The 144,179-nt window shown below is 36.1% G+C and overlaps 5 protein-coding genes across 20 annotated transcripts; 2 read left to right on the forward strand and 3 right to left on the reverse strand.

Annotated features, from left to right (window-relative positions):
• Positions 1-4,515: 4,515 nt before the first annotated feature.
• LOC128015114 (cysteine protease ATG4C-like) lies at positions 4,516-9,730 on the reverse strand. The gene is made up of 6 exons (XM_052598804.1): positions 9,688-9,730; positions 6,591-6,706; positions 6,405-6,483; positions 5,689-5,765; positions 5,030-5,149; positions 4,516-4,677 (listed from the first exon to the last, which is right to left on the reverse strand). The coding sequence occupies exons 1-6, from the start codon at positions 9,728-9,730 to the stop codon at positions 4,516-4,518; spliced, it is 597 nt and encodes a 198-aa protein (XP_052454764.1).
• Positions 9,731-9,773: 43 nt separating this feature from the next.
• Positions 9,774-53,567, forward strand: LOC128015631 (dedicator of cytokinesis protein 7). Of its 10 annotated transcripts, none has more exons than XM_052599649.1 (51): positions 9,774-9,959; positions 12,457-12,559; positions 12,729-12,904; positions 13,148-13,216; positions 14,226-14,355; positions 15,290-15,502; positions 15,605-15,690; positions 15,775-15,841; positions 17,657-17,806; positions 17,978-18,058; positions 18,158-18,320; positions 18,565-18,707; positions 18,878-18,971; positions 19,065-19,227; positions 26,929-27,046; positions 27,174-27,244; positions 27,476-27,614; positions 28,598-28,699; positions 28,948-29,034; positions 29,119-29,350; positions 29,826-29,990; positions 30,121-30,290; positions 31,065-31,157; positions 31,937-32,026; positions 32,458-32,553; positions 32,663-32,803; positions 33,247-33,360; positions 33,443-33,610; positions 33,728-33,879; positions 34,943-35,112; positions 35,214-35,368; positions 35,630-35,812; positions 36,070-36,205; positions 36,853-36,949; positions 37,235-37,252; positions 41,560-41,656; positions 41,749-41,883; positions 42,065-42,217; positions 42,966-43,124; positions 43,202-43,302; positions 43,738-43,930; positions 44,025-44,168; positions 44,992-45,123; positions 46,094-46,108; positions 49,712-49,837; positions 49,971-50,060; positions 50,166-50,402; positions 51,405-51,548; positions 51,894-52,000; positions 52,338-52,505; positions 53,114-53,567. In XM_052599649.1, the coding sequence occupies exons 1-51, from the start codon at positions 9,781-9,783 to the stop codon at positions 53,154-53,156; spliced, it is 6,558 nt and encodes a 2,185-aa protein (XP_052455609.1). In that variant the 5' UTR covers positions 9,774-9,780; the 3' UTR covers positions 53,157-53,567. The 10 variants fall into 10 exon arrangements, with proteins under 10 accessions (XP_052455609.1, XP_052455607.1, XP_052455608.1 ...); XM_052599647.1 differs by having other exon boundaries at positions 9,833-9,959; positions 36,049-36,205; XM_052599648.1 differs by lacking the exon at positions 37,235-37,252 and having other exon boundaries at positions 9,833-9,959; positions 36,049-36,205.
• On the reverse strand, positions 20,328-23,934 carry LOC128015634 (angiopoietin-related protein 3-like). Its single transcript, XM_052599659.1, has 7 exons — positions 23,301-23,934; positions 22,960-23,070; positions 22,462-22,579; positions 22,114-22,227; positions 21,828-21,923; positions 21,378-21,650; positions 20,328-21,293 (listed from the first exon to the last, which is right to left on the reverse strand). Exons 1-7 carry the CDS (start codon positions 23,811-23,813, stop codon positions 21,118-21,120), a joined length of 1,401 nt encoding a protein of 466 aa, XP_052455619.1. The 5' UTR covers positions 23,814-23,934; the 3' UTR covers positions 20,328-21,117.
• A 138-nt stretch (positions 53,568-53,705) lies between the features above and the next one.
• On the reverse strand, positions 53,706-59,595 carry LOC128015632 (ubiquitin carboxyl-terminal hydrolase 1). Of its 2 annotated transcripts, none has more exons than XM_052599657.1 (9): positions 59,428-59,595; positions 58,859-59,040; positions 58,635-58,761; positions 58,082-58,180; positions 57,629-57,795; positions 56,871-57,508; positions 55,952-56,116; positions 55,649-55,850; positions 53,706-55,236 (listed from the first exon to the last, which is right to left on the reverse strand). In XM_052599657.1, exons 2-9 carry the CDS (start codon positions 59,026-59,028, stop codon positions 54,483-54,485), a joined length of 2,322 nt encoding a protein of 773 aa, XP_052455617.1. In that variant the 5' UTR covers positions 59,029-59,040; positions 59,428-59,595; the 3' UTR covers positions 53,706-54,482. The 2 variants fall into 2 exon arrangements, with proteins under 2 accessions (XP_052455617.1, XP_052455618.1); XM_052599658.1 differs by lacking the exon at positions 59,428-59,595 and adding an exon at positions 59,123-59,252.
• A 2,546-nt stretch (positions 59,596-62,141) lies between these two features.
• LOC128015635 (KN motif and ankyrin repeat domain-containing protein 4-like) lies at positions 62,142-117,014 on the forward strand. 6 transcript variants are annotated; one of them, XM_052599660.1, is made up of 11 exons: positions 62,142-62,307; positions 87,823-87,901; positions 103,497-103,564; positions 103,821-106,229; positions 107,753-107,846; positions 109,550-109,783; positions 110,903-110,987; positions 111,163-111,382; positions 112,544-112,686; positions 113,119-113,319; positions 114,959-117,014. In XM_052599660.1, the coding sequence occupies exons 2-11, from the start codon at positions 87,855-87,857 to the stop codon at positions 115,070-115,072; spliced, it is 3,615 nt and encodes a 1,204-aa protein (XP_052455620.1). In that variant the 5' UTR covers positions 62,142-62,307; positions 87,823-87,854; the 3' UTR covers positions 115,073-117,014. The 6 variants fall into 6 exon arrangements, with proteins under 6 accessions (XP_052455620.1, XP_052455624.1, XP_052455625.1 ...); XM_052599661.1 differs by lacking the exon at positions 62,142-62,307 and adding an exon at positions 62,809-62,883; XM_052599664.1 differs by lacking the exon at positions 87,823-87,901.
• The last annotated feature ends 27,165 nt before the right edge of the window (positions 117,015-144,179 follow it).

The following is a 144,179-nucleotide window of genomic DNA, read 5'->3' on the forward strand; positions in this document are numbered from 1 at the left end:
AGATCATTATCTCTCTCCATTTTCCATTTATTGCAGAGGTTTCATTGTAACATCAAGTGGAAATTTTAGGGGAGATGCTGATTAAGTTTATTCACTGTTGCAATTACTGTCATATCCCTGTTAATTAATAGCAGAGTTTTACAGTGTCTTGCTTCCTTATGGAGCCTAAGGTAATGAGACAAGCAAAATGATTTTCATTGCTAACTTCAAATAAAATGTGCAAACTGTACACCTTGAATATGTTTTTATGACTGCAAAGGAACACTGGTTGACAAAAGTGTTTCTGTGAGATAGATGTTGTGCCTCTCTGTGGTGTGAAGTGTCTCCTCTCATTGGAATGAATGTCGGTGTCTGCATTAACAATTCTCCAACCCCCTCCAAAGCCTCCATCTCAACTGAGGAGCACACATAGCTGACTCGACAGGCCCAACAACAGGCAATATCCCCTGCTTTCAAGCCTCTGCTCCCGCCAGCTCTGGATGGATTTGGTTAGTAAATCGTGACAGGGGGTCGGCCATGCCTGAGAGGAGAGGGGAATGAGGAAACAAGTGTTTGCTCCATATAGCCCAAGAGATGCAAGAAACAGCCCACGTGATGTCCTGTCACCTGAAAGGCATATGAAAACAGACACACACATCTGTTATCCAAACCGGCGCCCCGTGTTTTCATGGCAGAGCGGGGATGGGGTTCTGGCTGGCCTAAGACCCTCCGCAGGGGAGGCTTGGGTGCTCAGTAGAGGGAAATGGTACAATAGTGGTGGGAATAAGCAAAACAAAAAAAACTGTATTTTAAAAGAATACTTCACTCTGAAATAAAAAGTGTCATTGCATGTTTTTTCTCCTCTGTCCTCTGAGGAATATAGAAGAAGATATTTAGAAAAAAATGTCTCAGTTGTTCATTAATGTGAGGAAAATAAAAGCTCTATGATTTAATATTTGAAAGTAAATAGAAATTAACATAATAATATAAATGTCAAATATTAGTGTTACTTCTGTTTCCTAAAATAAACAGGTTATTAAATATAATACAAAAAGTGTCATTGTATATATATATATATATATATATATATATATATATATATATATTATTTTTTTTTTTTTTTTTTTTTTACAGTACAATAATATTATTACTATAGTAATATATTTCTTTATTGATTTGGTAATTCTTTAAATTTAATAAACTCTGTTTTAAAATGTATCCATATATAAGGTCCAGGGAAGGTTTTTATCATAAATCCTCAATCCAAAGTTTAAAGCTGATAATTCATAAATATATACATACATACATAAAATCAGCTTTAAATTTGCATACTCCCAGAGCGTTTCACATCTTTTTCACTATTTTCATTCCTGATTAATGTCATTGACATTCACTGTCTGGTCAACCACACAGGAATATAATAGCATGTGTTCAGCAGAAGAAAATCATACAAGAGAAAAGTCATACAAATGGAACAACCTAAGGTTGAGCAAATGATGACAGCATTTTCATTTTCAGGTGAGCTATCCCTTAAAGAAATCAGCTTGGACCTGGAAAACTGTTCTGAAAGAACTGTGCACATATACTGTATAGCCAGATAGACACACACAGTAGTATTTACATTAACAAGCAGACATTTTAACCACACTGCTATAACATCAGGATGAAATTTCATGTACCTGTTTGAAAATTCCCAGCATTCCAGAGTTCTAAAAGGGGAATAAATCAAACAGCAGAGCACCTGGTGCAAGACGCCCAACCCTGCTGCCACCTGATCTCATGCCAAACACACTCCTCTACTTTAGACATACGTGCTTGGGTGTCAGTGTAAATTTACATGTATAATCCACCAACGGTCACATGGGAATACACTAAACACTTGTTGTGAGTTTTATCACACCAGTCAAGTTACAGTAAAATGGTAAAAAGCTAAGCTCTAGTGACCTACTGCAGGTGGCATATAAATCCCACAAATCTATTTATCTGTCTGTCCATCTATCTCTCGTTTTCAAACACTTTGAAACTAGGCTATGTCAAGTCGAAAAACTTTACTAGTTAAACCTTACAGATGAATTTCTTTGGATTTAAATGATTTAATTTTCTTACATTCACATTTTTTTTTTCCTTTTAGCAGACTTTCCTTGACTTGGTATAATCTGTGTAAATGCAGTTATTGTCTGTCCATTTCCATCTGAAGGAAATAATTAATTGCATGGCCTAATTTAGCTTGGGCTGGTGGTCTTAAAGACGGTCTTAGAAACGAAAAGAATGACATTAAGGAAAACAACAGAATAAACACTGAACTGATGTTGATAGTCCATTCAGCATTGATGACTGCACTCTCTCCATTACAGCCTGCATCAAAAACCTTATGTCATATCCCATCTTGTCAAAATGCATATCAAAAAGAGAGAGAAGAGAGAAAACTTTATTCAATCCAGACTGCCCACAGAACGAAGCCTCTCACAGAAATCTGCTTCTTTCATCTGTGGAATTTGCTCGCTGGTGCAGATTAGATTTGAAGGCATCTGCTGGAATCAATGGCACTATTGGCAGCTGTGCTATAACGGAGCGATGAGGTCTGGTATCGTGCTGTAGCTGCTGCTGGGATACAGCATTCCCCCCCTGGAGAGCATGACTGACTCATTAATCAAATATTCATACAGGCATCATCGTAAATATAGCTAGAACACAAAGTCTCCTCAAAGCCGCAATGCCTCCCAGCACAAGTGCCCTTTCATATAACACTGACGGAAAAGCCAGCATGTTTCCTCAGCCCTAATGTCCCAAACTTCCTTTTCTCCTCTCTGTTCTCCATGCCTTGTTTCCTAAATACAGCCCAGTATGAATTTACTGATCACAGACACCGGAAAACACTATGAGACGATGGGGTTATTGTGCTCCGCTGCTTCTGTCTTCACGACATGCAGTGGTGAGACAAGCAGTGACTTATTCTGTTTGGTCCCACAGAAGGGTAACTTGTTCCCCCAACCAGACCCTGTAATTGAAGGCCATGACCTTATTAATATAAGAATTTGGATTTAACATGAAAATAGCACAAGCATTGCTCAAATGGAACAGAAACAGAGGAATTAACCATGGCAACATTGAGTCCAACACAAGGATATTTTCTTTCCCCCGGAAAATGGCGTAATCACCAGATACAGATTTGTTCCATTTGGTTGAATGGGTTATGAAAGGGAGTTAGCAAGTGCGAGTCGTTTTCATTTGCAGTGTTTGTTGGGGAAGATGAGTTAAAAGATTGAAAATAGGTCAATAACTTAAGTTGTTACAGATAAATAAGTAGAATCACTTAAACAGATTTATTGTACATTCTGAAATCAGCAGTTTTAAAACTGAAATGTTCTTTGTGATTTTGCCAATTAAAGTATGATATAACAGTACACTGTGGTAAATTACAAAACCCTTCAAACTGACAACTAGGTCTGCATAAATAACAGAAAACACATTTACGCTGGTTAAATACTAGATGTGAATATCTGTGTTGCAGCAAGTGTTACAGTTCTGTTCAATGCATAGTGCTTTGGTTCAAAGGTGTTTGTAATAAAAATGAAAGTTAATCACAACAATTATATGTTAGTACAATTTAGTCATGCTGAAATTTTAGTTAAAATTATATATCACCATGAAAAAAAATACTGAAGTTATATAAATAAGGCATAATTGAATAATAAATTACTCCTTGATTCATGTTGGTTTATGGTTTTCCATTACACCTTTAAAAAAAAAGAAAACACTTATCTACCAAAGACTAATGATGATCCTTTCACATATTGCCATTATACCACTGTTTTGTTGTTAAAACTAAAATCTTATATTAGTCAGCACAGCTTCTGTGCATATCAGTGCACTATGGATTTAATATTGCTTTAAAACCTGGTGGCAGAGAGGGTTTTCAACATAGCTACCACTGCTAAATATAATTACAGACTTATTTAGGCTTTGAATTCAGTTATATGTGATACAGTGATTTCTACTTACTTGTGAAGGCACATTATCCTTCCGGTTAACATAACATAAAACATGTCAACAAACAAGTTAAATAACTACAGTATGTATACATTTCAAAAAGTAGACTAGATAGGTGATTTGAATCATTGTTTAAAAAAAAATAACTATATATACCCAGAGAAAAGAAACATGAATGAGAACTTTCTCTTGTAAAAAAAAAAGTTTTGAGTACACATACATTGCATTTATATGAACACACTTTAATGTTTGCATGTTTAGGTTGTAAATATAATTGTACTCAAATCGAATGTGGTCCATTGGCACTACAGACTTTGACTATCTCTTTATCAAACTTTGCTTTCATGGATGTGTTGATTTCAGTATGAGTTCAGTGAAATGGTCAACTCATACACTCCTTGCACTCTTTTTAAATAGGCTTTTTCTGAAATGACACAAGAACAGTGTAGAAAAGAATCCTATAGTTTAGACCCACAGTGTAAATACAGACTGATCCAGTCTTGATTTGTGGTGCATCACTTGGTTTTGGATTACTGGCCTGAAGTCTCAGAGCAGCACAAAGTCTCCTGATGTTGTCCCTGCTTTCCTTGTGTCCCTGATAAAAGGCCATTTTTGCTTTTCTACAGCAATTGAAAGTTCATAATCCTTCCCGTGTCCCACCATAAAAGTGAATGGAGGGTACTTCTCTTTCGATGAAGGCTGCAATATCTGTCACATTAACAAACACGGTTTATCAGCCTTTTCTTTTTAATTAAAAGGTAGATACAGCAGATTGTTACTTCTAATAAAGAAGGACAAACCTCTAACAGTAGTCTGTGCTGGAAGCATTTACATTAGTCTTACAGTTTGCAATTACGTAGTTAAATGCTGCCACCTGCTGATAGACATTTAAATAACAGCCTTTTTGCAGCTTAAAATGCCAATTTTCTTTTCTTTTTCTTTTTTCTTTTTTACGTTTGTCATTTTAAGCATACCAATGAGATAAAAAATAAATGTTAACGTGCCTTTTTTTTTGTACATCAAAACAATATAAAACAACATTTTTGAAAGATTTACCCACCATTGACAGCTCGGTACTGATTCTTTCATGGTGTTCAACATTTTTTGAGTAGATTCTAATTGCACAGCTTGGATCCATTTTACTGAAAGGCATTTTCTTTGGTGATGGGCAATGAAATGACTTTAAAAAAAGAAAAGAAAATTTAAATATCCTTTAAAATGTGTAAATAGAATATTTTTGTTTTTCTGTTCATGTAATCACAGTCATGCAAATGCACAGCTTAAGTATTGGACATTTTGGTGTGATAAACTGGTCAGCCAGCTCTGTTCCAAATAAGCAATGCATGTTCATGTGAAACAATCAGATCGCAGAAATAAACTATTTTACTTAGACACATTTTTTGACAAATGTTCAATTCTGCTTGAGATCTGAAAGGCTTAGACAGCTGAGATAAAAGTATGGACCAATATTTCTGTCTTTTGCCAGGCCACTTTCTACAGCATACAAAAAGCATAAAAATAAGTTATGAGGCTGAGATATAAAATGGTTGGAGCTAGATAAAATATGTTGCCGCTGATACAAAGTACAGAAGAATGTGTAAATCTCTTGTGTTCGGTAATTGAGCGTGGAGGTCTACTTTCAGATTCATACCCTTAAGTACAGAAACTATTAAATTCACATCACTGTGCGGTGGTCAGCTTTTTGTAATTCCACATTACCTGCAGAGGGAAATCGCTTGTGCTGACATCCACAAAAGACTGACAGTAATGAGGATCCATGTAAATCAAGCTGTCATCTGCAAGGACAAAACAAAAGACAAGTTATTCAAAAAACACAGTGATTATTAAAATGCATATCCTTGCCCAATTTCTATGCAGAGCAGCTCAAAGTCACCCACCTCCGCTGGGTTTCAAACAATCAAACACGAGAATTTTTTTCGGTCTTTCCTAAACTTGGATGGATTAAATGCTGCATAACCGAATCTGGTTGTACAAGCACATTCTTTATGCCGCAAAGGGGGCCGTCATTTAATTTGGGTGTAGAGAAATTACCTTTACAAACATGCAATTATATTAGATCATTTGCATATGATGAATGCAGACGGCAGGCTGAACCTGGCAGGGAGAATGTATTACTTGTCATTTAGACATCATCGCGGGGTGGATTTCAAATTGCTAAAATGTAAATGGGTAAATATTGACTACCTACATGTACAACTGAAGGTTTCCACTGGCTACTGAAAGTGATGGAGAGTTGGCTATGGCTATGCAAGCTGCTTATGTAAATGAAAAAATCCTGCTATTTCTGATACCCTTGCATGATGAATGGTGTAGCGTTTTTGATGGGTTCGGGGAAAAATAAAATAAGCTTCTCTGATGGCGATGACCTTCTCTTTGTGTGCATTCATTTATTTTGTCTCCTATAAAAGACTAACCTTGAAATCCAACAAAAAAGTAGGCCTGTTTAGGCTTTCCGCTAAAGATGCAGATACAGTACTCTATGCTTAATATGCTCTAGGGAAAAGAGAAAGAGAGTCAATAAGACCACAGTAGCTTCTTGTACAGTAGGTACAAGCCTCCTCAGCACCTCCTTGAGCAGCACAGATAGGCTGTTGGTTGACCTGCGCTAGGGGAAGAATGGAGGCCTCTAATGTGGCCACCAGTCTTCGTGCTGCGCTGCTGGTCCATGTCTCCGTATCCAGGGGCTCCAAGGTCAGTGCTTCTGACCAGGTCCAGTCTTGTGAAAGAGATTTAAAAAAAGGGTTTTTAAAGGATCATGTTAAAATGAAGACTGCAGAAATGGCTGCTGAAGATTCAGCTTTGCCATCATAGGAATAAATTACATATTATAAAGGAAAACAGAAAACTGTTAGAATTTTCAATTCTAATGTTTCATTTGATTGTTTTATTCTATTCTTCATCAAATAAATGCAGCCTTGGTGAGCATAAAAGATAACAATTTCTGACCAGCAGTGCAATTATAATCTTTATTTTGTTAATTACCTCATGAATTATATCCACTAAGAAACAATGGAGCAGAAGTCTTTCAGAAGTCCTAAAAGTCTGTCCTAGATTTCTCTGAGTGACAGAGATATTTAAAAATTTTAAATAGACAGCGGAGCTTAGCAGTGGTGCTTTAAGAACAAAAGTCCAATTATGATATTCAGCATAGTCAATATTTCACTTTTATCCTCACAAACAGAGGTGGCTGTCTGAAATAGAGTAAGTACAAGTGCTGAGGGGTCATAAAGGTGCTGGACCTGGCTATGGGGCCATTAGACAATGACCTTGCTACTTGTCAAGGCCTGTAATTGGCTAATAAGTATATTTTATTAGCCATTAGCCGCTTTATAGACAGATATTTCTATAATGACATATTTCATTACAGACGTGGGCTCTGGATGATGCTTCAATGTTGTTTTTGAATGAAGGTATTAAACTGCCAAATGTCGTGGCCTGTTCACCATATTACACAAAACTGCCCTCCGTCAATCATAAGAGAACTCATTCATTAGAGACTGACAACCTCTAACACTGAAATACCCAGCTTCTGAAGTGAAAAATTAATACAGAATTTCACTATGCAAATGAAGAGATAAAAACTTTGCCTACATACATTTAAGCAACAAACAAACACAGAACTGTTTTTTACAGCTCTTGCATGGACAGTTATCATATGAAAGCTATAATTTAATTTAAATAAATAAATTGTTCACCCAACAATAAAAATTTGAAAAATTAAGTAATCCAACCGACTCTAGTCCATCCAATCTAACATGAAAAGCTGCATGCTTGTAACAATAATAAATTAATCATTAAGGCATTTATAATTTCTGGACAAAATTGGAGTCCTCTATCCATAATATTGCTTTCTCCAGTGAAAAATTATCTTGTCTGAGTTAGGAGAGAAATATGCACAGATCAAGCATGGTCTACAAACTAACAGTTCTGAAAAAATATGTTGGTGGATTTTGTTGTGAGAGGACTATGGGAGATGGACTTTTTCACTGAAGGAAATGTTATTAACGATTTGTTTCTTACAAACACACAGCTTTTCACTTCACAAGATGTTAACTGTTGGACAGGAATCAGGCTCTTATCAGCTCTTTGGACTCTGTTCCAACGAAGAACAAACTCATCTAAGTTTTGGATTGCCTGTAGGTGAATAATGTTCCTTTTTGGATGAACAATACCTTTAAAAATAAGAATATATGATTTAAACTCTTATTGCCAGATATAATTTTATATATATACAGTACAGACCAAAAGTTTGGACACACCTTCTCATTCAAAGAGTTTTCTTTATTTTCATGACTATGAAAATTGTAGATTCACACTGAAGGCATCAAAACTATGAATTAACACATGTGGAATTATATATGGAATTATATACAAAACAAAAAAGTGTGAAACAACTGAAAATATGTCATATTCTAGGTTCTTCAAAGTGGCCACCTTTTGCTTTGATTACTGCTTTGCACACTCTTGGCGTTCTCTTGATGAGCTTCAAGAGGTAGTCACCTGAAATGGTCTTCCAACAGTCTTGAAGGAGTTCCCCGAGAGATGTTTAGCACTTGTTGGCCCTTTTGCCTTCTGTCTGCAGTCCAGCTGACCCCTAAACCATCTCGATTGGGTTCAGGTCGGGTGACTGTGGAGGCCAGGTCATCTGGAGCAGCGCCACATCACTCTCCTTCTTGGTCAAATATTCCTTGATGCCTTCAGTGTGACTCTACAATTTTCATAATCATGAAAATAAAGAAAACTCTTCGAATGAGAAGGTGTTGGTCTTTACTGTATATATATATATATGGAGCCTGGAAGGGCAGGGAACTCTTCCCGATAGGTCAGCCAAAGGAGTCCTTTCAAAATCCATCAACATTACCTGTAACAACACTGTCATCTACAGTAATTCTTCAGCAGTACAACTCTCAGTAGGGTTTTTCAAGTTTTCAATACGACCAATACAAGTTAACATACATCGTTTTTGGAAACATGTCATTGATTTTTCTTTCCCTAATGCTTAGATGACATTTCCACCACAACATTTACAACATACCTGCTCACATGTCTTGTTACACTTAAGAACTCCTATAGTATACTATAACCTATATATCAAGGTTTAACATTAAAGGATGGTTGTGATTTCTGTGGTTCCTTTTAAAACCGATTACATCTCAAGACTGGAAGGTTTTTGTTATGTTAAAATAAAATATTTATCAAGAGCAACTATGTGTATTGATAAAAACTGTCGTACATTCAAGTCTTAAGAAATAATATTTTTAGTGTGTTTCATTTGTAAGACGTTTGTTATTTGTCTTTTATGAGTTTGACAACGTTCAGGGATCTCGAAAGACTGATGCCTTTGAAATACGTACTAGACTTAGTAACAATCTAGTTTAATTATCAAATGAAATAAGTAGGTAAGGACATATGTTTGTCTATTATTTAAGCGTTTATGTAGCTACTTAAAGAGTTTAAATTAAACACGATCTACAGCAAACCACGATTTGTTAACAACAAATACAGCTGTGATTATCTAAAGATTACACGATTAGTGGAAGTGGTAACGGATGCATTTCACACTTTTCTCTAGACATATGGCTTCCTGTACAAGAGCCCTCTATTGTTCGCACAGGATATGAATCACCGGGAAGACTCAGACCCACGATCCCGAGAGACTGAAAGATGATGTGCGTTTATTTTACAGTTTTACGGTACTTTCTCCTCTCTCGTTCGTCTGGAGCGCGTTATTTTTTCCCATCCGTATTCCGACAAGTCCCGCCTCTGACCTGCTCTGGTTACTACGGCTTTATGAGTGACTTCTCAACTGTCCAATCACAGACTTATTTTAGGCGTCAGGAGGTGGGGCTTGTGGAAATACGGGTACGGGGGGGTGGAAGGAATATCGCGACTGGAGCGCTGGAGTTACTCGAGCACTCAGCGGCTACAGTAATGGCTGAGCGCCGCGCCTTTGCCCAGAAAATCAGCAGGTAAGGATATCTAACCCACCTCCAAGCTATTGAGTTTAAATATATTCTCCCAGCGCCCTGCGACCATTCTTTGTCCTCTGCCTCATGCAGTTGGCGAGCGTGCCAGTCTTTCCCAAATAAGGCCTAGGCGTTGAGTTAGCTTGAGCAGACGCTGAGTTTAGAGGCTGTGTCTCAAAACCTAGGGAGCTGCCTACCAAGACTGCTCGGTATGGTCTAATAGGCGCGACTGGAGTGCCGTCTAGTTAGGCAGCTTACTAGGTTTTGAGATGCATCCATAGAGATGCCCGAGCGACCCACCCTAAACAGCAAGACAGCAGTATAATGCCTTTGTGCTTCTGTGCATTAAAATCAGTCTTTATCCCTGGGTTTATAATACATAAATACGTCTTTTGTTAAATCCATCTAGAGATTTAACGATGCAGACTAGGCTGATTCAATGAAATGCAGTGTTTAGTGTTTGTGAGATGATGGCTTGACATACTGACACATCGGGATCTTGAGGTGTTATGCTGTCAGTATGCAGTCATATGGTACACTAGTATAATAGTCAATATGCAATCTTATAGTATATGCACAGTCCACCACAGCTTTTAAACTCTTAAGTAAATAACGAGAATTAAAAATAATGTAAGCAATGACTTTAAACCCGGAGATCATGAATAATAATTATGCATAATAATTTCTGGTGTATTACGGAGAACATCATCAGCTGACAAGTGCTCAGATGTCCTTGCATGATATTGATGGGTTGCATTGCTGTTGTAGTCATGCAGCTATTATAAAGCCTTTAAGACCATTTCAGACTGATATTCAGTATGCTCTGAAATATAATGCATAAGTAAATTTCAAGCATATTCTTTTTTCCTTGTAACGACACTATGTGATCGATGTTTAGCTAGTGGCCTATTTTGTGGAGCAGGGTCCCTGGGTTATCATAATAGACTACCAGTACAATTAAGTCTCATAATTGGTTAAAAACATCTCTTTTCAGTCTAGATTTCCTTTGTGGTGTTAAATCAGAGATTAGACCTCATATGGGTTTAAAAAAGGAAGTGACCTTTTAGGCTCCCTGGTGGTTTCCACAGTCTTGGCATTTCCCAGACGCTGAATGCTGTTGTCTTTTCAGTGACATGTAATAGGATGATTTGATTAGTTCAGAATAGACTTAGTGGCACCTGCACCCTTGATTCCAATCATTACTTATTATTAAACCAAATAGAAAAATGCCTTTTATTGATTTGATCAAGGAAATAGCTATGCATTTTTTTTTATTCATAAGATAATATTGGTTTTACCCATAATATAGAATACAAAAAGCCCCAAAAAAGTCAATGTCTTATCTAATTTTATTATACACAAAGCAAACCTGAAAGCACTAAAAAATCTTGAAGCTCACCCCTTTTTATTGAATGACTTGCTAATTAGATATTCAGATGAAATCTAATTATTATTATAATTTTTTTGTAAGTCACAGAAGCTGTTTCTCATGGCTCTGTTTACTTTAAGTGCAAGACGTTTTCAGAGATGTGTGAAATATTCCCTGAAAGTCATGGTGTTAGCCGGTGCCTTGGTAAACAACACATCCGCGTGGGCTAATCATCTGTTCCCTCTTCAGGAATGTCCAGCCTAAATAAAGGTCCCTCCAGAACCAATAAGGCCACTGGGGGCGGGGTTTTGTTTCAGTGTATTAGAAGAGGATTCTGATTAGAGATATTGACCTGGACTCTGATAATATTGTAAATTTAGTTCTTCTTACTGTAGACACATTGCTTTTATATAAACCTTGATGATAGTTTTTCTGCTTGTACTTTATAGGACAGTAACTCAGCCTGTGAAAAACTGAATAATAATATGTTGCAATCTTATGTCATTACTCTACAGTAACAAACCTTTTCAACCTAACCTACTGGAGGGGCTTAGGTGTATTGTAATGTGAACATGCAGAGACTTGTCTCTTCACAAGTTTTGCTAGTATGTTTTTTGTGTTGACTTTTTGTTTTAATGCTGTTTTGTTTTTGAATATTCCTGCAAAATTGCGATTTGTGCATGGTTAGTATAGATTTTGTATTCAATTAAATTTAAGGTAGATTAAAAGTCACAATATATTTTTCCTATACCATAAACTAAAACTGCTGAATGAATGAAAAATATGGAAAATAATAGCCACATTTTCAGTGCATTATTTTTGTGAGCCCAGTATGCTGCCAGTATTAGTTTGATGTATCATTGATTGTTGCTATTTACAAAAGCTTAGGCCATGAAAAAGATCATAAGACTCTGGCTATATTTGGAATAGCATAATACTTGTACCATTTTAGCAGTAATTGGTTTGTATACTCTACACATCATTGGAACACTTGGATGGAGTACTTCTGTACTGTACAGTTCTATCAAGCTATTCTCAGTGGGACAAACAATGTGGAAAAAATCTCAACTTTCAAGTTTTTTCTTGACTTTGTTGGCTTTTGTTGCTAAGTATTTGTGTCTTGTTCTCCAGGACTGTAGCGGCTGAGGTCAGGAAGCAGATTGCTGGTCAGTACGGAGGCTCACCTCAACTTCTCAAAAACCTCAGTGTGGGTGGGAATGCAACTAGTAATGCTGTGAGTACTACATTTTAAAGAGAATATACTTTTCGGTGTTAAATCTGAGAGATTGACGTTTCAAAGGGGTATTTACCACTATCCCCTTTAGTGTGACAGTCTTTCTTGGGAGATGGCGGCAACAGTTCTCACATTCTCTTTCTGTTCCTCTTTGGATTTGTCCCTATAGATTCCTCTGACAGAGGCTGTAGAGCCAGTGGAATTTGAAGAGTATTTGATCACACACCCTCCCCTCATAGAGTCGGGACCACTGAGAGATCTGATTGAGTTTCCTCCAGATGACATTGAAGTTCTTTACACGCCAAGAGAGTGCCGAACTCTTGGCCAGGCTGTGCCTGAGGAGGGGTGAGTGTGTTCAGGGTGGATTGTTTCGAAGAATTGAGGAATACATTTAGTATGTCTCTGCAAACCAGCATGTACACAGTGCGAGAGGCGTAATGGAACGAAATGAATCAGATTGTCACTGTGAACAGTTTTAAAATGTATTTCGTGATTATCTCAATAGTCATTTAAGCTTAACAGCTGTTCTTTTGTTACATACTGCTTTAAAATATTTGACTTGTTCTTCCTCTTAAATTCTTTTTCCAGTGAGAATGATCCACATGTCAGAGACTGCGTCCGGTCTTACACTGAGGACTGGGCCGTTGTTAACCGCAGGTATGATGCTTCACTTGATTTCCTTTTTTACATCTGTTCTTACTTTAGAATTAATAGAGCTTTTTTTTCTGATGCGTGGGATTCTGATCCATGATTTTAAATATGAAGCTGAAAGTGTTATGTTTTTGGTGCCTCTTTTTGACGACAGATGTTTCAATCCTGAGGAAGTACAGTATCTGTAACACTATCTGTAGATTTCTGCAGGCACAAATTTTGTGTGGGCTTGCTCATAAATGACAAAGAGGAATTCAAGTGTATATTGCCTAACAGTCTTTCTCCAACATGCTGCTTTTATGGTAGTTTTCACTAGGGCTTTTAACTCTTGAGGCAAACTCAAGCAGCTTCTGAGATATTTATAGGACCTTCATAAGTTACTGTGAATCAGTTACCTTGGTGATTCTTAATTGATAAGCCCAAACTCTTCATATAATGGTTCTCATTGTAACCATGTATAGTAGTCCAAACGTATCCTCATTATTATTACCCAGTCATTGTGAGAAAAGTAAATGGAAGTGATGACATTACTCCCATTAGGGTTGAAAGTTTACTTTAAGCCTACAAACTTTTATATAATTATGTAAACTGATTTTCTGTAATTTTATCCATCATTCACAAAGCACCACTGAACTGAATTTTAACATTAGTACTGTATGTAAAATACTCATTACATAAAATAGAGCTTAATGCTTTACTGATAAAAAGTGATACAAAATTGAGTAGTGATTAATTTTAAATAGCTATTAGTCGTTTAACACGTAATAATTTAAACTATGATTAAACAAGTCTCTTGCCCCCCCCCCACCCCACCCCCGCCGCATACACAAACACATACAAAAAAAAAAAATATATATATATAAAACAAAATAATTATTAGAAAATTAATTCAGGCACACATTTTTTTTTTTAATTCATAATTATCATATAAAGCTTTTCATGTCAATTTTTAGTTATTTATGTATGTATGTATTTACTTATTTTAAAAAGGCTTTGAAAATATTTGAATGCACAGGTACCACAAGTTGGGCACCGCATTCAATCCCAACACTTTGGATAAGCAGAAGGAGAGGCAGAGAGGTCTACCCAAGCAGGTTTTTGAGTCTGATGAGTTGCCAGATCACAGCAGCTATCAGGATGATCAGGTAAACCTGTCTTTGCTACTGTTGCGTGTGATGTGAAGACTTTGATGATTGCACAATATCCCTTTGAGCGTCTTTTTGAAATCACTGAATATAGACACTGTAGGGCTGTGCAAAAAATCGAATGCGATTTTCATGCACATCTCATCAGTAAAGACGCTCCTGTAATTAGAAGTATATCTCCCAGCACGTGCGTTCAGATCATGGTTGCCAGGTTTTCACAACAAATCCTGCTCAGTTGCTTCTCAAAACTAGTCCAAAACTAGCGTTTCGCATTTCCAGGAGGTTCCCCGATAAACAAAATTGCTTTCCGGAGTTAAAATGTAAGTTTTATGGCATGGTTGCCTTGGTAAAGTTCGCATTTTAGGGGCTAAATATCACGTTATTTCTATTGGGGTGGCTTCCACCCGCGGACATGAAAAACAACCACAGACTTGGCAACATTGGTTGGCATTTACTACACCGAGCCGTAATTCACTGACAATCTACACAAAATCGATTTTAAAATCGGTGGCGATTCTTTGTCCATTTTGAAAGCGATTTTGTGTTAGTTGTCGGTAGACTACGGCTCTGTGTAGTAACTGCGGTTGTTTTTCATGTCCGCGGTTTGAAGCAAACCCGATACCAATAATGTGATATTTAGCCCCTAAAATGCGAATTTTACCAAGACAACCATGCCAAAAAACAAAACGGATATTTTAACCCCGGGAAGCATTTTTTTTTTATCTGGGAACCTCCTGGAATCGCGATTAGTTTTGGACTAGTTTTGAGAAGCAACAGGGCAGGATTTGTTGTGAAAACCTGGCAACCCTGATCTGAACACACGTGCTGGAGATAATACTTCCAATTAAAGGAGCATTTTTACTGATGAGATGTGCATAAAAATCGCATTTGATTTTTTGCACAGCCCTAAAACACTGACTTTTGCATGTCACAGGATGATCTGAAGCGAAGGTCCATGTCAATTGATGACACTCCGCGTGGCAGCTGGGCTTGCAGTATATTTGACCTGAAGAACTCGCAGCCTGATGCTCTGCTGCCTCATCTTCTGGATCGAGTACCCAATGAAGAAATCGACCACCACAATGAGGACCAGCGCAAATCAAACCGTCATCGAGAGCTCTTCGCACTGCATCCTGCTTTGGATGAGGTAGAGTATGACGTTTTGTTTCAATATTTCCAATATTGTGTTTAAATATACGGATTACCAAAACACTTCTTGCATTAATCATTTTTTTTCTTTTTCTTGTAGGAAGAACCCATTGAGCGCCACTGTGTGCCTGATGTTCCAAAAGAACATTTTGGTCAAAGGCTTCTTGTCAAGTGCTTGTCCTTGAAGTAAGTGGGGAACAGCTTTTGTGGACTGAAATGTAACATCTGTGGCTAGAGTGTTGCTGATAAGCTTCTCTTCTCCCTTTTAAGGTTTGAGATTGAAATTGAGCCAATATTTGCAAGTTTGGCCTTATATGATGTCAAAGAAAAGAAAAAGGTGAGCTGTAATTTCCCGTGTAATGTACAGAGTTAAAAATTTTGGAAAAATGTGTGGTGTCATAAAAAATAGAAAGAATCGACTACATCACACTTGCAAGTAGGGCTTTCACTAACGATTATTTTGGTAATCGAGTAATGTAGTAATCCAAGGATTAATCGAGTAATCAGATATTTATAATTGTTTTTGTGGTAATAAAAATAGACCTAGGCCTTTAACAATAGCCTTTAAAATGAATTAAATACATGCATAATAGCAATGAGGCAATAATAATGAGTTCAAATAAAGCAAGGAATCAAAAGCAAGTAATCATATGGTTTTATTGAACAAAACTGGTAAAATACATTATGTATTATAAAAAATAGAGCTAATGTACATTACACATTATAACAAATGTCTGCAGAGGGCACCAACACCCTGCCGATTGTTTTTACACTTTACAGTGTTAATCTAATTCTTGCTTAATATTGACTAAACAACATTTAATTCAAATGTCCACTTTAATATTTCATATTTGGCCATTTCTTTACGACAGAATTGATACTAGGTATAGATGCATAAATGAGTACCCCCACCCCCCAAATAAATACAAAATATGTACTTTTCTATGTCCACTAATATACTTCATGGAGAGATGGCAAAATTGAAATGTAATAAACATATAATTAATAAAAACAGAGAAATATGTGTCATTAAATATCTGTATATCTGTCAAATAAATAAATTAGCCAATTTAGTTTAAATGAAGGACTGCTGAAACACCCTAGATTTAATTCAACAAATATAATTATGCCTGTATTAGTATGTCCTCCATTGTTTAAAGTCTACAGCTCTGAGCCTTCTTGACACTCAGTGTATAAGTTCATGACAAACTGTCCCATCTGGCCTGTTTAACTCCTGGAGGATGACCTCCTTAAAAGCAATGGGAGTGTTGCTCAACTCGACCTCCAAAGAATTCTCCACATTTGTGATTGGGTGAAAAACATGTCCACTAAAGTATTTTCACCTCGGCAGAATTAACATCATCATTGTCATGTTGAAAAAATGCCAAACAACACAAGGAATGAGGAGATTTTAACATCTTCTGTTTTAAGTTTGTGTATTACATCACACAGTTGTATGTGAATTCACGACCGCATTGATAAAGCACAACTCCTCTTGCATCCCTATATAAGAGCTTTACTGGGAACCAGGCACTTCTCACAGTACTCCTCCTCTAGAAACACCAAAACATTTTAGATGCTGTAAAATCCTAAAATCGACTTGGTCTCAATTTCTGTATTATTTTTTCTATATTTTCACACTTTTATTTATTTGGTAACAATTATTTGGTATCCACTGTGCTCTTTTGTGCTAATAAATAAAAATCCCCTGACAGTTCTCTCCCAAGTGGTTCCATTGTTGTCAGTATTAAGTCTAAGAATTATTCACTGGGCTTTATACCATTTTTAATTGTCATGAAATTAGTTCCATTTAAAAAGTTTTGAAACAACGTACTTACATTTCAATCAAAAATTGCTTTAAACTAACACCCTAACATGTCTTCTAAATAAAGAGTAATTACTGAATTTCAGTTTCAGAGGGGCTGTACTCATTTATGCTGTGCATTGTATTATGTTTATTTATTTGTAAAATTGTGTTTTAAAATTGGATTTATAAAACCAAATTTGATGGGAATATTTATTTATTTACCTTTTACCCCATTGATTTCTAATAGTTTTAAGACAAGTTCCATTTATGTGTACAGGTAGTAGTCACCTGTTCGAGGATTTTAGACACTGTCATATCCTAACGTTTTCCTGTGGTAATCCTCAGATATCCGAGAACTTTTACTTTGATTTGAACTCTGAGCAAACGAAGGCCATGCTGCGACCTCACATCCCATCTGCTGCTATCTCCACCCTGGCCCGCTCTGCTGTCTTTTCAATCACCTACCCTTCTCAAGACGTCTTCCTTGTTATCAAGGTTGGTTATATGTTTCAGCATACGTCTTAACACTCAGAGTCTTATTCATGAAACATGAGCAGAATATACATAATTGTACTTGAACTTTCTATTTATCAATGCATCCAGAAAAAAATGTTTTTATCATAATTTTCACAAAACATTGCTCATTTGCACTGTTTTTGGGTTCAGCTTGAGAAGGTGCTTCAGCAGGGAGACATTGGAGAATGTGCAGAGCCTTACATGGTCTTTAAAGAATCTGATGCTGCCAAAGTAAGCCCTTCTTAATAGTTTATACATTGTACACCAGCTCCTAGTGGAATTCTGTCCAGCATGGTGACTGTTTTTATTTTCTCTTCTCTGGTACCACAGAATAAGGAAAAGCTTGAGAAGTTGCGCAGTCAGTCTGAACAGTTCTGCCAGCGACTAGGGCGTTATCGGATGCCCTTTGCCTGGACAGCCATACACCTCATGAACATAGTGAACAGTGCCGGCAGCCTAGAGAGAGACACAGAGCTGGAGATGGGGCTGTCAGGTCAATCTTTAAAAGACACAGATGGTCGTGCATATTTATCTTGTACTTGTAGTTTGAAATGATTCTTCTGAACAACATTTGAATGGGTGATGAAGACGAGTCTAATCTCAATTTTGATTTATTTTTGCTCTTTATGCCATACCACAGCATTTATTTATTTATTAATTGCCGATTTTGTCTTGTTTTGTCCTATCTGATCTTGTAGTACTGAAGTTTAACTACTTGACTCTGCATCATTACACAGAACGGAAAGGCTCTTGGTCTGAACGGAGGAACTCTAGTATTGTGGGGCGTCGTTCGCTGGAGAGAACCACCAGCGGAGATGAATCATGTAGTCTGACTAGCTTTAGACCAGCCACCCTGACGGTCACCAACTTCTTCAAACAGGTCACGCTGTTATTCAAAAAAAAAAAACATCCCAGTATTGATCTCATTCATAGAAAGTTCACTGTCCTCCAGTTACCAGTAATTGCATAGTTTGGACCATTAAAGTTAATAAATACCCCTGCTGTTGACATTTAAAAATATTTTCATATTTTATTAATATATTATATTAGGAAGGAGATCGACTAAGTGATGAAGATCTCTACAAGTTCCTAGCCGACATGCGGCGGCCATCCTCTGTGCTACGTAGACTGAGGCCCATTACAGGTAGAGCTCTTTTGACATATTTGTGCAATGGATTTTTGGCCATATTTACATTTTTGTAATGAGTTATGTTACTCATTTATTAAATGCCCTCAGCCCAGCTGAAGATTGACATCTCACCAGCCCCCGAGAACCCTCACTACTGCCTGACGCCTGATCTGCTCCAAGTGAAGCCTTACCCAGACAGTCGAGTGCGGCCAACAAAAGAGATCCTGGAGTTCCCTGCCAGGGACGTTTATGTGCCCAACACCACTTACAGGTAGAAATGGCTAGATCAGTAATTCTCAACCTTTTTGACTCCAACACAATAATATTCAAAGGCACCCTATTCGCTTGCTAAGTTGTGACGTAACAAACACTGTGTCCGAGTACAAGCCTCTACTACATTTCAAGACTTGAAATTTAGGCTTTTTATGTGTAGTACTTTTTATATATAGAACACATTTAAGCTTAACTTTTAGGTGGCTTTCACACTGGGCTCGTTTGCTGTGGTTCAAACCTGAGTGTGATTATTCCCAACATCCCCCGCAGCGTTGGTCTGGTTTCACACTCTTTTGATTCTGTCAAACCCCAGTGCAATTGTGGTCATCACAAACGTGCACAGCATATGATAGAAAACAGAACATGAGTCAATATATTGTGTTTTTTAATGAATTTGGTGCTATTATGAGCAGCGGAATAAATAACATTCTTTTTCTTTTTCTTTTCTTTTAAGAAATGCCTTGTCGTCTACTTCTTGCTAAGTAATCAGAGCACTTCCTTTGTGAGTAGACAGCCTCGCTGTATGGTCTAACGCTGCTATTTAAGCTTACTTATTTAGTCAAGGTTGACCAGACAAAGATTTTTATCCTCTGCATATTGACATAACCTGTCATTCAGAGGGCATGTTTGTTCACCCACAGCCTGTGCCAACTTTGTTATCTTCCTCCGGACACGCCGCATAGTCAGCCTTGATTTAGGTGGTGCCGCCTGGGCAGATTGGGACATAATTTACTCCTGACAACATTCCCGTTCTGGATTTATCACGCTTGTCATGTCTGTAGAATATACAGGTTGTATAACATGTTAATTATGAAGGATTGATTTCCCACACAGGTTAATCTTGATCCTCTTGCTTGATTATTTATTTATTATCAGTTACTTTTTATTTCCCCTCCCCATGAACTAACAGTAGTGCCAGCCTGGAAACTGGCTTATTTCAGTCGAGAGCCCACAGTGCAGTTGTTCATATAATGTTTTCTTTGTTGAGAAGATAATGCTCAACTTTGTTTTATTTATGTAGTGAAATTTATATATATATAAAAAAGTTTGCCTTGTGAATCAAAGTATACAGTGCTTTGAAATAATTTACAGAAAGACTGGTTTTTATTTTTGCTTTATTGTCTAACTGTGTTGTTATAAATACGATGCATCTGACTACCATTGAGAAACACTGTGTAAACTAAATATATACAGTACAGCTGAGTATGTACAAAACATAACTAGGAGTCAATATGACTCAGTAACAGAAAGAGACAAGCAAAAGATCCAACTTCAACCATAACAGCACATTTCTTGGTTACACCTTGTAATAGTTTTATAATATCAAAATGACAAATATCTATTTATTGTATAATATAATATAATATAATATAATATGGATGTGTTCATAACCATTGTAGTCATGATTAATGAAAGTTATTACAAAGTGTTACCCATTGCTTTCTACTGTTGCAAATTTGTGTAAATTGCTTAAATTATTAAGTTAACATACAGTATGTGAAATGATGTTGAGAAGCTCTATAGTTGAGTGCAATGTAGTTCTATAATTCTATCCATATAAGTCTACAAACTAATTGATGATTCTTGTTGACTCTTGATAATGACATGCATCAGATCCTGTTCCAGAGGTGTGATCTGCCATGGGTCTTTGCCATTTGAACCTGTTCAGTATAAGTATAATATTTTACATTTTTTTGATCTATGAAGATTGCGAACTAGCACATGCATGTTGCAATAACCCTTTGACTTGGCTTTTACCCTCTACCAGAGTCAATGACCTGTTGCAGTTGCATCATTGAGTTTCTGCTGTCTGTGGAGAAAGGGAAAAGCTTTGTGTGACCCCTCGGATTGATTCTGAATTACACAATGGAGAATATAGGGTCAGGGATTATTGAAACTGGGTTGATGGTCTGATGGTGATCTTTGTGGATTTGAGGGTGTAGGAGCTTCCTCTGGCTGGTCTCCAGTAGATTCCTTTCCTGCGCTGGTGCCGAGCTCTCAACCTCATCCAGGTGTATCTCCCATTTAGGTTGGTGTCCCCACATGCATCAAACCACCAACCTCCTGAAACCAACAAACAGTTAATATACAAGGAATATGAAATTATATATTGAGGGATATTACATCTTAATTGTGACCATGTGATACCTGTGTAGTTCCGGGCGCAGTTTGACTCGTCGTGATTATCGTTGTCTCTGTCCTTGGTTGAGAACTTCATGCCAGTGTGGTTGCTCATGGCATCAGGCAGATCTCCAGAGAGGGGTGCCACGTGAAGAGCATAATCAGATGCTGGACCTTCCAGGGTGAATGTGTACTCTATGAATCTCTTTTCCTCCTTCCAGTCTTCCAGTTCGATGTGTAAAATGTATTGTCCTTGTTGAGCAATGGAATGAATCTTCGCCAAGCCAAGCCAGAACTCTTCTGTAACACAAGGACATTTCCACTTAGTTCCAACCAAAGATGTATGATAATACAAAAGCATAAGCTGTTTATGGATGATCAAAGTGGCTTATTTATTATTTTTATTTTTAATCTGTGTAAACTGAGAGAATTAGATCGAAAGCTGACATCTTGCACGACATATAAGGGCATACTTACTCTCCAGTTTGCCAAATCCATTTTCGTATTTTTCCCATGACTGTTCAAAGTCAACAGAACCATCCTCCCTCCTCTGAATGACTGTGGCTGCACCATCTTAAAACCGAGTAAAAGTAAAAAAGAGTATATTGTATTCAGCTGGATTAGAATAGTGGTAAAGGCACAGCTTTCTTAGTTAAGTAGCCACATGGCCTGAGTTTCTTGTGTCCTTTCTTTTTACTTGTCAGAATTTTTGTATCTGATACCAATAGGAAGTCTGATTAGATGAACATTATTGGTCTCTTACCAGCACTTATCTCACAATAAACATAGAAAGGCTCCGATTGATTGGGTTTGATTGGGTAAATTCCACTGGTCCTCTGGCCTCTTTTGAACACATCACTGCAGTCCTTTGGAAAGTCTGTGCAGCAAAACACACAGTTTAGTTTATTTTAAAGCACTTTTAAAACTGCCTCGAAATTGACCAAAGTGCTGTACATTAGCAGAGTAGCCAATACAGTATAAAAATTAATCAGAATAAACATACGCAAAGTACACAAATAGCAGATTTAAAGCAGAAGCAAAGATCACAGTTGATGATTTTAGATTTATTAAAGCAGCAATTAAAATGACTATGATTTTGTGCTGTTCTTACCATTTATTTCTGCAGTTCCATTGGTGGAGTTAATTTTTAAATATCGAAAAGGGTCAGGTGTTTCTGGGTTTAAATCCAAAGGTTTTTCAGCTGTTTCTTGAAAAGAATCATAGTTCAGCTGAAATAAATTAATATTTATTCTCAGTAAAATGGAAATAAATTAATTAATTATTTCAAATTGTAATCCCTTGATATTGACATTATTAAAATTCAATATAATTCATAAAAAATAGATATAGCAAAATATAATCAAATTAAATTCTTATGAAGTCAAATACATTTTATAATATACATAATTTTATAAATATTTTGTAAGCTAGAAATAGTTCTTAGTGCAATCTCTATAGGATGTGTACTGTAATTGTAAATTGATTTGTCAAAGATGTGAAAAATTCTAATTCTTTTCATTAGAATTGCTTTGAATGTTAAATTCAAAATGTATAATCTTAAATTTCTAGTGCAAATAACATGAGACATTATAGAAAAAGGGATGGATACCTTTTCCTCAAGACTCTTAATTTTGATCTTCTGGTAATTGAGCTGTTCGTGTTGCTCTTTAACAGATTTAAGCAGATCAGTAATGGTCCTTTCTTGTGTTTCAATCACATCCTGCAATAGACAAGTTGTCAATGCAGTAAATGCATAACTGGATTCAACTGTAAGAGATCCCAGTATATGATCAGTTTTATTGATATGCATTCATTTCGTTTTTGCTCTTGTCAACAAGATTTACATGCACCTTTAGACATGCAATTTAAAACTAGTTCTGAGAAGCCCTCTAGTTATAATGGGTTTGGACAATTTCAACAAAAGTTCTGAATTAACCTTCGTGCACTCACCTTTAACGCAGTAATCTCTTGAAGTTGCTCCAAAGGCATCATGCTCACAGACAAGCCCTTCAGCTTCTCCTCCAGCCCACCAACCTTGCTGTGCAACTGGCTTCGCTCTTGGAGAATGTTGTTAATTTTGGAGTTGATCTCCAGAGACAAGTTTCTGATCTCCTCATTATTGGCCTTCAAATAAATGGTCGTCTCCTTCAACTTCTCCTCCTCTTCTTTGATTTCACTGGTGACCACTGAGAGCTGGTAGAAGGAGCGATCAAAGATGTTGAGCTTCTGGAAGATGTCGTTGATCTGAGACTTGGTCTTGTGCACAAACTCTCTGAGGCTCTGGCCGAGCTGGAGCAGACCGTTAGCCAGGAGTCGTACGTCATCTAACATGGCAAAGTGCGATCTAGCCTCAGTTGGCGGCACGGTGACTAGAATAGGTGCCTCAGTGGGTGCTTTCCTTAGGTTAGGAGCTGCGCTTGTTGTTGACAAGCTCAGCCAAAAAAGCAGGAAAATCAGCATCATTTCAGATGGTTTGAAGGCAGAGTTGTTCACTGCGTCAGTGCGTTCCCAATGCCTGTCTGGATACTCGTCTCTTTTAGCCTGCCTTTCTCGCTACTCTTCTAATCTCCTACTCCGAGAACATTGCCAAAAACAGCAGAGATTCCTCAAGATATATACAGCTACACTGAGAGGGGGAGGGAGCATTTGGTAATTATTAAGCTGGCTGTGCTTGAGTGTCCTCCTCCCAATCTGGAAAGTTTACTCGGTGCAGAAAATTTACAGTATCTCTCTCTCTCTCACACACACACACATCCATAACCTGGCCCCTGGTTGCCTCTGATAAGCCAAGATGAACGATGCTGATGAATCATCCCTCCGATCGATCACATCATCACCACGGTCACTTGGTGCACTGTGCATGTACCGCTGGAAGGGAATTAATAATAAAAGTATGCGATTTATGGTTCTGGCTTTGATTTAACAGTCACCTGAATCAGCGAATCATCACTCTCAGGTGCCACTGAGAGGGTCTGCATGTACAAGCAGAATCGTCACTGAATCACAGGATGCTTCAGCTTAGGCAGTAATAAAAAATGAGTGATGACTGAAGTTGGGGGAGTTTGTGCCATTTGCACTGATATGCACAAGTTTTTATTTACTGCTTAATATTAATCTCCCATCAGCTTTCAGTGTGATATATATATATATATATATATATATATATATATATATATATATATATATATATATTAGGGGTGTAACGATACGCGTATTCGTATTGAACCGTTCGGTACGACGCTTTCGGTTCGGTACGCGGTACGCATTATGTATACCGAACGGTTCGTTGGAGTAATTAATTATATTTGAAAAAAAAAAAAAAAGAGAGAGAGAGAAATATAATGATATGCGTTCAACAAGGTAGCCCAATAACCCAAACAACGTAACAGGCAACGCCCCTGACACTCCCGAAGAAGAAAAAAACACCATCTTATATGTTTATGTTAGGCTACTCAGCAGGCGCTCGCTCACTCAGTACGCGCTGAAGGCTCGTTGCAAAATAGCCAATGCGTTTAACAGACTAGAAATGAGAAGATCCTCCAATAACCAACAGGTCTGGTGTTTGGGTGCACTTTGGATTCCCTTTAAGCTATAATGGTGATGGCAAGAGAGTGGTGGATAAAAAAACAACGGTATGTCGCATCTGCAACATGACAGGGTACACCAGCGGGAATAAAAAAAACAAAAAAAAAAACACCAGAGGGAATATCTGGGATATATGCGTCAGTACTATCTGGGAAAAGACGAAAAAAAGGAGAAACATGCACGCAGCAAACTATCCCTGCAGCATTTAGAAACTATAGCTTACAGGGAATCCAACCCAAACACCAGACCTGTTGGTTATTTTAGGATCTTATATTTCTGGTCTGTTAAAGGCATTCGACATTTTGCAACGAGCCTTCAGCGCGTGCTGAGTGAGCGAGCGCCTTAGGGGCCGTTCACATATCGTGCCTAAAAACGCATGGAAAACGCTAAGCGCGTCTTTCTCCTCCTTTCCAAAGCGCTTGGGCAGAAGCGCTCATGAGGCATCTGTCTTTGCTAAGCAACAATGACGTGCTCTCTCCATGAGACGCGGAAATTTCAGCGAAGGATAAATGGATTTGCAGCTCTAAAAATCGCTTGCAGTAGCGCTGCTACTAAATTTATTTCAAAATTGCAATCCATATACAACTATGATCAGCTGATCCTTCATCTTGGCTGAGCTCTCAACGTTGTTACGGGAAAGGATGAAGCTGATTGGTTAGTTCTTGTCACATGACCCGCGGTGCGCTTGCGGCATTCTGAAAAGTTGAGATGTTTTTACATTTTGCTGTATCTAAAACGTATCGAACCGAACCGAACCGTGACATCAGTGTATCGTATCGAACCGAACCGTGAATTTTGTGAACCGTTACACCCCTAATATATATATATATTGTGGACTATTCAACACTGTTGCATACAGATTTTTTTTGCATGTGAGATAAAAACGCATTTAACAATTTAAACATATTTTTATCTGATGATAGTACATTTTTGAATACAAAGTGTATTTTAAGGATTGACCATATTAACATACATACATACATAAAAGTTGAAACAAACTAGATTTCATTTTTATTTGCCTGCCAGCGAGCTAACTTGGTTTATGTCTGCTCCAGTGATGTATTCTCGATGCCCTGCTGCACGCTCAGACTGACTGGTCCTGTTCAGACAGGTGCGGACAGTTTGTTCTCAATCCATATTTGTGTACACGGCGAACATGACCGGACTCCCCTTGTGTACCCAGAGGCCATTCCGGGAGCTTGTGTGTCACTGGTATGGGTGGGAGGACTGCAATGTCCCCTCTTACACCCTGTGCCAAATAGAAAATGATTAACCCATTATTATTTAAAGGGGTTTTCCTGAACTGGAATTGCTCCACTTTTTTTAATTGCATTTCTTATTCTTGTTTGTGTGTGTGTGTATGTGAAAAGGCAACTAATATGGAAACATTTTAAATATTTTCATGGAATAATACACTGTTGATGCTTGAGTGTACAATGCAAAATCATTATTCACTTCTTACAAACTTTTTCCTTTTCAAGGAGAGATCACTGTATGAAATAAATGTAATATTTGCTCCACATTAGAGAGGAGATCATTTAGAGAGAGCTTGAGAGATCTGTGCTCCTTGGAAAGTCTGTGAACTTTGCGGTCTGTGCAGTCTCCCCGGAGAGTGCGATGCACGTCAATGCAGTATTTTTTTCCTGTTCTTGCAGCTCCTGTAACCGCAGAACGGAAACGACTGTGCAACAAAAATCTATCCAATGAAAAGATCAGTGGGGATTAATGTTAATGTTAAAGATGTTTTCACATGCTTTTTTGAAGTTCTGTTTTGTGCAACTAAATTGGGTGTAAATTCCAAATTCCAGTAGTTTTTTAAAATGCTATTTGAAAATTAATTAGTTGTTTCCTGTTCATTTTCACAAGGGACTGTTAAAATGTCAGTTAAGGAATCATTTCTAAACTTAATTTGCTTTTAAGATATATTTAACTTATTGGAACTTTTTAAATGTGTTTAAAAATATATATAATCTCTGTCTACCTGTGTGTGTAGGAACCTGCTGTATGTGAACCCACAGAGCCTGAACTTTGCTAACCGTCAAGGCTCAGCCCGCAACATTACAGTTAAAGTACAGTTCATGAATGGGGAAGATCCTAGCAATGCTATGCCTGTAAGTTTTGACAATGCAGAGATAAATTTTCAATCTTCAAATTACCATACATATCATGGAGAAGCACTCGCCTGTCTTGGTGAAATGGCATAACATACTTAGAGTTCTTCACTCGTTGGTCTCTTAGGTAATCTTCGGGAAATCCAGTTGTGCAGAGTATTCAAGGGAGGCATATACTGCTGTAGTCTATCATAATCGGTGAGTAAAAGACTACAACTTTTATTTAAAACTCATTTACATGACATCATGCAGAAGTCTTTAGCAGGGGATCAAACATCAGCTCACAGAGTGGCAGGGTCAGCTGTAGGTGAATTTAGAACAACAGATGATCAAGCATGTTTGCATTTGTATAAAAATGGATTAATGACACTGACATTTGAACATTTTGATTCAGATTTATTTTTCGTATATCAAATGTTGTTTCCTCAGATCACCGGATTTCCATGATGAAATTAAAATCAAGCTACCAGCCTCGCTGACCGACCATCATCACATCCTTTTTACTTTCTACCATGTTAGCTGTCAACAGAAACAGAACACTCCCCTGGAGACGCCTGTTGGATACACGGTACATAGTTTGACACACACACACACACACACTTGCATTTGTGGTTTACGGGGCTCTTCATCGGTGTAATTGTTTTTATACTTTACAGATACAGATACTTTACAGTTTTTTTATGTTTTTTTTTTAAAGCCTTTTGTTTTACAGAGACACAGGAAGTGTCATTATAAACCATGTTTACATTGTAGTACCCATGACATTATACACATTTGTGTCCTCATGAACCATATATACGAGTACACACACACACCAAATAATAAATTAACTTTTATTCAGCAAGGATACGTTAAATTACATTTCAAATAAATGCAGTTATATTTTCATAGTTTCTGTTCATTAAAGAAATCACAAAAATGTTAACCAGCACAACCACAAGTGTTTTTTTAACTGTAAATCAGCATATCAGATGATTTCAAAAGGATGATTCGACGCTAAAGATTGGAGTAAATTCATCATTGCCATCACAAGAAAAAAATTACATTTTGAAACATTAAAATAGAACTAGAAGGATTATCTTATAATATAACTTGTACAGTATTACTGTATTTTTTATCAAAAAAATTGCAGCCTTGGTGAGCATAACATTTTTTTATAAAATAAAAATTAAAATATATATATATATATATATTTTTTTTTTTTTGGCAGTCACACAGTGCTAATGGAGAATATTTACATGAATCTGTGTATAGATTTAGGCAACAAGCCTCCTTTATCCAATAACAAAGATGCGAATGAGGTGCATCAATATTTTTTTTGATACTGTGGCTGGTTGTGTAGACAGCTTATGTCACTTTTTTTTCTGCAAGAAAAAGTAGTCATACTTTTTTTAAATCAGTTAGAAAAAACATCGATTGGTCTAAATTGACAGCTTGTTAATAAAACTAGTTCTTCAGACACAGTGATAACATAGTGATGTTTATGCAGCAGATGTTTGTGCCTGAAGGTTCACATCTATAGTAAATGTTATGCCTCTTATTTTTCCTCAGTGGATTCCCATGCTGCAAAATGGACGCTTGAGAACAGGTCACTTCTGCCTCCCAGTATCTCTGGAGAAACCGCCTCAGTCTTACTCTGTTCTCTCTCCTGATGTAAGGCCATTTCTGGCACACAACACGCATAGTTATATATGAAAATGTATTTTAAATGTATTCTAAATATTGGTTTACTTTTTTTTTTTTATCAATATGATACCTGTATCATTAGCAATGATGTTATTTTTCATAAACACCACAGTGGGACTACACTACAGGAAGTGTGTTTGAGAGTATTTTAGGGTGGCAATGTGTAATAATACAAAGAAATTATGCTGCAAGTTCATTCATGCATTTGTGTGTAGGTTCCTCTTCCTGGAATGAAATGGGTGGATAACCACAGAGGGGTGTTTAATGTAGAGGTTGTGGCTGCATCCACCGTCCACACACAGGTCATTAGAAGTGAAATCAAAATACTGATTAATAGCCCACTTCAAACAAATGCATTCTCTGACGAGGTTCTTTCCTCTGCCCAGGACCAGTATTTAGATAAGTTCTTTGCACTGGTGCACGCGCTGGATGAGCATATGTTCCCTGTGAGGATTGGAGACATGCGCATTATGGAGAATAATCTGGAGGCAGAGTTGAAGACTAGTATAGCAGCTCTGAATTCCTCTCAGCTGGAGCCTGTTGTGCACTTCCTCCACCTACTGCTGGACAAACTGGTGTTGCTCATGGTGCGGCCACCTGTCATAGCCGGCCAGATAGGTACCATCTGTCCTCCAACCTACATAATGTCACAAAACTCACAGAACAGCTTTACTTTAAAGGGATAGTTCTACCAGAAATAAAAAAAAATGGGTCATAAATGTACTCGCCCTGATATTGTTCTTAAACCATATGACTGAATGATCTCTTCTGGCGAACATAAAAAAGATCTATGTATTTTTATTTTTAATGGGCTCCAAGGTTGTTTCATTTCCAACAACATTTAAAATTAGTTCTGAGATTCACAGAAGAAAGAAATGCATACAGTTTTGGAACAACATGATGACCGAATTTTCAGTGTTTCATGGACTCTCTTTAACTTATCTTTTCCATTTGAAAAAAAATCTCTCTCTCTCTCTCTATCTTTCTCTCTCTTTATTTAGCTTGATTGTGAGAAGTGCATAAAATAGTTGTTAGTTTCCTGACCTTGGCTGTTATCTTTAAGATTTTGTGTTTTATTTTCTTTCGGCTGTAGTGAATCTTGGTCAGGCTTCTTTTGAAGTGATGGCATCTATAGTGAACCGTCTACATAAGTACTTGGACACTAGTCAAGATATGCATGGGCGAAACAGCCTTCTCTCCTCATATATCCACTATGTCTTCCGCCTGCCCAACATGGACCCCAACTCCCCCTCTCCAGGTCAGGTTTCAGCTTGATCTTTTGATTTTATGTCTCTAAATCTGCAGCTTTTGGAGTGTTTAAGATAAGGTTAAATTAGTTGTTACTCCAGTGTGTTTTAAATGTTGATTTATTGCTTCTGGCGTAATAGGCCCGGGAGGATTGGGCGGTTCAGTGCATTATGCCACCATGGCCCGTTCTGTTGTTAGACCTGCAAGCCTCAACCTCAACCGCTCTCGTAGCCTTAGCAACAGCAACCCAGACATCTCTGGCACTCCTACTTCCCCAGATGATGAAGTACGCTCCATCATTGGCAGCAAGGTAGGTAGTCACATTTCAGCAGCTCTGCTGGTTATAATTTATTTCTAATAATATTACAGATGCATCGTCGTAGTTTATGCACACATCAAAATATATTTTATTAGTGCCATTAAGACATGATTGGATTGCTCCAGCTGGATGTAAATAACTGTATTTATTATTATGAATGCATTTGTCGGTCATTGACTTTCTGCACCAGCTGCACATTGCTGATTCTCTGATCATCAGCATTTCTCAATGTTACAGCTCACCAACAAAACAAACATTGTGGTTTCTGTGATACTTTTTTCATGATTTTTTTGATGTAGAGTTTTTGATGAAAAGGAGACTTTTATATCACTATATTATATTATATCTCTACGGAATAAAAATATAAATTTCAGAAAACTCATGTTGACCCCAAACTTGTGAAAGGTAGTGTAGATGATTTAGGAATTGTATAATGTACCAAATGCTACGAAGATGTTTAAAGATGCTTTATTTGAGGTACACTTAAGAATTGTTGATGCTAACCAGTGATCCTTTTCCCCTCTCAGCCTGATTTCACATCATGTGTTCTCTGTGCTAACTGTGCCAAACTAATCCTTTGATTTCGTTACCACTTAAAAGATGCTTGACAGTCTAACCTGTTGCTGTTCAAAGATGTGAAATTAATATAAACTAACTTGCACCTTCGCTGACTTGATCTCATTTACCTGTAACTTTGACCTTTCACTGTTCCCTGGCTTGCTTGCGTCTACCCGTGATCCTTTTGACGCCACCCTTGGCTTGCAGGGCTTAGATCGCTCCAACTCCTGGGTGGATACCATGGGGTGCAAAAGCGCCCCCTGGGGGACCAGCCCTGGCTCATCGTCCGATGCTAAGCAGGTCATTTTGACTATCCCGACCCCCAAATACAAAGCAGAATGCACCATTTCACACAGCTGTTCCCAGTAGCACTAACAGGAATATCTAAAAACTCCATGGCACAATCCTTCTCTTTTTTTTTTTTCTTTCTTTTTTTTGTTCTTTACTTCCTCAACCCCATACACTCTTCTTAAACCATCATTTCCGAAGCCACCTCATTTCTCTTAAACCATTTCACCATTTCACTCTAAAAAGCATCGCATGGGCATAACTAACCAATTTCCATTTTCTCTCTGCCTGGCATGTTATGATATGCTGCATGTACTTGTATGCGTGTGTGTGAATGTATTATATTTTTTTTTGTCTGTATGTTTGTATTTATTTTAATAACCAGCACCTGATTAAGGCTAATTTTTTTTTTCGTCATTACTCAGTGCCTGTAATAATCTGATTCATTAAAGCATACATGCATATCTATTTATTCACTTATATATTTATTCAGCAGCACACCAAAACGTTTTTTTCTCTTTAGTCTCCTTGTTGAGTAGGCTATGTCCGGCAAGATGGTTATTTGTTTGAAGGAAATCAATTGTTTAATTAAAAAGTAATTGCTTTTTTAAAAATTATTAATTATTTATCTCTTATGATATTACAGTTTGTGCAGTCTCGTTCTGTATTGTGTTTTTTGTGCGTGTGGGTTGAAGGTGTGTGTGTGTGTAGATACTGGTAGTGAATGGCACCACATACTCCTGTCCTCCACACTAATCTATTGTCACCCTTCCATTCATCCCCACCCATAGGCCATGGAGCGCAGTGGCAATCGCATGTCATCGCACACTGAGAGCGCCAGTTTCTTGCAAACATTAACAGGACGCTTGCCGACCAAAAAGGTAGAGACCCAATCCTCTGAAGGCAGGAGCTGACCCTCTCGTCGCCTCAATTGCAACTGTCTGTCATGTAATGACTGGATGTTGTTGTTGATATTGTTTTGTTGCTGTGGTTGTCATGTTTTTGTGGACTCTTGAGTTTCTGTTCTTCTCTTTACTATGAATGCACCTGAAGAGGGAATGATTTGTCACTTATGGTATAGAGCACCCTGTTGGTCTCTGCCCAGTAATGGGTACTGTGTTCAAATGAGATGTTTATCAATGTTTTCAATGTTGAATCCGTAGAATAATGAATCCTCCCCACTCTTGCAGCAACACAGTGGACCTTATGTCAAAGGACCGTATCATATCCCATAGTAGAACTAAGACATACTAAGCTAGATGCAGTGTATTTGATGGTGAATGGTTCTTTGATGGCTCTTTCCTGTTCTCAGCTCTTTCATGAGGAGCTTGCCCTGCAGTGGGTGGTCAGCAGTGGCAGCGTGAGGGAGGGAGCCCTGCAACAGGCCTGGTTCTTCTTTGAGCTTATGGTAAGAACTACCACAATCATAATTTCCCATGCTTTCTCATTTTTGACACAAAGTGTAGCATCTGTTTTTGAGGTTGTGAGAGAAAAAAATGTCATCTTTCTCTTTTCAGGTTAAGAGCGTCATTCATCATTTGTACTTTACTGACCGCCTGCAGTCTCCCCGGAAGAACCGCTTCCCTGAGCGCTTCATGGATGACATCACCGCTCTGGTCAGCACCATCGCAGGTGACATCGTCTCGCGTTTCCAGAAGGTGAGAAAACGGCAACTACATGAATGAATCGAACTGTTTGTTTGTTTATTTGTTCTTTTTTTGTCAACTTTTATTTAATTTTACATAATATCATTATCAGTGTTGGAAAAAGTTGTCCTGCTGAATATTTTTTGGAACCTGTTATACTTTTTTCAGTATTCTTCAATGAATAAAAAGTAAAAAAGAACAGCATTTATTCAAAGCAGAACAATTCTTTTTTGTAAGCTTTTTTTTCATAATATTATTTCGCAAGGATGTTAATAAAGTGATAAAAAATATATTTTTTATATTGTTAGAAAATATTTATTTTGCATAATTATTGTATGTATGTTAAAATCAGTAAAGTCTTGCAGATGAAAAGTCAAGAAAAACCATGTCCAGTATGTCTGTTTATTCTAAAGTGGTGAGGTTGCTGTTTCACATTTGTCTTTACTTGTCTTTAGGATCTTGAATTGGTGGAAAGGCTCAATACCAGCTTGGCCTTCTTCCTCAATGATCTCCTGTCAGTCATGGATAGAGGCTTTGTCTTCTCCCTCATCAAAACCTACTGGAAACAGGTTCATTACAATTCAGCTCCAAACATGTTATGCTTTTTACACATTGTCTTTTCTGAAGATCTTCTATTACTTCTATTAACAGGTGTCCACCAAGCTCTATGCACTACAGAACCCCACTCTAGAGTCTCTGAGACTAGACTTCCTGAGGATCATCTGTAGCCATGAACACTACGTCACACTAAACCTGCCCTTCAGTCTACTTACACCCCCAGCCTCCCCCTCTCCTTCAGTCTCCTCTGCCACGTCTCAGGTATGAACTCTAACTGAGAAAGGTTAACTGTAATAAACTCTAAATTACACCAAAATTGATATTTAGAAAAACCTTCGTCCTATATTTTTGTTTTTCTTTCTCATTGTCTCCCACAAGAGTTCTGGCTTCTCTACCCAAGTGCAGGACCAAAAGATCGCCAACATGTTTGAGCTGTCTGTGCCCTTCAGAGAGCAGCATTACCTCGCTGGTCTGGTTCTGACAGAGCTGGCTGTAATACTCGACCCTGAGGCTGATGGCTCAGTTCCTTGGTGTGTGCCATTTCAATTCTTAAAGGCCTTTGCACACTGAGTCCGAAATTCGCATGCAAAATTTTCGCTTGCCAAAAAATAAATTCGACCTCATGTTATGTCAATCACACTTGCTCACTGCCTCCGAAACTTTCGTCCATCAAAAAAAAAATTTGTAAACAGGTTAGATTTTCTGTGTTTTTCGCATCCGTCAAAACCATAGACTGCAATAAAAATGCATTTTGAGAGACGTTTTGACAACTCAGAGCCACCGTAAAACTGCTGGCAAGGGTGGTGATGAATCGCCAGTGCTCAGATACCTACAATTATATATAGAAATATTATTGTATCAAAAATACTACAAATATTATTATATCATGGCTATAATTATAGCACATCAAGTCCCTGTAAACCGTGTGTTTGTGCGCGCGGTACCTTAGACATACTTCCAGTCTCTTATCAGGATCAATTGATTCACGGACATTGGTGGTCTTTTTTTTAAATATGTGGCTCCAGTATCACTAGCAAAGCATCAAACTGAGCCATTGACATTCTAAAGTAAACTTTGAATTGTTCTGGATAATCCCGCTCTTCTTGATAAGGAGGTGGAACTCTCCTTCCACTCTATGCGATCGCGATATTTCCTTTCTTTTTCTCTTTTAAGAAGAGAGAGGACAAAAAAAATCATCCTCACTATTTGAAGACGTCATTCTTTATTGTTTTGCGGGGGTTTTTTTGTAACACATTTATTAATACGCATCGGACTCAGTGTGCAAGGTCTCTGTGCATGACGAATTTTTCGGATCACTAATACGAAAAAACGCATGCGAAAATTTCGGACTCCGTGTGCAATGACCTCAACTCTTCAAAACTACAATTTTATAACCATTTTAATATATATGTAATTTTTTTCTTTTTTCTTCTTCTAATAATTACAAACTATAAAAATAAACAATTATATAACTATAACAATTAATAACTATAATTAATTCATGTATTAAATTAAGTATTTTAATTATTTATAACAATTGTCAAATATATAATTTGACTCAACTCTTCAATATTTATTCTGCTCTTGCTGTAGGATGTTTGGTCTTCATAAGAAGGTCATCAGCGTGGTTCATAATCTGCTGTCCAGTCATGACTCAGACCCGCGTTATGCTGACTTTGAGGTCAAAGCTAGAGTTGCCCTGCTCTACCTTCCACTCATAGGCATTGTGATGGAAACCCTTCCCCAGCTCCACGATTTCACCGGTATGTTAATAGTTTTTTTTTTTTTTTTTCTGGCTCATGCTGTATTGTAAATGTCATGTAATAGCAACATTTTCTTAAGACTTTTTCTTTTGCCATCACAGAATCCCATAATCAGTGGGGGCGTCCTGGTGGTCCAGGTACCGAGGAGCAGGAAGCTGAGGGCAACAGTATGATCAGCCAGACTGTTGCCATGGCAATTGCAGGGACCTCTGTGCCACAGATGTCACGGCCTAGTAGTTTTCTGCTCAATCCACAGGTAATGTGACCTCACTATTTGGATAAGCTGACTCCTTTTTTTTGTTGTTGTTTTGGTTATTTTACTTGTTTATTTCAACTAATATAAAAAGTTTTTCCTTTTTAATTTTCGAAAACTTAAGCTGCCATAATAAAAGTAATTCTTCTGAATGAAACAAATTTGAATAAGCAAAGTTATACAACAAGAAAGACACATCGCGCGATGTCTGATGAAAAGTAGAATCCCAGTCCTTCACTAAAATCTCTCGACCTTGTTCTCCAGGCCACCCGTCAGCATGGCTCGTTCTCAGCCGAGTCCAGTCGTAGTCTGCTCATCTGTCTGCTGTGGGTGCTGAAGAATGCAGATGAGATGGTGCTCCAGAAATGGTTCACTGACCTGTCTGTCTCTCAGCTCAATCGTCTGCTGGATCTGCTTTACCTCTGTGTCTCCTGCTTCGAATACAAGGTTTGAATAAACGTCATAGTAGAGGGAGCTTATACCAGGTATTAATCTGAAGTGTCTTCACAGCACTTCTGGATCTCTTAGTAGCAATATATCTGTATCTGTTGTCTTTTTCACGTCTGTTTTAGTTTCCATTCATCTCTAAAGAAATGCACTCAGTCTGCTCAGCTATGTCCTTTCACAAACCAAGTGAAATTAATTAATGTTTGTGTTTCTATCCATCCATCTCATACAAAAAGGCCCATTTTTTGTTCATGCAGGGCAAAAAGGCATTTGAACGAATGAACAGTCTAACCTTTAAGAAATCCAAAGACATGAAGGCCAAGTTGGAAGAAGCCATCCTAGGCAGTATTGGAGCCAGACAGGAGATGGTGCGACGGAGCCGGGGGCAGCTCGGTTAGTTTTTTTTATTTTATATATAGTGTTCCTGTGGCTCAAGTGGTAGAGCATTGCATAGCAGCGCAAGGTTGTGGGTTCGAATGTCAACCAATATTTTTAAATAGTTGACATTGAGAATGAATGAGGGAAAGTCACGTGATATATTGAGTTTGTGTTTGTGCACATTCCGCTTCTGAATGAACAATTTCAAAAAGTAATTTCAAAAAAGTGAACAACTCGCACACTTAAGATATAACCACCTTTGTCGAAAAAAAAGGCTTAAAATGACAAGAAAATTTGCTTTGATATTTACAGAGCTTTGATGACTGATGATCCGGAAAAAAGAAATAGTTAACTATTAAAAAGGAATAACTGAACAGAATTTCACAAACAAAATATATTGTTTCAATTGTTGCTGCCTTGAGTTATTATTTTGGAATAAATGTAAAATGCCTAAAAACACTAACTTGATGAGATTCATACTTGGCTTTAATAAATAGAATATTGATTACATTGTTAATGTAAAAATAGAAAATCGAAAACTCTGAGAACTGTGCCTCATTAAGAACCACCACACAGCACTTATATAAACAATATTCTGTTGGACATGACTTGGTTGACATAACTTGTGTGTGTTGCCCTTTCTTGTCTTTTGTCCTCCACAGAGAGAAGTCCATCAGGCAGTGCTTTTGGCAGCCAGGAGAACCTGCGCTGGAGAAAAGACATGACTCACTGGCGTCAGACCAGCGAAAAGATGGACAAGTATGATTTTATTTCATATATTATTGTGTTTTTATTATTTTTATTTCTCTTTGTTTAGTGTGTTCTTGAGCTAAATTTAAAATAGGGTGAACTTTGACTTCCATTTCAGTTATGTAACTTCACTGATACAAGTACAAACTTTGTAATCTGGTCAGAAAAGTCCAGTAGTAAGAGTGTAAAAAAAAAATATATATAAAACCCATATTTATATAGAAACACCCATTAACTGTTTAACTTCCAATAACCCCTTTTTTGACCTTGTTCTTTCATGTATTGTGTATTTAGGGGCCAGAGATCAGTCAGGTATTGTACAGCTAAAGTGTGTTTTGCTTTCAGTGACTCTTGTTTTGCTTCAGACCTGAATTTTAAAGCCTTCTTCCTCTTGCATTGGTTCTGCTCTCCTTGACTGGTGCTTGGATTGGTCTGGATGCAGTTATTACTGACCACTGATTCTGAAACCAGAATCTGATTCAGACCAATAATTGTGTGTTTATTTGGGAAGATGGAGTTGGATGCAGCTTGGATGATGTGATTCTGTTATAACCAGTTTGTTTATAACAAGAGTGCAGCATGGCTCTTTAACCAGCCTCTCAGGTCCAAGATTTAGTCATAAAGGTACATACACATGTAGTATGTGATTTTCTACATTTAATGTGGTTAACTTAATATTCACTCTCAAGTTAATGAGCTATGAGAAGGATATTCTATAGTTGTCATATTGCTCTTTAACTTCTTTTCCAAGCACATTCTGTATATAATTGTGATTTCATTTGGAGATTCATCACATTTCATCATATTTATGTGAGACAGAGCTGCTTAAAACCTTGTAAAACTACACTTTTTTTGTGTGTGTGTGATAAGGAATATTTTTTAGTTTTTCATGTAAAAGTAATCCATTTTGAGGTTAAAAGGTACTATTACAAAATATAACTTCAATGAGATTTTGCCAGAGAACTTGACTTTGATATCGTACTATTTGACTTTGTTCTTATTTTTCTTTACTTGAAATATATTTTTAACATAGCTTGTATGAAACTTTTTTTTTTTTTTGTTAGAAGTGCTTAACACAACACAATGAATGAGAATGTTTAAGAGTGTTGTCTTGATGAGATGCAGGGTTTGCTGGTGTCTATTTAATATTTCTCTGCAAAGAATTGTCTAGGTTATGAACTATAGTAAAAGCTTTTGTTTGCTATTTTTGAGTTCTACTTGGCAAATGACAATTACGTTTCTACAATATTTAGTAGTAGCTTTTCTGTGTTGACTGTGAGTTTATGTGCATATGGCAGAAATTTTCGGAAAAATGTATACAAGACGTAATCAGACAGACGATAAACACTGTTAACAGCAATTATTATATGATGCAATCACACTTACAGCAATATTTGTAAGTTCTGTTGTTGATTCAGGGTTAGCATCATCTGAGGTCCTCTGAGGGGTCAGCATGGGGTCAGGTGTTCTGGATCCAGACTGGAGCTTGTGTAAATCCTAGTTACCATGGGATGTAAATCCTGTGGCAAAACAGAGAAACAAATAGAGACTTCATTAGCATAGCTGCTGTTCCAACAACGTAAAATCAATTTGTTTAACCAAAGATACAGAATAAGAATGCGCATTTGATCAGATGCAACTACAGTCACAAATTATGAGGTGCATTATTTGAATGCTTGGAAAAAGAGATGTGTCTTTAATCTAGATTTAAACAGAGAGAGTGTGTCTGAACCCCGAACATTATCAGGAAGGCTATTCCAGAGTTTGGGAGCCAAATATGAGAAAGCTCTACCTCCTTTAGTGGACTTTGCTATCCTAGGAACTACCAAAAGTCCAGCGTTTTGTGACCTTAGGGTGCGTGGTGGGTTGTAGCGTGGTAGAAGGCTAGTTAGGTACGCAGAAGCATTTAGGGCCTTATAGGTAAGTAATGATAATTTGTAATTTATAAAGAACTTAATAGGTAGCCAGTGCAGAGACTGTAAAATTGGGGTAATATGATCATATTTTCTTGACCTGGTAAGGAGTCTAGCTGCTGTATTTTGGACTACCTGTAGCTTGTTTATTGACGAAGCAGGACAACCACCTAGAAGTGCATTACAATAGTCCAGTCTAGAGGTCATGAATGCATGAACTAACTTTTCTGCATCAGAAACAGATAACATGTTTCGTAGCTTGGCAATGTTTCTAAGATGGAAGAATGCTGTTTTTGTAACATTGGAAATATGATTTTCATAAGACAAGTTGCTGTCTAATATAACACCCAGATTTTTGACTGTAGATGAAGTAACAGTACATCCATCTAGTTGCAAACTGTAATCTACTAGCTTCTGTATACTGTTTTTTTTGGTCCAATAAGTAAAGTCTTATCCGAATTTAATAGGAGAAATTATTGTTCATCCAATCTTTAACACTTTATTTTTAACACACTCTCAAGCTTAGATAATTTAGAAGTTTCATCTGGTCTTATTGAGATATAGCGTTGAGTATCAGCAGCATAACAGTGGAAACTAATCCCATATTTTCTAAAAATAAATGTTGTATTCATGAATATGAATACCTACAGGGAATTCATATTACTTTTAAAATGCTACTCTAGCTCCTGGTGCCACTGTGTGCAAACTGAGATTCAGTATTAAATTGCATTTAAAGTAAACCTTGGGGTCTAACTTACTATAATAAATGCTTAAGTTTAATTTAGCATTTAGCTTGTAAAAAATAAAGGATTTTGATGAGTAACGCCTTTTTCACATATACTCCATCTGCAGTGCGTCTGCAGTCCGTGTGCGTCATATATGTTGTGCTGAAGCAGCACGGACTCATTGTGCTTTCACACAGGACGCGTTTGCAGTCCTCTACTGATCCGCGTCGGTTTAAGCCACAAAAAACAACATTTGTCCATTATTTTAATATCAAAGCATGTAAAAATAAATAAATAAAACATATCAAAAAAGTTTTTCAGCATTGTGATACTCTTTCATCACAGTACAGTAACAATCTTTCATAGACATATAAACAACGTATTGCTCATGCATTTGACTGCTAGGTTTTTATAATAAGTTGCTGAAACAAGCTGCAACACATTTAAACACAACATTAGCCTACTTTTCTTGTTAGGATATCACAAAAATGTAAAATTAAAACTCACCGCTGACAGAAACAGTCGACTCTCGTGCCTTTTGCATTTAAATCTTTATTACACGCAATCCAACTTTGTTTTTCTGCCTCTATAAAAGTGCATATATAATGTATCCTTGTTTCTCTAAAGTTGCTCTTTTTCTTGTTTTAAATCAAGCCAAAACTCATGTGTTGCGTGTGAAACACAGTAGGCTTTTATTAGTATACATTTATTGTGAAATGACTGCATTTCCTTGTCAATCCATGTTCATTTTTACTGCGAACTACGCGCTGTCACTTTAATTCAACGCATGCAGCACAGCAAAAATAGAGTCTGTACGTAAATGATCGCTGTACTGCTGCAGACGCACTGCTCCTGGAAAGGACTGACTGACTGCAACCGTGTGCAGTGTGAACGCTCTGATCCGTTAACATGGGTGCGTAAAAAATTACGCAACGCATACGCACCACTGACGGAGTATGTGTGAAACGGGCGTAAAGCCTAATCACGGATTGCACAATATATGTACACCGTGAACCTCCAGGTGCAGAGTTGCAACAAAATAATACTTTTAACAACAGACCACCCTCTCTGCTTCTAACAGTAATCAACCAAGTCTGTTACACGGTGATGGCTCTCTCCTTCCCTATGAAGGGTTATGATACAGCTGTTTGTGTGTGGCCTCTTTTGAATGAATCATGTACCACACAGGCTTAAGGGAATCCCTCTGCACAATGGGAGAAGCCAGGAGCCCTTCTTAGTTAGGTTTGTAAGCTCCCTAGGATATGCTTACACACCTACAGATCACGTGAATGGTTAAACCTCTTTTAAATTATTAGGCCAAACTCAAACCTACAAAAATTAGGTTAAAGAACATTTTTTTTGTTTTTAATATTCTAGTAATTTTTCAGTGCATTAAACCATTTTTTAATTGTTGTTTTATTACATTTCATTTCTTTTAAGTTCAAGTATATATTTTACAGATAAAAAAAACTATTTATAGATTTTTGAATATGTGTTCTAGTAATATTTATATATTTGTATTTAAATATTTGGTTTTAATATTTACACATTTAGTGCATTTTTTATTTGTATTATTATTAAGATCATCATCAAATATCCATTTTAAGTCAATAGGTAAAAATTCTGGCCTGTACTGTACAGATTTAAACGTATTTATTTGTAAATATATTGTATTTTTTATTTTATTTATTATTACTATCATTATATTTTTTAAATCATAAATATTGATGTAAGTAATGTATATAAATCAAAGTTTAGGTTAACATTGAAAGGATTCTTACAAATAAGGCAAGGGCAAAATATTACTCCGTGTACAAATGGATCAAAATATATTTGGCCTGTATGAAGAGAACATCCTTCATCTGTATACACTCTTGTATACATGCTTGTGTGGAGATTGCTGTGGCATTCAAGGATCCGCTTGCTGTTGTACCTGTCATATTGCACCATTCTAAACATTCATTACCCCATTGTTTGTCAGGACCAGGGCTGAGCTGGAGCATGAAGCAATTATTGATGGCAACCTGGCAACTGAAGCTAATCTCATCATATTGGATACGCTAGAAATAATAGTTCAGGTAATGATCCCAACTGCTATCAGTAACTCACGATATTTTACCACAGAAGAGATTTATCATAACTACATTATGGTTCCTCTATGTCCATGCAGACGGTGTCAGTGACCGAGTCCAAAGAAAGCATTCTGGGAGGGGTTCTGAAGGTCCTGCTACACAGCATGGCATGTAATCAAAGTGCCCTATATTTGCAACACTGCTTCGCTACTCAGAGAGCTCTCGTGTCAAAGGTGAGTGAATGCTGATCAGGTCAAAGACCAGAATTTGGAATTGAGTTTGTATTGAACAATTTAGCTGCAGCTGATTTCCGCAATTATGCTTGTTGATTACTCTCTTTAAATAAAATAGAGTACCTTTTATTTCTGAAGTGTGATCTGTTGTGGCAGTGTATAAGTCTTAATGTGTGTTTAGTTTCCAGAGCTGCTGTTTGAGGAGGAGACCGAGCAGTGTGCTGACCTGTGTCTGCGGCTCCTGAGGAACTGTAGCAGTAGCATCAGCACCATCAGAGCCCACGCCAGCGCCTCCCTCTACCTCCTCATGAGACAGAACTTTGAGATTGGAAATGTGAGAAACACATACTTTGTCACAATCGCCATAAATATTTCATGTAGACAAATATGCCGTTGTTCATTTTTTGCATTATTATATTATTTAATACAATACTATTCAAAAGTTTACACTAAAGACATATACATTAATGTTGTGATATTAATATAATTAATATAATATTTAAAGAATTTTACTTATTTGTATTTGAAATATATTTTTTGAGTATAATTTATTCTTGTGATAGGAAAGTAGCCATTAGCCATTACTCCAGTCTTCAGTGTCACATGATCCTTCAGTGTGCTGCTTATGTTTTTTTTTTTTTTTTTTTTTTTTTAAACCATTTATTCAGGATTCTTTAGTAAATAGAAAGTTCAAAAGAGCAGCATTTACCTGAAATATAAATCTTTTGTAAATATAAATCTTTTTTTAAATATTTTTTTTTACTCTTACTTTTGATATATTTAATGCATCCCTGCTGAATAAAAAAAAATCTTAAAAATATAAATAAAATCTTCTAACTCACATTTTTTTAACAGTAGTGTATATTTCTAAAATATGAGAACATATTGTTTATAAATGTATAAATTGATTATATATAGATATGTATATTAAATTATAAAATAGATATGAATAAACTATGTATTGTGTGTGTATATATACTAAATATTATATTTCTGTGAATATTTATTACTTAAATTGTTTAAATAGTATTTAGTCTCTGTTTATATTGTGTGTGTGTGTGTGTTTGTTCTCTTTCCTGCAGAACTTTGCACGAGTGAAAATGCAGGTGACCATGTCTCTTTCGTCTCTGGTGGGTACGTCGCAGAACTTCAATGAGGATTTTCTGCGGCGTTCACTCAAGACCATCCTCACATATGCAGAAGAGGACCTAGAGCTCAGAGAAACCACCTTTCCTGACCAGGTGAGGCCCAGAGATCTGTTTCCACCATCTGTTTACTAATTCCTGACACAAAACACTGATTTTGTCTCTGGTTTCAGGTTCAAGATCTGGTGTTTAACCTGCACATGATTCTTTCGGACACGGTAAAAATGAAGGAACATCAAGAGGATCCAGAGATGCTAATTGATCTGATGTACAGGTATTGTTTCTTGCATTGCAGAATGGATTTAACATCACATTGTTTTATTAAGAGAATGTATTGGTATTGATGTATCTATTAAAGATAGTTAGAAAGTAACAGAAGATTTCGATTTCAAATAAATGGTTTTCTTCTGAACTTTATAATCTTTAAAGAAAATGAATTGTACTTTCCTCAAATATCTTAATTTCTTAAGCACAAAATCAGTAAATTAGTATGATTTCTGAATGATCATGTGACACTGAAGACCAGCGTAATTAAGAAAATTCAGTTTCTCAGGAACAAATTTGATTTTGTAAATATATCAAATTGAAAACTGTTACTATTTTTACTATTTAACTATACTATTTTCACTGTACGTTTGTCAAATGAATGCAGACTTGGTGTGCTTAAGTATTTATCAAGACAAAATATAAAATTATTTCTGTTATGTAGGATTGCTAAGGGCTACCAGACATCCCCAGATCTACGACTGACCTGGCTGCAAAATATGTCTGGGAAGCACTCCGAGAGGAATAATCATGCAGAGGCAGCCCAGTGCTTAGTACACAGCGCCGCCCTGGTGGCTGAGTACCTCAGCATGCTGGAGGACCGCAAGTACCTTCCTGTGGGCTGTGTCACCTTTCAGGTTCCTGCCGCACCCTGTGACACAGAGAATAAAGAGCTGTCGATTACTCTTTTAATTGTTATATGTGTTAGATGAGATGTTTGTCACACCACAGAACATTTCCTCTAATGTGCTGGAAGAATCTGCTGTGTCCGATGATGTGGTGTCCCCAGACGAGGAGGGCATCTGCTCTGGGAAGTACTTCACGGAGGCAGGATTAGTTGGGTTGCTGGAACAGGCGGCAGCCTCCTTTTCTATGGTGTGTTATTTACTTTGACTACATTCTGTCTGTAAAAAAGTTAAAGGAACTGTTCACGCCAAAATATATATTTTTTTTTTTGATAATTTACTCCCCTTCAGGCCATTCAAGATGTATTTGAAATTGGTTCTTCATCGTTACAGATTTGGAGAAATTTCGCTTCCCTTGCTCACCTCTGAATTGAATGGGTGCTGTCAGAATGAGAGTTTAGACAGCTGATAACAACATCACAATAATTCATGAATCCAGTCCATCAATTAATGTCTTGAGAAGTGAAAAGCTATGTGTTTTGTTATAAATAAATTTATTAAGATCTTTTTAACTTCAAATCGTTGCATTGAAAATAAAAGTCCTCTATCCATTATTTTTCTTTCTCCACTGAAAAAAGTTGTCAAAAGAGACATGTGCACAGACCACGCTACATTTACAAGTGAAAAGAGTCCAAAAACAGTTCTAAACAAACAAATATGTTGGTGGATTTGATGTCTTTTTGAATGGAGGAAGCATTGATTGATGGACTGGAGTTGTGACGATCAATTGTAGATTATTGCAATGTTTTTATCAGCTGTTTGGACTCTTTATTCTGATGGCACCCATTCACTGCAGATGATCCATTGGTGAGCAGGTGAAGCTAAATTTCTCCAAATCTGTTCCAAGGAAGAAACAAACTCGTCTACATGTTGGAAGGCCTAAGGGTGTATAAATTTTCAGCAATTTGTTGTATTTTTTTTTTTTTTGCGTGAACTATTACTATTAATTTAGTTGTTTGCTTTGTATAATGATATTTAGCTTGTTAAAGCAGTGTTTCATTATTTGTCTCCAGGCTGGTATGTATGAAGCAGTGAACGAAGTCTACAAAGTGCTCATTCCTATTCACGAGGCCAACAGGGATGCCAAGAAACTAGCCACTATTCATGGTAAACTTCAGGAAGCCTTTGGCAAAATTGTACACCAGGTAAATGCTTTTATTAAAAGGGTAGTTTTGAATGTTTTGGATCCTAAAATAAATGCTCCGTTCAGCCTCCTCATGCTGTAAAGCAGAACAGGACTTTGTATTATTGCCCCAGTAATAGAAAGCAACAACCTTTCAGATATCTAACTTGGCATCATTTTGGTTGTGTATACACATCAACGTGATTTACGTGTGACACGTGAAAGAGACTTTGCATTATCAAAACTGCATGACTGATGATCTCTTTTACATCAGAGTGACTGTGTGGTGCTGTGAATGTGGGCTTCGTTTAGTGAGATTTTTATAGTATAGAAATGTAAGTTATCATTTTGGTAACATTAATTACGTTATATTTTATAATTTTTATTTGTTATTTATTACATTTAGTAACATAGCAGACGCTCTTATCCAAAGCCATTACAAATTAGGAAAATAGAAACAATCAAACATACAAAAGAGCAATAATTTATATGTATATTAAAAAGTTATTAAACTGGTTATTAAAAAGTTAAGGTCCTTTGTGGAAATGGGCCTTATATATTTCTCATATATAGCACTGAACAACTAGTCTTGCTCCATTGAGGTTATTGATATGATTGATACTTGAAATTGTGACTAATTTAGGAGAAGTGTGTTATAACTTTTGAGAGCAGTCATGAGAGTGACTCCGAGACATAGGGGTGACCCTTTTGACCTGGGCTAACAAGCAGACACACAGGACACCTTAGCAGCTGTATACAAATGTCCTGGCAACAACCCAGAACAACCTAGCACCTTTCAACAAGCAAGCACGTTATTTCTTTTTCTTAAAAAAAGTTAAATATAGCTATTTTATATTATTGCATGCAGTATACAGGGATGAACAAAGTTAGACCAGTGTTTCCCGTGATGTGTTGCAGTGAGTCTGGGCTTCTGAAGGGGGTGATTGTGACCTGTGTATGTTGATTTGTGCTGTATTCTCTCTGTTATACAGAGCACAGGCTGGGAGGTAGGTGCTGAACTTCATGGTTAATGCTTGGCCCATACGTGCAAGCTGTGGGCTTTATCATGACTCTCTTTGCTGTGAATTTGACCCATTAACCTTTTTAATGGACGTTTTCATTTCTTCGTCCATCCCTCCTTTTCTGTTTCTGTGGCACTGCTGCCAGTGGTGTGTGGGCAGCAGCGTCCCTCTCCCTCTTCTCATCTTCTTCTCTTTCCCTTCTCTTTCTTGAGGAGAAACGATGTTAACATTGTCATTTTTGACAGGCCACGCATGGGAGCCACTGTTGCACTAATGACAGATTTATTCATGAATGCCTCATTTCACTCCCTCATCCGTCTCTCTCACTCTGTTTCGTCAGTACTGCCATCTATGTCTTCTTATCATGTCTCAAAAGCACAGGGTTCGATTTATGCGAGACATGTGGATAACCTTGGGGTACTGGTTTGTCAAAGAATTAAAGTCCGATCATATTTTACTCACCCTTGCGTTGTTCCAAATGTGTAGGACTTTCTTTGTTCTATGGAATCATATAATATATCATCTAATCAGAATCAGAATGGATCATATACGAAGATATTTTAAATATTAATGACTGGATCCTTGAGTCAGTTTAACTTGAAAAGTTAATGAGTCAGATTCATAAATTAGTCATGTATATCATGTGAACTGGATCAGCTAAGTCATTGCAAAGATCAGCCTCAAAATAACAGTTTGACACTTTTATCATTTTGCTGTCACTTTGTTTTCCCTTGTTTTGTTTTTTGACAGCTTGACACCAACAGTCCTCATTTATTTTCATTATAGAGTGTCAACAGCTTCTGGAAGTACAATCCCAATGATTTTCTCCATAGGAGAATCGAGTTTTAATGAGAACTTACTGCGAGCTCAGAGGTTGCTAATGGATGGCATATGCTTTTGTTAAAGTCTTTAGTCTTTCACATTTTCAAAAAAAAATGTAACAGCTGAATTTCTGGTAAAAAAAAAAAAAAAAAAAAAAAAAGCGAAGCAATGCGAATGATGCAATGAAGTAAGCCTCCCTATGCTCTCAAAATAATAAAATATTTATAATGTGTGTATATATATATATATATATATATATATATATATATATATATATATATATATATATGTGCATATTTTGCAACAAACTTTTGTTTCTTAAATTAACAACTTTAAATTAATAAATTTATATTTCACCATTTTCTTTTTATTTGGTTGATATTCACACACACACACACACAAAAAAAATAAAATAAATAGCAATGAGGATAGTCTTCAAAAATATATATTTTGTGTTCCTCGGAAGAAAGAACATACAGGTTTGGAATGGACATGAGTGTGAGTAAACAATGACATAATTATTAACTTTGTTAACTATTTAGAAAATCAGCTGACGACTGAAGAAGGGCCAGATGCTTATTTGTAAACTATGCTTGTTTTTCCTCTAAAGGGATGTCATGTTGATCATCAGTTCGAAACATTCACATTCAAAGTGACGTCCAAGTTCTCTCTATATGAGCTTTTATTTCATTGCCAACTAAATCGACCCCTGAGTTCTCATTTACACCAATTTGTCTACTAGTATTAATTTCACTTTATTAATTTATTGCATGGCAATGACTCAACAAAACCTTCGTATTTGACACGTATCGCAGCATCACAGCAGGAGTGCACTGTCTCTTAACTGTCCATTTAATAAAGATACTTAAGTGCACTTTTCTCTGCCTGCTTCTTCCTGATTGCATGTTTGTTGTTGAGTTATAGTCTTTTTGTGTTTGTTTGTTTGTTTTCTTTGTATAGTATTGATTTATACTAGTATTGCTGTTTGTTTTGTGTACAAGAGTTTCCTGGTTTCCTGATTAAAATGTTCTGTTCTCTCCTTTTTTATTTCCCTGGTTGCTGACCCCTCCTCTTCCCACTTTAATTATTGTTTCTTGTGGTAAGTTCATAGTTCGAGGGTTTATTTCTGCAGGTTTTATGACTGAAAAAAAAAAAAAAAAAACATCACAGTGAACCGGAGAAGGGCTGAACCATCTCAGACACCTGCTAACCAGGTCCTCGCGCAATCCGAACTCTGCAGATTTTCTTGAAATGTCCAGCATTCACACATTTTTACTCCTTACTGATTATTTTTTACATTTTTTACTAATTTGAATTTGCTTACTCTAGCTCGGTTTAACTAATTTTCCATTTAGGATTACTGATCATTTGTGTTTACACCCAGCTCTTTACAATCTGACCTACATTACATAGTCATGGTATTATTTTTAACGTGTTATTCTTTAAGCGGTTACAATACATGTGATATATGACACAAGTTAAAGAATTATCATGGACATTTTTCTATATCTTGTTACGACACTGACCAAAATCTATATTGAGGCTGTTTGTTTTATTGTTATATTAGCATTAAGGTTGGTCTGCTTTGGTTCAGCCTGTATCCGCACCTGATTAATACTTCACTTCCTGTGTGAAGAGCACACGTTGACATGTTCCCAGATCTGTACATATACCCACCACTCTGCTTTTTTTCTTACTATGCTACTATGGCCAAACCTGTGTCTCCAGCACATGCTAATTCTATCTGACATTCTATTTCTATTGGCATAATTGTTTCAGTTTGACGTTCTGTATAAGGCTACAGCAGCACGTTTGCTTTCTCACGAGGAGCTTGCTACTTGTGTTCCATTCTTTCTCTTCTTTGGAGGACAGTTGTTCACTTCCTCTTTAAGGACATCAGGTTGTCTCAGGTCGTCTTCCTTTTGTGTCATTCTTTGCTAATACAGTTTACAGAGAAAGTCCCCACTTTGTTCAGAACTGCTTCTTGCATCGCTGTCCTCACGCTTGGCTCAAACTCTTTGAATTCAGATTTTGTGTCTGATGTGGAGATGCTCACTTTCTTTGCTATTTCTTCTTATGACAGATAATAATAATAATAATAATATATACCATTGCAAAATAGTTGTTTTTGAAAGAAGTCTCTTATGCTCTGGAAGCCTGCATTTCTTTAATCAAATATAGTGTAAAAAAGTAACATTTTGAAATACTACAATTTAAAGTGATTATTTTCTATTTTAATATATCGGTCTTTTATAATATAACAATGGCTTTACTGTACCTTCTGTTTAATTTGATGCATAGATGAATAGTTTATTTATTTCAAAGAAAACCTTTGAACGGTTGTGCAACTATATAGAAGTTTGGAGTAATAATAAATAAAAAAGTTTTGCCTGAGGAAGATATCCTCAAATGGTAGGTGTTTTTACTATGATAATGCTACTGTATTAGTGTTTTCCTGTATTTCACTGTTATTTGATTGCATCACTGTTTAAATGCCAGTGTCTTGAATGCAGGTTATTTATGTAAACATGAACCAGACAATGTTTACATTGCTGCTGTCACTTGATAACTTACTGCCAAGAAAAAGAAATGCATTTGCCTCGTTGCACTTTACCTTTCTTTGAGCAAGTGTTTTAAAGTGTAAAGTGTGAGTACCAACAGGATGTATTTTCGCATGTTTATGTTTTTTTTTTTTTTTTTTTAATGGCAGCTTTACTGCAAAAGCACATTAGTAATTAACACATTTGTTTGTTTCAGGATGGAAAGCGGATGTTTGGCACCTATTTCAGAGTTGGATTTTACGGTTCTAAATTTGGTGACTTGGATGAGCAGGAGTTTGTCTACAAGGAGCCAGCTATCACCAAACTGGCAGAAATCTCACATCGGCTTGAGGTACAAGACCGTTTGCGTTTAAATTGTTTGCATGGGTGCATTTTTCTCTGATTTTATTCTCTGTTGAAAGCGCACATTTTTTGTAGCACACATACGTAACCTCTCAATGTCTTATTTCTTTTCTTAATTCCAGGGTTTCTATGGTGAAAGGTTTGGTGAGGACCAAGTGGAAGTCATTAAAGATTCCAATCCAGTCGACAAGTGTAAATTGGACCCAAACAAGGTGCATTGAAAATTTGCGCTCAGTTTTATGAACATTAAAAATTGTGGATATTAAATTGCAATGCTTTGCACAGAGAATAACAGATCATTTCCCCCCCAATAATAGGCCTTCATTCAGATCACATATGTTGAACCATATTTTGACACTTATGAAATGAAGGACCGCATCACGTACTTCGACAAGAATTACAACCTGCGCCGCTTCGTCTACTGCACGCCGTTCACACTCGATGGAAGAGCTCACGGTGACCTGCATGAACAGTTCAAACGAAAGACCATTCTCACTACCTCCCACGCTTTCCCCTACATCAAAACCCGCATCAACATCATCCACAAAGAGGAGGTAACTCAAACACACGCTTTGGGAAAGCTTCTATGGGTATTCATGCTAGATGGAAATTGCATGACAAGTATCAAGAGCCTTTAAAAAGTCAATGGAATATAAATATAGTACTTGTTCATTTAGTACCGTGGTATACCAAATGAATGCCCAGTGTTATTTCAGTATTAAAGGGTTAGTTCACCCAAAAAGGAAAATTATGTCATGACTCACCCTTATGTCGTTCCAAACCCGTGAGACCTCCGTTCATCTTCAGAACACAGTTTAAGATATTTTAGATTAGTCCGAGAGCCTTCTGTCCCTCCACTGAAACTGTGTGTACGGTATACTGTCCACGTCCAGAAAGGTAATAAAAACATCATCAAAGTAGTCCATGTGACATCAGAGGGTCAGTTAGAATATTTTGAAGCATCGAAAATACATTTTGGTCCAAAAATAGCAAAAACTATGACTTTATTCAGAATTGTTTTCTCTTCCGTGTCTGTTGTGAGAGAGTTCAAAACACAGCAGTTTGTGATGTCCGGTTCGAGAACTAATCACTCGATGTAACTGGATCTTTTTGAACCAGTTCACCAAATCGAACTGAATCGTTTTGAACGGTTCGCATCTCTAATACGCATTAATCCACAAATGACTTAAGCTGTTAACTTTTTTAATGTCGCTGACACTTCCTTTGAGTTCAAACAAACCAATATCCCGGAGTAATGCATGCACTCAAACAGTACACTGACTGAACTGCTGTGAAGAGAGAACTGAAGATGAACACCGAGCCAGATAACGAACGAAAGATTGACTCGTTCTCGAGTACATATTTCTATTTAGATTTATTTTTATTTCAATTTTAGTATTTCAGTTTGTAAAAAAGTATTAATTTCATTTATAAAAATCTATTATTTATAAATATTTCAGAAAATATTTATAATATAGTTTGACTTCAGCTTTATTTCAATTTTAATAAGACTGAATGCCGCAGTGTTTTTGTAAGTTTTTGTATTTGTTTTTCAGATCATCTCCACGCCAATTGAAGTAGCCATTGAGGATATGCAGAAGAAGACACAGGAGCTGGCTTTTGCAACTCATCAGGACCCATCTGATGCCAAAATGTTACAGATGGTTCTGCAGGGGTCTGTTGGCACCACTGTTAACCAGGTGACTAGTTGAGCCTGTTCACTTAATAATACATATGATGTATCACTGTTTTTACCCCCTGGATTAATTTGAACATTTGAATGACACAGTAATGGTACTTAACTTATTATCTGGAAATTCAACCCCCAGAATGTGCATTATATTTCATTGGCATGTAGTACTGCCCATTATTTGAATAATGTAGTTACTTAAATAATTAAAACACTCACACACATAATTTTTTAACCAGTTACTTGTCCATTTATATCAAATATCAGTGCAAAATGCGTGATGAAAGAGTCAGTGGTGAAATGACTAAATAATTTGAATGATTCTAACCAATGTATGTGTTATACTTCTCTACAGGGCCCTCTCGAGGTGGCCCAGGTGTTTCTGTCTGAGATCCCAAGCGATCCTAAACTCTACAGGCACCATAATAAACTACGACTGTGCTTCAAAGACTTCACAAAGAGGTTTGATTCCAGATGCTCTCACACTATATTACCATTGACTCCAGTAGTCCAACTACTAACCATCACATTAATCATAAAATATTACAGTATGTATACAGGTCAACTATTCTCCCAAAAAGAATTGCTTTATTGCAGTCCATGTGAATGTTGCTGCTTTTGCACGGTTCTATGACAAGTTATTTTAATTGTTAAGTGGTAATAATACAGTGGTCCATAATACAATCAGAACTTGGAATTGCCTACATGGAAAAATGCCACGTTACATTTCCAATAGGATGAACTGACTTCCCTTCAGGAGGCTTGAATTAAACCCTGTAACCTTCAATAACCCCCTTAGATGTGAAGATGCCCTTCGTAAAAATAAGAGTCTGATTGGTCCAGACCAGAAAGAGTATCAGAGGGAACTGGAGAGGAACTACCACCGATTGAAAGAAGCTCTGCAGCCTCTCATTAACAGGAAGATCCCACAACTCTACAAACCTGTGTTACAGGTCAACTCACATAGGTCAGACAATTAAAATGATGTCAAAAGCTGTTAAGAATGTCTTATTATACCGATAAATTATTTTTGAAGGAATAATGGTGGGAGCTGCCTCCTCAAATCTTAATATTCGAATCAATGGGCCATTAATATTTTAGTAATAAATCATCAAATGGTTCACTGTAAAGCACACATTTGTTAAGAGTTTCTTTAATATTAAAGCAACACTGTCATCTAAGTTGTAATGCAAATATTGCAGAATGAATAGAAATTCCATCATTAAATCAAATTGAATTGAGGCCTTGTGAATTAAAACTATAAGTCAGGAAATGGGCCTTCATAGCCTGGTCTATTTTGTGAAATACATCAACGACAATGTTGGTTGCTCATATTGGATGACACTTGGATATACTTCTTCGTATTACATAATTTTCCAAAAATGTGTTTTAAATTTACTTATTTTTTTTTTTCCATTTTAACAAGCAGCAAAAGGACAACTTGAGAAGGTAGTCAAGTTGTTGGCAGGCATATTAATAAAAAAATAAATAAATAAAAGTTGTTGACCATTTAAGTTTTGTTTCCTCAGGAATATATAATAATCCTTTTATAACTTTTTTTTCTTTTTATTTCAGAGACTCTTTTAGCAGAATGAGCCTTCGCAAGCTAGACATGTGAAGACTGAAGAAATAAAAAGAACAAATGCAATTATTTATTTGTATATATCAAACCTCCTCACAAAATCAGTGTTTCTGCCATAGAAAAAAAAAAGTTAAGTGTTAAGACGTTTGGTACATCATTCCAATTTTGTATTAGTTAACGAAAAAGGCCTGTTACATGATCCTAAGTACTGATGATGAATTTAGCATACAATGTGTCAAACCTGTATTCAATTACTGTGTGCACTTTTTTTTATTTAAATTTATTATTATTTTTTACTTCATCCCAGTGCATTTTCAATATTTACGGTACAACTTAAAGAGTTTATTTAATCCTTACAGAAAATGCAAAAAAGGTGAACTTTTTTTTCAGCATTATGTACCTTTTGTTTACTTTAAATATTTTACTAAATAAATACTCTTAACCATTCCACTGCGTTGTTAAAGAAACTGCACCAAAATACTTTTTTCTATGTTGATGTTTTAATGTGGTAAGAATCTACATTACCGTGTAATAGAAACATATTTACATTTCCCCTGTCCCAAATATACAACAGAACGTAAGAGATTATTTTGAATTTACTTATTTATTGCTCATAGAGTTCACAATGTAATGGCAGGGCCTTCTCACAAGATGGGAAAGAAAAGCTTCTTAGACTGGACCGAGGTATGGCTGATAAAACTTTAATCTAGAAAAATAGGTCACTTTATCCCTGTGGTCATTAATAGGCAATTAATACACTTGTGAGGCTGACCACCTTTCAAACTAAATTTGATTATCTGTGTGCAAATGGTCTGCAGTGGGGGAACAGACCACATTGCCTGTGCCTTCTAGTATAAAAAATAAAATAAAAATTAAGAGGTCACTGTGAAATCTCTGGGTTTGTAAGCAATTAATAATACCTTCCAAAACAGGGACCTCAAAAATGTGAATTTATACTTGAGACAAAACCCAAATGATTTTTAAAATATATAGAAAATTTCAGTGCACAAGAAATCATCTTAGAGTTTCTATGGAATGCTTGAAAGTATAGGAAAACTGTAATATGCACTACAATAAGTGCCAAGTTGCATTTGCATAAGGGTCACTGAAAAGCAGATGACATGAACTCACTGAACACGAAGAGAAAGTAAAGTAAAAAAACAGTAATAGATTAAAAAAACAAAAAAAACAAATGTCATAGCCTTGAAAGATTCACATCGGCTTTTCACTGACTGACATTTGTTACACAAACACATCTCGACTTGCTTTTCCAGTTACCTGCAAATGTACTTTCATAGTCCATGTCTCACCAGTGAAAATTAGTAATTGAGTGGAGTGTCCATATCCAATCAGCTGTTTTTACTAAGAGATTCTCTTGTAGAAGAGCAGGTAGGGTGTAGATGTGGAGCACGTCTCAGGGGAACAGGCTCTGAGGAAGTCCTCTTCTTCAAAGAGTCTCACTTCAGAGTCATCAAACAGCATCCACTTTCCCTCAAAGTCCAAAAGGTTTCGCAGAGCGAGGTCAAAATTCACCTGGGTCCCATCGCCCATAGCTCCAACTTCCTCTTCCTCTGTCTCTTTCTTCACTGCATTCTGAAGTAGAGAACCTGCCGCACGACTGGCTAAGCTGGAAGCTTTCTCAGGATTGGTTTGACTGCTGTTGCTGAGCTCATAACTGGTGACACTCCTCTGTCCTCCTAAAAGCCCAACACCCTCAGAGCATCTCTTGCTTCCTGATTTGCTGGACATGCTTGTTGCGCTGGCTCTAGCCACATTTCGCCCTCTGCCAGACAAGCTGAAAGACACCTCACCGTCATCGTACTCTGTTTGAGGTCCCTCTTCTTTCTTCGGTTTGATGTCTTCCTCTTGGTCTCGGTTTTGCTCTTCATCCTGAGACTGAAGCCTGAGAGTGGTACGATGGAGATCCATCATGCGGATGTAAGTGGTGTAGTGACCACTGCTGATGGTTACTCCGCTGTGCATGACCACGGCAAAGAGCTCGTAGTGATGACTCTGGTCTGGAGAATCAGGCTGAGTGCACCACTCGTGCAGGGAAAGTTTGAGTGGGGTCTGCAGAGGAGTATTCACCTTGGAAAGGCCAGCATAAGGGTCCATCCTAAACAGTGAAGATGATTTTACCAACTTCTTAATGCACATTGTTAACTTTAAAAAGACTGAAAAATAATATTGTCTCAAGTTGCTATTTCAGATTTGTTTCTGTTTTATATATATATATATATATATATATATATATATATATATATATATATAAAAAGGTAGGCTATTTGTCTTCTTTAAGAATTAGCATGTTTCTCCCAGACATGCTAATTCCTAAACATTTTCACTCTGATTCTAAATGATCAGAGTGTCTAATGAATCAACACTGAGTCTTAATGTTCTCTTCATTTATTTTTTCTGCTGTTATAAACAATGGAAAAAGACTCAGGGGGGGCAATTTACTGTGTCCTACAGGGCTTCCATAGTTCCAAGATCGGAAAGAAGCATTAAAATCAGAAGAAGATACATACTCGGAGCCATTGGCAGCAAAGCATTTCAGGTGGATTGTGATGACTTCTGGTGTTTTGTCAAACAGAAGACTTCTCTCAGCTTCTGTGTAGTGATGACAGGTCTCACAGAAATATTTATCTTGACCCACAATCCGTTCCACAGACGCAAATTGGGATATGGCCCACTTTAGAGTTTTCAGCTCAGGCTTGGGATCTGGAGAAACTAAAAAAGGAGAATACAGTTCTAAAAGTATCTAACCAGCATCCTAAAGTGTTGACTGATAGACAAACACGGATGGATTCAAACACTGTCAATGTACTCACTCTCAGAACTGGAGTCAGAGGAGCTGTTCTCGTCCTCTTGCACAGGTACACTGATGTCTTGAAAGTCCTCTCTCCGCTCTGTGAAACACTCACATTCCAGGCAGCGTGTCCGCAGCACCAGCTGACCCTGGAACATCCACTTCAGCACATCCAGGCCTGACTGCTCTAATTACACAACGTTGGCAAATTCTTTAGTTATGGAAGTTATTGATCACAAATTTAGAGCCCCACACATAACACATACATATTATAAATAAATTATATATATATATATATATATATATATATATATATATATATATATATATATATACACATACATACATACATACACACACACACACACACACACACACATATATATGTGGTCCCAAATTAAGAATTTGCTCCCTTGTTTTAGTAAATTGTGGCTACATTGTACTAATTTGTTCCATTGTTTTTAATTAAAACGAGAACAAATTAGTAGAGTGTGGCCGTGGGAACAAATTCTGTTTGTGGCCACGATTTAACTAAAACTAGGGGAGAAATCCTTCATTTGTAGCCACAAAAAATATATTTTTGTCCACATCATGTCTGGGGCTCCATTCAAATTACAAAAATAAATAACATTTTAAAAGCTAGATGTTTCATTGATGCTCATTGGTTCGTTGTAGTTAACTTTTGTAAAATCTCAGTTTACACCTTACCACCATATATTTACAATAATTTACAATCTCAGTTCCAAAATTATACATACGATCAATTTGTCCAGTTAATAGAAGACATTATATTGCAAAATAATTTGTCAAATAAATATTTAAATGTTTATTTATTTGCTATCGTTTAATTTTATAATATCTGCCAATACTTATTAAAAAAAAAAAAAAAAAAAAAAAGCAGCTAGGAATTGGTCCCAATTTTGATTGTGTAAGATATTTACCTTTATTCTTTTCCAGACTCTGTTTATCTTCTTGAGTTGTGCTCTCATTCTCAGAGGTATCCTTCTGCAGCTTCTCTTGGACACTACACTCCGATTTCTCCTTGGTCTCCCCTTTTCCTCCCACATGTGAAGTAATTCGTCCCATGCTGCGGAACTTCGAGAAGATGCTAGGCTGCTTCCCAGATGGCTTCAACCAGCCCAGCTTCCCTCTCCTTGTCCTCTTGCCCACCTCTTTTGGGGGACTGTCATTCTTCTCCTCCTCTGTGGTGCTCCCCCTGTCCTTCTCTTGCTCTTCTGTTCCATTCCTCTGGTCAGAACTCTCTGTGGTTATGTCACTGGAGGACTTTCGTTTTGAGCGGGTCATAGGCACGTTCTCTTCATTTTTCTTTGATTTGCTTTGAGATTTTGGCTTTTTCTTAGCATTGCCTGCTTCCGTGTCACTCTTTCTCTTTCCGCTCAACTGGCCATCAGAGCTCCCATCATCCTCATGGGTGGGATCCCCCATTCCATTGCTTATCGTGTTGTCTGTTTGCTCTTTTTTGATATTGTCACAGGCCTCCTGGATGTTAGCAAGGATGCACTGCAGCACCTCCTGTGCATCATGCTGCAAGTAACCCTCATACATTGGATTAAGCTGCCTGCAATGGAAAGATCATACAGATTTGTTTGGAAACTCACAAAACTCATCAAAAAAAATGCTTAAAAACTCCCTGAGAGGTTTAAATGTTCCTGAATGATGTTCTGGCCCACAGCATTACCTGAGTGTGTTAAGCAGCTTTCGAGGTGGTGTGGCAAGTTCTCCATCACTGTATTTTTCCGGGTTAAGCAGGAAGCTGGATTGCAACTGTTCCACAGAAGAGATGAGGCTGTGGAAACTACCCAGCAGCTCCATGGGAACAGGTAGGGTGTTCTCACCAGTGTCCCCCTGATAACATAAAAACATGTAATCAATTATAATAAAGGAAAAAATATCTCACATAAAAGAGGGGACTTATATTTCCTATCTTTCATTTAAGAATTTTACTGCCTGTTATTAAGATTTTAAACCCATATATATATATATATATATATATATATATATATATATATATATATATATATATACTAAATATTTTACCTGAAGACAAAAGCTCAAATTAGTACTAATATATTTATTTGCATGCATAAGCAATGTAAAGGAAAACACTTCTTAAAAGATTAAATTTACCAACCTCATTTTTGGCACCATCTTCTTGCTGTTTGTCTTTCAGCTTAGCCAACAGACACAAAGATTTGATGGCCTCTTTAAAACCAGGACAGTAATATAAAACCTGCAAATGTAAGAAGGGTAAAACATTTAAACCTATTAAAAATGTAATCGGATCCAAACTACTGTAATGTTTTTTTGTGTATGTACATACATACATACATATACATATATATTTATGTGTGTGTATGTGCCGTTTGATTTCTAGTATTTTTATGGATTATAAATTAAAAAAAAAAAAAGAAAATACCCTCTATAAAATTCTTTATTTAAACAAAATTAAACTGAACAATTTTAACAGATTTATGTTCTGGATATGAATGTAAATGAGGTCATATTAAATCAGATATTGGACAATTTACATATTTGTACATAACATTTCAGAAAACCTGTAATGCTACATGATTCATTCATTATTATTTTATATATTGGTTAAATTTTTGCTCTATTCACTTGCGGTGTCCTGCCTTAAGAACAGTGCCATAAACAATACATGAACAGTAAGTTGAACAGTATACCTGAAGGATGCTGTTCAGATAGCAGGTGTTCCCCAAATTGTTAAGCCCAACGAAGGGTACCAGGCTTTCACACTTCTCACAAGTAAGAGGAGATGATGGGCAAGGCACTGGCACAACCTGGTCATGACTTAACGGGGACAAGTGAGAACAATTAGGGAAAAAATAATAATATGGTGTTTTGAAATACAAGCTGTATTTGATAGCCCAACAACAACATTTCATACTTCGTAGTCTCTTCTGGTTCTGCGGTACTGGTGTCTTCTGCCGGGGCCTCTGAGAAGTCCAGGGCTCGTTTGGTGTCCTTCTTCTGGAAGAACCTCAGAGAGAGTTTGCTCTTCTTCACAGGACTGCCAACTGCAGCCACCACTCCACCTTCACTATGCAACACGGGCATTTTGACTATTCGCTATAGAAGATTAAAGAGAAACCAAAGCAAACGTCAGAAAACGAAACAAACTCAATCAAAACATTTACGATCAGCCACGTACCGCGTGAAAGCCTTGAGCTCAATTTGCCCTAGAAAGTAAAAGAAGCGTGTTCTGCTACGAATATGACTTTAACTACCAACCTTTTATGTATATGTATAATATCTTAGTGTTGAATACTCGCGTCATATGATCTCGAGACTCTTAGTTTATTTATTTTATTCATATGCATTAAGGCACATACATAGCAGCGTAGCTAATTGAGTAACGTTAGCCGCCCAGCCCACACAACACGCGCGTTTATTTCATCAAGAGTACTTTGGAGTCACGAAATAAATAAATAAAAAATCTACATTTAATGGTCTTACCTGACAAGTCTTATTATGCACGCGTTACATTTTCGAAAAATACAATCCCAAGTACGCAGTTTCGGTTTAAATACACACAAACTTGACAACCGCGCCTGCTGTAGAACTTGGCGCTTTTTCCCCGACTGAGATTCCTCCGCTACTGCCTGAACAAAAGGACGTGGTAGAATAAACTGTGTGAAATTAAAGAATGATCAGTGCCATGAACTGTTTGATTAAATACGTATTTTTTTAGTTTAATAAAATATTGTTTTTTCAAAACTATGAATAAAAATCAGTTTATTAATGTTGGCATAATTTTGGACAACTACGCCCTCTGATATACGTGCAAACTGCCATTTTAAAACGATCTGAGATCAGTAAAGTGTGGGCTTGTAAACTCCTTGCGGTTTGGGTTTGTGAATAGAACGCTGAATCTGGATCAGCGTAAAATAAGGAGCTTCACAGGAAACAGTCTTGTTTGGACAACGGATCTTGTGGAAGCGTAGATGGTCATTTTCTTATAAATAAATAGATTATTTTGTTAAAATATTTTAAAGTGCAAATATATATATATATATATATATATATATATATATATATATATATATATATTTAATTCATCCTAAGTACATGTCTTTAAAATTGTCTCAAAGTATTGATTAAATGACGCAGACCGAGACCGAGAACGAGAAATATGTTTATTTTATGTTGTTTAGGACCACTGATCTATAATAGAGAAATCATATAGGCTAGATATAAGGCTGCACTGTTATTTGTGATGACAAATGTAAAAACTTGCATGCCAGAAACTACAACATAATTCGTAGCTAAAACATAAAAAATAAACACAATAATAATAATAAACATTGAATTCCCGTTTTCTTTTTTCCCCTCTAAAATAATATCAAAATAAAAATATGAAAATAGTTTCATAGAGTTGTATTTATTTATAATTAAATGTGCAAGAAGTATTTCTCATAGTTCACCAGCAGATGGACATCATGAACAGTGTATGGGTGGTCCACATCTAGTCCTGCTCCTGGAGTGCCCCTGTCCTGCAGGGTTCAGTTCCAAAGACACTTAAACACACCTATACCAGCTAATCAAGGTCTAGGCATGCTAGAAACCTCCAGGCAGGTGTACTGAGGCAAGTTGGAGCTAAACTCTGCAGGACACTGGCCCTCCAGGACCAAGTTTGAACACCTCTGATCTATAAGTACTTTATTTATTTTAAAGTACAAATGAGTGCATATTTAATCAGATATTGGACAATTTACATATTTGTACATAACATTTCAGAAAATCTGTAATGCTAAATAACTTATTCATTCATTATGATTTTATATATTGGTTAAAATTTCGCCCTATTCACTTGCGGTGTCCTGCCTTAAGAACAGTGTCATAAACAATACATGAACAGTAAGTTGAACAGTATACCTGAAGGATGCTGTTCAGATAGCCCCTATCCTGAAGGGTTCTCATATTCTCATATTCGAAATAGGCCTTGTTCTATTTTTTCCCCACTCAATTTTCCCCCCAATATTGAGATTGTATTTTAAAATGTGTATGAATTACAATCGAAAGTGTAACAAATTAATAATTTAGGTTAATGTAAGAGGTCATTCTACTGTATGCATAACAATGATGAAAGAAAATCATGTGTATAGATCTCTATGGAGTGAAGCAGATTACACAACTGGACACAGCTGTCATTGCAGTGGAATCTCATTTGTCCTGCTCATGCACATATTGTACCGAGGCATCTAATCTACAGATGTGCTTGCAAGTCAGATCAAATCAGCATCTGCTGATCATTTGGATCTACTTACTTAGAACATTATTTCTTTGTGAGTGTGTGTTTGTGTCTGTGAATGCACCTTTATGTAGAAGAGACTCAGGGTAGTTGTCAAAAAGGTTATACATCAGTAACCACAGTAGAATGCATTCATTTTTTTACAATATTCGGGTGGCCAAAAACAATGGCTTGGCTTTTTTGTCTTATTTTTTTTTTCATTGTATTTGCATTTAAATTTACAGACAGAAACTACAAGAATATATATACATTAATTTCGTATGTATTATGCATTAATAAAATATAATAAATATTCACTGGATTGTGACAATCCTGGTCTCCCAGGATTATAAACCAACTATAAGCCAAACATAAACTATTGTATAACTGTGTACTTGTATCTGTGAATGTAGAGGAAATCCACCTCTTTTCACCCCCCTACAGTGTTAACCGTGAATCCGTGCAGTCTCTGTCGGAGGAAAATCAGCCATGGGAAGGATCTTTTAAATCTGGAAATGCTGAGAAATAGACCAGCGAGCTCAAAGAATGAGAGGCATGTCCTGCACTCTTTTCAGCTCCAACTGAGCTGAGCTGTGTTCTGTTTTTTAAATCACTTTACCACTCCAAGCCTGTGTCAGTGACACGCGATACACTCCAGGCTCACACACAGAGGATGTCAGCACTTGAGGCAGAGCTCAAGTAGAATACATATAGGCAAAGTGCTTAAACACCAGTTTAATCTTTTATCAGCCAGCTGTTCTACTTTAATCCTCAAGCATTTGAATGTGATGGAGAAGCTAGATGGGGGGTGTTGGCTGCTGCTGTGTGTTTTTGTGTCTGACCCTCTGACTGCCATTGGATGAGCTCTGCGGTAGGGGGTGTGTTCAGACTCACAGTATAGCGCTTGTTATGAGAGCCTTCTGCCGTCCCCTTCCACAAACCTCAGTAACAACCATATCCCAGCCTCCGAGGCTGAGTGTGTGTGTGTATGTGTGTGTTTTTAGGGGAGTGAGGAGTGCCTCCGTTGCAGCTGGTTGCGGCTTCCTCACTGTGCTGGATTTCCTTGAAGGTCTGCCTCACCTCTGCAGTGCCCCCCAGAGACTGAGGTAAGTGATGTGTTGTGAGGTGATACATTTCATGTCTGTCAGCTCCATTATTCAACTTTTCTCTTGTTTACCTTTGGAAAATGCAGCACACTTTTATATATCCCACCCAACATCCCTTAAAACCACCCTTTTCATTTCTTGTAGTGCATTTGAGGCAGTTCTATTATGTGCTGTTCTTCAAGTAATAATACAATATTATAAGATTGGACTACATCTTTGATTGCAGACCTTGGTTGTTTTTATAGTAATCTTGCCACCTTGACAGCATTTCTGGCCATCATAGACACCTAAATGCTGTCTAGGCGGGCAGCCCATGTCTCGTAGCACAAATCATCTCATCTCGCGCTTGGCTGTGCAGTTTCAGTTTACCTCCCTGCTGGGTTGTCGTAATGTCGAGCAGCGTGTCAATCTGGCAGAGAGCCTCGAGGAGGGAGCGATGCGTTTACCCGTGCCGTAGTGCAGCACTGCGCTCGTGACGCTGGGCTGCTAGAGCTTGCGCGTCCGCAGTGCTGCTCAGTGGCTCAGGCTCGGCTGTTTCGCGATGCTGTCTGGCTCATTTGCAGCGACCCAGAAACGGTGAGCTCAGCTGGTCGAGATCTCTGCGATATTCCAGCTGCCATGTAGAAAGGCTCCTCTTTACTTCGCATGCAGCACGCTTTCCTGCTTGTTTCAGGCGCAACAGAATCAGATGCTACGGTCACTGTGCATGTATTTATACTTAACGCATTTAGGTTGATTAATTAAGCAATGCATTTTCTAAACTGTAAATTGACTGTAACAACACGAATTTCTTACTGTCAATCAGTTTCTACAGAAATAAATTGGATATGCATTGGAGAGTCCAAATATTATTCACCTGTAAGTTAAACCTGACAAAGAAGAAGAAGAAGAAGACGGGCAGTTCCTTCAGTGTGCAGATTATTGAGCATATGTGGGGGAGGGGTGTCATATTCCATATTCCCCTAATTAAGGCATGTACCCCACAAAACAAATGGTTTTGGGATTTTAGTAAAACCTCTCTATCAAAACAAGCATAAATACGTTTTAACAGGGTTTTCAAACATTTACATAAAGGTAAATTATATACTTTACTTTTCATTCATCAAAGTATCCTAAAAAAAGTATCACATGTTCTGAAAAAAATATTAAGCAGCAGAACTGTTCCCAACTTTAATAATGAATCATCATATTAGAATGATTTCTAAAGGATCATGTGATAATGATCCAAAAAATTCAGCTTTGCATCACAGAAATACATTATAATTTAAAGTATAATACATTTAAAAAGAATTATTTTAAATTGTAATAATATATCACAATATTAAAACATTTTTCTGTATTTTTAATCAAATAAATGCAGGCTTTATGAGCAGAAGAAACTTCTTTCAAAAACATTAAAAATAGAAATGTTTCCAAATTTTGGTCTGTACTGTATATGTATATATATATATATTATTGTAAAGTTCATATTGATTTTTCACTGATAATTAGGGTTTGATGGAACGCACAGTTTTCAAGAGTGGGGGCCGACCTGTAAAGGAAATCACTCTCTCTTAAAGGGGTGCTATTATGTTTTTTTCTTTCTTTCTTTTTTTTTTTTTTTACTTTTTCCAACTTTAGTTAGTCTGTAATGTTGTTGGTTGAACATAAAAAAGATCTGCAAGTTACAAAGCTCAAAGTCCACTTCAAAAGGAGATATTTTATTTAACAGAAATCACTTTTTTAAGGGGGGCTACAATGGTGTTTCATGTATTCAGAGTTGTTCACAGTAAAGAGGTGGATTCTAATGCTCACTGAAAAATCAACATTGGATCGTGGATCTAATGACGTAGACGATGGTGGAACTCCTTGTATGAGCATTTCTCTTGGAAAAGCATGCCCGTGCAAATGTTTAGCATGAAAATCCATCTCTTTGACACTGTGAACAACTCTAAATACACAAAACACCATTGTAGACCCCCTTTAAAGCTGGTCTCCTTTACCATTACCACAATCAGTTGTTAGAGGCAACAAATTAAGTGTTAACATTATTGACAATGATTAACATTCACTTACTTGTTATTAAAAATAATAACAGCTCCAGAAAAGCAACTTATATTTTCGTAAACTGATGTTCCTTTAAAAAAAAAATTCTATAAAATTTCTAAAATGACCTAAATGTTTCCAAGGGGATTATTTGCCATTTTTTATTAAAAGCTTCAATCGGCTTAAACAAAATAATCAAAATCAATTATATAAAGAAATTCAAATCACAAAGAGTAGACAGACCCAGTTTTCCAAATCTTTGTGTTATTGACATTTTTATTCATAAGTTAGTGGCGTATACTTGCAATGCCTGGATGCTGTAATTGTGCCTCATCATTCTTAAAAGCAACAGATGTGATGCACTATTACTAATGTAGAGCATGTGCAAACCTGGAGAACATTACACTGTTAGAAAAAGAGGTACAATACAGGTCCATTTTTGTTCCCTAAGGTACAAACTTTGCATATGTACCCTTAAAAGTACAAAAATGTATCTTTAAGGTGCAGTTGTGCACCTTTAAGGTACAATTATGCACCTTCCATTGTACATTGTGAGCTTTTCAAGGTGTAAGGTACATATTTGTCCCTTACATATTTGTACCTTAATGTTTAAATATAAAATGGCAGGAATTAGTGGATGCTGAAAATGTCATCTCTCAATATACAAACACAAGTTAACCTATACTATCAAACTCAATAATTGTCATACTAAATTAACTGTAAAGTTTTGAGATATGGGCAAAATAAATCAGAATGTTTTTTTTTTTTTTGTGAAGTGTCCCTTTGAATCATTTTTAATCATGTTAATGAGGATTATGTAATCATTTATATTCACAAACAGTATTGAAGAATTTGATTTTCAAACCATTTACCCTATTTATATTAGAATAAAACAGACAAATAATTGTTAACGCTTTAAGTTGTGTTCTATTGAAAGGATCTAGCTACAGGCTAACCAGAGTTTGACTCGGCGGAAGCATAAATATTGCAGCGCGGAAGGATACATGTGTCAAATTCTTTTGACAAGTATTTGCCAGCACTATCACTAGCTGCTGTTTGCATAATCTGGTTAAGATCAGACCAAGAAAAAAATCAAAAATGGGTGTGAAAACTTTAAAAGTTATGATCCAAAATGCAAATTGCCTTATTATAGCACTACCTAGAGATGGACGGTGTGTCTGAGTAGCAGTTGATGACTGAGATCATCCTGCTAAGTTTGGGGTCCCAGTCTTTAGGTCCCAGTCATTCAGGTGAATCATTAAAAAAGCAAACATTTTCTTTATTAGTCATTGTTTATTAGTTTATTATAGATTTGCAGATCACAAGTATATCAAAAAATGTGTTGTAATCTGTGAATAATTTATTTAGCTAACTGCGCAGCCTAATGTGTGTTGTGCAATACTGGTGGTCTCCACCAATGGCATGCTGCCTTTACAAAATTGCCTTTACATTCTCATAGTTGACCTGACCTAAAAATTCCTCTAAAAATGGTGAAATTATCAACCTCCTTGCAAGTCTTTGTATAACTGGCCCACTGCCTTTTCACATGTAATGTCTCCCTGAGAGCCTACAGGCTGTTTGATATTCTCAGGAATGCAGAGGTACATTAAACATGTGACCTAAGGGCCACCCAGGAGTGTGCAAGTTTACCATCACTATGGGGTTTGCAGAAATATCAAGCCTTTCTATGTGATTTTGCTGGTCCTGTGTTGTTTCAGGTCAAATCCTTTAAAAAAAAAAATTGTTTTAGTTTTTTATCCATAACAGCTGGCCAGAAGCCATGACGTCATTTATTGTGATGAAGGCCAATGTATTTGTTGCTTTAAGTTATACATTTGTATATTATTTATATATTATATATGTTGATTAATGTGTTCATTTATTTATTTGATTATTCCCATCTGTGGACCTTTAAAGTAGCATCTAGTAAACCGAGGAGACATTTACTAGAGAGATAAATGGTCATGTTTTTGCTCTTGTGATCAGTAATGTGGGCTTTTTTGCACCATTGACTATAATTCCATGATCTGGTAGAGCTCTGAAACAGGCCCTTCGTGGAAACAGTCTCTAGAAAGACATATTGAGGTACTGTGGATCCACCAGATAGTCTCTTGACTATTGCTGTTACACTAAAATGGATGTATTGTATGTTTCTTAGTTTCTTGGATGTCTGAAGTGGTGGGCATGAGAGAGCTTGTTGTGGTGGTTATGGAATTTGGCATAGTGAGGTCTCTTGGGGGTTCACATTTGAGGTTCTGTGGGGGCGATTCCTTGTCCATTGTTTTCTGCTGAAGGACATTTCTCACAGAACGGAGATGGAAACAATGGCTGATAACATTTGCAGCCTGCTCCTGCCCTTTAGATGTATTCCTCAAATGTGGAAAAAAAGAACTGCTCAAAGGAAAGTCATCTGACAAGCAAATTGTAGCTGTATATTGGCTTTTCCATGGATCTCCTGTTTTCATAAATTGAAACTTAGATTTGTATCAGAATCACAAAAGTTGACCGGATTTTGAATGCTATTGTGTTTTCATGTGAGGAAATCCCTGAGGGTCCAATGGATGTGACCACGTAGATGTAGCAACAGTTTATCTTGGCCACAAGACTTTGTTTTTTCTCTGATATAAAATAACATTTTGGGTTCCTCAAAGAAATTTCCATGAATGTCATAGGTTCTTTATGGAACCAGAAGCCAATAAAGAACCATTATTTTTAAGAGTGTACAATGAAAGTGAACGATGACCATAACTGTCAAGCAAGATTTTCAGAGAATGATGATTTATTCACACTTCATATGACTTTTGAGGTCTTGAAATGTAATGCATGAGTTTTACGGACCATCAATTTCTGTTCCCTGTGTACATTCATTGCATGGAAAGAGAGCAAGAATGTTTATCAGTAAGTTTTTTATTTTATTTTATTATTATTATTATTATTATTAAAGAATTTAAAGAAATTAAAGAAATTCATATATTTATCCAGAAAGTATAAATGCATTCAATGATAAGAATTCTTAAACGTATTCTTCATATTATTATTAACTCATTGTTAATTAATGCATCAACTTAAATGTCTATTTTAAACTTTTCAAAAAAAAGTATCACATTTTCCACAAAAATATTAAGCAGCACAACAGCTTTCAACAGATATAACAGGAATGTTTCTGGAGCACCTAATCAGCATATTAGAATTATTTTCTGAGGGATCATGTGACACTGAAGACTGGAGTAATGGCTGCTGAAAATTCACCTTTGCCATCACAGCAATTACATTTTACAATATTACTGTTTTAACTGTATTTTTAATCAAATACATGCAGCCTTGCACTTCTTTCACAAACAAACAAGCACTTCTTTATGTGTGCTGGCTTGTTTATATGCATGCAAATGTAAGGACACTGCTGGGTTTTAAGTATGTTCTTGTGGTTGATCTTTCGAACAAATGTTCAGTTCAATTGATGAGATCCATCCAGGCATATAATGTCTTCACATTGTGTCCTGGACCAGTAAAAACCGCATGGGTATTCTGGTTTCATCCAAATTCCCATACCATCATTTTTTTTATATCACTTTTTCCAAATTTGAAGCTCTGCAGCTTTTATAGACTCATGGGATAGTAGATGGCCTGCTGGTTGCACACTGAATCAGAATCTCAGCAGATGCAGTGTGTCACCTGGGTATTGTTTGCCTTCTGTATAATAAATACTGATAATGAATACAGAACATTTACACATTCCTTTCCACCAAGCCTCCTTTCTTCAGTCGATAAAGAAGCTTGGAAAAGAGTTCTACACAGTTTTTTAATTGTCTGTCGTTTGTGAGAACAGACCTTAAGATTTTTTTTTTTTTTTAACTAATATTTATATTTTATTTTATTTCAGCTTTATTTCCTTAAGCTGCAGATTCCAGCTTTAGAATAGCTTAGAAAAGAGGTCTACACAAATGCTTAATGGAGGAGTTTAAACCCTTTGAACTATTCAGGCAATAATTTGTGTTTGCGTCTGCTTTTGCCCTTTTTTATATTTCTCTTTTTCTGAATTCTTTGCTTTTTTTAATGCGATAAATAGACACTTGCGCAACTTTCAAAACATAGTCTTTCTACATATTTCATTATCATTCCATGATAACAGTGACATTTATGAAGGGAAGTCAGAAAGATTTACCCTCCAGACTAGAAATACACAATTAGTGCTACATGAGTTTTACCAAATCATTCTTTCGTGTTCACCTCTGCACAGCTTGGGCTTGATATAGAGGACTTTATTGATATGATCTGTCACGTACTGTGGAATTTTCAGAGGACAGGGGTTTGTCTGTTGCCTTTCTTGCACTTTTAAATGCAGTGACATCAGCATGAGTCTCCATGAGAGATCTGATGCAGCAATCAGCAGAAGTGCAGAGAAAAGCATGAAGAATCTTGTTATAAATGCTGAGATTTTAGTATGCACATTCTGATGCTGTGTACTATTTCTCTGTGGACTCCAATAATGTATCCAGATTGTTGGTGGTGTAGTAGTGTCAGAGATGTAGGTCATATGTAAATATGTTTTTAAAGGATCCCTTTTAATTAATGCCCTGTCTGGCACCAAACTTCTCTGTATGTGTCCTTGTTATGAGAATATTGCATAACCTAGTAAAATGCTGGCATGCTGGCAACAAAACCAGAAATTGTTAGTGATGTTATGAGCTTTAGTTTGGTCAGATGTTTAAAGCTTCTTGTCAGACAATTTGCCACTTGCCAACATAGTAGATTTGTCAGTCATGAGGTGTTGAACATTAATATGAACTATGTGCATCTGTTGCTGTGTTGCTATGTTGTGTATTACAGCTGTTTCTCATTTAGTTTGTCTTTGATGTCTACACCTGCTGCTTGTATTTATGATGGGGGAATGGGTTATGGGCATGAAAAACTGATGTTGACAACACTTTGCACATTATATTTACTGCTCAGTATTCAAATGTTAAAGAACAACAACAACAACAACAACAACAAAAAGATATTGAAAGTTTTGTTTGAGCTGCAGTGTAGTTGACTTGTCAGCAGTTTTCCAGACTGTTCATGAAAACTGTCACACCAGTTTTAGTCTGGCTTTACGGTATAAGAAATGTTTATACTTTTTTGGAAGTAAAAAGCAGATAATTACTGTACAATTTACAATGAAAAACAGTAAAAGGTCATTCTCAGAAGTCTCTCTCAATATATACAGTTTTGTTTCTTTTTACTTTTGTTATCGGTAATGTACAATTTTTTTTTTTTTTTTGTACTACATTTTCTTTAATCTTGTTAAATTTATTTTGTTCACTGGCAGCTCTGATTCATCATGTGGCTTTCTATTGTGACACCTGTATTATATTGGTGATTATCAGTAAATTTAAAAGAAAAGAAAAGACTTGGTTCAAATAGCTAGCATTATACGTACATTCACCTAAAGGATTATTAGGAACACCATACTAATACTGTGTTTGACCCCCTTTCGCCTTCAGAACTGCCTTAATTCTACGTGGCATTGATTCAATAAGGTCCTGAAAGCATTCTTTTGAAATGTTGGCCCATATTGATAGGATAGCATCTTGCAGTTGATGGAGATTTGTGGGATGCACATCCAGGGCACGAAGCTCCCGTTCCACCACATCCCAAAGATGCTCTATTGGATTGAGATCTGGTGACTGTTGGGGCCATTTTAGTACAGTGAACTCATTCATGTTCATGAAACCAATTTGAAATGATTCGAGCTTTGTGACATGGTGCATTATCCTGCTGGAAGTAGCCATCAGAGGATGGGTACATGGTGGTCATAAAGGGATGGACATGGTCAGAAACAATGCTCAGGTATGCCGTGGCATTTAAACGATGACCAATTGTCACTAAGGGGCCTAAAATGTGCCAAGAAAACATCCCCCACACCATTACACCACCACCACCAGCCTGCACAGTGGTAACAAGGCATGATGGATCCATGTTCTCATTCTGTTTACGCAAAATTCTGACTCTTACTCTGACGCTCATCTGAATGTCTCAACAGAAATCAAGAATCGAAACTCAGAAATCGAGACATTTTCCAGTCTTCAACTGTCTAATTTTGGAGGGCTCGTGCAAATTGTAGCCTCTTTTTCCTATTTGTAGTGGAGATGAGTGGTACCCGGTGGGGTCTTTTGCTGTTGTAGCCCATCCGCCTAAAGGTTGTGTGTGTTGTGGCTTTGCTGCAGATGTTTTTCCCTTTTCACACCATTCTTTGTAAACCCCAGAAATGCTTGTGTGTGAAAATCCCAGTAACTGAGCAGATTGTGAAAAACTCAGACCGGCCCGTCTGGAACCAACAACTATGCCACGTTCAAAATTGCTTAAATCACCTTTCTTTCCCATTCTGACATTCAGTTTGGAGTTCAGGAGATTGTCTTGACCAGGACCACACCCCTAAATGCATTGAAGCAACTGCCATGTGATTGGTTGATTAGATAATTGCATTAATGAGAAATTGAACAGGTGCTCCTAATAATCCTTTAGGTGAGTGTATATCACATATATGTTTGCATCTTAAATATTGTCACTGTATTTTTTGTGGTGATTTCTGGTGATTTCTTTTTTATTTTATTTATTTTTCTTTTTTTTTTTTTTTACAGGTATTTAATTGTGCTATGATTGAGTATAGGCCTTAAAAATGTAAATATCTATACAAATTCAATAATTTGGATGATTTACTATTTGGTGTAATTAGAGTTTGCTCCTGGCTGCACTGCAAAGTAATCTGAGGCTTAGTAACCGTAAAATCAATTGATCTGCTTTTAACATGCATTATATAATCCAAGGTATAAACTAAGAGCTTGTTTGATGATGTGTGATTCATACCTTTGGGCTATTGACAAAATTTTAAGATTGTTGAGAGAAATTGCCATGTTGATCTTTGAACTAGTCAAAATATCTTAAAGGTTACACTTCATATCCTGTTGTTGTTACGAATGCACACAGGAAACGGGAGATCCAATAGCAGTGTTTAATGGGAAAACCAAAATCAAAATCCAACCTCCAAAATCCAGCAGCCTTTTATACCACTTTTTTTTTAAACACTGTATCATTGGCCTTTCTGTATGTCCGATGACATTATATACCTCATATCTTTATAGTTGTTTAATGAGTGGCACTGAACAGTACTTGAAAAACCTCAGTGTTTCTGCGGCTTGAAATGTATCATTGATAGTGCTGTGATGAAGAGACGTAAATTGCTCTGCAAAGCAGAAAGCTTGACTGAATCATCCTAGATTAATGCAGAGGAAAGCTGCAATGAAACTGATTGGATACTAATCCTAAGGGACGGTCATACACATTAACAGCTGCGCAGATGGAACCAACACTTCCACCGCTGATCATGTTACTGTCCTCACATCTATTAATCATTATCTTCTAGTGCATTTTTTTTTTTCATTTCGAGACTGATATTGTTTTCTAAAACAACATGACTATGAAAATCAGTTATTCCTTTATGCTTATTTAACTTAGAACACTGCTTCTGTGTTGTATATTTGAACGGGAACATTCCAAGATATTATTGGAACATTTCACTCTTTCTCTTATCCTGTTTGTCCATGTTCACAGCATTCTAGACGGAATGTCAGTTATTGTAGTATTATTTATACACTATTTTAGTATTTATTAATATTTTGAATATTGCTTTTGTCATTATTATTTCTTTTATCATTATGTATTTTTAATCATATATATATATATATATATATATATATATATATATATATATATATATATATATAAGAATCTTCCATCTTCAAGAATCGGCTATAAACACATCTATTCCATCTTTATTTGACCCTCTAACTTTAGCACTCACTATTCTAATTCTGTTCTTATATATCTCTAACTAGCTTTCTAATCTTTTTGTATTCTTTCTGTTTTCTTTTCATGTATTATACTATTAACAAAAGCAAAAAATAAAATAAAAAGACCTCTAACACTAGCTTGCTCTGTTCTTTTTCTATTCTATGTTTTCTTTTTATTTTTTATATTATTTAAAAGCCCTTGCTATGTGTAATGCTCTTAGTCTTTTGTTGATTTTGATTGCTTCCATTGTCCTCCTTTGTAAGTTACTTTGCATAAAAGCGTCTGCTAAATGACTTAATGTAAATCTGTGTGTGTGTGTGTGTGTGTGTGTGTGTGTGTGTGTGTATATATATATATAATGTATTTCTGACCAGAACTCTAAGAGACAAAGTAGGGAAGTCTACACTGCAAAATGTTTTTGTTTAATATGTGCCCTTTCCCACGAACTAACAGAAAAACCTTGTAGAAAAGGAATTCAAGCTGTAATTTAGGTCAACAAATCTGTTTTCCATTCAGAGTTACGGTCACCACCGCAGAGAAAGTATGTGGCCACCTGCTTTTGACCGCTCTTGCTGTTCCAACCATCCATCTGCCTTTAGATAACAAATCTTTCCTCTCTGAAATAAAACCTTGATCTAACCTGTACTATCTAGAACAGCAGTTTGAGACGGTTCGAGATGGATTTGACACAGAGGGAAAGAACAGTAAGAAAACAGATAGCAACATGAGTGGGAAACTGAAATTGCTTCAGAAAGCAGCTCTGATAAGAATAAGATGGCATCACTGGATTTGAGAGCAAGAGAAAGACAGAGTGATGAAGAAAAGATATAGACGCAGCGTGCTGCACTGCCTCTAGCTCTGCTTTGGCCTTTTAAAAATGCATCAGACTTTTCAGTATGGAAGATCCTCAGGGTGCCAGATGCTTCCTGTTGCAGATGACCACTAACTAAACCCCAGACCACAAATAGTAAATGTGTTTATGCCTGTGTGTGAGAACAAATTGACCGAATACACTCCCAACCACTTTTGTGTTCTAGGCTAATTAATGAATTCATTTGTTGATAGTTATGTTTATATAAGAGATAATTAGAGTAAGAAATGAATGGGAGAAATTGTAAAATAGCAGCTATTAATTGAAAAAAGAGCCATCTCCTCTTTTTTGTGCATTAGCTGGACCAGTGTACTAAAAGAGGACAAATGTATCAATTATTATTAAATGTATTGCTGATTCAATAAGTCATCTTGACAACTTAGTAATGTTTATGTATTCCATGTTTTAAAATATCTTATCCTGAATAATCAGATCACTTATTGTGCACAAGCTATAAGGTCAAATCAGTACTATAAAGTATATATACTTCAGACCTCTGACCTCCTAATGACTCTTGAATTTCCCTTTAAGTTCAGGAAAAGGACAGTGTTACGCCTACAGTTTAGGAACTTGATGATAGCTTCTATTTTAAGCACTGTGTAATTATGAAATTAGAAACAAGCAGCTTCCCGTGGCTTGAACCTGCTGGTTAAAACAGTGTCAAGAAACCTGCTGACAATGCCAGTACATGAAGAATTGATCTAGTCTTTCCTCTGTGGCTAGGAAAGAATAGCAAGTCTTCATTTGAACAAAACGATCCCTTAAAGATTTTATTACTATCAATTATCAGAACCACAGTCATATTTCTGCTATTGGAAGACCTTAGATCTCAGTCATTGTTTTTGTTTTTCTGTGATTTAAAATATATATTCGGGGACATTTAGCAATTATTTAAACATTTTATATTCCTTTTTGATTTCTCAGAGTACTGCATATGCATTTGTACATATCTGCTGTGCAGCTGCTTTGTTATAGTCCTCTAAAACATAGTTTAGTGTTGGCTTAGATGGGATTGTCTTCAGTGGTTCTTATTTTGTCAATCGGAGACGTAATGATCAGACGTATCACCATCAGCAGAAATGGAACAGAAGCCTTGCCCACAGTTCCTTAGAGACGGGCCGGACTACACGAATGTGAATTTTGGGAACTCTGTACTGTGTTATTTCCTCTTATAAGCTAGAGAAGTTTTGCATTTCAAATGGCCTTTTCTTTTTGTTTTCCCCTTCTTCCACCTACTTTCTTTTATATCTATCACCAGGAATTATGAGAGGATGGAGGGTGTGTTCCTTTAAATGCTAATATAAAACGCTGTAGTTATTGCTTTGAAAATGGCTTCTTTAGATACCATAATATCTGGCATATGTTACTCTATTCAGACAGCTAGCCGACTGATCCATAAGCAGAATCAGTAGCACTGTCTGATTTATTAAAGCAAGAGATTCAATGGTCCTTCCATGTCAACTGTTAAGATGTCAAATATTTTCCTCAGACGTGTCCAAAGCAGGAATCATCCAGACCCTTTTCCAGAAAGTATGTTATCACATTTCCAGATATACCGCAAATGCCATTTTCAGATAACAGAGAGCACTTTAAGTTCAGGTTGTTAGTGGAATGGTGCCAGGTGTGAGAGAAGATTCCTTTAAAAACTGTGTCTGGATCTAACTTCTTAAACATTCTCATGCCTCCGATCTGAATAATTCACTTCTGGAATCTTCCAGCCTTTGGAACAATAAGGATAGCCAAGATGGAGAAAAAAAAGAGAAAGATGAAGTAGGCAGATCAAAGAACAACACAATGCTGCTTGTCTGATGGAGGAGAAGGAAGCCAAAGCCTGTGAGCTGTGGGTCAAAGAGGGAAAGTTATGGTTGCAACTTTGTAGAAATTTGTAGAAATTCCAAGCTTCATTTTTCAAGAAGTAACGTTGAAATATTTCTAAAGCATATTAATATATTCATATTCATTTGTACTTTCCCAATAACTTGTGAGCAGTTTGTTTCTGAAACGCATTGGAGGTGCTTTAGGTATTGGAGATGGTTTAATTAACCTGAAAACCAATCTCTGCAGACAAGAAAAACTTCTCCGGTTTATTAGAAAATTCTCTTTGCAAAAGAAGAGAACATCAGGCAGGAGCTCTTGCATCACAACATTTTAGTTCCCTCCGAGCGGTCTTGTGTACTGCCCATTGAAATGTAGCCAGGTTCTTATTTCCCACAATGCTAGAAGGTAAAAAGCTGTGACCACCCCCACCACCGTATCTAATCTGAGCAACAAGACCTTCCATTTTGAGAATTAAAACATTCACGTCTAATGCATGTTTCGTTAGGAATTTAATTGTTTGTGTTGTACTGTAGTTTAAGTAGCTCTGGTAGCAGTTAAAATTGAGAACTCGTATGCAAGCTTTTTTCAGGCAGTTCGATCCTGTACATTCTGCGCCACTAGCTGTGCAAATGTCCTCTGACAGCCAAGAGGTACCAAAACCAGATAAATGACTCCCACTCGCTAAGAGGGGAAAATCAATTTACTTTCTCTTTCACTCTTTCTCTCTCGTAATTGCGAGAAGCACACAAAAGAGCATGCAGCGTTTCGAGATTGATTCTGTTGACAGCAAATTTGCAAGTCTGAAAAGTAGCAAGTAGTTAGTCGCATAAAAAGTTCTCAGAGCATATAGGGGCTTTTAACCGAATCATTGTTTTGCCTCCCGTAGGCATATTTTTGTCTGTCGTATTTTTCAAAACTGCCATCAAAGTGCTGAAGCATTTCAAAAACACATTATCGCACTTCTGTCATAAATATTTATTTTTGATTTGTTTATGCAGCCCTATCTTTCAGTATTTTTTGCTAACGTCAGTCTGTTTGTATATTTGTATTGTGGCCTTTTTCTTAGTGGCCAGAGCTTAGAGATATGTTGATACAGCTCATGTGAACTACCTGGACTTTGCTTGTCTGTCATCGCATTTTTATATGAGCATTCATGCTTGTTTGCAGCTGCTTGTTTGTGTGTGTGTGTGTTTCTTTTGGTGAAAGGTAGGATGATGCAATGACAGCAGTTCAAGGGCTATTCTCTACTCTCACACTTCTTTCACCAAATCAAATGAGCTGCAATCTATCTTAAGCTATCAGCGTTTTTTAAAGAATATGCATGTGTTTAACCAGTGATTTATACTGTATTTGTATGCATTAAAGAAATTAGTGTTTGTAAGATATTTAAAATTCCTGTTCACCAAGGCTGCATTATCTTATAAAAAATAGAGTAAAAACAGTAATAGTGGGAAATACTATTACAATGTAAAATAACTGCTTTCGATTTTAATATTATGTTTATTATTACTTTCATAACAAACAAAATTTCCAGCAGCCATTAGTGTCAATAGTGTCACATGATCATTTCTGAAATCACTTTTATATGCTGATTTGGTCTCCAAGAAACATTTCTTATTATTATGCTAGAAACCAAGATACCTCTCTTCAGGATTGTTTGATGAATAGAAAGTTCAAAAGAACAGCATTTATTTGAAAGTAACTTTGGATTTCATAAATAAATTAGCATTGTTTATGGTGCATTATGGTGCTTTTTTTTCAGCAAATTTACTTTCATTATATTTGAAAAAGTGGCTATTATTAAAGGGACTGTTCACCCAAAAATAAAAATTCTTGTAAGGAATGTTAGGAACCAAACTAAAAAAAAAAAAAAAAAAAAAAAAAAAAAAAAAGGAATTACTGAGACTATCCCTTTAATTACATGGATGAGAGTAAAAGATGGCAGCAGAATTTAAATTCTTGAGTGAACTGTCCCTTTAACTATTTAATTTCATTTAGTATTCCCATTGTGAATGTTAGTAATGGACAGGCTGTGAGGGTTTGAGAGGAGCAGACAGAGCACGGGGATACACATCTTGAGAACGAGGGAAAGAATGACAGTAAGTTATCATGGAATGGCCTGGAAAACAGCAGTATAATGTAAAGAAGTAAATCTAGCGGGAGGGATGGAAAAATGGCCCAAGCAACATATGAGTTTGCCTTCACACACATACACCTCTCTTTATCTGTTGACATCAGGTCGCATTTCCTGAGAGCATCTTTATCTTAACAGAGTGACAGCCCCATTTCTCACACACATTTATTATCCCACCTTCGCCCATGTGCAGCCCAAAGCATCTCTCCATGGTGACTCGCAGGCCATATTTTGGTATGAAGGATGATGCTGTATACAGGCTGACAGTCAATATCGCATTATAATGTTTACTTTAGAATAATGACCACTGACTTGTCATTATCCAGCTTATCCCATGTTTACATTGATGAATGCATGAACATGAAGTATTATTTAAAGTTATTTTATTTTAATTTATTAGCTTACAGATTTGATTAATGCTTCTACTAAGATTTTTACTTCTACAAAAAAAGAATGACAAAATCAAATTATATATTTTTTGATCTGTACTGAAAGTACAGATCTCAAGTTACTGTTTCTATGGACAACTTGCCTAGCATATATACGTAGCTACATGTGTTCAACTTATTAAAGGATAGTTCATAAAAAAGAGCAATTCTTTTATATCTCATAATTCTATATCTTTTGCAATTATGAAAAAAAGACAGAATTGTGAGATATAAATTCAAAATTGCAAGGAAAAAAAAAGAGTCAGAATTGGGAGATAAAAAGTCACAAACAAGCTTCCATACTTTAAGTTGTCCATGTTCACATCTAGATAACACGAATGAAAATCAATGGGGCACAGACATGGCATGCACATAGAGTAAGTTCTGTATAGACTGCTGCTGCCCATTTATGTTTATAAATTTGTTTTTGAATACATTTTGAGGCTTGCTCATGACCTTTCATCATTCTGTCTATTTGCTTGTCTGTCTGTCTGTCTTTCTAAGACATGATTAGATGACTGGATGATCTCTATTCATGCTGAGCTATCTGCAACCCATTAACCTGTGTGTATGTATATATATTTAAATATATTTATTTATTTATTTATAATATTTTTTTCTCTCTGTATGAATAAATAAATACAATAAAGCACATTTATTTACATTTTTTTTATAATATTTATATATAATATTTTTTTCTCTCTGTATGAATAAATAAACAAAAAAAAAACTTTTATTTACAATTTTTTTGTTTACTCATGTGGGATCCATTAAATAGCTATGATCTAAATAAAATTTTTGTTTACTTTTCTAGATTAATTCTTTCTTTTTCAATGAAAAAACAGCATAAACAAAAGGATTTCCCAAAGGATGGATAAGTGCATATCTGTTTGGCTGTTTCGTTTTACTACACTCTTTAACACATAATTTTTATTTTATTTAAAATCGTATTCTAATTAAAATAATGATTTGATAGATATTGATTTAAAATAGTAACTGAAATGATTGTACACTGGATATCTTTTATTTACATTATGTAAATCTCATTCACACTAAAATAAGTGGAACCTATTCGTGCTCAGCCTGACAGCCTCTATTAACCAAAACGGTGTGCATTTACTCCTTTATCACAAATAAAAACAATGCCAAGAATAACTGTAAAGCTGTTATTTTATTTATAAATAAAAACAATGCCAAGAATAACTGTAAAGCTGTTATTTAAATACTGCAATATGCTTTTTGCCTGGAACATTTGAATTGGAATTTGATATTTCTATTATACATATTATACAGGAAAATGTACAGTATAAAAATCTTCACCAAAAGAAAAATAATAAGTACATGTAGAGAATTGAAGAATAAGAAATTCATTGAGAAAACAAAAGAAGGGAGTCAAAATAGGGTTAATCCACTGAACATATGCTGAGGCTAAGAGCCCCACACACATGCCTGGCTGGGAAACTCATGATTATTGATAGTGGGAGCAATTTGGCAACATTCTCAGCAGCAGAGCATAAACAGCCCCCAGCAGCAGTTCTGTAGAGTTCCAGAATGTGCTTTGCACACACAAAACAGAGCCTGTCCATTTAGGAGATGACGAAAAGAGTCTGTTTTCTTTCTGTCTTCTCTCTTCTTCAGTCAAACACACAGTGGTGTATTTAATGCACAATTGCACAACATTTGTGCAGAAATCTGCGTCTTAAAAACTTGAACTTGAAGTGATGTTAAGGTGCCACGGATGGCCTCTGCCATTGACACTTCACAAAGACCTGCTCCCCTTAGATAATGCTTCTATGTCCGAAAAGCCATGGCACTGTCACACCACACGTTTTCACACAGTGAAAAATACATCGCAGAGCAAAGAGGAGGCTGAAAATGTGCCAACAGACAAGACAGAGCAGGTCACTTTTGGTATAAACAAAGTCTCATCATTTCTTAGAAATGTAAACAATAGATTCCATTTTGTGGCTCTTTAATGTGTCTTGACGGATCACTGCAGTGCCTTAGTTCAAAATGCAAGTGAACCAACAATCTCTTCCTCTCTACTAGCAGTAGAACAAAATAAACATGAATGAATCATCAGAATGTATCTTGTTTCAACCACGGAAAGACATCAATACACACTGTTTTTCAAGTTAATAGTGTTAGCATGAAGCACAGATCACACAAAAGTCACTTTCAAACTTAGCAACTTTATGTTGGTCAACATCTTGAACACAAGAAAAATCTGTGCGAGGAACTTTTTTGCCCTCTGATTCTGCAGATTCCTAGATTTTGTCCATGATATTTTGCAGACCAGCAGTGAATGCAAATTTATGAACCCCTTTTATTTATATGTTGGTGTGCTATGTATATTTTAAAATAATTTTCTATAAGATTGTAGTAAACTTGTACAGTACTCAGATCAAGACTGCAGTTTGTAGAATTGTGCTGTTCAAATTATACAGTGCATTTTTTTGGCAGTGATTTTGCTGTTACTTAATTTGCTTAATTGCTTTAGTGAATTAGGTGCGAAAGCAAGCCAGACAGTGCATGGAAATAAACACTGCTGTCAGTGGACACAGTTTATTTTGAGTCATTCACCCCTCAGTGTATTCTTGCTGTATTCTCACTGTTGTCTCATCGGCTTATGGACTTACAGTATGGTGAAATATGTAATATATGTAATATGCCATAGAATGGCTTCACCTCTATTAAAGGGGTGGAAAGGGGGATGTTGGAGATGCTTTGCTCTCTCACTTTTTGGGAGAAAATCAATACCCCTACCTTAATGTGCCTCCTATGCCCATGGTGGCCCAGATTGGATTCTAATCCTAGCCCTTTTGTCTTCCCTGTCTTGACTCTTAAATGTTTTGGCAAATGTGTTTGTATAATTCATTGTATTTGCATTGTATAGCACAATGCATTTAGCATTTTATAGCACATTCTTTTGTATCATGCAGAGCAGTGGAATATTTTTTATTTTTCCCATAAATCATAAACAACCCACATTTCTGTGTAACTGCTTTCCTGCCTGCCTCTTTTCCATGCCAATTACTTATGACTAAATCTATGCGAGATACTCCTAACAGGGCCACACAGTTTTATTGCTGTGGTCTCTCTTTCTCTTTCTCAGATGTTTCCATTAATCTGTATTCTGGTCTGGTCCAGACATAGCAGTTTGAACACAAACAGCCTGAGGTTCTTATCAGTCTTCCTCACACTGCTCTCTTCCCCAGAAAACCCGTTCAAACCTCTCTTTATCACACGCTCAGCTCTCCACTCCTCCCTCAGCTCCAGCCATTCCCACAAGCACACTTTTTCCCTTCTTGCTTGCTCCCCTCCCCTTTATTTGAGATGTTTCCTAAAAATTAAACACATTTTAGCTGACTTTCTCTATCTATCTAAATCCATTTCACCAGAAGTAATGTCTCTCTCCTCTCTCAGTAGCTCTTTTAGTCTCGGAGTTGTTCATGGTTATCGCAGTTTTATATTTTTCTGCCTGTTTGTGTGTGTTTGTGTGTGTGTGTGTGTGTGTGTGTGTGTGTGTGTGTGTGTTTGTTATTCTGTGTTAGTTATGTGAGTTCCTTTCTTTTCTCCTTCTCCTTGAGGGTCTTCAGATTATCGCTCTCCTTTAATGGGACATCCCATCTAACAAAAATATGTTCTAAGAATGTTTTGCTTCAAGTTATGAAAATGTTATAATGTGAATATTAAAGTTTATAATTGTATCATTTTGCAAACATTATGGGAACATCACTTTTGAATATTCTCTGATCTATCTGAAACAAGTACTAACATTAAGAAACCATTAGACTAACGTCTAACTAAATTGTTTCAAAAATGATGTAGCTAAATAAAATTTTTGTGCTAAAAGTCATACGTTTATTGATAACTCTTTCACTGCGATTAATGGAATTTTTCATCATTTATGAGACAACGCTTCCCCTTCATTGATGGCATTTTCTTGATTCCCATGTTTTCACGGTTATGTGGAATGAAGCCATTACACATCTTCTGAAAGAGTACTTAGTCTCTGGATCAAAACACAGTGAAGAAGCATGAAACAACTGATCGCGTATGTAAGCAGATGCATATGTAAAATAATGCAATCATAATACATTAAACGGCATATAAATCACAAGTACCTAACGTTACCAAGTGAAATGTAGAGTGCTGAAGGACTGCGCAAGCTTCGGGTTTGTTGAGGGAAGTGATCTACTTCTTCTATGTTTTGATCATCTTTTTGAATCTGATCTAGACATTTTTTTTTTTTTTTTATGAAACTTGTTCAAATTTGTTGATAAAGAATGTATGATGCTAGGATTCTTGTTTTTTTTTTAAAGCATATGTTCGTTTTTTTAAGCATAGGTCTGTTTTTTTTTGTTTTGTTTTCATGCAATAAAATATTCTCAGGGGCATGACATTTTTGTAAAAATGTTGGCGGTGGCTGGCAGCTTTAAAAAAAATAACTCTGAACACACGTTCTATTAATATTACTGTAAGACATTAATGTTTGTTTATAAATTTGCGTGAACGTTCCTTGTTAGCTAAGATTCCACCTTTTCTGCAATCTTATGGCTTCACCCTTGTGTCACCTAGAATTTGCAAGCAGTGTGTCTCCTTTATATTACACATTTTTTGTATGAAATATTTTAAAACATTGAAACTTTATGCTATAAAACTAATATGATTTTTTTTTTTTTTTTTTTAGATAAAAGATAATTTTATTTCCTTCCAATCCTACTATAGTAGTTCCAGTCTCAGTAAATAGAAACACATTTGATGGCATTTTTGACGTGGAAACATATGATCTGTTTCATTCATTCACAGTTTGATCACCCTTACTCCACCCAGGGGTTTGAGGTTTAGAGCAGATGATGATGATGCCATATAATTTGCAATATAATCTACAATGATGCTCACATACCTTACTTCACTTCAACATCAGTTCCTCTTTGAGAGAGCCACATGGAACAGATGCCAGTGTGCAGTGAAGCCTTAAGGAGGGAGCAGAATTTGATACAGGATTGTGGTTAAAGCCAGCGGAGGGCTTTCACTGCCCAGTGTGTTGTCACTGTAGTTTATACATTTTTCATTCATTGTCATTTAATCATTTTGGTTACTTGATTTATCTAAATAATTTTAAGTATGTATTGATTATACCACTATCCACTATATTGTGGTAGATTACAATTTGGGTAAGAAATCAAATATACTTCTGACCAGTAACCAATAATTAGAATTCTATAGTATTTTTCTTTATATATAATATATATATATATATATATATATATATATATATATATATATATATATATATATATATATATATATATATATATATATATACATGTTATTAAGAGTCCCCCAAGTATACGTATTGAAAAGCTTCTTCGCTGTTGCAATTGTTAGAGCAGTTTACATAGTGTTTACTGAAATTTTATTTTTACCGGGGAACATGTACAGTCTACTTCAATTTTCTTTGCAAGAGGCTGCTCTTTCTGTAAGAGAAAAATGTTTGTCTTGGCTTAGATCACTATCCGTTGTTGCTTACTGTTGCATTTTATTAATATTATTTATTAATATTATTATTTGCACCAGTGTTGATTTTGCCTTCATTTTACAGTATGTCTCTGATTTCACTGGTTTACACTGGATATTGTTAAATTATTATTTTTTTATTTTCATAATTTTTTTTGCAGAACTAAATACATTGATATAGCAGCTATTATGCAGTGTTAATGGGATAGTTCACCCAAAAAGGACAGTTCTGACTTTTTTTTTTTTTTTTTTTTTCTTTCATAACAGATAATACTAAAATAGCAAACCGTCATGAAGAAAAACAAAAATTAAACACTGAAAAAGCCTGCAGAGAATGTGATCATAAATTCTGCCTGACTAAAAATAGTAAGTCTAGAGTATTTTGCAGACATAACTCAGTGAATGAAGAGCCTCTGGGCGGTCCTTGGGCATGCCGTCTGGCTAAAACTGTTAACACTATACATGGAAAAATATGCTGTAAAAAGTGCAAATATGTGGCTCTGACATATGTTAGGGCCAATGCGATATCCTGCACCTTGAAATAATAGATAGAGCCATAAGTTTCTCAAGTGTGTGTACACAGCCCTGCGCTGTGTAAAGTTGTCGGCTTTTATGGCTGATAAAGATGGCTGTGTTTTGCCGTGGTGTATTTATGTGACCCATTTTATGAAAATTATTGATACAGATTGCTTATATGCTCACTCTCACTCTCCTTTAGACCCACAGCTGTGTGTGTTAACACACGTTTCCCTCTAATTCAGCCAAGAGACAGTCAAATGAACAGCAGGAGTAAAGATTCAGACTTTCAAACTGCTTAAAAGATCAGCCCAAACTCACAATACCAAATAAATGCCAAAGATGCACACCACCAAATGGCCTCAGTAGATCTAAAATCTTTTTTTTTTCAGCATGCATATAGTAGCATCAATATGAGTTCGTCTGTCTGTATTTGTATCAGAGAGAGTGAAAATACATGGGTGAGTGTTTTGTATGCATGTTTGAATGCTCGCATTTATTGTGTCTACAAGACTACTGTGGACTGAAGTAGGTAGAGCACTTTATGGCTACAGGATGCATTTCACTGGCAGTGTACACTAGATATGCTGAGCATTCAACACCTCCACCTCTCTTCAAGTCTGCTTTTAATCTAGGCTCTGATACTGGCCGATGACTTTTTCTTGACCCAGGTGAAATATGGTCATGGCAGGGCCATCTCAATTCCCTGATTAGAAAGACCTCTCAAGCACATTGCAGTGTTGAATAGCTTCCTCCTTAAGGGGCCACTTGAATTTGTTTGGCTTCAAATGAAAAAAGCCAAAAGGAATACTCCATAGCAAGATCTGTGACGAGAATACAAGCCAGATTATTTGTAGGAACATCTCAAGCACGTATACAAAGAAATACCATGGTTTTTTAGACATCTTCAATGGTAACATCACTGCATTTGGACACGTGCTATTGACTTGATTGTGCAATGTAAAACATAAAAGTGGAAATGGACATATTATTAATTTTTTATGTCCTTTTAGTGTAATAATGTCTTTTCTGTTTTTTTGTTTTCTGTTTTTATTTTTCACATACACATACTAAACTCAAGGCTAACAGAAATACCATCATCATGGGGCAGCGAAACAATAGTCCTTTTTTTCCATAAAAAAAATAAAATAAAATAAAAAATGCATGTTAAAATGTGTAGATATCAAAAAGTATAATTCAGTAATAATAGCTATAACAATATTTTGACAGCATTAGATGTTTCTTTCTGGTGCTTACAGGAATAGTTCAATGAGCAAGAAAAGTAAAAATGAAAAAAGGAAAGTGGTTCATATGAGTTTTTTATTTTATTTATTTTTTATAGGTCATATTCATGATATTGTGTGACAGGCCAAAATTAAACTTAAAGGGTTATTCACCCAAAAATGATTAGGTAGAAAGGGGTTTAAAAAGGTGTGAAGGTGAGTAATTGATGGTAATCTTTTTATTTTTGGGTGAACTATTCCTTTAACTGTTGAAATTCTTTACATCTTGTGAACTTCATTGTTGCAACTGGATCATTGGGTTGCACTTTATTTTAAGTTGTCCCTGTTACAGTGTAATTATATTAATTAACTACATGTACTATATGGTTGGTGTTAAGATTAGGGTTTGGCGAAGGGTTACTTGCATGAAGGGTTACTTGCAATTATGCATAATTAATTCTTATTATAATAGTAAGTACAGTACATGTAACGTGTAACACCTTAAGGACACCTTAAAATTAAGTGTTACCAATCATTGTTTCTGCAAGTTGAAGCCAAGAACCAAATCCGTCGTATAATGATTCAATCAACGTTTTTGAGACCCAAAACATCTGACTCAAATAAATGTTTCATTCAAGTACTGGACTTTGCTATTTGTCTCTTGAACTCTCGTGAACATGCCAAAGAGAACTAGGTCAGATGTCATAATTTTGCAGTCAATAACAGCTTAAATTTCAGTCTGCTTTCACACAAAATCACATGGCTTCAAAAGAACTGGAAGATAACACATAATTCATAGAAACTACTCTTATGTATTTTTTCTGTAAATGTTTGTCATAGTGGAGCCCCAGGCTTCAATAAATTTAGTTACACTGAAAATAGCGGCTAGCGTATTTTTGTTAAGCCTTGAATGTTAATATAGCACGCACGACGCACCTCACAATCGAGCAGCTGCACTGGCTGAGGCGCAGGTGTTGTGAGAAGATAAGTTGTGCTGAAGTTCATTAGCTGCGTTTACATGGACCCTTCTAATCTGATCGTAATAGGACTAAAAGCACAATCAGAATAAAAATGTCACATGTAAACACGTCAATCGGATTGAATCGGCTCGATCCGACTAAAATTTAGATCGGATTGTAAGGGTGGGTTTATCCCTTTTGTAATCCGAGCGAGAGAACATGTAAACACTTAATCGGATTGAAAACCAAAACGGGAAAGTACTGTGCATGTGCAGTCACATAGAAATAGCATAATGACGCATGCCGCACAGAACGAGGTGTCCTTCCTGGTGAATAAAGTGTCATAAACAAGTGTCCTGTCATTATAAATCTCCCCTTTCACTCATTGATGTCAAGTTGAACACGATCACGTCCCACCAGTCCTCGTTTAAGACTTTCATCAACAGACGACTAATTTTGAGTGCGGGAAGGGGCACTTTTACTACTTTTTTTTTTTTTGCTAAAGTAAAGTTAAGCAGCTCAACAGTTCATGTGCTGGTCGTTGCCTAATTAGGACCCGAAGTAGATAAATATAATGTGTGCTTTTTAAAACAGCAGTGGGAAACTCTGTATATTCATGCAGTGTGCACATGTCAAAAGAGTAAATCCAATCAGAAGCTTGTGACATGTAAACGCACGCATAAACCCGATCACTTTATTTACTGTTCATGTAAACACTACGTTCGGATTCGCCAATCAGAATGAATTCATTCCGATGGAAGCAAAAAGTGTCCATGTAAACGCACCTACTTGGCTAACCTCCACCCAGTACTAATGATTACACTGCTCCCCCATCAAATCTGACATGAAAAACAGTGTTATTACAAAGTTATTGAGGGAGAAAAAGTTATTGAAGAGGAGAGAGTGTAGGGAAAAAATTACACAAGAGGAAAAGGCTGAGAAAGTATGAGACCTCCCCTGCATGGGTCATTTCATCTGAGGAACTGGACGTCTTCAGTTCAATTCTCAGATGGTCTGTGTCAAAAGGAGGGCATGGAGAATTACTGCAGCAGTGGACTGAACATTCAAAAGAGTATGAGGACTGTTTTCTCACTTTCTGACTCCTCTTTGCTGCTTTTTCTTATGCATTATTCTTTTCCTCCAGGACCAATATCTCACTGTAGCCAAATAAATTGTCCAGCATCTATGCGTTGTAAAACTCATTTCCTTAATCAGTATTATATTAATAGAAATATAATTCACTTTTATTTTCTTTGTCTTGTTTTCCAGTAAAATATCTGAACATCTCTAACAAGATTACTATTAATTTCTTATTTTATTTTGCAGAGAATAGGTTTTGAATTTTGATTATTTTTTATATCCTGTTGGCAAATTAAAAACTTTACATACATTAAGTGAGTCTTGTGCTTGAAAAAATGCTTTCAGTAGAACACATTGATACTGCACTTAATTCAATAAATTCTTTGAAAATTATTATTACCTTTCTTATTTCTGATTAATCAAATTATTCTTGTTTAAAGGGGGGGTGAAATGCTCGTTTTCACTCAATATCCTGTTAATCTTGAGTACCTATAGAGTAGTACTGCATCCTTCATAACTCCAAAAAGTATTTAGTTTTATTATATTCATAAGAGAAAGATAGTCTGTACCGATTTTTCCCCGGAAAAACACGAGCGCCTGGAGGCGTGACGTGTGGGCGGAGCTAAAGAATCACGAGCGCCAGTTGCGTTGAGAGCGTTTGGAAGCTGTGACAGCTGTGAAGGCTGAAACTGTACGAGAGCAGCAGCAGCAACGACTCGCTCCGAGCGGGGCTCGAAATAGCATTTCACCCCCCCTTTAAAGAACGTTTAGATATTTTACTAGAAGACAAACCTTTTTTATTTTTAAATGAAAATAAAGTTAAACATTTAACAGATTACAGGAGTAATTACATTTTAAAACATATTAGAATAGAAAATAGTAATTTCAAATGTTACAAATATTTCACAATATTTTTTATATTTTATTTTTTTTATCAAATAAATGCAGTCTTGGTGAACAAAATACTTTGAAAATATAAAAAAAATATAAAAAAAAACCCAACTTTGGAATGGTATTTTTTTTCAGTGTATTTTTGTCATTTCTCTCTCTCTCTCTTTACCGTAGCATTCAAATCCATCCCCCCCCTTTTCCCCTCTTGCGTTATCAGGTTGAAGTTCAAAGAAAGGAAGGGAGGGTTGCATGTTTTTGGTAGACTGGAGGGGAGCAGCATTCACAGCACATGAGAGGTAAGCGGAATTCCTTTCCTCCCCCTTCTCTCTCTATCACTCTGGGGCTGTCTGTGTTTCTCCCTTTCCCTATCTGTCTTCCTCTCCTTCCCTTTTTCTGTCCCTCTATCGTTTTCCATCTATCGCGATGATGCACACACTCTCATACGCCTGGGAGCCATGTAGCACGTTAGTTCAGGTGAGAATCTCAGCTTGTCATCGCCCTCTATGTCTTTTTTTCTGTATGTATATGCATCCGTGCCATACATGTCTGCTTGTACTGTGTCCCTGGGTTTTTATATGGCTCTGTTGCTGCTTTTACTGCAGTGCAGGAATAACTGTTGGGCTCCTTTTTCCTCTTAGGCACATAGCCAACTCATCTCCTCTCCATTATTTGTTTGTGTATGAATGTGTGCATTAGACCTTGCTTAATGTAATTCTTTGAGAACATAGTGATGAGAGCTTTCTGACGCATTGAAGTAGGGCTGTTTTTTTCTTTTCTTTTCTGGAGCCTCCTGGAAGACGAAGAAAAAACAGCATCTAATGTTATGATATGTTTGTGTCTGCATATGTGTGTTTTGAGAGTGATTGCAAAAACAGGAGAGCCACTAGGTGTTTAATATTTGTATAAAATGTATGTAGATTAGCTTGGCTCCCACCATGTGTTTGACTCTCACAGCTGAGAACTTGTTTGGCATTTGTAAATGATTATCAATATGGGGCATCGGTTTGATCTCTGTTGGAATCCGGCCGTCTGTATGTGTCTGCTGTCGTGGATCCCGTGGGATGTGAATGATCCATAAAGACAGAGCTAGCACCTGGCTGTCACTTGCTGGAGCTCGATACCCCCCTCCTCTCTGTCACCACCAGCCACTCTCTGTCATCTCCCTGTATCCATCCATCCCTTCCCCCTTCACTTCAGTGTTCTCTGTGTGCACCTCTGTGAAAACCCCTCCGAAATACATTGGGTTTCTGAATGGTTAGACATTTTCTGTCTCTGTTTCTTCCTCTCAGCTTGCTTGCTTTTGATGTACAAATGAGAATCTCGGACTGGTCTGATTGTAGCATTACAAACAGGGTATGACTGAATAATTTATAGACATTTGCCTCACGTCCTTAATGAAAGCTCTCTTTCTCTCGCACATTCTTTTCCTGTTATTTGCTTTCACTCATTCACCTAACCAAACGCTGTTAAAGTTGAGGGATAAATTAAGGCCATTTTTTTCTGTCCTTTGAAACTGAAAGTAAATCATTTAAATGTGTGCATCTTCATCAATATACTTTTTTTTTTTAAAAATAGTGAGGTTAACAAGATAATTACTACAAATAATAATATATTATAAAATAATATATACTATCAAAAATAAAATGATAACATGATATCTTATTTTTATAACCCCCCCAAAAGATAGTACATATACAGTATTGTTCAAAATAATAGCAGTACAATGTGACTAACCAGAATAATCAAGGTTTTTAGTATATTTTTTATTGCTACGTGGCAAACAAGTTACCAGTAGGTTCAGTAGATTGTCAGAAAACAAACAAGACCCAGCATTCATGATATGCACGCTCTTAAGGCTGTGCAATTGGGCAATTAGTTGAAAGGGGTGTGTTCAAAAAAATAGCAGTGTCTACCTTTGACTGTACAAACTCAAAACTATTTTGTACAAACATTTTTTTTCTGGGATTTAGCAATCCTGTGAATCACTAAACTAATATTTAGTTGTATGACCACAGTTTTTTAAAACTGCTTGACATCTGTGTGGCATGGAGTCAACAAACTTGTGGCACCTCTCAGCTGTTATTCCACTCCATGATTCTTTAACAACATTCCACAATTCATTCACATTTCTTGGTTTTGCTTCAGAAACAGCATTTTTGATATCACCCCACAAGTTCTCAATTGGATTAAGGTCTGGAGATTGGGCTGGCCACTCCATAACATTAATTTTGTTGGTTTGGAACCAAGACTTTGCCCGTTTACTAGTGTGTTTTGGGTCATTGTCTTGTTGAAACAACCATTTCAAGGGCATGTCCTCTTCAGCATAGGGCAACATGACCTCTTCAAGTATTTTAACATATGCAAACTGATCCATGATCCCTGGTATGCGATAAATAGGCCCAACACCATAGTAGGAGAAACATGCCCATATCATGATGCTTGCACCTCCATGCTTCACTGTCTTCACTGTGTACTGTGGCTTGAATTCAGAGTTTGGGGGTCGTCTCACAAACTGCCTGTGGCCCTTGGACCCAAAAAGAACAATTTTACTCTCATCAGTCCACAAAATGTTCCTCCATTTCTCTTTAGGCCAGTTGATGTGTTCTTTGGCAAATTGTAACCTCTTCTGCACCTGCCTTTTTTTTAACAGAGGGACTTTGCGGGGGATTCTTGAAAATAGATTAGCTTCACACAGACGTCTTCTAACTGTCACAGTACTTACAGGTAACTCCAGACTGTCTTTGATCATCCTGGAGGTGATCATTGGCTGAGCCTTTGCCATTCTGGTTATTCTTCTATCCATTTTGATGGTTGTCTTCCGTTTTCTTCCACGTCTCTCTGGTTTTGCTCTCCATTTTAAGGCATTGGAGATCATTTTAGCTGAACAGCCTATCATTTTTTGCACCTCTTTATAGGTTTTCCCCTCTCTAATCAACTTTTTAATCAAAGTACGCTGTTCTTCTGAACAATGTCTTGAACGACCCATTTTCCTCAGCTTTCAAATGCATGTTCAACAAGTGTTGGCTTCATCCTTAAATAGGGGCCACCTGATTCACACCTGTTTCTTCACAAAATTGATGACCTCAGTGATTGAATGCCACACTGCTATTTTTTTGAACACATCCCTTTCAAATAATTCAACTAATTGCCCAATTGCACAGCCTTAAGAGCGTGCATATCATGAATGCTGGGTCTCATTTGTTTTCTTAGAATCTACTGAACCTACTGGTAACTTGTTTGCCACGTAGCAATAAAAAAATATGCGAAAAACCTTGATTATTCTGGTTAGTCACATTGTACTGCTATTATTTTGAACAATACTGTAAATATAAGTAAAATAATTTATAATATAATATCAAATAAAATAATATAAATGATTTTGAATGATATAAATGAAATTCTTACATTGTCTTATTTTTGTAATAATAAAAAAAATATATTATTATATATTATTATTATATAAATTATATTATATTATATTATATTATATTATATTATATTATATTATATTATATTATATTATATTATATTATACATAGTTAGTAAGGTAGTTGTTAAGTTAAAGTATGGTATGGTATATTAAGGGATCTAAAATATGGTCATGCAGAATAAGGTATTAATATGTGTTTTAAGTACTAATAAACAGCCAATATTGTAATAGTGTGCATGCTAATAAGCAACTGGTTCTTAGGGAGAATTGTTCCCTAAACTAAAGCGTTAATAATACAATACTATACAATATAATATGCCAAATTTGCTTTGGATAAATGTGTCTGCCTAATGCGTAAATGTAAAATAATATAAAAATTTAACTTTATATTAATGATTGAAAAACAACAAATTCAAAATTAAAACATTTGATCATACCACCTGACTTGAACATATATTATGGATATTTTCCTAGGTTTTCCAGCAGTTGAGATAAATTAGAAAACAATAATTAGCATATCAGGAAATTCATTGTTAATTGATTGACTTCCATAATTAAAATATGAACATCTGTTTCCATATGTATGAGAGTGTCTATGCCGCTAATTATTGGTAAGTTTATATTGAATAGGACAGTAATACAGACACTTTTCCTCACTGGTGGTCTAACCTTCCTTCCAGTGCTGTTCTCTCCAGGCTTCCTCTTATCTCAGCAGGACAGATGTTGTGTGTTCTCAGCCTCCTCCAGATGTATAGAGCTTTGCATAGCACTTTGTGTAGATCTAGAACCTTCAATCATGAGGGGAAGTGCAGCAAGCTTTTGCTTCCTGTCAGACAGCCCACTCGCTATCTGTTTATTGTCATTAGATGGGAGCAGTAAAGCTTGGAACAGAGACGAGCTGCTAAGAAAGAGAAGTGTGGGAGATGATCGTGACTATTAGAGAGGAAATCAGAGCACATTTTTGGCATAATCATAAATGATTGCTAGTGTAATATTGATTTTATACAACAGTTCAGTAAAAAAGAAGTTAATATCGAGTGACTTACAATTTAGTATTTCTAGTTGCTGCTCGAAAATAGTTCCAAATTGGGTCAAAGTAGAATCATCTGCAGTGCATCTCAGAATAAACACTCCCCAGTGGTGTTTATTTGCTGAATGAATCAACATTCTGAACAAATCATTGATTTGTTGATTCACTGACTTTCAATGACAGTACCTGGATACCAAATTGCTACATGTGGTTCGAAACATACATTGCAACCATTAAAAAAAGTATGTTATATATAGGATGAATATGGGTAATGAAATTCAGACATACTACATTTGCTATGTCATGTGACCTACCAGTGTCAGTTGTGTTGCTTCACTGGTATTCACAATTCCTCTCCAGTGGCTTCATGGGATTGTAAAGTGTCGATTTAATGCGAACTGACGAATCTCTGCGGAAGTACTATAGCAACTTTTCTCATACTTTCATCTTCTGATTACTATGATTTCAGACTTACTACTCTTTTGGCGTACTGTTTTTCACTTTCTGTTAAGTATGAAAATAGACATTCGAATGCAGTAAGTTACTTGTCGCCACCTACTGGAGTATCCTGTAGCTTGACCGTCTGTGGTGAATGCACAAACAAAACCAGCAAAAAGTCTAAGTGTTGTTAGCATCATTCAACCAAAAAGTTAATCAAAGTCAATCAAATTAAAATACTAATTGTAGAAAACAACTTCATTTATATAGCACTTTATACAATACAGATTTTGTCAAAGCAGCTTTACAGTGCTAAACAGGATAAGTTTGTCAATAATGCAAGAGGACAATATACACATTGATTCAGTGATGTCAATGACAATTATATTAAAGTAAAAGATATGTCTTAACTTAGACTTAACCTGCATGCACATGACAAGTAGAAAGAAATATCGTGGACACAAATTAAGTATTAGTTCCCATGACTTGTTAATTCATAACCACATTTTAAAAAAAATACATTCTCATATTTATATTGGCTAATTTGTAATAAATTGTTCACTCATTTTAATTTAGTTTAACAAGGAAATGTAATAGTAAATGGTAGTGATTTAACTGAAATGAAGGAAAAAATTAATAATTTGTAGGAATACATTTTCAATTGGTGACCACTATATCTTTTTCCTCCAGCATGTCATGTGGGGCTCTGCTATCCGCTTTCAGATGCTCATGTGTATATTTGCCCACATGCTTTGTGAAGATAGCTAGTGTCTCGCATGCAGCTGTGCCTAAAATGATCAAAGGAACATCTTGGTTAAAATACCTGTCCTGGCAAGGAATAAACGTAAAAGCAGTTGGTTAGCTCTTAAATTCCTTAAGTTTTCTTATGTTTTTGTGATAATATATTGAATCTGTGAATTGGGTGAGTGTGTGTGCATTCTCAGACCTGAAATCTCAGGGTTATGGCGAGGATCACAAATAACAGGCATGTGGAATATTGACAGTCTTTCCCTGCTTGTCCAGCTGGCATGCCTTGAGAATGCCCACAGATGTTGTTTTGTTGGATGTTCAGGTGGTTTGCGCTGCCTTTGGCTCTGTTTGGTTCGATTTCTTTTCAAGGCTTCAGCACTCCTAATCAGCATTCGATGCTGAGATTTTAGAGTTGCAGGTGGATTATTTGTGTGTGTGTGTATGTGTGTGTGTGTACTTGTTTGTGTGCATTTTGCCCCTACACGGTTACAAAGACAGCAAATGAGATTGATTTCCTTCCCTCACTTCCACTCCTTCACTTCAATTTGATTAGTTATATTGAATTAAATCTGCTGTGAATAGCTAAATGAACAGTGACTTTCCATTAAAGCTCACCAGTACATGGTTCGTTGTGGTATCCGTGAGCTAGAGCAGGATAAAAAGGTCAACCAATTTAATGTATATAATGCATGGGGTATTGCAATCAAATGTAATATTTTTTTTAGGATGCAATGCAAACAGCTGGTTCTAAACATTTGGTCCACAACACACTATCTTTCAAAAGAAAGGTGATCTCGAAACAAACTAGAAACATGAAGTCTTGAAATGTACTCACTCAAATGGCCTAATTTCACCACTAATAAATTAAAACAGATTCTTGTAAATGAGGCCAACAGAGGATTGCATGAAAGTCTTCTTATTAAAATAATTTATCTCCAGTGGCCATAATTTGCAATCACTCTCTCTCTTTCTCTCTCTCTCTCTCTCTCTCTCTCTCTCTCTCTCTCTCTCTCTCTCTCTCTCTCTCTCCCTCTCTCTCTTTCAGCATCTAATTAAATAGGCAGTGTTGTGTTCTTCGGTTCCATGTGGATAAATGACTCCGCAATTACAAGCTGTATTCCAGCTCTGGCTAATTAAGACTCAACGACAGACAGTGTATTTTGAATCACATTAAACATTTCTTAGGTTGGAGACGTCGCTTATCCCCTGCCGTCCCTGCCTTGTCCCTTCTTCTCCAGGAGGACTTAAGAAGCTGTACATTTTCCATGCTTGCTGCAGTGTGTCGGATTCTGGGGATTCAGCTGTCAGTCAAGCTCAAACTCACACTATCATGGGGTTTTGCCTTGAATCCTGGGGATAGGCTGTTTGTTCACTTAGGAGTCTAATTATGATGCTCAATATTTCCTTAATTACCACTGTAACAACGACACTTTAACACTTTAGCATTATGACATCTGGTTTTTCTTAATAGCGGTCAAGTCAAACTCAAGTATGTCAGTTTCAGTTTCTAAATCTGTCAGACTAGGCAGATGCCAGTGCAATCTACTTTAACTTAGTTTCAGTTACAACATTTCTAATTTTCTTAAGTTTTGAGGTTTTCATATATTTGTATTTTATTTCTGCTTCCACCAAAAATATAATTGTAATTAATTTTAATAGTTATCAAATAACAGTATTGGATTTGTGTTAAGTAGTTTGTGTTCCTGTAGCTCAACTGGTAGAGCGTTGCGTTAGCAAGCAAGCTAGGGCAAGGTTGGGGGTTCGATTCCCCGGGAACACATGATAGGTAAAAATTGATAGCCTGAATGCACTGTAAGTCGCTTTGGATAAAATCGTCTGCTAAATGCATACATTTAATTTAAGTAGTTCCTTACAATGTTGTGTTTTCTTGTGATGTCCAGTAGAAATCCTTTGTCCTAATGTGAAACCAGTTGAGAACCACTGATTTAGATGACAGTGACACTCTTTCCCAAACAGACTTTACAGTACACTTACTAAAAGATCAGTCACCCTGGATCAACGGGGGGTTAAATGCCTTGGTCAAGGCCACAACAGTGATTGCTCATGGTTTGGTCTTTGAGGTGACCAAACCAGCAAACTTCTGATAACATCCCTAGAGCTTTTCACCTATGCCACACCACTCTATTTCTTTTTTGACAGTAGCATCGATTTTAAAACTGTATATTCTAAAGTAAATGTGTTGTGAACAGAAATCATGGGAGCTAGCTGATTGATGGTCTGATCACCAAATGCTGTATTGGCACTTTGTTATACCACTGTGCTTCAGAATGCTTAACATTTGACTTCTCAACCAAACCGTGGCTCAGAGCCCAGTTCTAAAAGGCTACCGAGGCATATTTCTATCCTTGCTTGTGAAATGCATATCTCCAACAGGTAGAAACAACTTAATCTGTTCCAGAGGTGTCAAGTAACGAAGTACAAATACTTCGTTACTGTACTTAAGTAGAAATTTGGGGTATCTATACTTTACTTGAGTAATTATTTTTCAGCCGACTTTTTACTTCTACTCCTTACATTTTCACGCAAGTATCTGTACTTTCTACTCCTTACATTTTAAAAATAGCTTCGTTACTGGTATTTCATTTCGACTTGTTTTCATTCCGGCTTGTCATCACTCAAAAAAAAAAAAAAAAAAAAACCTATCCAGATAAATCGCGCCATCAGGATGGAGTGAATTTGATTGTGGTTGGATGAGAAGTATAAACAGATACCATCCCGACACCCTATTGGTTTGTATGCGATCCATCGCACCTGCACATGACACAAATTACATCACACTCCAGCAAGGGCATAGACAGTTTTTGGTTCGTTTATCATAAAATGTATTTCTTAAAAGTAGGGTTGGGTATGGAACCGGTATCCGATCGCCTCAGAGTCAGTCCGCTTAAATTCCAAATGAAACCGGCGTCAGACCGGTCTCCTCCCCGTCTTTCAGCGCGCTCTTCAATCCACAGACTGCGGCGGAGCAGCACGAGCTCAAACAGAGACAGAGGACACAAGGTGTGTGTTTATCAATAGATTGTTAGAATCTGTATCAGTGAACCCAGCAAGCAATTTTGCGTCTAATAGACGTCTAATAGCCGTCTAAACACAGCCGAGACGTCTAGGCTAAATCGAGGCTAATTTTGGGCTGTCAGTGAAAATCTAATAGACGTCTAAACATACCCCAAGAATAGACAGCTATTAAATGACTACATATATACGTCTAATAGATGTCTAACCATAGCCCAAGAATAGACAATCAGACAGCTATTGAACGACTATATTTATACGTCCAATAGACGTCTAAACATAGCCCAAGAATAGACTAGTCATCAATTAGACCGCTAAACAACTACATACGTCTAATAGACAGGCAATATGGGTCTAGGCTAAAACAAGGCTGATTTTGGGCTGTCAGTGAAAATCTAATAGACGTCTAACCATAGCCCAAGAATAGACTAGTCATCCATTACACTACATATACATGTAATAGACAACAAAATGAGGCATAAGGATTCTTTTCACTCAAATATAACAGGTTCTCATAAATTAAAATCCATCCAAACTAATTGAATATAAAGGGATTTATTTTGAACAATTATATAGACAACAACAACTTGGACAACATTCAAACATAAAAATGAACAAATAAAACATTGGAAAAATATGTAAAACAATTAATTTTTAAGAATTAACTGTTTACTTTAGATCCATAACCCCCACCCCCTGCCCTCCCTGGTGCTTGTTTGAAATGATTAGAAATAGCATTTTTTATTTCACATTCCATAGCTGATGGAAAGCTGGTCATCACTGCATCTGCCAAATGAGAAAAAGGAAAGAATTATTGCTCAAAAAAAACATAGTTGACAATCCTTTTTAACTAATTAGTCAATCAATTTTGCTAGGATGATTTAATAGATAGAGTTAACAGAATATAGATTGAGACTATATAATTTATATCAATATAGACAATAATTTATATCAATATTATAATTAATATCAATAATTGAACATTTTTGCTCGCTTAGTGGTGATGCAATACGGCGTGTAACGATACGCGTATTGAACAATTCTGTACAAGGCATATATATATATATATATATATATATATATATATATATATATATATATATATATATATATATATATATACACACACACATATATAGGCTATATAGACACACACATATACATATATATCTGACATTTTCTTCTCAAATGTTCATTTTTATCAAGCTCATATATGCAAGTTCTGTAATTTCACTTAAATGGCAATGAAAATGACCTATTAATTTTCAGCGAGAGCATTAACTCGATCTCTCAAGCGACGCCATTCTCTTAGATATTTGGGATCCATAACTTCTGAATATGGAAATAAAATTAACATTATAATTGATTATGTAACACTGTTATCCCAAGACATGTCTGACTACTACCATAATGTGTTTTGAAACTGAAATACAGTATTTTTTTAATTATCATTCTAATGAAGGTGAAAACAGATTTTATTTTCATTTCTACTTTAGTTCTTCCCTCAAGTTTAAAGGGATAGTTCACTTCGAAATTAAATTTTGGTATGTTTTAGCTTACCTTAAGAATGTCCAAGATGTAGGTGTCTTTGTTTCCGCAGTAGTTTCAATTTTTTAGGTCAAACTATTCTTGTCTGTCAGTCATATAATGCAGGTCTATGGTCACCACCTAAAAAGGCCAAGCACAGAGAAGTCCAAATTAAACAATTCCCCATCGTAAGTACACATTGATGGACTAAGACACGAAACGAGCAGTCTGTGTGAGAAAATGAACAGTATTTATATCGTTTTTACCTCTTGTACACAGCCACGTCCAAGTGATATGAGGGCACGCGTGCTTCCAGGTGTGTGATGCGTCCGCGTTCTGGCTTAATTTGCGCAAGCGCCGCACTTAGACTAAGCCAGCCCAGAATGCGCACACACCGAAGCACGCGCGCCCTCAGATCACTTCGACGTCGCTGTGTTATAAGAGGTAAAACGATATAAATACTGTTCGTTTTCTGACACAAACCGCTCGTTTCGTGTCTTAGGCTATCAGTGTGTATGGTGGGGAATTGTTTAATTTGGACTTCTCTGTGCATGCTCTTTCAGGTGGTGACCATATAGACCTGCATTATATGACTGACAGACAAGAACAGTTTGACCTAAAAATATAAAAATTGAAACTACTGCGGAAACAAAGACACCTACATCTTGGATGCCCATAAGGTAAGCTTAAACATATCAAAATTAAATTTCAAAGTGAACTATCATTATAAATCATTCTTTATCACTTACTCATATAACTCTAATAAACATAAAAAATACTTATAGGCGTAGTTCACTTAAAAAAAAATACAAATAAAAATAAAAAACAACAACATGTAATCATTTACTCACTTTCACTTGGTTCCAAACCTGTATGGCTTTCTTCTGTTGAACACACACAAAAATATATATTTTGATGAATGTTGGTAACAAGACATTTAATGGTAGTCACTGACAAGAGTTCTGTATATTCAATTGCTGTACTTTGTTGACTGATTGCAGGATAATTTCCAATAAACAGTGTCTTTAAATCAAATAAAGTGGATTACATCACTCCAGTTCTGAGGTTTTTACACTGGCTATCTGTCTGTCAAAAAATTAATATCCAAAAACTACAGTTGGTTATTAAATTAACATTTTAAGGCCAAAGTAAATTTCTAATCTTCTGATGCACTATGAACCATCCAGAGCAGACCTCTCATGACATCTGGGACAGTAGCCAGCTACTTTTATATCTCCAAAGTCAAAACAAAACATGGAGAAGCAGCATTCAAATTTATATCTGAAACAAATTCACTGAAAACTGAATGTATGCTGCATATTTTAATTATTTACAAACAAGTTTAAAGACTTTATGTTTGCCACTACCTTTTATTAAATGGAGAGGATTTTTTTTTTTAATTTCTTTTCATGTTGCACTATGCTGCTGTTAAATTTTATGTAAAGTACTTACAGAATTTGCTTTAAATCAACTCTAATTTAAATACAAATAAATACTGGTATCTTTATAATAATAAAAAAATAGTAATGATAAGTTTCATAGTTTCATGCTTACCACATTCATTGAATTTAGATACATTTGCAATAACACGTGCAAGGTAACGTTAACTTTTTGGAGAAAAGTACTCTGCAATGTTAATGTTAAAATGTCACGGTTTCTACACATTATAACAGCTAACTAATTTAAACAATAAACATATCAAAAATGACACGCATACTTACAAGATCGAAGTAGAAATGTGAAGGTTTTCACTCAGACTGTTGCTCACCCGTTGCTCTCCGACAGCTGCCTCGTGTAAAATAAAATGGCGGAAATGTTTATCGCGAGATTTGGCTTAAGTGATCTAGTCACGCAATGGCATTAGTTCCAGTAGACATGTCTCAGTAGTGTTTCAATTGTGCCATCTAGCGGTTGGGAAATGCAATTGCATTTGATTAGATATTTTTATCGTAGATTGTGTATGAATGTTTGACAGAAAATATATATTAAGCTGTGTAAGCGAAAACATTTCAAAGACTAATATTCTAGGTCGCTGGTCTATATCTGAGCCCAGATTGCAATAATTTCGCCAGGTGGGCTAAAGCAGACCGCATATAGCCCGTCCAATTCGGAGCTAAATCGTGATCTACCATGCCGTGAAATGACGTATTGAACCTTGATATCATACCAATGCGAACATGATTGAATATTAACCATTTCATGCACTGCCTGGCAAAAAAATACAATTAATCAGTTTTGACAAAAAGTGGGCTACAATAGCCGGGTCTGAATACGAGCTAAATCGTGGCTACGCACAGCCTACACATATAACATGTAAAATAAAGTAAACCAAACAACTTGTAATCACGTTAGACTCTGCGTACATGATGGAATATCATACATCTCACAAGTTATTTTGCAAAAAAAATACATTTATCCAGATTAAATGTTATTTGGGCTAAAAGTGGGTTACACATAGCCGGACTATATCTGGTCTATATTTAACCCAGACGTTGAAATGACGGCTATTGCTTGCTGGGAAGTTATTTGTCATAAATACAGTTTACAAAAGGTCACGAAGAAGCTGTCGCTTTCTCATCTACTGTAAAGTTTTCGCTTGTCACAGCCGTTTCCTCCAGTGAAAATCTAGCCCTTAACACATATGACCGAACAAATACTTTAATTACACTTATTTAAATATACTTATACTAAATATTAATTTAATCATACGTACTTTATACATACACTAACTACTGTACAAAAGTCTTAGGCACGTTAGTATTTTCACTTAAAAGAATGGTGTTCGGACAGTTATTTATATATTTTGCTGTAGTGTGTCGGTAGAAAATATCAGTTTACATTTCCAAACATTCATTTTGCCGTTGTCAAACTGCTTGTGCATTCAAAATCGCACTAGATTATTATTAAAATTAATGGCAAACTGATATTTACTATGGACACACTAAAGCAAAAGATTTAATTTACTGGCTTAAAACCCTTTTTTGGGGTGAAAATACTAATGTGCCTAAGACTTTTGCACATTACTGTACTTTACAAACGACATTGTTGCTACTTTATAAAGAATGAGCATACAGTCATTCACAGAACTGATTTAAGACAGTGACAGACAGCACTCATCTTAACTAAATATCAGAGTGAGTGACAGATATACAGTAGAATTATGTGTGGTTTTATATTAAATAATGACCCAGATTGTGAAATACATTTATTAGCCTTAGATTAAGGGAAGCACAACTTGGGAAGTGAGAGCATCCAAGGTGAAAGCTATGGATTTATTTAAAATATTTGGAATGTTCTTTTAAGTTATCCATAGTTTTTTTTTTTTTTTAGGTTCTTTTTTTTAAGTATAGGTTCAGGCACCATTTAGGCGCCTGTACTGTTTTAAAAGTATCGAAAAGGCACTGGACCCTATTTAAAAGTTATTATTTCTCACTGGCTCATTTACCAAATGGGTGCTTTATCTTCGTTCTCCACAAATAAAGCTACTGTTGGTAGTTCGGTAGTGAGACGTTTTAATAAATTATCGTTTGCGATTGACAATGTTGTGATATCTAGGCTATACCAACTTTGTAACTTAACATAGCATACGTATGTACCGAATACAGGAAGCTGTCAATCAAGAAGGTATCGGGATTATGAGTTAATTTTCCTTTTTAGTTATTGATTAATCACTTGGATTAATCATTAATTTTGACAGCACTATAATGCTTATTGTAAATAGACAACGTTACAAGAGTAATTGTTACTAAGCCTGCACCAATGTTCTTGTCCATTCCCCTCACAGATTCCTGCAGCTAAGCTTGGATGTACATTTACATTCCATTAAAGGTTATTGATGACATGCCTCTAAAGTTTGACTTTTTGCACCATAACAATACTTATTGGCAACTAGTAATCATATCTCTAGTCCTTTAATATATTTGCATTGTACTAAAATGCGTTCATTTTCAATGGGCATATATGTTGCTGAAACATGTAGCCTAGTGCATCCCAAATTTTTCAACATGAACATTTAATATAACATTATATTCATTATGGCCTTTAGAAAAATGTTTTTTTTAGGAGGTGGGGTAGTTCACAATAGGCCCCTGTGGTGCGGCCTAAGCTTTTGTTCTTAATGGCATTTGTTCCCTTACATTACTTTTACTTTTATACTTTAAGTAGTATTTTAAACCAGTACTTTTACACTTTTACTTAAGTAAAAAGCGTGAGTTGATACTTCAACTTCTACAAAAGTATTTTTAAGACCTAGTATCTATACTTCTACTTGAGTAATGAAAGCCAATACTTTTGACACCACTGATCTGTTCATAGGCTCTGTTCTTGATGGTGCATAGTGAACATTTTGTTGTAACTTCAAGAGGTCAAAAGTTTTTGTGTTTTGTTTAGCAAAACAAATAGCATCTATTCTATTTTATTCTACACCAGTGTTTCCAGGTCTGGACATCCAGCAGCCACCCAATGATCCAGATTTCATGAAACATAGTCACATAGTTCCTTTGAAGAATATACTTTTCCAAACTCTCCAAATTCCAAGCTTTTGGCTCAGATTACAAAATTAAAATCAGAGCCAGATGACACATCTTTGAGTAATCTTTCTCCCATAAGTTCAGTACATAGTTAAGATCTGCAAACACACCCTGAGGGGTTTGACTATGGTCCCATTAAAGCAAAAGGTTTTAAAAGGATCATCTTTACCAGAAAAAGGTTCACATTTCATGTATAATTTAACTGTATAATCACATCTCAAGGACACTTATGCATACATTGTGTGAAGTGACATCCAACACCATTTCAGTACTACATACAGTGTGTTCATTTAGAAATGGCATAGTAATCATAAACAACATATTATATAATTGTTGGAAAGCTCAAAGGTAAACCTATAGTATGGTGCTGCTTCAGAATAACAAAAATCTGAGTGTATCTTTAGTGACTGCTGAAAATGGTTTGTTCCCATGCTAAACCAAAGACAGCAGTAAGTTTTCTACCACTGTCACGAGAGATTGTCTTTGGCCTGCAGTAAGCTTTCTTTTCACATTTATTTAAATTAAGATGATTTTAAGGTAGGACACAATGGGAACATTCAGCAAGTAGATATCCAGACCTGAAACCTGAGGGTGTGTTCAGTTTGTATTAACATTATGTATTTTGATCAGCAGACTTGCGTAAGCCCCTGAAGAATCTTAAATCTAAAATGGCAAAATTGTTTTCCATTGCCTAAATCAACCCCACATAAACTGTGAAGCATCTGGAGTAGATTTAACAGAATGAACTAAATCACTGTGGTATTAATAGTGGTGTGGTGTTTTAAAATGACACAAACAAATAATGTAAACCATGTTACATGGGAAGTCAGTATTATATTTTACTGATAAATCAACATGTCCTACAGTATATGCATAATGGAATTATTGTTGCACAGATCCATTAGATCAGGGGTGTGAAACTCAATTCCTGTCCAGAGTTTTGTTTCAACCCTGCTCCAACACACTTACCATGTAGTTTTTAAATAAACCTGAAGGACTTGATTAGTTGAATCAGATGTGTTTAATTAGGGTTGAAGCTAAACTCGGAAGGGCTCCAGCCCTTCAGGAATTGAGTTTGACACTAGAGACTGACATTAGAAGATTAATAAAAAATAATGTTAGATCTTTAAATCTTTATTTTGATCTGTCTACAGGTTTTCAGTGTTTACAACAGATTTCACCCATGATACTGCAAAATCAGAAATAATGGACAAGAAAAGTGGTAAGAGCTCCAGACTGTTTGTAGTCATTTCCAGTTTTAAATGTGCAGATATTCCTTCCATTTGTCTTCATACAAGAGTTGACAGCAAAAAGAGTGTTTGCATTTCATGTCTTCCAAGTCCTTGCACAATGATAACACCATAAACGTTTTGTTGTGTTGACTAATTATGCTCCATATGCTCAATAATTCAGTGGCTGCTTGAATTGGAATTACTATGACAGAAAGCAAAATGATTAATATGTAACTTGTTTTTCAGCAAATGGCTTTCTTTCCAAGGCCACAGATAGTGGAGTACAGCGTAAACAGCTGCCATATTCTGTAGAGACCCCCTATGGGTTTCACTTGGATCTGGACTTCCTCAAGTTTGTAGATGACATAGAGAAAGGGAACACAATCAAGAGGGTGCACATCCAGCGTAAGAACAGGGGCCCAAAGTATAGCACCCTGCCACGTAACTTCAGCCTTCCTGGGCATGGCGCTCGACCTCTAGCCAAAGACACATGGGCCAATACTTCCACTTTAGGGTCCAAACCTAAGTCACGTGTTACTGAAGTCCAGCAGCTTTTTGAGTTCCGAGCCAGTGATGCCACTAGTGGAAACAGTAGCACCAGTGGAAGCTCCCCTGCCAGCCAATCAAAGATGCCTGGGAGTAGTTACCTCCCCTCACCAAAGGCAGCTGCGCAGTCTCGAGAACAGACCTCATCTGAGAATGAACAGCTCGTGAGCCTCAATGTTAGGCCTCACCTGTTAAGAGCCTCCAGCATGCCCATTAATGTCCCACGTAGGAAAGGATCAGATTCAACTGATGAGCAGAGTTCCCAATCACAGAACAGCTCAGCTGAGAGGCTTTTTCAACCAATGGATGGAGTTGACAGGAGAGGCAGTGTTCCCCAGGAGAGGGCCAGCTTGCATCAACAAATCACAGCTGCGCTGAAAAGGGTGCGTGAGTTAGAAGAGCAAGTCAGGACCATTCCTGAGTTGAGGTCTCAAATATGCTCTCTTAGAACAGAGAGAGAGGAAATGCTTCAAAGGATTCGAGAACACAAGTCCAAGCATAAGAGTGCGGTTCCTCAAACCGATGCGCCAGTTCTTCCAGTTGTAAGAGTTGAAAAGAAAGAAGCTCCTTCCGTTTACAAGGATACTGCAGCTGATCAGGAAATTGTTCAAGTAGTACAGTCCAACGAAAACACAGAAAAACAGTCAGGGGATCAAAATCTTGTGGTGCAGGATATTGTAGAAACCAATAAACCAGTGACTGATACAGAGTCAGAGAAGGAACAAGTACCAGCTCCAGTGTCTGTTCCAGTAATACTGATAGAGAAAGCAGAAAGTCCAACTGATCCAGATGAAGCAGAGGGATTATTGCAGGAGTCTACACTTCAAGAAGAAGTATCAAAGAGTATTTCAGAGCAAGCAGAAAAGCAGGATAGATCATCAGAGACATTATTAGAAGAAAAAGAGTCAACACAGCTACAAGGGATTTCAAAATCAAAGCAATCAGTTGCTGCATCTATATTTACATCCACTCAAGAAGATAATGTGACTGTTGAGGGACCAAGTATAATTGCAACTAAAGAAAATACAACAGCCCAACCTTCTGAACAGAATCTTCTCACTAACCTTGAGCTGGAAGCAAAACTGAAAAATTTGGAAGAGAGTCTAAGCAAGGCCAGTTGTGAACTGGAAAGGACAAATGCCTTACTGAGAGAGCAGATGGATGAGAATAGACAAAAGGATGAGAGAATACAGGAACTGATTGATCAAGTGAAAGAGCAGAAACTTCAAGGTCCTATCGAGCCAGAGCTGCTATCTGAACCAGTTGTCACATGTGATGCATCGGTCAGTACAGACAGCAAAAGTGTCCAGGAGAAAGGAATCTCAACAGAACCTCAACCAGCTGAGGGTCCCAAAGAAACAGACTCTAAATGCTCGAGCACTCAGACATATATAGTGGAAGCTCGAGACATTGAAGTATTAGCACAAGTCACTACAGCAGACAAAATTGTAGGGGTAGAGATTGTCATGTGTGACCAGGCATTGGAGACTGTAGTCCAGGATAAGGAAGGTAACAGTTATCAGGAAATCTCTGAAATGTTAGAGAAGACAGATTCTGTAAAAGACAAAGAACAAGAGAGTGATATCAAAGATATTGTGTCAAGTCAGATTATAGATACCAAAGTCAGTGAAATTGTTGTTATAGAGAGTGACACTGAAGAATATGTCATGGTAGAAAGTGCCATGGTTGAGACTATGGGAATTGAAAAGGAAGTCACTAAGCCCACAGTCCTAGAGACTGAACCTCAGGAGAGTCCAGTTGCTGAAAGCACAGAAACAGACAAAGCAAAAGAAGAAAGAAGTTCAGGTTTGCAATCACAGCTAGAACCAATAGAAACACAAGGACAGGAACCCCACCTTCAGTCTCAAAGGGCATCTGAAGCCACAACTTCTCCTGCTGCAATCGGTCAGGTTGTTAATCGTATACAGGGCCTTCTTAATGAGCAGTGGGCCAGTCTGGGAAGTGGTGGCCAAGACGCAAAAGGAGAGAGCTCTCAGAAACCTCATTCTTCCAAAATAAGCTCAATTCAAAGCCATTTGAGAGGGTCCCTTAGTGCCCTGTCTGCCTTTTACTCACCTGTTCAGAAAGGAGGGGCTCCACGACAATCAGGTAAGATGAGGTCTCATTTCATATAGTCATGTGCCTTCTTAGTAAGCTCATTAAATAGACAATGATGACTGATGTGATTGTCTCTTTGACTTAGATGTTTAGATAATTCTTGTGTATTAGATATTTCTTGTACTGTATTAGGTCTGTTTCACAGAGCTTGCACGTGCAGCTTGTAAGCTAAGCTATGGTATTTAGGCATCAACCATGATACAATTAAAAAAAAAAAAAAAAAAAAAAAATATATATATATATATATATATATATATATATATATATATTCGAGTGTAAAAAGGTTTACATTCTAGAAACTGTCAGTTTATTAATATTGTATGTTTCAGTGTCTGTCCAATCATACAAAAAATGCATTTACTACACAGTAAATACACTTTACTTACAGATTTTTACCTTCAAAAACTATTGACATGATGTTGTCTATTAACAACTAGCAAACATTTTAGTTTAGTATATTCTACATAGGAAGTTGACCCATACATCTGAATACACACTGCTTACAAGCTGTGTGAAACAGGCCTTACTGAGTTTGAAGGGAAGGTTTTGGGAGCTAGAGATGACAATCTAAAGAGCTGAAACAAATGTTAAATTCAACTTGAAATAATACGTTCAAATATGCTTATTTTTGTCTGATTATATATGCATGTGTGACACAGAAACCCGTCTGTTGCAATGCAGAGACCCAGTGGCATTAGGCATTCATATTGAAGTTGCTTTCCGTATGCCAAGATCATTTAGGAGATGTGCGTTGACGGTTTAAAAGCATCTGGCTCACATTACTGTTCTTGCAAAATGATGCGGTCTCATAAATAATGGCATCCATTGTTATTTGTGTAACCACAGTTAATCATGTTTTTTTTTTTTTTCTAATTATGTTCTTCTGCAATTTCATTGATTACTTTACTAAATTACGGTCACTAAAATGTAAAGTTTCCAGGCTAATTTTGATCTCGTTGTGTGCAGGGTAATTTATACAGTGTCATGGGATATTTTGAGCTTTTTTCATAATCCCCAAGCTTTTCAAACTCTGTTGATTGATGTGTTGTGTTTTGTTGTAATTTCATCCGCTGGCTCCTTTGGTTGTTACACACCTCTGTTCTCTGCAACAGTTTCAGACAAACACTAGGGAACAAATCTCTGTAAATGCTCTGTACTGTTCTTTCTCTTTTACGATCACATGACTGATGAGATTGTGGTAGGTAACAATAGTGGTCTCTTTTTTTTTTTTTTTTTTAAATATAAGTACCTCTGTGACTGTAACAGTTGTTTTGACAGTTTGGTGTGCTACATTATGAATGAGTGCATCTGACTTACCCACTCTGTTGAGCACAGCAAGCGTACAGCATTTTGTTGTTCATATTGCTTTTGATAAAGATATTCAAAAGTAATATTTCCTAGACTTCTTTGTTTTCTGGATGGACAGAATGGACTGTGTGAGTTATGTCAGGGCTAGGGATGATGAACCGGTGCAGACTTGGCTTACATTTTACTTTTTATCTCCCACATATAAGGCCTCAAATCTATCATGAAGAAGAATGACCGTCCTGACAAGCAGGGCAATGGTGGAGCGAAGAAGAACTTGAAGTTTGTTGGTGTAAATGGAGGGTATGTGTTTATTTATTTATTTATTTATTTATTTATTTTTATAGCAAATAGTTTATATGGATGGTAATGCTTTTCATAAAATACCTGCCATCTTTGAAGAAGTTATCAAATAATGTTTTAAGTGATTAAAAATAATTTAAGACACTCCTAAAAGTCTAATGGGGGACCTAAATGAACATTATGCCTTACATTAGTTGCCCCAGAATCACATTTGCAGGTGTTTTCATGTAAAGTGTTGAATGATGAGTCTATTTCATCAACATCCATGACATCAGATGTCCGGCCTGCCTCTTTGTATCCCTTAATCAGTTTCATCCTTCATAACAGTGCTCTTTTAGAAATGGGCCATAAGGTATCGGCATTGTTTTCTGTGAGAGTTGTTGCATGATGAGTGAGGCCTAGTGAGATGACACGAAGAACAAAGTCCTCATTCTGTCCCCCGCTCTTGCTGTGTCACTGTGTGGGGTGAATGATTTGTTTACAAAGTTTTTCTTCAGATGTTACATATTTGTGTGTGTATATACAGTATATAAGGAATGATAATTAATATGCAAAACAGAACACAAGTTAGGACCTTATCTTATCAGAATGCCAATCCATGCTGGAATATCTATATCATGAATAATATCAAGTGACATACATGTATGACCTTTTATTTATACTGCTGTTTTGAAATATTGTTTGAAAAGACTGCGTGGGGGTGTTGGCAGAGTTGGTTTGATAGTCTGATAGACTGTGATTACCTTGAGAAAGGCCCTGCACTGCTGTTGTTCGATGACAGCTGGTGATTTCAGAAATTGCACACAGTTTTGACCTAAACCACCATAATATAATTTAATTCTGTTATTTAGTGCTGTCACAGTCAGCCAAGCACAAATAGCAGTATCAAAACGCTGAATCACCCCCTTTGGCTATCCAGCATATTCATTATCTGTCCAATTCTCTTATTTATAAGCCGTATAATAAGCTATTAGACTAATCACATTTGAAATTCTTGATTACTAAGACGATAGCAGAAGAGCATAATACACAACTAATGCATAGCCTCCTTGTCTCTGATCTGAAGTAGTCAAAAGAAGCACTTATACTCAACACCCTAAAAAATGTGTAGTCACCCGTAGGCCTCCATTCACCCATGTCCCAGAGGAATTATGGGGATGCCATTCCTCTTGCCTATCTGAAAACAACCATGAAGAGTGGCATTCTTCAGACAGGTTCACCAAACATAAGAACCCCTTGGACCCCACAGAGGTCTTCATTTTGGCTTTAGCAGTACAGGACTGTGTAGAATATTGTTTAAAATACCCTTTTATCTTATTAATATAAACATAACATCAACATTATTAGCAGTGATCATATATTTTGAAGCACATATGTGACCCTGCCTGTGAAAACCCAGCTAAAGTCTTTTTGAGATTTACCGTTTTCTACATAAAATCCTTCTTCGTTAAGATGTAGAACTTCCTGTGAAAATATAACCTTTATATATTTAATATTGATTGAGTAAGGTCATGTCAAAAATTGAAACCATTATGAAATTAATGGTTGAAATCAAACTTTGATGCTTGTTATCTCATAATTAGATTTTGAGACACATATGGTCAGGTAATATTAGTCGTAACTAAACACATATAAAAGTTTGCTAATGCAAAATGGAGTACTATCAAAATAACCCTCTTGACACAATTTGTCTGTGTGTCCAGCTATGAGACCACCTCCAGTGAGGACTCCACTGGGGAGGAGGATCAGGACGAGGTTGAGGAGGTGGATAGCTCGGAGCCTGAGGTGGAGCAGGGGGAGGAGAGTGAAACGGCCCAGGACGAGGCTGCTGCTACTGGGGAGCAAAGTGATGGGGTTCAGGCAGAGGTGGCAGAGGGCCCTAAAGAGCCTGATGCTGCACGGTCCACCACGAGACCCCAGGAGGAGCAGCCTGCCAGGTGAGATGGAGGGCCGGGGTGAAAAGAGGAGACTGAAGTGACTTGACATTCTTATTGCTAAAAGATAACACTTTTGTTTCTAAGACACTATGGCTTAAGTGGTCGATTGATGGGAGTTATATATGTGTTAAAGTCAATGGCAAGTAACTTCAAAGAGTATTTAAGGAAGATCCACAGGAGTTTTATTTTGTGCTGGTCCCCTTTACCTTTTCAGCTTGGTGTGAAAAGCTCATTAGTTCATTATATGAGCTGGCTTAATACATAAAAGTGTGCAGTGAACCTTCATGCATGTTTCCCAAAGCAGGAGCCTCTGTTATGAATCAGACACAATCCTGCCTTTTGTTCTGCCCATCGTGTCTGGCAGGAAAGTACAAATACTGAGTGACAAGTTTAATATGCCCAGTTTCTGGTCCACTTAAAGCACTGCTTAACAACAAAAGGCTGAACCATTTAAAGCTACTTGGCCATATGGGAAACCCGGGACTATGGAAATTTTCCCCACATTTTCTGATTTTTCATACGCCAAATACAAAGATACATATACATATTTATATCATGCATTAATTCTAAGTTAATGTTAATAAACCATATTTGATATTCTTCTACAACTAGTATCAAAAAAGTGTAAGAGGCAATCTATGTGGACAGAAAGCGTCTAAAAACACATACACAGAAGAATGTAAAATTATAATTCATAGTCCTCAGGCGACAGAACTTTTCCAAAATCCGCATGTGCTAGAATTACATGAAGATGTTTGTCTCATTCAAATGTTCAAGATGTTTATGCGAATTAAGTATTGGTAACAATTTGCTTGAGAGGCCAGTGCATTATGAGTCTTTCTCAATTAATGTTACCAACATTCATATGTATCAAATACAGATTTTCTTTTGAGGCTTAGGTTTGCAGCCAAACTGTATTTGACAATGATTTTATATAATGCGGATGCACATGGAAGACTGATGCATGATTTAATATCTTATGTCTATTTTTGTAAACAGTTTGAAAGTTTCTGGCTTAAGCTGGAATAATTGCACAGAAGACACTATGTCCTGTCTTATTATTAATGAGTTTAATGCATCCCTGTGATTTAAATTACAGCTAAATCTGTGTTGTTGCAGTGAGTTAGTTGATAAGAACTTCATGGCTGCTTGTCATTTCCTGAAGGATCGCATGGCTGAGGTTGCCGCCCCAAATAAAGACATGGTAAGCAGTTAATGTTGATTCACTGAATTTGACTGATTACCTTCAACATATACCATCAACATAGAAGGAAATGTTTTTTTTGTCCTTTCTATGCAGCATGACAACAAATACAACTCAATATAGATCTAACTTTATAACCTGTCTTCTTTAGTGAGCTAACTCTTTTGAATCTCAGAGGCAGGTTCTGATGGTGTTATATCAGGAGTGGTTCCGCGTGTCCAGTCAGAAGGAATCTCAGGCAGAGACAGTCACGCTGTACCTGAGGGAGGTGGGCTACCACACACCCACCCTGCTGCGCTTTATAGTAAACCTGGCTGATGGTAATGGAAACATGGCCCTGCACTACAGTGTGTCCCACTCCAACTTCTGTGTGGTAAAGCTGTTACTAGACACAGGTGAGAGTCCTGCATGTTCATAGCTGAGACAAGATAAACCTGAGAAATATCAGTAGTTTTCATGACAATTTTCATTATTATTTAAAGTAGGGGTCAGGCAATATGGGTTTATTGATAGACAGTTGTCAAAATCTAGAGAGCTGCACGTAGTGTTGTTTTTGGCGGCCTTTTTAAATTTACATTTTTGTGTTAAGCTGTCATTTTAGTTTTAGTCACGTTCCTAGGCTACTCTTTTTATTCTACTCAAGTTTCAGTCAACTAAAAGTCTGAGCATTTTAGTCTTATTTTAGTCAGAATTATCCATGACTATTTTCATCTAGTTTTAGTCAATGAAAACTGATGACATTTAGTCTAGTTTTAGTCTGTGAAAATTTTATTTTAGCCTCTTTTTAGTAATGCAATTCTATTTAACCCAGTCAATATAGTATAAGTACCTAGTAGTATAGACAAACCCAAAATGTTCTTTTAGCAAAACCCATTTCAAACCATTTTCAAGGTAATCTTTATTTTTCGGACTATAAGTCGCACCTGAGTATAAGTCGCATCAGTCCAAAAATACATCATGACGAGGACAAAAACATATATAAGTCACCCGGGACTATAAGTCGCATTTATTAAGAACCAAGAACCAGGAGAAAACATTACCGTCTACAGCCGCGAGAGGGCGCTCTATGCTGCTCAGGGGTAGACAACAGGAGCACTCAGCAGCTTAGAGCTCCCTCTCGTGGCTGTAGAGAGTAATGTTTTCTCTTGGTTCATTTTTCTCGGTTCATGTCAAATTAATTTTGATAAATAAGTCGCACCTGACTATAAGTCGCAGGACCAGCCAAACTATGAAAAAAAGTTACTTATAGTCCAGACTATATGGTATATATTTATATAAGGTAATATATTTATATTTATATAAGGTAATAATAATATATTATTATTACCTTATAGACTCAAGAATACATCCATTCCAGACACAGAAGATGCTCTTATTTGAATTTACATTTATTTTACCAACCAAATATGTTTGAAATACACACATTGGTATATTATTATTATTATTATTTTTACAGAAAGGAAAGAGGTGGTGTTTAAATCTCGACTTCTGTTTCTTATTCTCTTTCACTTCAAACCATTGGATATACCAATTCTCTTTAATTTTATATTCACCAGGACTGTGTGAGGTGGATCACCAGAACAAGGCCGGCTACACTGCTATAATGTTGGCAGCTCTTACTGCGGCAGAGAGTCCTGAGGACATGGAGGTGGCTCAGCAGCTACTGAGGATGGGCAAAATCAATGCTCGAGCCAGCCAGGTACACACAGCGAGACACCACAATATTTTGTACTGCAAAAAACATAATTTTGTTACTCATGTAGGCCTACTGATATTTGTTATACAAGTACTGGTAGCACTTTATTTTACAGTCCTGTTCCTCATGTACATACTATGTACTTATTACAGTAATTACAATAACTATGTAATAACTAGGTACTAACCCTGAACCTACCCCTTAAACCTAACCCTACCCCATATAGTTACCTTGTATTACCAGAACTTTCTTAGATAAATACAATATAAGTACACTATGAGTACATGTAAGTACACGTACTGTAAAATAAAGTGCAACCCAAATTCTTTATTGGTAAAGCAGCGAGCTGTTATCTAGTACACCATTTATTTGATTATATGGTATGATGCAGATTATTTTACAGTAATAAGACTTTTTTTCATTACTCCCCACTAGTCAGGGCAAACAGCACTGATGCTTGCAGTTAGTCATGGCCGGACAATGATGGTCCAGGTTCTTCTGGACTGCGGTGCTGATGTGAACATACAGGACCGGGATGGATCCACTGCCCTGATGTGTGCCTGTGAGCATGGCCATACTGAAATAGTCAGAATACTACTGGACAGACCAGAGTGTGACATATCACTCACAGATAAGGTGAGAGAGACACTGATATATTAAACCTTATAACGGTGACACCTAACTTTGACAAATGAGAGCCAGCCATTTAAAAACACCACTTTTACTTTGAGGTCCCTTAATTCCCATACTCTTTATGAAAATAAGACATTAGCATTTTTAATCCTCACTAAAAATTTGATAGGCCTATTTTTCTTCTTTGTTTATGCGTTTAAAAAAAGTACATTGTAAAAACGCCATAGTAACCAATGTTTTTAACCTGAAGTAGATAGAAATACTTTACGGTGTAGTTGCTTTTTACAGTGTTTGACAGTTTAAAGTGAAATGCATAAAATAAGTTCGGACCATTGATATATATATATATATATAAAATATTATAGATCAGTGGTCCTGAAACATTCATTTGTGAAAGCCTCAGTAAAGTGTCAGATCAAGCTGGCAAGCCATTAGTTTAGGCCTTACTTTATTTTAAGAAAATGCAACACTGCCACTCTGTGGTAAATGAAGTTACTTCAGTTGTATTTTTTCATGGTTGTTTACTTATTAGCTAGTTATTTCCTATTCACTGGTCTGGATTTGATTATTATAAGGAAAAATTCATTCTTGTATCATTATTAAGAAAAAATATTTTTATAATATTTTTATATTTTTAATATTTTCAGTAAAAATATTTATATATAAAATATATACACTACTGTTCTGGGTTTGGTAAGTTTTTGAAAGTTTTCTCTTATGCTCAAAAAGGCTACATTTAATAATTTAGTTGATAAAAAAAACATTAATACAGTGAAATATTATTAGTATTTAAAATAACTGTTTTCTATTTTAAAATATTTCAAAATGTAATTTATTCCTGGGACTGCAAAACTGCATTTTTAATCCAGACTTTAGTAGGATACTTTAGGAATCTTTTTATTTTGCGGATTTGGCCTAAAGAAACACCTCTTATTATTATCAATGTTGAAAACAGTTGTGCTACTTAATATATATATATATATATATATATATATATATATATATATATATATATATATATATATATATATATATATATATATATATATATATATATATATATATATATATATACATTGTTTATAACATTATAATTTGCTGAATAAAATACTAAAAATAAAAATACGAATAATCTTACTCACCCCAAACTTTCGAACAGCAGTGTATATTTTATTATCAATATTCAGATGTGTTTTGTATTTGCAAAAATATCTTAATCTTGACTATTTCACACTTTAATGCTATTTAATACTTCTTAAATACGAATAATTAATTCCCAGTATTGTTTCCTTTTGATAAAGAATGCACCATTAACTGTTCATGTCAGTTTTTTATCTATCAGTTTCTCAGAAGTGTTATTCATCCAACAGGCTGAAGTTATAACAACGCATCTTTCGTAATTTAATCAAACTAGGTGGTTATTGAAGTGGTTCTCAGCTGAACTGTGAGCCAAAAATTAGTCAAAGGTCTGTTTGTAAAGGGTCACAAAGAACTATAAGTATACATAAAAGAGAAGAAACGGCAAACTTACACGTTTTTCACACCGAAGTCTATGTGTCCATTTACAATCACAATAGGATCTACACGAATTATGCCTTTCAGCATCATTTACATTTTATTTCTTTCCCTCTATCACTAATAGGATGCACACACAGCTCTGTCAGTAGCCATGAAGGCTTCCCACTCTGAGATTGTTGAACTTCTGAAAGCTCGTGCTGATCCAGCCACGGTCACAGATCCTACAGCTCCACTCTGAGCCCAAAGGCTTTGTCTTCATGTCCAACTGGTTCTGCCAGATTCATCTTTCTACTGCCTCAACCTGACTCGTTGACCAAGCCAGCAGTCAACAATAGAGAGACAGCACTTATCAGTAATTTGCAGATTCTCTGTTCGAGAAATGGGAAATGTACTTCGGTATGCCAATCAAAGATGCCATGGAGTGTGGGCTTCCCTAAAGTCCCCAGAAGGTCCCCATTTGTCCTGAAGAACAGCTACTGTAGCTATTTAACAGACATGGTACATTGTTACATGTTTTGGCCTTCTATTTTCAGGTAATGTGACTATATTTTTGTTAGGCGATAAAGTGTAATCTACGAATGTTATTAAAGAAGTTATCAGATACACACAATGTTTATTTTTGATTGCACTTTTCTGTAATATTTCCCCTGAGATGTATCCAAGGTCTGTCTTATTATAACCTGATGTGTCTTCCTATTTGAGGGTTTATGGGCCAGGCCCAGTACTGAACCATTCCTTGTCTTTACAGGTGGAACAGGGAAAGGGGTTTTACAGTCACACAGTTGTGATGCCAGTATGTCTCCCTTAGTATCTTTAAACCCCAAGAAAGAGCCAAGCACTGAAAAAGAAAAGAAAAAGGAAAGAACTTGAATTGTGATTTACAGTAGAAGCTTGCTTTAATTATTTAATTACTTTAAGGAGTAGTTCACCCAAAAATGAAAATATGCTGTCAATGTACTCATCCACTATGTAGATCAGTATTTTCTTCATTGGAACGGATTTAGAGAAATTTAGCATTACACTGTACATTACTTGCTCACTTCACTTCCGCAGTGAATGGGTGCCATCAGAATGAGAGTTCAAATAATCCACATGACTCCAGTGCATCAGTTAACTGTTGATCAATGATGTGTGTTTGTAATAAACACATCTATCATAAAGATGTTTTTAACTTCAAACCAGTGAATAAGTTTCGTCTGAATCAGGAGAGAAATATGCCCACTGTATACAAGCAACAGCAATGCAAAAGAGTTCTAAACAAATATGTCTGATGTGAGAGGACAACAGGGGATGGACTTTTTCACTGGAGGAATTGTGTATTATGGAATTATTATGGACCTGTATTTGGCCAGAAGCAATGTTTTAAAGTTAAAATGTCTTGATGGATTTGTTTCATGCCGCTTTTTGCTTCACAAGACATTAAATGATGGACATTTACTTTTTTTTTTAATTTCAATTAGCTGTTCTCATTCTGACGGCACCCATTCACTACAGAAGATCCATTGGTGAGGAAGTAATGCAAATTTTTTTTCAAATCTGTTCTGATGAAGAAACAAAGTCACATACATTAATGATGACCATATTTTCAACAAATGTTTATTTTTGGCTGACATATTCTTTTAATATTTTTTTTTTTGTAAAATAACATCTGAATGGTTTAAAATGTTTTATCTGTCTTATTGTTCTCTTCGCTCAAGGAAAAGGGGGTGTGGAATATTTCATAACTTCAGTGACAAAATATTATAGCAATCAGGCCTGAGTTGTCCTTTATAATTTATTCACTGTCAAAGTTTACCATATACTCTAACCTGCTGCAATATTAACCTCTCTACAATTTCTAATCCTGCAAATTGTTTGAGTTTTCAAGTTTCCCTTCAGACAGAATGAAGCAGCACATAATAATGGACTGGACTGTAGTTGCATTATCTGTACATTGTGCCTGCTTAAAATAAACACTTCACCAGATGTTATGAACAGATGTTTAATGACAAATCAATAAGTCGCTGGACAAAGTATAAACCTATATATGTATACTGTGCAACAGTATCTTGTAGGAGGTGCTGTGAATTATTACCCTGAAATGTAATCACTATTTATTTCCAATTCTATATTTTTGAGTATATACAAGCATACAGTATGCATGGATCTAATATTGACCTAATAAAAACATGCATTTTGTATTTGTTTGTTTTGCTTTTTTTTCTGTGTGATAATAAATAATATTTACTACCTAAAACAGTTTTTGAAGGGTAAGATGTAGCATGCAAGTCCTAGAAAGTGGTAGAATATCTAGAACCGGATATACAGTGAATCTAATGAAATCTAAGTCTGTTGTTTCCAAAATATTTATATTTTAAATAAATGCTGTTATTTTAAACTATATATTTATCAAATAATCCTGAATAAAAGGGTTTCAAAATGGCAGCACAACCATGTTTTTCATTGCCACTGAAAAGCTAAGTTTCTTGAGTGCCAAATAAGCATATTAGAAGTATTTCTGAAGGATCATGTGACCATAAAGACTAATGATTAGTTAAAATGGTACTACTGCTTTGCCCAAGAAAATAAAAGAAATAAAAGAAGCTTATTTCACATTAAAAAACTTACAGACCCCAAACATTTGAATGGTAGAGTATTTGTCATTTTTTTTATGAGAGTTATTCTCAGTTTACTGGAAGTCGAAATCATCAACGGCAAGTAATTTACATAAAACATGTAGAGTGGTAAATTTGAAAGATCATACAGCACAGAGAAACTATGACGTATGTAAATAAGTAAAAAACTTCAGTTTGTGTTTGATAAGCTTTCAGCGCTCACACCCTATACTTCATTATTATTTTGTAGACTACTATCTCATTGTGGCTGCTACTATACTTTTTCTTCGTAAAACTTTGCCATTTTCTCTTTATGTATTAGGACTCACCTCTTCACTCATTCACTCAGGTAATGCAAAATAAGACAATTAATAATATAATCAAAGGAATTATTTATGTATGCCCTACAGCGTTGAAGTCTAAAAGTGCTTTTGCCTAATACACACAGCATCTCCCTGACTGACATGGCTGCTTCAGCACTAACTACAGTTACTAAAACCATGCTTTCTTTCTTTGCATTTGGGCGGCACATTTTTCAATTTGACATTTACTCTACTCCACAGTTCTTTCAATATGAAATTGTTCCTAGGACTTTTTCTCAACTTTTTGTTCCTCCACTTAGGTATGCTACAGTAACAGGAATACAGTCTGTTCAATTATTATTCAGTAATTTAAAGTTTAGTTTTAATGAATACAGTATTTCCTGATTAAATGATTCTCTGATTTATTTTTGTTTTTGATGACAGTTCACATGCTGCTGTGTTTTGTGTGTGACACTGCAAATCAATATTGTGCAGCATTAAAAACTGATGAAACCTTTTTAGGTTAGTTTTGGACATCCAATTTTCTTTCTTTATTTAATGTTTACATTTTCCCCCTCTTTTCCTTTTCTTCATCTTCTTTTTTATTTTATACACATTTCCTTAATGTATATAATGATAGCATATAGGCTATATATTTAAAATGCAGTCCTCTTAAATTTGTATATTAACTCATATCTCTCTGGATTAGGTTTACATTTTTCAGTAGTGGAGAAGATTTGCCTATTGGATGCAGTTTGTGCGCTGCTGAATTCAAATGGCACATAAGTTACTGTTGGCCAGACTAGTGTGTCTTCAAACTTTTCCTGCTGCAAAACTGATGGATGTAACAATAATTATTTGTATGGTAAGAGAAAACGTTCAGAAAATAATAATAATAATAACAATAATAATAAAGAAATCAGAAAAGAACAGTGTTTGGACTTTCTTAATGGCATATTTGCTGATAATTTGTGATTAAAGTGTCAGAAAATACTGGATCACTGCTTTAATGACAGGTGAGTCAAATGAGTCTATATCAGAATATCTACTCAGTAATAAATACAGTTGAAAAAAGGGTGTTTTGAGAAAAAAAAAAGTATAACATCTGGAAATATCAAAATAATTAACTGGTTGTATCTCAAGATTTTTTATCAGCCTTCAGTCTCCCACTTCTGAGTCTTGTTACTGTTGTTCTGTTGGTGTATAGCTTAGATATCCCCAAAATATCACAGAAACGTAGCCTTGTTTCTAACTTATATCTAACTTTTCTAAATGTATCACAGTTTCTACAAAAAAATAAGCAGATCTTCCTTTTTTAACATTGATTACATTGAATATGTAATGCTAAAAAATGTAACTTTGCCATTACAGGATTACATAAATTATATTTCAAATATATATATATATATATATATATAAACTTAAAAGACTTCCCCTGACAATAAACCTTTAATTATATAAAATGCTTCAAACAGCAAAAAAAAAAAAGTTTTGGCAGAGATTAGAATTTTGTTGTGAAGTCAAGATCAGTGGCAGTTTGCATAAAGTGCTTAGTCTTAAAAGTTAGTCTTACATTTAAAAAAAAAAAAATCCTTTATGTAAAAAATTATATTGGTCTAATTTGCATCAAAAAAATAAGATTGGTCACCTCTTGGTTAAATACTGCTTAGTCAAGCTAGTTATTATGTCTTGTTTATGCAAGTGACCTCAGTTCTCTGTAAATGTGGATAATAAACTTCTGAAAATAAATATTGTGGGCAAGAAAAGCCACACATTTTGCCTTATTGAACAAACTCTCATTAACACATCTTTACTAAAGAGCATGGAGTTAACTAAATATTATCTCAAGCCACTCTAGCTCTTTCATTTCTTTCATGCCCCAGTCTCTTGCTTTAATTATTATTATTATTTTTTTTTGTTGTTTTGTTTTGTTTAGTTTTAGGACTTCTCAATATACATATTTTATGCCATACTCTGGAGGCTTTTACCATAAATTATACAGACACACCAAGCTCTCCATTTGCAGGACAGATGTTATTTTTCACTGAGAGAAAGAATGGGGCCTGCTTCATAATTTAAAGGTCATGCTGTCCAGACCCAAGAATAAGTAAATAACAAATAAACATAAAAAAAAAAAAAAAAAAAAAAATCAGTTCACACAGACACACACACACACACACACAGTCTCCTGAGCACAAATATAAACACATGAATACATTAATGCATGAATAGGTGCACAGATATAAAGCATGGCGTGATACGTTCGGTATATAGACAATGAAATGAGTAATTCCAAAAATGTAGAATTATAATAGGGAAATTATACAGAATTAATTTTGATAACATTTCCATATATGTACATGAATCACATAGAAATAATCAACAGTATATATGACTCCAATAACAGACTGAGATGTAGGCCTACCTGGACCTGTCAAAGGAGACGAAGCAAGCCAAACTAGTTTATTCTGAAGACAGACAGCTATGCTCACTATATCAGTGCACAGAGGATATCCCAGGTTTTTACACAGCAGTCCCATAAAATGTGCATGAAAGTGAGTGTCAAAGAATCAAGACACCAAGTATCTCCCTCCTTCTGATAGTGAGGATGCATTTAGATTGTGTGTGTATTCTCTCTTATTTATTCATGATGGAAATCTGTAGACACTAAGTCATCTGGATATCTGTCATCGCATGAATAAGAACGAACCAAGGCGGAAGGTAGAGTGGGTGTGTGTATAGTGTGTGTGTGTACGTACTCAAAGGTTAAGATGACTAGGAAGCAGAAAGGATTCAGCAACAGGATGGCCAGAAAAAATAAAAATAAAAATAAATAAAAAATAAAAAATAAAAATAAACGTATAAGTGGAGTATATTGCATAAATGCCCTGATGCATTAATCATTAAATCTTCTCTCTCTCTCTCTCTCTCTCTCCCTCTATCGGAGTGGATGCTGGGAACGAGTGCGTGTGTGAGAGACACGTGTGTGAGAGCGTCTGGCATTTTTTCAGTTTCCTTTAAGCTATATAATTGCTTTTTCGTTTTTCTTATTTATTTGTTTATTATTATTTTTTTCCATTTTCTTTCACCTTTCAAAACACTTTTTTTAGGGAAGGTTTTATAGTTATTTCGTGTGGGGTGCGAGTGTGAGGCAACATGACGTCCACCCCCGCGGGGGTAGCGTCGCCTCTCACCATGGTTGCCAGGGTGGCGGTTTTCCCGCACAATTGGGCTATTTTAGAAAAGGAGTTGCGGGAAATAATACGGAGTTGCGGGTTGCGGTTTTTTGGGCTACATTTATAATGTACCGTGGCCGCAAAAAAAAAAAAATAATAATAATAATTGTGGTCAAAGATAAAAGTGAACCTTTTATAAGTGAGTGTTTTTCCTGGGAATGAACACTTGGCAACAAACGCTGCTTCTCGCGAGATGCGAGTAGGCGCGCACGCCACATGTGATTTGACATCACAAATCAAGCATCACGTCACTCACATCATGAGAGCGTTGTAGTCAGAAGCGTCAGTTAGGTTGTCTGTGGATGAACAAGCAGCATTCTTAAATATCAGGTAAATGGGGAAAGTATGGAAATAAGTATCGCAAAGAATGGGAGACAGAGAAAGGATTAAAGGAGTGGATTCGAAGTGTTCCAAATGATGATAGAAAAGCGTTCTGCAAATATTGCAAATGGGAAGTAAGAGCTCACCACAGTGATCTGGTAGCTCATGCTGTGACTGAAAAACATAAAAAAATGCAGCTCCTTTCTCAAATGCCAGAACATTATTTGACACAGGCAGTTCCTTTCTAAGAAATAATTCACCTGTGAAAGAGGCGGAGTTGAAGCTGGCTGCCCTTGTTGCTTGTCACTCAAGCACTTTAACTGTTGACCACTTAGGAAGTATGGTGGAAGAAATTTAGTACTTCTGACTAGGGTCAGAAAAAATCAGAGAGGATGTGTTCTTATTTGACCTTTATTGTATGAGATTGTGTATAAATAAAAATAAAAAAAAAACATTGTGTGATATTAAGAATTTGGGTAAGACAAGAGGCGAATACTTTAAACTTAAACTTATATGAATTTATTTTAAGGCCCTTTGTGGGAATTCAGCCGTTGTCTAATCTGATTGGACACTGAAAAATTGGGCTAGTTTTTATTCCATTTGGGCGGGTTTTGAGTTGTTATTGGGCTGGAAATATTTCTGGAACCTGGCAACCCTGCCTCTCACCCTCCGGAATGGCTTCAGGTGTACACCGGAGGCGAACACGTCTATTGAGGATGTTCTCCTTGCCGTCGGAGCCAAAGTTGGTCATGAAAATATTAGCTCGGCTTCAAGAATGAATAAGGCAGTAGTCGTTTTTTTTTAAAAATGAAAATCAGGTGAAAACCTTGATTGAAAGCGGAATATGGGTAAATGAAACGTACGTGCCTATTACACCATTGTCCGCACCGGCAACTAAAATTATCATATCTAATGTACCCCCGTTCGTTGGTAATGAGAGTATCGTTAAAGAGCTGACTAGATTCGGTAAAATTGCCGGTGCTGTAAAAGAAATTTCGTTGGGTTGTAAGAACGCTGCACTTAAACATGTGCTATCTTTTAGAAGACATGTTTACATGTTTTTGAGCTCTCCTGATAAAACGCTCGATGTGTCTTTCCGGGTATCTCATGGAGAAGGTTCATATATGGTGTATGCTAGTACGGAGACTTTACGGTGCTTTGAGTGCGGGGATTTTGGTCACAAACGGTTCACTTGTCCGCACAAAGCGCGTAATCATGAAGAGGAAGGCTCGTCTGAAGGCCCAGTCAATAGGCCACAGATTGCGACGGAGAATACACCGCTACAACCTGAAAAGGCAGGTACTATCACTGAGGTAAGGCAAAGTGCTTCTGATAGTATTGTGAATGATGCTGAGCTTCCAAGTTGTAGCGATGTTGTTAGTAAGGGAGATGTTTGTGGTGATCCAGAACAAATGATCCAGGAAAATGAGACACATGATGGGCAAAGTGAAGAATTTGATGATTTGTCAGAAACGACGGTAGAAAGCTGTAGAGATGATGATTCATGTGCTGACTTTGATGTGACTAATTGTGGGAGTGATTTGTATTCGGTTGAGCAGATTAATGCATTCTTGGACGAGACAAAGGGTAAAAAAAGTTGAAATTGGTAAGTTTTTTCCAGATTTAGATAAATTTGTGTTATCTGTTATGAAAGTTAGACAAGAATGTAGCCTAGAAGTGTTATCTCAGCAGAAAAGGTTTAGGTTAAAAAAATACTTAACCGCAATTAGGCAAGGAGCAAAACCGGTCAGGGCGAAACGCCGGGCAGTGAAGTGTAGACTAAAATAAGTGCACAATGGGTCTCAGTCTTTGCTTTGGTTTTCTTCTCATACTACTGTTTTTTTCCTTTTCCTATCTTATTATGGATGTCCTAAGAGTTGGGTCTCTTAATGTAAATGGGATAAGGGATAGAAACAAATGGTTATTACTAAAAGAAAGTATAAAACTAAAAGAGATTAGTGTGATGTTTCTACAAGAAACACACAGCGATGTAAATAATGAGGTAGATTGGGGTTTGTGGTCTGATGGTAAATTTGTTCTTAGTCATGGAACAAATTTAAGTGCAGGTGTGGCAATATTGTTTTCTGCTGATTTAAATGTAAGAATTTTATCTATTAATGAATTAGAAAATGGGCGGCTCCTTTTAATTAAAGCTAAAATAAAAGAGAGAAGTTTTGTCTTTGTTAATATTTATGCACCAAATATTGGTAAGGACAGAATTAAGCTTTTTGAGATGCTAAAAAATAATCTTGTATCCCTTTCACAAGAGGATTTTTTAATAATTGGTGGAGACTTTAATTGCACCCTTGACTTTGTTATTGATAGGAATGGAGAAGAACCACATCCTGCTTCTGCTAAAGTTTTAAAAGCAATGATTACTCAGTTAGGGTTAGTAGATGTGTGGAGAGAAAAAAATAAAAATGTTAGGCAATATAGTTGGATTAAAGCAGCAGTAGGTAGAATTAGTGCAGCACGTTTAGATCGATTTTATTTACATAATAATCAGTGTAATAGAGTTATAGGGGCTTATATCACACCATGTATTATCTCTGATCATCAGCTTATTACTGTGAATGTTATTTTATCAGAAACAAAACCACAGTTCTTTTACTGGCGTTTTGATATTAAATTAATTCAAGATGTAAATTTCTATGAGAATTTTAAATTGTTTTGGAATTGTTGGGTTGAGGCAAAAAATTATTATGATAATCTTCTTCAGTGGTGGGAGATAGGAAAAACTCAGATTAAGCTTTTCTGTCAACAGTTTGTGGCACACACTTCCTGTAAAATTAAATATGAAATAGAAAAATTGGAGAATGATATTTCAAAGATTCAGAATTTGTTAATTGATCAAAATGTTATGAATCTAAGAGAAGATCTTAGTCAGAGGAGACAAGAGTTAAGTAATATGTTAAATAAAAGAGTTAAAAGTGCTCTTGTTAGTTCACATTTTGTATCCTTACAGGATATGGATGCTCCTACAAAATATTTTTTCAACTTGAATAAGAAGTTTAATCATACTACTAATTATATGCATGCATTACGTACACCTGATGGGAATCTGACCTCAGATCCTTTGGAAATGAGGAGACTGGCTGTTGATTTCTATGTGGACTTATATGCTAAAGAATGCACCGGAAACGTTGTTGCAGATGAACTTTTTAATAACTTACCTACGCTGGATGAAGGAAATGCAAAGAACTTAGACTCTGATCTGACGTTTGAGGAAGTTACAAAGGCAGTGATTCAACTCTCATCTGGTCGTGCACCAGGAATCGATGGAATTCCAGCAGAATTTTACAAAACTTTTTGGGGGATAATTGGAAGAGACTTTTTACAAGTTTTACAGGAAAGTTACAAAGCAAAGGTTCTACCAAAAAGTTGTCAACGAGCAGTGCTCTCTCTGATTCCAAAGAAGGGTGATCTTTGTTTGCTAAAAAATTGGAGACCAGTTGCTGTTTTATGTTCTGATTATAAAATTTTATCAAAGTGTTTGGCAAACAGACTTAAATGTGTTCTTGATGTGTTAATACAGAAAGACCAAACATATTGTATACCCAAAAGGTCTATTTATGATAATTTGTTTTTAATGAGAGATATTATGGATTATGCAAGAATATACAATGTTGATTTTGGTGTGCTTTCTCTAGATCAGGAGAAAGCTTTTGATCGTGTGGACCATAATTACCTTTTCAAGGTTCTTGAGTGTCATGGGTTTGGAGAACATTTTTTATCATGGATAAGAATATTATATACCGACGCTGTAAGTATGGTTAAAATTGGAGGAGGTTTAAGTGTACCAATTCTAATGAAAAGAGGGATAAGACAAGGGTGCCCTATGTCTGGTCAGCTATATGCTTTGGCAATAGAGCCTCTACTTAATTTATTAAGAACTAAATTAACAGGTATTTTAGTAAGTGAGAGGCCAGAAGCTGAAGCTATTAAGCTCTCAGCCTATGCAGATGATATAACTGTTATGGTCAGAAATAAATATGATGTTCAAGTTTTAAAGGAAGCTTTAAAGATTTATGAAGGGGCTTCATCAGCCAAACTAAATTGGGAAAAAACAGAGGCTCTATGGTGTGGCTCTGAAAGAAGCCCTTTACCTGAACTCCCGGAAAATGTAAAGTGGGGGAAGACAGGTATTAAATTCTTAGGAGTATATCTTGGAAAAGAGGAATATAGGATGAAAAATTGGGAAGGATTAGTAGAGGGAGTGCTTGCTAAGTTGTCTAAATGGAAATGGCTGCTACCCCAGTTATCCTATAGGGGAAGAGTCCTGATAGCTAATAATCTTATTGCTTCCACCCTTTGGCACAAGTTGATGGTTTTGGATCCTCCAAGAAACATAATTGAAGACATTCAAAAGAATCTTGTTAAGTTTTTCTGGTCAGGACAGCACTGGCTAAAAGCTGCCATCCTCTATCTTCCAGTTCATGAGGGAGGACAAGGACTAATTGACATTGTTTCTAGGATTGCTGTTTTCCGTCTGCAAGTAGCCCAGCGTCTTTTGTACTATCAGCATCAGCAGTGGATGGATGTTGCATGTGCTCTGTTGCGGAAAAATAGAAGAATGGGTCTGGATAAGCAATTATTTGTCATGTCCCTTGAAGGAATAGTTTCAGAAGGATTGACAATATTCTATCAGGGTGTGTTGCAAGCTTGGCAGACGTTATCCTTTTCAAGAGAATGGGATGAATCCAATCACTGGGTATATGAAGAGCCTCTGTTTTTCAATCCACTTATCTCTGTTGAGTTGCTGTGTTCTGCCACTGTTAGGTCGGCAATGTTGAAGGCAGGAGTCTCCAAAATATGCCATCTTCGAAGGGGACTGAACTGGATACCTGCAGAGGTTTTGACACGTATGCTAGGATTCAGGTCTGAACGCATAATTGAGAAATTGTTACATGATCTTGAGGAGGTCTTCCCTGCTCCAATAAGGGATTTTATGAAAGTTTCTCATGTGGAGAATTGTAATGATGGAGGGAAAGCTTGGTTTCCTGAATTGCATGTATCCATAAAAAAAGAAGACTGGCAAGAAGATGACAGAAAATTACTGTCCTTGGACACACCAGAACTGAATCATTTTAGTATCTTGAACAGACAAACACTTTACAGAGCATGTGTGAAAACCATTAATTATCAACATCTCAAAACTGTAAGAGATATTAAATGGACAACCGTGTTTGAATCAGGCTCTTCCCCGAAAGGTAGTTGGCGGTCCCTGTACAAAAGACCCATTGAAAAGAGGGTGGGTGATCTTCAGTGGAGAGTTGTACATGGGATTTTAGCTACAAACAGACACAAAGCACTCCTTAATGGTTCAGATGATGAGGGTTGTCCTTTTTGTGGGGTGTCTGAAACTGTTTTCCATATTTTTATTGAATGTCCACGTTTGGATCAAATTTTGGGCTTAATGGAAAGCTGGAGTGTACAGTTTACAGGAAATTTTAATCAAGAATTGTTTATTTTTGGTCCTAAATATTTAAAACAAAAAAAATCTAAAGTTGTTTTATTAAATTTCTTATATGGTGCAGCAAAGTTGGCAATCTGGTGTACAAGGAAAAATAAAGTAGAAGGGAGGGAAAATGTGGATGCCATTCTGATGATGAGAGGGTTTATAAAGAAAAGATTAATTATGGAATATGCTTTTTATAGCCTCATTAATAATGTCAATTTTTTTTTTCATGTGTGGGGTGTTGATGGTTTTCTATGTGAAGCTGATGATCAGGGAGATTTAGTGTTTAATTTTTGAGTGTTTAAGGTTTTTATATATTAATATTATTCTCTTTTTTGTCCTTTTTTTTTTTTTTTTTTTTTTTATGTATGTGAAAATTGTAAATATATGTATGTTTGAAGGTTTTTGAATTTAAAAAATATAGGTCTTTTGTTTTATTGAATTATTAAAGAAGACCTCAAAGTCAAAAAGTCTCTCTCTCTCTCTCTCTCTCTCTCTCTCTCTCTCTCTCACACACACACACGCACACACGCACACACGCACACACGCACACACGCACACAAACACACACACACACATATGTATATATATTGTTTAAAGATTCCTGCTATAAAATGGAAATGTGATTTGGTTGTACAGGTTCTCATTTTAGTACGTTAACTGGTAACACCGCCCTGTCTCCATTACCAACTCTTGGCCTGAAGAGGGCGCTGTTCACAAACAAAACCATGTTAAACAGGAGTTTATTTATTTATTTATTATTTTATTTTATTTTTTATTTTAAGTATATCTTAACCATTCCCTGTATTATTTTACAGGCTTTCAAAAATAAGGACACGGAATCCATCATGGTTGACAAATAAAAAGGTTAAGAACAGCCTACGCCTGCTGTTAAAATTTTGTAAAAGTAGCCTAAAGGTACTATTGAAAGTTGTTATACTAAGTATATAATATAGTATATAAAAAGACTATAATCAAGACAAGAAAAACAAAATAAACAATGAGAGAAAATAACAGAAAGACAATGAAAGCATCTTTCAAACTCTGTTTGAACGAGGGCCTATTTTTTATGTTTATTTTTTTTAAATAGTTGTACACAATACCAATTAGAAATTATGGTCGCCATAGTGATTTTATAGGCAACATTTATAGGCCAAATATCAAATAGATTTAATTAATTAACTTAATCAACAATAAGCAATCTGTTAAACGTAGTAGATGTGAATTTGAAATACTCCAGGGTATTGTTCATTCAAATAACTTCCGCATAGGCTTTGTCCCAAACGCTCTGGCCTTGCGCCAAGGACGCTCGCGGTGCGCGCTGAAAGCCGTCACTGGGGCTCGTGATAATTCTGGTGGTCTGACCTAAGATGAAACGAGACAGCTTCTGGCTCCTGCTCTTAAAAAAGGACAAGTAGCCTACCTGACGGCAAACTGTTAATTTAGAAACGTCTATATACAACACATTTTTTAATCAACTGTTGGTCTTTCATTAGCACATAATAACGAACTTTTTTGCAAAGCTAAATGATAACTGAAAATCATTCTGTCATATGAACTGATTTTGTGGCACACACGCACGCACGCCAAACGCACACACATAGGCTAATGCACACATGCATAAATGCATGTTGAGAGTTGTGTTGTTGTCAAGATCATGATGTAAGACATTAATGTTTTTTTTTTATTAATGAAACTATTTAATCTATATAGTTGATTTTGAGAAGCTCTTTCTTTCTTTCTTTCTTTTATGAGGGTGTTTTTAAACACATAACAGTGCCAATTTATACCACAGAAACTGAGAGTCACTTTATGTGGTATTTGCCTCAAGTCTTAATTAATTGATTATTTTCTGACCCTGGTGTCAACGCAGTAGAAATGATTGATAACTTCCTATTATTCCTGGAATTCATAGAATGATATTTTACAGTTTTCCACATAATTTATGTATATACAGAGAAAGTGAAAGTAGGACTTAAAGAGTCAAGGAGTTGGCAGCTGGGGCAGGATGGAAGTGGTAAGATAAGGGCCCGGATATAAAAGGGGTCATGGGGCCTACAGCGCTGAGTGAAGGGAACACAGGACTGGGAAAATGATACAAGCAACTTGAGGAATCCGAAAATCACCAGACAAAGGAAAACGAAATCAGGGATGCAGTTGATCCCTACGATGAATGAAGAAAATGTAATGGAATTAACTGAAAAGAATTAACTGAACGTTAATGGAACCAAATATAAATTTACTCTTCTATCTGCAATAGCAAGTGCTCTCTCTCTCTCTCTCTCTCTCTCTCTCTCTCTCTGCTTAGTCAGCTCTTTATCCGATGGAGTCTCAGACAGAATGGGTTTAAATCTCAGCATTGCCTCCAGCTCTCTCTTTTTATTTCATGCTCTTTCCTAGTTTGTTTTCCTGTTTCTCTTATGTCTTTGTTTTTCACCCCATCTTCTGTTCTTTTTTGTTCTTATGTGATCTTTTATCACCACCCATCCTGCACATCACCTCCTTGCTCATTCCAGGGCCCCTGCAGCACCACCCATGAACTCTTTGCTTCTGCTCTTTTAAGGGCTTTTATTTAGGCCCTTGGCTAACATTTTCCATATGCTCACATATTATAGAAAGAGATTTTTACCTCATTGCTGCACTTTTTTTTTTTTGGTCTCATTATATTCTATTTCTCTTTTGCTATTTTTATTTATTTATTTCACCTTTAAACAACATCTGAGGCTTCTAAATGCCCTCTAGTCCTTGTATGACATACCACTGGAACACTGCAGCTACAGTACATGCTGAAAGTTTGACATGTTGAACAAATCTTATAGGTGAATGTAAAGTATATTTAAAATGTATTTAATATCCTAAGATTACATTATGTTGATAAGAAAAACAAGCAGTGATTCCTAAACCTATTTAAACATACATTAAAGTGCCCCTATTATGCCATTTTGGTTCCTAATAGTAGTAGTTTTAGAGTCTCCTACAGTAAGATTGCATGCATGCAAGGTCAAAAAACACTTTAGTTTTCTCATAATATCCATTTAATATCACCATATATTTTCCAACGATTCTCAAACAATTAATTTGAAGCAGTTCTAAGATTCATTCTCTCTAAAACCCTCCTTTCTGTGAACCTACTCTGCTCTGATTGGTCAGATGGCCCAGTCTATTGTGATTGGTCTATCTCGTACAGTGCCTGTCAGGAATGATACACCCATTGCCATAGTTCCATATTTTGAACGCTCAATAGAAAATATAAACATCTATTATTTATCATACTTACAGGTTGTGATTCAGTGGAACCTGCTGTCCCAGGGACTGAGCCATCTTTCTAGATCAAGTGTTTTGTGAATCTGCGTTGAACTTCTTAAGATTATAGAGAAGCATGCAGTCATCAGTAAAATTATGTGTTTGTGGTCGGGGTCAAGTTGTTTTTACAGCCGGCCAATATAGAACATAGCTGAGAATTAGTAATAATAATAATAATAAGGATTAACTACAATTAAACTGAATGGTTTGAGATGTTCCTATGGTAACCCTCTATCTTTGATAACAACTAATTAGTAAATTATTTCCTGAATATGAATAAAAGATTAACGATCAGCAATCTACCAGTGTTTCAAATACAGATCATTATGATGCTTTTAACTGAACTTATTTAACACACTGCACCATCACATGGTAATTCATAATTCTTAATTGGAGTTAACCTTTCAGTGTTTAACTTTTGGTCACTCATTGATTTACATCATTTTTGAGCAACGATAGATAGTCTCATCTTTAATAGTAGGTCATTTAACCCCCATTTCATTCCCCCAGGAATATTATATTGTGAATTGTTTTCATATTTCATAAATAGGTCAATATCTGCAGCAACGCCTTAATATCAGTAACATTAGAAATGATGCTTAGAGCGAAATTCATAAACATTTTCCTTTTTTCACTTCCTATTAAACTGATCTTATGTAATCTTAGCCTTCATGCTACAGAGAATATATTTAACACAAATATTATATGATTAAATATATATTCTGATAATTGACCAATGTAATGTTAAATATGTTCTCTTCAGCATGGAGGGTAGTTTAATGGGAAATTAAAAAATAATGTTTATGAAAAGAGAATGCTCTATGTTTGTATTTTCTCTGCATTAACTAAAATAAAAATAAATATGTTGACTTATCGCTATATGAATATTCAAAAGTGTAAAATTCAAAATGTAAGGTTTTTTTTTTTTTTTGAAAGAAAGAACACCATTAATAATTTTATGTTGCACCTAAGACTGGACTAATGACTGGTGAAAATTCAGCAATTCCTGAAAACAGGTTCATTTGCAAAAATATTTCGCAATATCGTTTTTTATTAGTCAAATAAATGCAGCCTTGATGAGCATAAAAGGCTCCTTTCAAAAACATTTCTGAAAATCCTACCAACCCCAAACCTTTCACTCCTTTGGCATAGTGATAAAACATTTTAATATTTTGTGGTTTTGTACTTTAAACCTGTTTTTTTTCTTCTTTTTTTTTTTCTTTTTTTTTGTAGAATATCAAATTCTGCAAAATTAAGACATAAATTATTTTATTTCTGTGATTTTAACGTTTGATACTTCAGCCAGGTTGTCACTGTCTAAAGAGTGGCATCCTGGTACATGGTAACAACTGCTTTTTTATTTTGGTTCTTTACTTTTGTATGTCACCTTAGTGAAGAACTAAACTCTGTGTGTACATGTGGCCTTTCTGAATTATCCCCCTACTTTAACTGATACAGTTATTTTTTTAGAAGCCCTCCGCCTCTCAGAGAGAGGCTTCAGTGAGGGATGACCAGAATCAAACATCCCTCCAGGTATTCAGCTTGACACTCTTGACTGTGTGGTTATTCTCTTCTTCCCTGGGGTCAAACAGAAAGTGAGGGATCACAGCAATACGTTCCACAGCCTTTAAAGACCTGATCACTACTCAAGGGGGCATTCAGACGGCCGCGGCCCATGTGTGTGAAGTGTGTAATGTGCGTTAGGGAGCCCTGGAGGAAAAAGCTGCAGGCTGTTTAACGCGCCTGAATATCTACCACCTCTCTCTTTCTCTCTCTATCGCTCCTCTCGCTGCGGCCCAGTAGACCGGTGCTGTCCACACATGCACGTTTAAATATTTCAGAGGGAGGAGGAGGGCGGGGGTACTGGCGACAACTTCATAAATACTCAATGATAAATGGCCCGCCTTGCCACCACTTGTCAAAGCCAGCAATGATTTATTGATTTCTTTATTTGTCACATAAAAAAGAAGAGAAATCTCCCTCTCCATCCATCCTTCACTCTCTCTCTCTCTCTCTCTGCCAGCTCACCAACACAAACCAGCAGTAAGCAAATCACTGCTTGATGTTTAAAAGAGAATTCCTCTCATGATCCATTGGGGTGGACAGCAAGATAGATTTCAAATCAAACGCTTCACTTTGTCCTATTTCCCACACTGTGTCTCCTTTATTGATCCTTGAATCTCCCTATGAGGTTCCTTCTGACTTTTGTCTTATTCCTTTCTTATTTACTTATTTATGTTCTTTGTTATCCTATATAATATTTCAATGGACATAACTTGTTATCTATCTATCTATCTATCTATCTATCTATCTATCTATCTATCTGTCTATCTGTCTATCTGTCTATCTGTCTATCTATCTATCTATCTATCTATCTATCTATCTATCTATCTATCTATTAGACAACATTGCAACAGAGCTATTTTAAACTGTAATAATATTTTAACCTGATTTTGCTTTTGTATATTTTCAGTATTTTTTTTTATTAAATAAATGCTGCCTTAGTGGGCATAAGAAACTTTCAAAAACATTTAAAAATCTTACTGACCCTGATTGTTTGTGTACATTTCTTCACACAAAACTGTCATGGCTTCAGAAGCATGGAAACGTATACCACACAAGTCATATGGACAACTTTTATGATATTTAGCAATTCTAGTGTAGGGCTTCTGCATTATTTTTGAAGTTTGAAAGCATCTGTTTCCATTCATTGTAACTGGAATCAAAAAATTCTTCAAAATTTCTTCTGTGTTCTCAAGAATAGAGAAAGTCATATGGGTTTATGTGATCAGCAAATGCATTCTGGTTTATCATTTTAACTTGACATTTTGACCTACAAAGCCATTTTTTTTTATATACTTCCAGCATGATATCTACACAGTTTTCTTCTTTCCTTTAGGCTGTCTCTTGGATCCTGAATCCCTGTCTCTGCTTTTTACTTCTTTGTCTCCTTGTCTCATCATTCCTGGCCCTGTCTCTCCCTCGCTCTCATTCGGTGGGCTAGCAGCCTGTCGATGAGAGTCAACGGCCGGTGGCAGGCACAGTCAATGACCCTGACAGTGCGCAGTTATCGTCCTAATTAAGATGCCACACTTGAGTTAAACCGCTGCATTAAGATTTGATGGGGAATTGATCAGAGTGTCACAGGCAGTAAGAGCAGGAGAGAGATGAAGAGAGCGGGAGATGAAGGAGGAAGGACGCAGGCACACCCACCTCCCTATCGATGGCGTCTGAAGCGCGGGGATCAAAGGTTAAGACAATCTTTGATTCCAGTTGATCACCCCACTGTGTCTCCGGTCGATGGATTAATTACTATGATATTGAACCGTGGGATCTCAAGTGGGCTGCCAAACAGCGAGCAAGTGCTTTGCATGGACGTATGCATGCATGCTCCTGTGTGTGTGTGTGTGTGTGTGTGTGTGTGTGTGTGTTTTGGGTCAAAATTAATTACTCTGTTATTCAAGCTGTGTAATCTCAAGTGGACTGTCACATAGTAGGCGGGGATGTGTGTGTGTTGGAGCATCAGGATTAATTACGCTGTTATTGGAGCAGTGTGATCTCTGGTGGGCTGTCAAACATCAGGCTGATCTCACTGTCAGGGGACGAAGGGACAAGAGGCTAAGGAGTAAATATCTGTGTAATGTTCCTATCCCCTATCCTTTTCCCTCTCAGCTAATCACACAAGTTCAGGTGCTCTCCATAGTGAGCCGACTACTTAGGCAGCACTTTAAGACATCTTAGGTGTGTTCAGAGAAGGACAGTATTTTAATTAAATGTATTTAAATATGTATTTTTTACAGTTTTTCTCAGTCACTTAGGTACATTTCTTGAATCATCCTTGAGATTTGCAAAACAGTAAGTTAATTTCTCAAAACAACTCGTACAAATAGCAACACACCATGGATTACCTGCAAAAGCCAGTCTCCTGCTCAAAATCCTTAGTTCATCTCTCAAAAGTAAATATCTGTGTCAATGAACATGTGAGTGCCATCCGAATGACAAGTCCTTGTGTCATAGTTTATGGATAAGACAGTCAAATCGCTTAGTAATGTGTCAATATAACTGTACTCTGGAGGGATGTTCTGATGTAAACTATAGAAACATTTTGGATGAGTTACTGTATTGAACAGTATGTCATATGCTTATGCCATATATCCATTACAAAAGTACAAATTTACACATTACTGTATGTGGGATAATGATTGAAAGAGACTGGATAGAATTCCCAGTTACACTTTTACTAGTGGTAACCCCCCCCCCCCCCCCCAAAAAAAAAAAAAACCTTTGCTATGCCATTGTGATATAGAAAAGGAAAAAGAAATATGGGCACAAAGATGAAAATAAGTACATTTTCAGAATGTGTAACTCTTGTGTTGTCCTCTGTCTATACAGTATAAACTTTCCAACTGAAGATTCATGAGATGAACCTTTGAGCTATTTCAGAGAAATGGTTTATCATTGGTTTATCATCTGCATTCTCTTCATTAGTCAAGATTCACTTGCACAATTCATGCCAAATTGACAAAAAGTCTATGTGTAAAAATAAAAATAAAAAGTCTGCTTGGGAGTTTATGACAACTAGATTAACCATTTTGCATTTAATGACTTATACGATGAACTAAAGACTAGATGTTTTGAGGGGTAAGACTTTTGAACAGAAAACTATATAATACATTTTGAGCAACATGACATTAGCAACTGATAATGTGGGAAACCGCAGATAAAAGTGCGTAATCAATTGCATGAATGTACAAAAGCAATCGGAACTTGTTCAAAAGAATGAGAAACTGGTTTTGTGATGTGTATAAATGACTAGATGATGTTTTTTTTTTTATCATATGACATGTTGGATCCATAGGTGGAGTTTTAAAGGGATAGTTCACCCAAAAATGGAAATTCTGTTGTTAATTACTCACGTCGTTCCATTTCTTGAAAGACCTTTGTTCATCTTCAGAACACAAATTGAGATATTTTTGATGAAATACGAGAGCTTTCTGTCCCTCTACGCTCAGTCATTCAACAAATGTGTTGTGATGTTCTGGTGAACACACAATGCAGATCAATATTTTCATAAATTATTTATTATTTTTTTTTTTTTAAATGCAAACAAATCACATAAACGTCACTTCTTAAAACTGAGGTTAACATCAAGTCACAATAGTCTTTTCTACCTTTCTTGGCTTTTAACTTGTAAGTTGCATTGCTACACATGGAGGGACAGACAGCTCTCAGATTTCATCTAAAATATCTTCATTTGTGTTCAGAAGAGGAACGAAGGTCTTACGGTTGTGAAAAAGACATGAGAGTCAATAATTAATTACAGAATTTCCATTTTTGGGTGAACTAACTCTTTAATTTGTCCATGGATCCTTCCAACTAAAAAAACAACAACCCTATTTTGGTGCTGTTAGTACAGGTATGTACTAATATATATATATATATATATATATATATATATATATATATATATATATATATATATATATATATCAGATATTGCTCACTGAATATTATTACAGGACAGAAGGAAAAACTTAGCTTGCTAGCTACATTTATCTACTTGTTTCTATGGACAAAATTAAATTTTTAACCCCTTAACTGTACTGTACTGAACATAGAATTTGTAGTGCACGATCCAAACTTAAATTTTTATAATTCATGAATGAAAATATTTTGTACCATGATACTGATGTAACATTTACATGGTAATGCAATGTCTGATTTTAAAATGGGTTTGACGATGAATTTTGAGATTTGAAGTTTTTAGCCAATGTATAATTTCTGATGATTTCTAAAATGTGATAGAGAAAAAGGCAACAAAGAAGTTAAACAAAGGTCAAAACTCCAGTTATAATTTAGATTTTTGAGAAAAAAAAATAGATTTTTGAGGGTGCACTCTTGTCATAAATTAATCGATTACTTTTCCTACATAATTTGTAACAAAAAACATTGGTAAAATATATATTTGGGAGTCTTAGACCTTTACAACAATAGATGGTTTGTCAAGATTAGATTATTATTAATTGTAATATAGTGAAGTAAATGTAGGCGTCTCACAGAGGGGACGGGAAGGGCCTTTATGAAAGTATTAATTGAGCCAGGATTCACTATAATAACCACTTATTCTGAAACAGCTAAACAACACAAAAATATAGAATATTCACCATTTTTGACCACAATACTTGTCCTATATATTCTCCAATACATAAATAAATAAATAATAAAAGGAAAATAAATACGTGAATAAATAAATGAAATAATTGGCTGGTATCTGAAAATGATTTTTTTAATTAATTAATTTAGTTTTTTTTTTTTTTTTTTTGTTGCTAAAACTACAGTTGATGTGTATAATCCAGAAAAGTGAAGTTTGTCATTATTGGATAACCAATACACCACTATGATGATAAACCACTTGAAGGCTATACAGTACGTCAGATTAGCATAAGAGTGACCAAGTGGCAATCAGAGTCAATAAGAGGTCAAATAGTCATGAAATAGGGTTATTTTAGGTCACATATTTGCTCATTCCTTTGTGCATAAAACAGTGTTATGTGTGGTTTCCAAAAATAATGCATTTACTACATAATATCATGGTCAATTTCCCTGCCCCATCCTAATTCCTCACTCTTTTTCGCATCTGCTCACCTCTCCACAGCCAGGCATATTCAAGATCTGCTCCCCTTTACTCCCCTTTTGTACCTCCACGCTCTGTGCTCTATTTTTCATACATGCTTCCTGTCACAACCATCGCTCTCTCTCTCTCATAGGGTCATTTGCCTTTTCAGATGAGATTATGAGTTGTAATGGAGGGGGAGGTGTAGACTGCTGAGACAAGGAGAAATGGCCTGCTGTGAGGATGGGAGATTTGATGGCTAGTCGATACAGAGGTAGAGAGAGGGAGAGCATGAAAAAAGAAAAGAGGTGAAGAGGATAGGTGACATGGAAGAAGAGAAAAAGTTTCTGAATCTTGCCAAAGAGATAAAAACAAGAATGTAACGTACCTTGTCTCTCTGTCTTATTATTGATAAATATCAGTGAGTAATCAGATGCAGTTATTTTCAGTTTTCTTATTTGATATATTATATCAGATTTTTCTTGAACAGATATGCTCACTTTTGCCTTAGGGCAATTACAGGTAAACCTGAGAACTGCATAGTGATTTAACAATAATTCACACTAAAACTTTATTGTAATGGGATGTCTTCTTCCCTCATTTCATTCTCACGTGTTGCCTATAGAATTTATTTATTTATTTTTTTTTTTGCAAAGAGGAAAAAATAAGAACTATTTTTAACATTGGAGACCTTTTTATTAAATGCAACCTTAATTATTCTCCACTTGTGATATTTTTTTTTTTTTTTTTTGTAGAGATTAAAAAAGGAGATTTAATTTATGAAGATTATTGTCCACATGAATTTACATCCCGTGGTACCTGGGATTTACACAAGCTCCAGTCTGGATCCAGAATACCTGAGAAGAGATGATGCTGACCCTCAGAGGACATCAGATGATGCTAACCCTGAGTCAACAACAGACGTAACAAATATTGCTACAAGTGTGACTGCATCATATAATAATTATTAATTATTAATAATATTAATAATGTTCATCGTCTGGCTGACTATGTCTTGTATTAATTTTTCAAAAAATCCTGTCATACGTGCACAAACTGACAGTCACCACTTATAAGCTATTACTAAATATTGTAGAAACATAATTTTCTGTAAAGTTGCTTTGTAACGATTTGTATTGTAAAAAGCGCTATACGAATACACTTAATTTGAATTGAATTGAATCATTTGCCCATTGTATCTTAAATTTTTGCATCATATCTGCAAATGTCATTTTAAAATTCTTGTTAATATTTTCTATACTTGAAAGTTCATAATGATGCTTCCTTTCACTGCTTTTTTATATTTGTTCACCTTATCATCATCATCATTGTTCTTTATATATATATATATATATATATATATATATATATATATATATATATATATATATATATATATATATATATATATATTATATATAACTTTTGACTGTTTTTTTTTATTGTTTGCAAAATGTCATGTTAAAATTCTGGATGTCATTTACTGTATAAAAAAAATCATAGACCTTATGTTCTGTACTGAAATGTATTTAAAAACATAATAATAATAATAATAATAATAATAATAATAATAAAGCAAATCTAATTATGGATGCACCTAGTATATATAAAAAAGTATATAAATAAAACAACAACAATATTAATGACGTTTTTTAATGTTTTTTTCATATTTGAAAATGTCTTTTAAAAGATTCTTGATATTATTTTGATGTTATTACTTGATACTATACTTGTTTGCAAAATTATAGATGTTATTTTCTGTTTGAAAAATCATAGACCTTTTGTTCTGAACTGAAATGTTTTCAAATCAATCAATCAATAAATAAATAAAAATTCAAAATAATAATAAAAATAATCACAAGATTAATGTAACAAATCTTTTAATTTAAACCTGTCAATCTGATAGTTACCACTATAAATCCATGGACCTGTGTACCTCCATGTGTATTTCTAGTCTGAGCTGGTTAACTCATACTGAGAGATGTGTTGCCCAGGCTCCTTAAATGCTCTTCATGGGGGCTTTGGAAGACAATGGCGCGACGCTTCCCCAGCATCCCACTCCCCATGTCAAATGTAATAGAGCAGTCCATTGCCACGGTAAGATTTCCATGATGATGGATGGAGGCGGCCAGGCAGGAGAAGGGGATAGGGATTAACCTTGGCTTTATGGTTGAGGGCGGGGCTTGATGGCTGACTTAAGGGAGGGAGTGAAGGAAGGCCCCGCCTTTATGTATCATAAACAGGGCAAATGGTGCATATGCAAAGTGCCTCTAAACGAAAAAAACAAACCATCAGGGTCTTAGTGAGGGATTTCTAATCAAACATAGGTCACTATGAATGAGGCCAATGACATGAGGATGAGATGTATCAGAAGATTACATTCTATTACTTATTTTTAACAATTTTCATTGTCTCTCTCATACAAAGCCACTTTGCCTGTATGACGTATGTAAACAAATGGTTACAGACAGACATTCTGTAAGAACAGAGTTGTTACGTTGCCTGACAATGTCACTTCTGTTGGCATCATTGAACAGAATGAAGTCAAAGCTGTTCTGGACTGACACCTAAAAGTTTGTCAGGGGTCCAAACTTCTGTATCCACACTATTCTTTTTTTCTGGTCTTCTCTAATTTTGTGGCTTCTGGTTCATGGTAATCTTTTTGCAGGTTATGTTTATGCTAACCACTCCTGCTTGTTAATTTTTTGTCTATCTATCTACTTGTCTGTCTATCTATGTATGTATTCTGGTCTTCTTCAATTTAGTTTGTCATTTATTGAAATCTTTGCAGGTTCTGAGCCACATTCTCTCTATCACACACACACACACACACACACACACAATTGTTTTGTGATGTTTTGTGTAGTTTTACATCTTTTTTTTATTAATATTATTTATTTTATTTTCATAAACATCATGAGGCTTGATATACTATATAAAAATATTATTAGAGGGTGCATTAGGGTTAGAAGGCACTATAGTATTTTAAGTTGCTTTTGTGAAAAGCACTATACAAAAAAAAATATATTTTTGTTATTGTCCAAATCTATCTTTCTGTTATTGTATACATAGACAATATGAAACATCAGGAGCAAATAAAAAATATCGCTCATCAGTATCTTCTGTGTCTTGTGAATTCAATCTCTCTCAGTGTAACTCCTAATCCAGCACAGACACATCTAACGCCTGTGACTGAACTGGTGGTGAGGGTTTCCCCTCGTGAGTGATTCCCCCATCAGAAGGAGACACGGGGCAGACTCTTCCACTCTAATAGTGTGAGAGTGTGTTTGTCTCTCTCTGTCACCCTGTGGCTGTAATGTGAGGGGACAAGTACGATTGACCTCCACATCACTGCTAACAGAGTGTCCAGCCTGTAATGTGCTATAAAGAAAGACAGACTATTAACCCTCCTGCCCTGCACGTACACACTGTGCAATGGGTTTTGAGTGTTGGTGTGTGTGTGTGTGTGTGTCAGTGCATGTTATTGGAGGATGTCGAACCCCTAACATGTCATAAGGTCATTTTTATGGGCATGTCAGTAAAGACACATCAAATAGAGAAAGGCTCTTTTATGGTTTTCATACGGCCACTCAGTGGATCATATCTTGTATGAAGACAGCTTTTAAACCCCACCCCCCCCCCCCACCCCCGTACAGTGCGAATGGACCCTTAAAGAGATAGTACAGCTGAAATTTCAATTGTGTCAACATTTAAACACTCTCACAATGTTCTCAATACGTACACTGAAGAAATAAAATGTAGGAACAAATTTTGCTCAGAAATAGCTAGTAAATTTTTGAAGAAGTAAGCCTGAAAAAGTATCTTCTTGTAAAACAATTAGCTATTTTATTTGCATCTTCAAAATTTTCTGTGGAGATAAAAAGGAGATGTTTGGCAGACTATGTGAGCTGCTCGTTTCCAATAAAAGTGGATATATATGTATAAAAAATGTGTGTGTGTAGTAAAAAAAAAAAAAAAAAAAAAACTCCATTGAAATCCTTATTTCTGAAAAAGTCCTACTTCGCAACATCACTCCTGTCTAGTCAGTGGCTTGCACGGACATTGAAAGAACACATATATATTAGGATTTTTAATGTTCTCTGGACATTAGAAGAGCATCAGTTTCCAGTGTGCAGATAATCTGAGGTGACAGCTTACCGCCATCAGCCTGTCTGCTTGTCATCATGGCAATAAAAGCTGATGGAGTGTGATTGGAAGCGATCCCTGTCCCCTCTTAGTGTCACGCCGGATGACAGCAGTCCTCAGGCGGGGGATGGAGTGGACAGAAAAGAGAGGGAAAGGATGGAAAGAAGAGGCAGGGTAGCTGAATGGCCGTGGCAGACTGTCCCAGAGGATCTTTCCCTTCGCTTTGACCCTCTGACCCTGAGGACAGATGTGCACCTGGATAGCAAAACCATAGACATACACGCAAAGACACACATGCGCTCAAATAAATACAGGCAGATCTCTGGTACAAACAGATTTAGATGTGCTGATCTGTATTCATTTATGCAGTCCAGCATATGAAAAAAACCACACACATGCCATGTACAGTAACTGAACCTGCCCTAAACCTTCTTAATAAATTGAATGAACTGTGTTATTTTTTATTAATTCATTAATTAATTAATTTAAATAAAAATGTACATACATTGTAAAATGTACAAACCAATACATTAAAGAATTGTTCTTTTTTGTGTTTGTAGAAAACTTTCCCTGATTATGCTATTGTTTTTTCTTCTTCTCTATATTGTACTGTTTGTTGCTTACAAATCTGAAAGAATAGTTAACCTAAAATTTGTACATTTGCTAATCGATGCCTTTATTTTTCTGTCTGTTCATCATCAAGAGCAATTGTATTGTTTCAGATGACTTAATATATAACGGATAAAACATTACAGTTATATTACTATTTTCCTTGATAACTTGAGCTTGATAGCTCCAGCGGTTGATCCTTGTCCAGTCTGCAAAAGAGAGAAAGTCATTCAAGTTTGGAACAACACACGGAAGAACATGAGTAAATGATGACAGAATATTCATTTTGAGTGAATAAGACTTTTAAAGCTCAGGAGCCAGAACAATATTTAGGAGGTTGCCAAAACATGATATCTCTTTCTCTGTGCCTCTCATGTCAGGGTTCAGGATTTACCCACCACTTTTGCGCTGTCCGTCCTTTCCTCTGCTCTCTCTCCTGGCCCCGGCATCGATCTCTGTCAGTATCCAATGTCAAAGACACATTCAGAGATGCTTTTCCTCTCTCGTTAATAATTCACATTGCCTGAATCATCAATAATAATTCTCACCAAGCAATCATTCAGCTTTACCACCATTCACCCTGGGTCTCCTACTCTTACTCTTCGTCAGTCTCATACATCTTTTCTGAGTTTTTCTTTTCAGATCACATATGTCCTCTCTCTTAAATGCAATATGACATCTAAACAGACCCGATTTACTTTCTAGATGCATGTTTCTGTCTTATTGCTTGTGATTCATCACTACCTTTTATAATAATAATAATAATAATAACAATAATAATAAATATTAGGCTTAATAATCAAAATGTAGTAACAATCTTTAATGTAATAACATGTAGTAACATTACATTTTATGAAAACATCTAATAAAATTCAAGCACCCACGGTTGTGGTTTATATTGTACTGTACTGTATCCTAAGTATTACTGAATATAGCATGTGTCATGTTTTAATTTGTACAATGCAAGTATTTTATTTCACTTTATAAATCAACTGAACATTTATCACAGATGCTGTCCAGCATGCGACACCTCAAAGCTATATAAATTCGTCATTGCACTATTCTCTGAAATGACAGGCGCCAGTGCGGAGGAAATATCAGCTGAAACAGCAAGAAGCAACTATGAGAAGTATCGTTGGCTTTACAATCACCTTACCCAGGTAAGCTATTAATTGTTCAAATGATGACAGGACTTTAACATCAAAAACATATGATACTATATATATATCAGTTTTTCAGTTTCAATCATGTATATACAGAGAGTAATATATATATATATATATATATATTTAATGAATGATTTATTTGCATGTGTACAACTGAACCTGTATTGTTGGACTAAGTTGAAATTGTCACTATAAAAATTAAACCCAGGCTTTTGAGTTCAATTTCCAAAGGATTTTTAAGCAATATTAACTGGGATAATATTATTTCAGAGCTAGAGGTATGTTTTCATTCCCTCTGTAAGACTAAAGCTACAATACCAGAGCCTATCCAGCCACACTTCATGTACAAATAAATGGACCTGCACAGATAAAAAGAAGAGAGAGAGTGGAGCGACTGTCTAATGTGTACGTAAAATCTCCAGCAGGGCTCATGCCAAGTTTAAGTGGTTGAGTGATATTGGCAAAAAGACAGAGGAGAAAAAAGAGAACGTAAGATTTAGGCATTTTCCTTAATGCTATAAGAGGTTATTGATATTTTGATTTTTGCCGTGGGGCAGCCCATGCTGAGACAGCAGCTTTGTAGCCGTTCGTTTATGGGTGAAAGACATGCAACTCGCTTCCAGAAAATGCTCCTCTGGGATGCCGCAGCAAGTTGAGGTCAGAGACAGAAAAGGAAGATAAAGAATGCTACTCACAATACAGAGAGAAAGAGAGTAAATTGAGATACTGCCAATGAGAAAACCCTCTGTAACTCTTGTTTAGCTGGTGAACTAGTTTTGCCCTAGAGTTAATAATTACACTAAAATGGATTTACTCCGTTATAAAAAAAAAGTCATTCTGATACTCTTCCAGAGTCTGTGGCCAAATTGCAGCACTTACCCGAGCAAGCCTCCACTTTATAAACAATATTTTTTATGACACATCTAATGTAATAATCTAAAAGTAATGTTAATAATTATAGAAAAAAATTACAGTTTATTACTTAGATAATAGAGAAATCAAGAAATGGAGAGAGAGCGACATGTACACTAACAAAAACTTTGGGTTCTGTAAGAAATGTATGTATACTCTCTCTCTCTCTCTCTCTCTCTCTCTCTCTCTATATATATATATATATGAATATATATGTGTGTGTGTGTGTGTGTGTGTGTGTGTGTGTGTACTTTCAGATGTAAAAATCTCAATTTAAAAAAAAAGTCCCTTATTACTGGTTTTGTGGTGCAGGGTCACAAGTATTATCAATTTTAAAAACTTTTGAGTTGATTAATATTTTTTTTATTAAATTTATGTTCTGCATTATTTGATGAATACAATATATTTACTGTCACTTGAGATCAATGTGTCATTGCTGAATATAAGTATACATTTCTTTAAAAAAAAAAAGGACTGAACTCAATCCTTTGATCGGTAGAGTGTGTGTATATGTGTACCACACATTCTCAACATTCATACATTATTCTCTCTTGATGTATATTTATGGCAACTCCTCTGTGTCACCGCTTATCCCTAAAGACATAAGGGCTAATTGATGAGCCTCCCTCTGTCCTTCCCCCCAGGTACTGACAGTACTGACTGAGAGCAGGGTAAATAAATATTA

This window comes from Carassius gibelio, chromosome A6 (genome assembly GCF_023724105.1).
Source record: "Carassius gibelio isolate Cgi1373 ecotype wild population from Czech Republic chromosome A6, carGib1.2-hapl.c, whole genome shotgun sequence".
NCBI classification, from domain to species: Eukaryota; Metazoa; Chordata; class Actinopteri; order Cypriniformes; family Cyprinidae; genus Carassius; species Carassius gibelio.

Bases quoted from the DNA above. Each gene is read 5' to 3' on its own strand.
- LOC128015114 (XM_052598804.1), bottom strand. From the start codon at position 9,730: ATGGGAAAAAATAACGCGCTCCAGACGAACGAGAGAGGAGAAA. The intron at 5,766-6,404 runs GTTAGTCTTTTA...TTGTCCTTGCAG, and splicing joins CTTTTTTGTTGGATTTCAAG to ATGACAGCTTGATTTACATG. The intron at 4,678-5,029 runs GTGGGTAAATCT...TTAATGTGACAG, and splicing joins TCAGTACCGAGCTGTCAATG to ATATTGCAGCCTTCATCGAA.
- LOC128015631 (XM_052599649.1), top strand. From the start codon at position 9,781: ATGAGTGACTTCTCAACTGTCCAATCACAGACTTATTTTAGGCGTCAG. The intron at 27,245-27,475 runs GTGAGTAAAAGA...TTGTTTCCTCAG, and splicing joins GCTGTAGTCTATCATAATCG to ATCACCGGATTTCCATGATG. The intron at 41,884-42,064 runs GTGAGTGAATGC...ATGTGTGTTTAG, and splicing joins AGAGAGCTCTCGTGTCAAAG to TTTCCAGAGCTGCTGTTTGA.
- LOC128015634 (XM_052599659.1), bottom strand. From the start codon at position 23,813: ATGATGCTGATTTTCCTGCTTTTTTGGCTGAGCTTGTCAACAACAAGC. The intron at 22,228-22,461 runs GTAAGAACAGCA...TTTGCTGCACAG, and splicing joins TGGAACTGCAGAAATAAATG to ACTTTCCAAAGGACTGCAGT. The intron at 21,651-21,827 runs GTAAGTATGCCC...CTTGTGTTACAG, and splicing joins TGGATTTGGCAAACTGGAGA to AAGAGTTCTGGCTTGGCTTG.
- LOC128015632 (XM_052599657.1), bottom strand. From the start codon at position 59,028: ATGCCCGTGTTGCATAGTGAAGGTGGAGTGGTGGCTGCAGTTGGCAGT. The intron at 58,762-58,858 runs GTATGAAATGTT...GTCCCCGTTAAG, and splicing joins GAACCAGAAGAGACTACGAA to TCATGACCAGGTTGTGCCAG. The intron at 55,851-55,951 runs GTGAGTACATTG...CTCCTTTTTTAG, and splicing joins CTCTGACTCCAGTTCTGAGA to TTTCTCCAGATCCCAAGCCT.
- LOC128015635 (XM_052599660.1), top strand. From the start codon at position 87,855: ATGTTTTTGGTAGACTGGAGGGGAGCAGCATTCACAGCACATGAGAG. The intron at 103,565-103,820 runs GTAAGAGCTCCA...CTTGTTTTTCAG, and splicing joins AATAATGGACAAGAAAAGTG to CAAATGGCTTTCTTTCCAAG. The intron at 107,847-109,549 runs GTATGTGTTTAT...CTGTGTGTCCAG, and splicing joins TTTGTTGGTGTAAATGGAGG to CTATGAGACCACCTCCAGTG.